Raw genomic sequence first — 144,179 nt, 5'->3', positions numbered from 1 at the left:
CGCCCCCCCCCCCCACCCCCCAGGCAGAGCATCACCCATCATGTCCGTAAGTCTAGATCTTGCTGCCATTGGCAGCCTCCAGTGAGATTTCATCGCTCTTTGCCTTCTCATTAATAGGCGATGCTGGTAGAACACTCACTTGAGCACCCGCGTCACACAGGAAGCGTCACCCTGAAAGGATGGTCTTAACGTACGGTAGATGACCCTGGCAGCTAGATCCCACGGTCTTCACAGACCTCTGATGTCCCAATGCACTGGAACTGTCAAAGCTGCAAGGTGGTTGGCAATTCCTAAGGTCGTACCAAAACGAGCATGGTGAAAGCACAGGCCCGGTGTCATCAGTTTCACAGCCACGGCATCCTTATCCCAGGGGCCTTGCTGACCGGCCTTGTTGAGAAAAGGAAAGCAGGAGGAATAATGCGCCACTGCCCAGCTGAGTGTAAACTATGAGCCATCCTAACAAGCTCTCTATAGTCATACATGGGCGCATTTGTGAAGGCTATGCAAACTGGATCAGGCATTTGCTGCATGGAAGAGGCCTTTAAAAGTAAAACAAGGATGGTGATTTCCCAGGAGGTAGAGCATGTGGTCCATTAGCTCCAAAGGCTCACCATCACCAAGACCGGGCAAGGAGAGCAAGTGCCTGGCCCGCTCAGACTCCGATGCTCCAAAAGTCTGCAAAAGGTTAGTTTTCAGCAATCGGTATTTATCAGGTTCACGTGGGTGTTCACATTCTCAGCACCATGGCATTGCTGAGTGATGCTGCCATGTACTGTAGTAGAATTTGGTGTCATCCACAGAATGAACTGGGTGTTAGCTTGTATGAACTAAGTGATGGGTTTTGCTTCCAAAGCTCCCGCAGTTTCAAAATGACTGCATTGACTGACATGTTTGATAACTCTGGGATTGTCCTAGAGCATCAAGGTCACCAACGTAGGATTACGCAAATAAGATGAAGTGAAGTGTTTTATATTTAACGAAACCCGCAACTTATTATATTGAACTCCAAAGCTGACACCACCAAAGTGTGCGAAAAATCCTTACGTAGCAATGTCATTGCATCAAAGCAGTCTCTTAAAACAAAACACCAGCTCAACGTTGGGGAATTACGTACAGTTCTTCCCTGCGGTACCAGCAATCTGCGTTCAAATCCTACCCCGTCTGTGAGGAGTTTGCACATTCTCCCTATTAAAACGTGGCTTTCTGTATCTGTCCCATTTCCTCCCACAGATGGTCATTGTAAATTGTCCTATGATTAGTCTCAGATTAATTGGGGGTTTGCGGGACGGTGAGGCTCAAAGGGCCAGAAGGGCCTATTCTGTGCTGTTTCTCAATAAATAAATAAATAAGTGAACACCTAGGTTAAAGGTCGTGCAACGGAGCTGTACTGTAAATCCCGTGCTAATGAGATGAGTCTGACTTTCATGCCTCTCGGTCTGTGCTAGAAGCCTCACTTCTGAAATGTCGTCTTTCACACACCAGTGATATGTAAATATCTTCACAGCAAATCATGACAGAATGTTTAATAATTTACTGTCCCGGCATTGCATTACCTACAATCGTGCATTATAATGAACACACATCTCAGACTAACTAATACGAACCAATTGCTGTTTAAAGAGTGGGAAAGACCAGGTCGTCCTAATCGTTCTATCCTGGCTTCTTCCTTATATCTTCAGTGACCTCCATGCCTCAACTAGCAGCCTCTGAGACAGATACAAAACAATTCATCCCCTAAAATTTCCATGCTTCTTTGTGTCTCCAAGATCTCACGGGAGCTGGGAAGATTAGAATAAGAAGCTTACAAGTACATATATTCATGATGATATATTCATGATGTATTAATCTCTTTTATGGTCTTTTCTAATGATATTTAAAGCTGCATATATGTGACAAAATATTTTTCAATAGTTTGTAAACCAATCCAAAATTTGTCATCATTTTCCACACCTGTTTTTCAATGGAGATCAGTTTCTGTCTTATAAACTCTTCTTAAGCTTCCACGCGGGTACAGGTATCGATTATATATTGTGATGACGAACTCTGCCATCTTCGTCGGGGGTGAAACCTGGGCGTGTCTAGTCTGGCACATCACTGGACTAGACATGCCAAGGGATCATCCCTGATGAAGGTAGCAGAGTTATTGTTATGAGATGCCCCGAACCACGCCAGCGGCCGGGATTTAGATGGTCCCACTAATTGGTAATCATGCTTCGAGCGCCAAGAATTGAGTACTTAAGTAACACCTGAAATGTGGTTTGGTACACAACCATAAGCCCTCTCATGATATCATCTTGTGTTTGTTTTGAGCTCAGATCCAGTGTAATACCGTGTCTTGAACCTTGCTTTGGATAGCTCAGCATATGGGTCCAATTCACCCTCGTCAAGGACTCTCGTCATGATACGATTGAGCCAGTGAAACCAGTGGAGTATCAGAGCGTTTCCTCAGCTGTGGAAGTTTCCAGCCAGAGCCTGAAGATACGTGATCTCCAGGTCGTCATGCTCCAGCTGTTGAAGGGAGGACGGCAGCATCGCTCGGGTGAGGCTGTCAGTCACTCTGCGGAGCCAGAGCCAGATCTGACGGTGACCCAGGTTCTTGCTGCCGCTTTCTCGTCCAAAGCCCCTTAGTATTTGAGCTCCAGCGGTCCGCCACGAGGAAAGTGTTTCATCACCCCGCCAGAGCCAGTTGAGCGTCACACTGCCTGATAAAGATTTGACAGAGGACAGTCAGCAGCCGACTATGTGATCGAATTTCAGACCTTGGCCCAGGAGAGTGGTTGGAACAGGGAAGCTTTGGTTATGCTATACTGCCACAGACTCTGAGATGAACTGAAGGATATCCTTGCCTTGGGGAAGCTAGCAATAAACTTAGAGGTATTGATCAACCGGTCCATCCATCTCAACGCGTACAAACAAGCTGGAGGAACTCAGCAGGTCAGGCAGCGTCCGTGGAAAATCCGTCCATCTGTCTTGATAGTCATCTGGCTGAGTGAGTGTAGGACAATGTCAGGAGGTCAATGAGAGTTAGTCTGAGCTCAGTCCCTACGCATTGCAGTTCCACTCTCCAGCATTGGACCATGAGCAGCCCATTGCCTGCTCAAGATCCAGTTGAACCCATGCAGGTTGGTGGCACTGGCCTATTTACCAATGAGAGGTCCCAGCATTGAAGTCAACGTCACTGCTTTTACTGCGGGGAAGCATGCCACCTGTGGGCTGAATGTCCAAAGGTGCTGTCACCTAGAGAACTGCTATGACCATCAGTTGTCGGTAGGACTGCGATGTTAGCAGCCATTACGCCCAATCCCACGGATTCTGCTGAAGGCGGAGTTCATCTTGGGTAAGAACTTGAGGTAGGTGAAGGGTTTTGTGGACTCTGAGGCAGTGGGTAATTTCCTGATTTAGGAACCACTCCGGTTCAACATACCACTGCAAGAATTGGGCCAGCCCATGCCCACAACTGTCTTGAATGGCCGCTCGCTCGAGTTCAGATAGATCTAGAAACAGTAAACACAAAGCACACTGCAGATGCTGTGGTCAAATCAACACGTACAAACAAGCTGGATGAACTCAGCAGGTCGGGCAGCATCCGTGGAAATGAGCAGTCAAAGACCTGCTGAGTTCATCAAGCTTGTTTGTACGTGTAGATCTAGAAACAGACTGTGGCGTTGCAGATGCGGATAGATTGTGTGGAAGATATTAGTTTCTACATTATTGACTCCACTCATACCCCAGATCCTTGGGTACCCTTGGCTTTCCCAGCTTAACCCATCTGTGGACTGGTGGAAAGGGAGAACCACTTCCTGGTCCAGTCATTGTAAGAGGGTTTGTTTGCGGCAAGGTGCTCCAACACCCAGATTCTCTCATGACCAACGCCCAATAAGGGGACGTCATTCAGTGCGAGGGAACCTGAGACCTTCTGGACACCTAGTCCAGTGCTCAAGAGTGGACAAATCGGTCTGGCCAACGGGACTGTGCGAGTCCCAACACAGTCTAGTCGGGATCCCACTGAAACTAAGAGAGGGAGAGGTCCAAGGAGATGTTCGAGCAGTCTGGGGAACTAACTGTCAAGCTTAATGAATCCAGTTGCCAGGTCTCAAGGAAGGGAGAGACTCCTGTACAACGATCCTTGAAGCCTGTCAAGAACACTCTGTCAAGAACACTCTGTAATGTCTCACTGCCTTTGCCAGAAGATACAGGTGGGGATTTGGATTCCGCTTTGGCCATTCTTTCAATGAAAGAACTTTGTGAGCATAAGGAGAGGACTCCCGGTCTGTCGAATCACTCTGTCACCGAAGAAGCCTCAGGAGTCGTCCTCAAAGGAATGTCTGGAGGAGACAGCAACACCCAGACTGGTCAAAATCCCTTCTGTCCACAAAAATTTAGAAGAGGTATTCAGCAAAGGAAAGGCCTCAACTCTTCCACCGCACCAAACCCATGACTGTGCTATAGACCTGCTACCTGGTTCCTGTCCCTGCTCAGTGGAGTGTATACACTCCCAGGCCCAGAGAGAAGTGTGGTGGAGGAGGTCCTCCTCCTCACCCACAGTTGCAGACTCCTTCTTCATACAAAGGAAGGATGGGGGCCTGTGGTCATGCATTAAGTATTGTGGATTAAATTGCATAATTGCCAAGGATCACCACCCCCTTCCACTCATAAATACAGATGCTCCAAGGAGTGAGGGTATTCTCAAAACTAGATATACAGAATGCATACAATCTGATCCATATTAGGGAAGGCAATAAGTGGAAGACGCATTCAATACACTGACAGGGCGCTACACATACCTGGTTATGCCCTTTGGGTTTGCAAGCACTCCAGCATTTTTCCAAGCCTCTATAAACGATGTGCTCTGGGATTCTCTCCTTAGGTTTGCCTTTTTCTACCTGGATGATGTCCTAATCTTCTCAAGGTCCATGGAGGAGCATGTCACTCACATCAGGAACATTTTAAAGAGGCTTCTAAACCATGGATTTTATGTCAGTTGGAGAAGTCAGAGTTTCACATGATAACTGTTTCATTTTTGGTTTTTGTTATCTCCAATGGCAATCTCAAGATGGATCCTACCAAGACCCAGGCTGCCAGAGACTGGCCACCACCATCCAGTATCAAACAAGTCCAGCGAATTCCTGGAGTTTGCTAACTTCTGGCAGAAGAGCACCAGGAATTTCAGCTCAGTGGCAGCTCCTCCGACTGTACCAACTAAGAAATCCACAGGCTCTTTTGTCTGGATGATTGAAGCAGAGGCTGCTTTTGTAGAGCTTAAGCTGCTGTTCACAACAGCGCCCATCTTGGTTTCTCCTAACCTGGACCTTCCCTTCATCATGGGAATAAACATCTTAGACATTGGGGTGGAAGCTGTCTGATCCCAGTGGCCACCTTCAGACGTTAAACTGCACCCCTGTGCGTTCTCCTCCAGGTGGTCAGGTGGTCCAGAGAGGAACTATGGCATCGTGAATTGTGAGCTTCTTGCAGCTAAGTTAGCCTTGGAGGAAAGGCAACACTGGCTAGAGCAGGCCAATAAATCTTTCATCGTTTGGACTGATCACAAGAGCCTAGCTTATATTCAGGAGGCCAAGAGGCTGAATTCCAGGCAAGTCAGGTAGGCTTTGTTCTTTAACCACTTTGAATTCATCCTGACCTACCATTCAGATTCAAAAAACCAGAAACCAGGTGCCCTGTCACATCAGTTTGATGAAACAGACCAAGGGAAGCAGCCTACCACCAATTTGACCCTGACCATGGTGGTAGTGTCAATTCATTGGGGTATTGAAGCTCTTGTTCACAAGGCCCAAGCACAAGGGGAGGTTCCTAGGGATGGTCCTCCTGAACTGCGGTCGTGTGCTTATGATTTGTCTAGTGTTTGTTTTGAGCTCAGATCCAGTGTAATACCATGTCCTGAACCTTGCTTTGGATATCCTAACATTTGAGTCCAATTCATCCTTGTCAAGGACTCTCATCACAGACTATCATCAAAACTTCGATAACAATCAATACCAGTACCTGGTTGGAAGTCCAAGAAGAGTTTATTCATCATATATGCCAAGAAATTACAAGATCCAGTTTCTGTCTTATTCCCATTTAGTTCCAAAAGTCCACAGATATCTCTTATTATCATTCAAAATACCTGTTTTTATTCTTCTGGATGACAGCTATGGGATAGTGGTGCTGCTGTTCAGATATTGTCATAAAGTCCTAGAGAGTCATAGAATCATTCAGCAAATAAATAGGCCCTTCAGCCCATTATTGTCCATGCCAAGCTTTTTTACCCATTTACTCTTATCACATTTATTCACATTAGGACCCATGACTTCCCTATTTGTACCCGTCTAAATTCCTCTTAAAAGTGGTGATCGCATCTGATTCACCATTGCCTCTGGTAGCATTTTCCAGATAGCAACCACTCTGAATGTAGAAAACATTTCCTCCTCAAATTGCTACCATCAGGAAGAAAGTTCAAGAGCCTCAGGACTTACACCACCAAGTTCAGGAAGAGTTACTACCCTCATCCATCAGGCTCTTGAGTCAAAGGGGATAACTTCACTCATCCAATCATTGAAATGCTCCCGCACAACCAGTGGACTTAATTTCAAGGACTCTTCATCTTGTGTTCTCGATATTTATTGCTTATTTATTTAATGCCATTTTTTTCTTTGTTGCATTTGCACTGTTTGTTGTCTTCTGCACTCTGGTTGAAAGCCCAACTTGGGTGCTCTTTCGATTCTGTAATGGTTATTATTCTATAGATTTATTGAGTATGTCCACAAGGAAATGAATTTCAGGATTGTATATAGTGACACATATGTACTTTGATAATAAATTATTGCCTTCTTGTTTTAGATACCTAAATTCCAGGAAAAAGTGATCCTGACCATTTATCCACATCTTTGGTAATCTTAGATACTTTTATCATGTTATCACCCCCTTCCCCCACCACGGGTCAGCTCCATCACTTCGAGGAATAAAAGCCCATCTATCTCCTGGCAAAATTATCTGCTGCACTCCCTCCAGTGCAATCACTTCCTTCCTAGTCAGAAGGGAAGAGCTACTTCCTCACTGTGCCAAAGACCCGAGTTCAGCCCTGACTTCAGAGCTACTTGTGAGGTGTGATGATATGGGTTTCTTCTAGAAGATGAGGGGGGGGGGGGGGGAAGTTTAGAGGAGACGTACGAGGAAGATTGTTTTTCCAGAGCAGAAGGTTCCTGGATTGGGCTATCAGGAACAGTGGTGGAAACAAATATGGCTTAAAAGGATTTTAGATAGGTTCATGAAAATACAGGGAATGGAGGATATAGATCAGAAGAGATTTAGTTTATTTTGGCATCATGTTTGACGCAGACATTGTGGGCTGAAGAGCCTTTTCCTGTGCTGTAATGTTCAATACTCTACATTCACATTGCAAAGATGAGGGTATCCACATGTTAAGTGTAAATTTTCCCCAGTGTTTAAATGAATAGCAGAATCTGGGGGAGTTGATCAGACAGTGGGAAGAGTGAAAAATCAGAATTAATGCGTTGCGTTAGTGTAAATCCATAGTTGTTGGGATAGGTAGGTGTGGGCACATCCCCTTCTGGCATTTTACCCTATCTTTACAGCAGCTTTACCTATCAGGTACAGCAGGCAGTGAAGAAAGCTAATGGCATGCTGGCCTTTATAACAAGAGGAATTGAGTATAGGAGTAAAGAGGTCCTTCTGCAGCTGTACAGGGCCCTGGTGAGACCCCACCTGGAGCATTGTGTGTAGTTTTGGTCTCCAAATTTGAGGAAGGACATTCTTGTTATTGAGGGAGTGCAGCGTAGTTTCACAAGGTTAATTCCCAGAATGGCGGGAATTATGCAGCGTAGGTTCACAAGGTTAATTCCTGGAATGGCGGTCATATGTTGAAAGATTGGAGCGACTGGGTTTGTATACACTGGAATTTAGAAGGATGAGAGGGGATCTGATTGAAACATATAAGATTATTAAGGGATTGGACATGCTAAAGGCAGGAAACATGTTCCCACTGATGGGTGAGTCCAGAACTAGAGGCCACAGTTTAAGAATAAGGGGTAGGCCATTTAGAACAGAGGTGCAGAAAGACTTTTTCACCCAGAGAGTGGTGGATATGTGGAATGCTCTGCCCCAGAAGGCAGTGGAGGCCAAGTCTCTGGATGCTTTCAAGAGAGAGTTAGATAGAGCTCTTATAGATAGCGGGGTCAATGGATATGGGGAGAGGGCAGGAACGGGGTACTGATTGTGTATGATCAGCCATGATCACAGTGAATGGCGGTGCTGGCTAGAAGGGCCGAATGGTCTACTCCTGCACCTACTGTCTATTGTCTATTTATCTTTCCATTTACTGACTTGACGTATCAACTTCTCTGATTTCTCTACTCCTCCTCCGCTCCCCCCCCCCCAACTAGTCAAAAAACATCTCCTTCAAACAGGCAACATTCCTCTCACTTCACATCTCTACACACCTACCCAACTGGGTTTCATCTGCCCTTCCTTTTTACTTCCTCATAATTTGCAGCTACCACCCACCAGTATCTGTCTCTGAAAATCCTGGTTGCATTTGCCCATCATTCCCCATCCAACCTGGATCAACCTATCACCTACCAGCTCTTGTCTCACCCCTCCTTGCTCACTTCTTTATTTTGGCTATCTTCCCTCCACACCTTGAGTCTGATGCAGGTTTCACCTCTACAGTTTGCATTTTTATTCCAGATTTCAGTATCTGCTGTCCTGTGTGTCTCCGTGATCCAGCTGATCTTGATGTTTGTTTTACCTGACTGAGTGCAGTTTAGTTTTGCCCCTTCCTTCTCTCCTGGCACTTTTTCATATTACTTTATTGAGATACAGTGTGGAACAGGCCCTTCCAGCCCTTCGAGCCTCACCACTCAGCAACTCCCGACTAAATCCTAGCCTAGTCACAGGACAATTTACAATGACCAATTCACCTACCAAAAAGAATGCCTTTGGACTGTGGGAGAAAACTGGAGCACCTAGAGGAAGCCCATGCAATCATGCAGAGAAAGTACAAACCCCTTACTGACAGCGGCAGGAATTGAACCCAGGTCGCTGGTACTGTAAAGTGTCATGCTAACCATTATGCTACCCTGTCAACCGTTCCTGACAAATATTACCAAATTCAAAACAGATCATATCTACAACATTCAAAGTCCGTACTTCCAGCATTCAGTGAAGTTTCTCTCAGAGCCTTGAATTGACTCCCTTCTCTTGGTAACAAACGGTAACCTTGTTCGTTGTAACATCCTGAGTCTCAAGGAAACCATGACAAAAGAGATGATTGTGGACTTCAGGAAGGCACAGGTTAACCACTCTCCATTGCACTTCGATGACTCTGCTGGGGAGAGAGTGAAGAGCACGAAGTTCCTTGGTGTGCACATAATGGATGATCAAACCTGTACCACAACACCTCCTCACTAGTCAAGAAAGAATGCCAGCGAACACACTGTCTGAGGAGACTGAGGCATGCAAGGCTCCCCCACACCAATTCTGAAAACTTTCTACAGGAGCACCATCGGGAGAGTCCTGTCTGGCAGCATCAGTGTGTGGTATGGAAGTGCAGAGCATCACACTGCAAGACCCTACTGAGGGTCTCCCTTCCCCCTACTTGTGGCATTTACTGGGAGTGTTGCAGACAAAGGCCCCAAAGCATTATTGAGGATCCCTACCACCTATACCACAATCTCTTTGACCCACAACCAGCAAGGAGAGAGCAGAAACATCAGGGCTAGGACTGCCAGACTGGGTAACAGCCTCTTCCCTCAGGCCGTGAGACTAATGAGTACCCTGGCACCTCCGAGGTCTCATCACTAGGAAAGTGAGCTGTTTACTGTTTAGCCGTGCTGAGCTTCACTACATGCAGTTTGAATTATATTTTATTAACTCATTTATAGTATGATATTTTGGTTTATATGCTGTATGTGATGTATGTTGTTCGGGTGTACCATGGTGAGGAGGAACGTTGTTTTGTCTGTTCATACATATGTATGTTCAGGTAAATGACAATAAACTTGAACTTTAGTTTGAATCTAAAATAGCTTCATAATGTTTACATTCTGGCATTTATTTATGATATTTTATAATTCATTTGTGCTTAATAGATAATTGCTCAGATGTAACATTGTAATCTTGGAGCTAAAATTATATCCCGGTTAGATCAGTTCGATGGAGAAAGAAAATAGAAAGAATTTATCTTTAATTTATATTTCTTTCCAAAAAAAAAGGTAATGCAAAAAAGGGTGTATTTTTTATGTGTTAATTTGAGTGAAAGAAGTTACTGCGATCTTGAATGGGTCAAGCATTCCTATTTTAGTATGTACAGTACATCACAGAAATAATACTGGGCTTTGCTGTGTTACAATGCCGCAGGCTTACCACACTGCAACTTTACACCTATTTCAAAAGAGCATCCTTCAAGGCACCGTGAGATTTGTGTTCTTTTTAGTATTGGGATTAGGCTTCTTTGGGCTAAGAAAACCACATCAGGTATTGAACCTGAGTTACGTAAATGCTGAGACAGCAAGTCCATAGGAGACTGCCAGAATATAATCCAGTCGTGACTGCCTCCAAAGCCATCAAAGAGAACAGACTTACAACCATGAATTGTAGTCAGTCTAATCCATCAGCAATGAAATCCTCATATGATCTTCCTTAGTGTGAAATACATTCTATTTTTAATTCTTATGCCTTATTGCAATCGTATTAAATTACGCCGGAGAACGAATTTTTTTGAAAGTGTTGCTTCCTCAGAAATGATTTCAGTTTATGACATACTGCTTAAAACTGAATACAAATATAATTTCAGACTACTTGTATCATGTAGGAATTTGGAGAAACAAGAAATGTACTTTTATTGAATATAATGCGTTTAATTGCATTACAGTTCTGATGCTTTGCAATAGTTCAACTCAGCTAAAAAAGTTTTGTTGATGATTTTTCATTTGTTCTTGGTGTCTGAGGCTTCTTCCTTAAGTTTCCAACAATGATCAGCCAGCATTGATGGACTCCAGTTGCTCTGATACAGGTTCTCCATGACCACAATGTCCTGGTGAAACCTTTCACCATGCTCATCACTGAGAACACCAAGATTTGCAGGGAAGAACACTAAATGGGAATGCAGAAAATAAATCTTTAATGACATGTTACACTTCATGATTTTGTACTTTTCAAGCATGTTGTCAACCACTGCACTGTAGTTTGGTGCTCTGTAGTTGCCAAGTAGATTCTCAACAATATCCTTGAATGACTTCCATGCAATTTTCTCCAGCCACACTAGAAGTTCTTCAAATTGCCTGTCATTGATGACCTGTTCTATTTGTGGACCAACAAAAATGCATCGGTTATTCTGACTGAAATTATGAACTGAAATAACATATATAGGCGATTTCAAAAAATGGTGTGTGATAGGGGAATTTCATGTTGATTTTCATGATCAGCAGCAGCAAATCAATAAGGTATACCCAGAAATATTCAGGAAGCAAAATCTTTGTAGTCCGTTGCTATTAAATATGGCTTTTATATCTGAAAGATTTAGAAAAACTACAAGAATCAACAGATGACCCCAAATTTTACAGCTAGTTATTGATATTAGTGCCTGTGCAAGTAGTTTCCTATAAGTTTATGCTTAAAGTTACTTCTTTAGCTTCAAGTATGATTCATCCATGACTTCCTAATGGTTGACCTGTGAACGGTTAAGATAAATGCAATAAGCACAAAGTATACTGCAGATGCTGTAGTCAAATCAAGACGTACAAACAAGCTGGATGAACTCAGCAGGTCAGGCAGCATCCGTTGAAATGAGCAGGCAACATTTCAGGCCGAGACCCTTCGTCAAGATAAATACAATATTTGAGCAGTATAAATCCTACTGTTTAAGCAACGTGGACTAACCTTTACAGCTTTTATGACATATTTATACATTTTTACAATGTTATATTTGAAAATAAATTCCCAGTTGATAACATTTTGTATTCTTTAAAAATGACCAGGAGCTCACATTTTCTGCTTGTTCTTATTTTATTACACAAACACCGCCGAGATTTCCACAAAATGCTATGTGATCTCTAAAGATTTGTTCAAATGATTGCAGATGACTGCAATACCTAAAAGCCACTCACAAAGAATCGGATCATTATTATTATTTCATGGTTACCCACTGATATAAATTTTCCAAATGAATGAATTATGTATTTCATGTTTTCTGTTATCAGACTAGATGTTCTCATTTTAAGATTTGACTGGCTTCTATAGCACTGCAATAACTAGGCCATTTAAGCACTAATTATCCCTCCACTCTTTCTTCAAATGACTAAATCAGCATCTGTTCTATAATTATCATTAGTGAATGTGTATAGGTGCCATGTACTGTGTAAGAAATGCCTAAGTAGGAATATTTTAAATATGAAGGTCAATAAAAGTGTACCAGTATAATGTTAATGTAATCTTTAAGCATTCTTAAGCTCTGATTGAAACATAAATGAATTGAGTTTAAATGCAAGAGGCTATTTTTATAAGGATTTGATAGATTTTTGTTTGTTCAGTTTTTGATTTTTGAGATATAAATGTATCAAACAACAATAACTAAGTGATGAAAACTCAATTTCTGCTGTATTAATGTCACAGACATTACATATATTACAGCCTGTAATATTAACACATACTAATGATCAATTCTGATGATTCTTTTGATTTTCGAGTTTTAGGTGAAAATGTGTAAAGTTCACAGTTTGACATTTGGGTATTTTAGTCTTATTGCAGTAGCAATCTTGTGATGTAATTAGCAAAAATGCAGGTAATTATATGCTGTATCACCAGTCTTTTTTTTAATAATGAGTTTCTGTTCAGAATTGCTACCACATTCTGACTTAAGAATAAAGTCCACTGTGACCATAATATTTTAATATAACCTTGTAGAGAGAAATTTTTTCCATGAGATTTTTCTTACAAAGAATGCAAAATATGGGTAAAGTGTTCATCTATACTTACAAATATACAGAAGTTTTAATACATAAAAATCATAAATGTGCAATAATTCCAATGTAAAAGAGAAGCTCTATAAACTGCTAACCAAGGATCAGGATAGAATTCAAGAGTTGACATTATCTTTTGTAACTTCAGCACATGAAATAAGACCATTGTGATATTACAAACATGATAACATTTTTTTTTGCATTTGCCTAAAACATCACCGAACAGTGCTGGGTACCACTATAAGACTCCCATATTAACCCACTTCTCACCACCCTTAAACATAGAATATTTGGTGACTTTTTTTTGGCAGGCTCAGTTTCACAGCAAATTACCTCATCTAACAATTATTGCTTCTAGATTCTCATAATTTTACATAGAATGTTTAATCTTCTACTCATATGACACATCCAGGTCAAAGTTTAATGAAGTATCATCTGATTAGCTAGGAAACAGAGAGCTTCATTGAGGCTGACAGCTAATCACAAGCCTTTTTTTTCATTAACCTGATCATGATCACATGAATGGAGAATTTTTTGGAGACAGAGTAAAGTTGAGAAATTAATAAAACTTAACAGAAACTAAGAACATGAATGTAAAATAGATCAGATGAGAAGGAATACAAAACAAAATAAATACAGTAAAAAATAACCAGGTAGACAAGCAGGGGGAGAAAGTTTAGAACAAAACAAGAGAGGTTGGATAATGCTGATATACTTGATTAGTATATTAAAGCATTTATTTAATTCATGTATGTCCATAAATTAAAAATAAAACTACTATAAACATTATAAAGGCACTTCAAATGTACTCTGAAAAAATACTGAATTAGGGAGAGTGACAAAACCAGTTTTAAGTGCCAGGAAAATACAAGGGGTCATTGATAAGTTTGTGGCCTAAGGTAGAAGGAGCCAATTTTAGAAAACCTAGCACATTTATTTTTCAACATAGTTCCCTCCTACAGTTAGTCCAGCAGTAGTGGAGCATACGGATCTTGGACCTCCAGAAAGTGTCCACAGCAGGGTGATTGATAAGTTCGTGGCCAAGGGTAGAAGGAGATGAGTTATACAGCTCTCATTACAAGCAGATGCAGGTCAACTCTATGAGTGATTATACAGAAAGTTTGAAGTTAATAACTCATCTCCTTCTACCTTGGGCCACAAACTTATCAATCACTCCTCGTATTTTGGGAATATACAACAGACCAGCCAGCATCTATTAAGAGAAAATAGAGGTGGTTTAATTTTAAATATGTGTCTTGAAAAAAAACTTGCACATTGATGATGTGGTGGGCATGTGGCTACAGATGATGAAAATGGAGACACAAATTATACTTCGTCCATAAAGAATGAATTATCCCATGAAATGATTCATAGGTTATTTTGCCTTAAATACTTTAAAGTCATAGAGCTCTATAGCGCAGGAACAGGTCTTTTGGCCCATTTAGTCCAAGCTCCACTGATAGTCTGCCTAGTCCTATCTATCCACACCTGGACCATAGCTGTCCATACCCCTGCTATCCATGTAGTTAACCAAACTCCTCATAAATATTGCAATTGAACCCGCATTCATCAATTCCACTGGCAGTTTGTTCCACAGCTGCACCACCCTCTGAGTGGAAAAAGTTCCTCTTAAATATTTCATCTTTCACCCTTAACCTATGACCTCTAGTTCTAGTTTCACCCAGTGGAAAAAGCCTATCTGCATTTACCCTATCTACAGTGCCTACTCCTTTTGGAAATGTTCATGTTTTACTGTTTTACAACATTGAAACTCAGTGGATTTAATTTGGCTTTTTTTGACACTGATCGACAGAAAAAGACTCATTTTGTCAAAGTGAAAACAGATCTCTACAAAGTGATCTGAATTCATTGTGGATATAAAACACAAAATAATTGATTGCATAAGGATTGACCTCCTTCAAATCAGTATTCAGCCGATGTAGCAATTACAGACTTGGGTCTTTGCGGATAGGTGCCTGTCAGTTTTGCACGTCTGGACTCTGCAATTTTACCACATTCTTCTTAATAAAACTGCTCAAGCTCTGCCAGATTGCATGGAGATCATGAGTGAACAAGTCCAACCACAAATTTTCAATTGGATAGAGGTCTGCCCTCTTACTTGGCCACTCCAAGACATTAACTTTGTTGTTTTAAAGCCATTCCAGCGTAGCTTTGGCTTTATGCTTGTGGTCATTGACTTGCTGTTAAACAAATCTTCCCCTAAGTTGTAATTCTCTTGTGGACTGCACCAAGTTTTCCTCCAGGATTTTCCTGTATTTTACTGTATTCATTTTACCCTCTATCTTCACAAGCCTTCCAGGGCCTGCTGCAGTGCAGCATCCCAACACCATGATGCAGCCACTACCTTGCTTCATAGTAGGGATGGTGTGTTTTTGATGATGTGTAGTTTTTGTCTTACGCCAAACATAGTGTTTAGTCTGCTCAATTTTGGTTTCATCAGACAATAGAACCTTCTTCCAGCTGACTTCAGAGTCTCCCACATGCCTTCTGGCAAACTCTAGCTGAGATTTCCATAAGACCATAAGACATAGGAGCATCAAATCTGCTCCACCATTCAATCATGGGTTGATCCAATTCTTCCAGTCATCCCCACTCCCCTGCCTTCAGCCCATACCCTTTGATGCCCTGGCTAATCAAGAACCTATCTATCTCTGCCTTAAATGCACCCAATGACTTGGTCTTCTCAGCCACTCGTGGCAAAATATTCCACAGATTTACCACCCTCTAACTAAAGTAATTTCTCTGCATCTCTGTTCTAAATGGACATCCTTCAATCCTAAAGTTGGGCCTTCTTGTCCTAGACTCCCCTACCATGGGAAATAACTTTGCCATATCTAATCTGTTCAGGCCTTTTAACATTTGGAATATTTCTCTGAGATCCTCCCCCCCCCCCCCCCACCCCGTCATTCTCCTGAACTCCAGGGAATGCAGTCCAAGAGTTGCCAGACATTCCTCGCACAGTAACCCTTTCATTCCTGGAATCATTCTCTTGAATCTTCTCTGAACCCTCTCCAATGACAGTATATCCTTTCTAAATCATTTCATGTGAGCTTTCTTCAACAGTGGCTTTCCCTTTGCCACTCTCCCATTATGCCGTGACTGGTGAAGCACCTGGGCAAGTATATGCAGTCTCTCCCACCTCAGCCACTGAAGCTTCTAACTTCTTCAGTGTTGTCATAGGTCTCTTGGTAGCCTCTCTCACTAGTCTCCTTCTTGCATGGTCACTCAGTTTTTGAGGATGGCCTGCTCTAGGAAGATTAACAGCTGTGCCGTATTATTTCCATTTCTTGATGATTGAATTAACTGTATTCCAAGGGATATTCAGTGACTTGGAATTTTTCTTGTATCCATCTCCTGACTTGTGCTTTTTAATAACCTTTTTGTAGTGTTGCTTGGGGTGTTCTTTTGTCTTCATGGTGTAATTTTTGCCTTGATACTGACTCACCACCAATTGGACCTTCCAGATACAGGTGTATTTTTACTACAATCAATTGAAACACCTTGACTGCACACAGGTCTCCAAAAATAGATCTCCATTTAACTAAATATGTGACTTCTAAAACCAATTGACTGTACCAGTGATGATTTGGTGTGTCATATTAAATGGGGGGGGGGGGGGTGGTGAATACTTATGCAATCAATTATTTTGTGCTTTATATTTGTAATTTATTTAGATCACTTTGTAGAGATCTGTTTTCACTTTAACACCAATGAATCTTTTGTATGTTGTTCAGTGTCATAAAAGCCAAATTAAATCAGCTGTAATTCATTGTGGTAAAACAATTAAACTTTCGGGATGGGGTGAACACTCTTCATAGGCACTGTATACCTCTCATAATTTTTATACCTCTATCAGATCTCACTCATTCTCCAATACTCCATGGGATGAAATACTAACCTCTTCAACCTTTCCCTACATCTGAGGACCTCAAGTCCCAGCAATATCATTGTACGTTCTCACTCCACTGTTTCAAACTTTTTCACATCTTTTCTATAGGTCGGTGACCAAAACAGCACACCAAATTTGGCCCCACCGACGTCTTACACTATTTCAACATAACATCACAACTCCAATACTCGATACAGCCCTCTTTATGACCTAGTCTACCTGTGATGCCTCTTTCAAGGAATTATGGATGTGTATTCACAGATTCCTCTGTTCTACAGTACTCCTCAGTACCCTATCATTAACTGTGTAAATCCTACCCTGTTTAATCCTCCAAAAGTGCAACAACTCAAACTTGTCTGTATTAAATTCCATCTGCCATTTTTTCAGCTTATTTATCCAGCTTGTCCAGATACGCTGCAAGCTTTGATAGACTTTCTTGCTATTCATTACACCCCATCTTAGTGTCATTAGAAAATGTGTTGATCCAGTTTACCACATTATTATTGAAATTGTTGCTATAGATGACAAACAGCAACAGACCCAGCATTGATCCCTGTGACACACTACTAGTCACAGACCTCCAGTCAGAGAGGTGTCCATCTACTGCCATTCCTGCAAAGTCAATGTCTAACCCAATCTACTACCTTATCCTGAGTGCCAAGTGACTGGATATTCTTGACCAGCCTCCCTGCGGGATTTTGCCAAGGACCTTGCTAAAGCCCATGTAGACAACATCAACTGCCTTTCCCTCATCAACTTTCCTCATCATCTCCGCGAAGAAATCTCTAAGGTTGGTTAGATATGACCCACCACACTCAGGTTGATTATGCCTAATTAGGTCCTGTCTATCCAAATACTTATTTATCCAGTCCCTTTGAATACCTTCAGATAATTTACCCACTACCGACGCTAGGCTCACAGGCCTATCATTTCCTGGTTTATCCTTATTCAACAACAGAGAAATATTAGTTATTTTCCAGTCCTCCAGAACCTCACTCATGGCTAAGAATATTAAAATACCTCTGGCAAGGCACTTGCAAATTCTGTTCTAGCTTCCACAAGGTCCGAGAGGACACCTTGTCAGGCCTTGGAGATTTACCCACCCTAATTTACCTCAAGACAGTAAGCATCTCCTCTTCTGTAATTAATCTGAATATGGTCCATGACTTCACTGCTTTTTTGCCTCAGTTCTATAAACTCTGTCCCCTTCTACCGAGTAAATATAGATGCAAAAATTCCATTTAAAATCTCCCTCATGTCTTTCAGGTCCATGTGTAGTTGACTATGCTGACTGCAAGTGGACTAATTTTGTTCATTTCTATCCTCTTGTTCATAATTTACCTGTGGAAGACCTTTTAGGGTTTGCCAGAGCAACTTCATGTCTTCTTTTAGCTCTCCATTTTCCTTCTTAAGTGTTCTCTTGCATTTCTTATATGCTTTAAGTACCTCATTTGTCCACCTATACCTGCTATACATCTCCTGTTTTTTCTTAAGCAGGGCCTCGATATCTCTCGGGAACCAAGGTTCCCTAAACCTGCCATCCTTTCCTTTTATTCTGTCAGGAACATACAAACTCTCAAAATTTCACTTTTAAAGGCCTCCCATTTACCAAACATACCTTTGCCAGAAAACAACCTACCCTAATCCACACTTGCCAGATCCTTTCTGATGCCAACAAGATTGACCTTTCGCTAATTCAGAATCTCAACCCGAGGACTAGTTCTATCCTTCTCTATAATTATCCAGAATCTAATGGCATTCTGTTGCCTGATCTGTCTTGTTCCCCTATAGGAGATCCAATATCACAGTCTCTCTAGCTGGAAATTCTGTACGTTGATTAAGGAAACTTCCTGAACACATTTGACAAACTCTATCCCATCTATTCCTTTTACAGAATGGGAGTCCCAATCAATATGTGAAAAGTTAAAATCACTTACTCTCACAACCTTATTTTTCTTGCAAATTTATTCCTCTAAATCCCGTTGGTATACAATATAATCCCACTAACATGGTCATTCTTTTCTCATTCTTCAATTACCCCCATAGAACCTCAGTAGAGGAGCCATGCAGCCTGTAATGGGCACTATCGGGCCATTTTTCCTGGCTAGTATGCCACCCCTCCCACTTTAATACCTCCCCCTCTATCATTCCTAAAACAACGGAACCAGCAACGCGGAACTGCCAGCCCTGCCCCTCCTGCAACCAAGCCTCACAAGTGGCCACAATGCCATAATTCCACATGCCATTCCATGGTCTAAGCTCATCCACTTTACCTAAAGTACTCCTTGCATTGAAATGGACACAACTCAGAACAGGATTCCCCACCATACTCAAACTTTCAATCCCTGTCTTTGTCTGCAGGTTTAACATAAGCTTTACCCACAACTACTCCACTCTCTGCCTCGGCACTCCGGATCTTGACAGCCTATAACTCTAGCTAAACCCCCACCCCCAAAGGAAGAATTCAGAGTGCATATAGGCTTGAATATCTGGCCAATAATCCCTGACAGGACAACAGTAGATGTGTTTCTGTATAAATGACAGAATGGATTTCCACAAGGATCCAAATTGAACTGAACTGAACTAAACTGAATATTCCTAAACTGCTTCAAAGACTCTGTGGTTTGATGTTTTATCTTCTGTGTGTTTTTTGCTCATTTTTTTTGGCATTTGCGCGATCTATTCTTTTTTTGTGCATCAGGTTTTTATTATTTTCTTTGAATGGGTTCCATGGTGTTTCTTTGTTTAGTGGCTGTCTGCAGGAAGATGAATCCCATGGTTGTATACTGCATACCTACATTGACAATAAATGTACTTTGAATCTTTGAACTATTGAATGTTTCTCTTTCTGCAGGTGCTGTCTGATATGCTGAGTTTTTTCAGCATTTTGTTTTTGTTTCAGGTTCCCAGCATTTTTATTTCCAGTGGAATATTTACTTAGAGGTTTAAATGTCCAGGCCACTTAACATGCCAGTAGCCAGTAGCAGATGAGGTCCAACCTGATATTCATTCAGCAAAAAAGAAAACACAACACCCTTTCACTCACCCCTCACACAAACTCTTCTCCCTCTTGCCATCTGGCAAAAGGCACTGAAGTATTCGGGCTCTCAAGACCAGACTGTGCAACAGTTTCTTCCCCCAAGCCATCAGACTCCTCAAAACTCAGAGTCCAGACTAACAACTACATCATTTATTATTTAATGTGTCCTCTATTGTGCCTATAGTCTTGTTTATTAATTATTGTACTGCCCTGAACTGTTTTGTGCGCTTTATGTAGTCCTGTGCAAGTCTGTAGTCTAGTGCAGCTTTTATGTTGTTTTACTTAGTGTAGCCTTGTGCTGTCTTACATAGTCTAGTGTAGTTTGTGTTGTTTCATGTAGCACCAGAGTCCTGGAGGAAAGTTGTTTCATTTTTTCTGTGTACTGTACCAGCAGTTTACGGTCGAAATGACAATAAACTTGACTTGACTTTACTTGACTTCGCAAATTGAAACCTCCTCACTAGAATCGGAATGCTCTCCACCTTACATCTGAAGACATTTGTAGAAACCTTGTACCTTCTCCGTCATTTCTGGAACAGGAAAGACAAGAGAAATTAGACTGAGAATGTATAGGCCCATTAATAATCTTAGGAAGAATGCATGATGCCCATTGAATACTGTTTCTGATGCTTTTCATTCCCACTTCAGCATTTCCCTAATAATCTTCAAAACTAAATTCAAGACCATAATGGCTTCCTTCCCCACGCATTCCACAACCCTTTGATCTTAACAAATTCTGGTCAACACTGAGCTGAGCTCAATGATCATTTGTACTATTTCATTTGGTGTTTGCTTTTTATATATCTAGAGAAAGAAAGGATTCGGGTTAGAAAAGTATTCGGTACTCAGAAAAATTAATATCTGAGCCTCTGGGGTTGACGAACATTAATGACCAAATATTCCACCTCCCCTCTCCCATAATTTGTGAAGTTGTCATACTGTTTGTATTTAATATAACAATCGATATGTTTTCAAACTTTTCCTATTTATTTCCCGGACATTTTTTGATCTGCAGAGAGAAATCCCTTCCTCCTCACATTCTCCCCCTCTTCTATCTTCATTTTCAAATATTCCATAACACTTTATCCATTGCTTTCAGCTGATATAGAGTACACAGCCAGGGTGCTATTAGTCACCTTTTCCCTTCATTGGTGATCTTTGACATACTGCACACAACTACATTTTCTGCTTTTATTTGAAATTTCCAGACTACTTCATTTTGAAATAGTGCAATTTTGCAATACTGCAATAGTACAACCTAGTGCAATTTTTTGAGGAAATTACAAGTAGGCTAGACAAGGGAGATGCAGTGGACGTTGTGTATTTGGATTTTCAGAAGGCCTTTGACAAGGTGCTGCACATGAGGCTGCTAAACAAGATAAGAGCCCATGGAATTACAGGAAAGTTACATACGTGGATAGAGCACTGGTTGATTGGCAGGAAACTGAGTGGGAATAAAGGGATCCCATTCTGGTTGGCTGCCGGTTACCAGTGGCATTCCACAGGGGTCCATGTTGGGGCCGCTTCTTTTTACGTTGTATATCAACGATTTGGATTATGAAATAGATGGCTTTGTGGCTAATTTTGCTGATAATACAAAGATAGGTGGAGGGGCCGGTAGTGCTAGGGAAACAGAGAGTCTATAGAGAGACTTGGAAAGATTGAGGGAATGGGCAAAGAAGTGGCAAATGAATTACAATGTTGGAAAGTGTACGGTCATGCACGTTGGTAGAAGAAATAAACGGGCAGACTATTATTTAAGTGGGGAGAGAATTCAAAGTTCTAAGATGCAACGGGACTTGGGAGTCCTCGTGCAGGATACCCTTAAGGTTAACCTCCAGGTTGAGTCAGTTGTGAAGAAGGCGAATGCAATGTTGGCGTTCATTTCTAGAGGAATAGAGTATAGGAGCAGGGATGTGATGTTGAGACTCTATAAGGCACTGGTAAGACCTCACTTGGAATACTGTGTGCAGTTTTGAGCTCCTAATTTAAGAAAGGATGTGCTGACATTGGAGAGAGTTCAGAGAAGATTCACTAGAATGATTCCAGGAATGAGAGGGTTAACATATGAGAAATGTTTGACCGCTCTTGGACTGTACTCCTCGGAGTTTAGAAGAATGAGGGGGGACCTCAAAGAAACATTTCAAATGTTGATAGGCATGGAGAGAGTGGATGTGGCAAAGTTGTTTCCCATGGTGGGGAGTCTAGTACGAGAGGACATGACTTGAGGAGTGCAGGGAGCCCATTCAGAACAGAGATGCGAAAAAAAATTTTTAGCCAGAGGGTTGTGAATCTATGGAATTTGTTGCCACGGGCAGCAGTGGAGGCCAAGTCATTGGGTGTATTTAAGACAGAGATTGATAGGTATCTGAGTAGTCAGGGCATCAAAGGTTATGGTGAGAAGGCGAGGGAATGGGACTAAAGGGGAGATTGGATCAGCTCATGATGAAGTGGCAGAGCAGATTCGATGGGCCGAATGGCCGACTTCTACTCCTTTGTCTTATGGAGATATCCTCGTCCCAGAAGTACAAAACCGTTCGCATACATTGATAATTCCACTGAAATAAAACTCTCCCCAAAGCTGCACTTCAAACATATTGCAAATGATGTTTCAGCTCGACGCTATGGAAAGCACCAATGAATTTGCACCACTTGAACACTATTTGGTCCTTTTTATTAATGTACGCCAGTAGCTAGAGGTATCTTCTAAGGAATCATAATTACAGATTAATCCAACATTTGTGCAGTTACGCTTTATTTACACGTTTCCTTTTTTTGAATTATACCTCTGTTTCATTTCCCTCTGTGGATGTCCCGTTATAGCAGAGGCTCGCTTTATCATTGCAATTTAAAACATAGGATTCTTTATAAACGTTTTGTTATTTATAAGATAACATTTGGAGCTCTTCTAAATCGCTGGCTGAAGGTATACACAGAAAGTGCTGTACATGTGTGTCCGTATTTCAGATGTCAAAGAACAACATTTGTCCTTCAAAACTCTTGAGGTTGAATTTGATGTGATATGTTTTATCAGACTTTTCTCCGGGCCGTCGGAGAACACCTCGAAATACTTCTGGGCTCGTTAGAGACAATTAATATTATCGTGCTTAACAACAGAACGTTTCAAAACAACATTTCGAATTATAACTGTCTAAGACCAGAGGGCGTGCATTGAAGGTGAGAGGGCGGTAGGTTTAAAGAGAATGTGAAGGAAGGGCTTTTAGCCAGAGATCCACCACGGATGCCTGGAATGTGCTGTCTGTTATGGTGGTAGAGTCAAATACACTAGAGACGTTTAGATAGGCACACGAATATGAGGAAGGTGGAGGGGGAGGACATTGTGTGTGTAGGAAGGATTTTTTTTTTAATTTACTTTTTGGCTGGTTCGGCATGACATTGTGGGCCCGTTCCTGTGCTGTACTGTTCAATGTTCTATATACATGCCATCGCTCAATACAATGGCGTCCTTTAATGTTCATTTCTGTGCAACTGAATTATGACGAGCGGATGTTTCACAGTCGTTGGGAAGGGGATAATTTAATACACCTGTTCATAAAAATCTTAATTAATCCAAAACCTGAAGTGTGTTAATATTTTAGTAACAACGCTAAAAGCCTTTACCGGTTAACAGTAGCCAATGAAGCTGCTTAAGAAAAATAAAAGTGGTTTTGGACACCTCATTGGGGGGGGGGTGAGGGAATGCAAGGAGTATTTCACGAAGAGGGCACCCGAGATTGAGGAGCGCAACCTCGCTGAAGCGGGGCGACTCTCCGAGTGAAGCGCTCGGCGGCGGCGGCTGTTTCATTGCCGAGCTCTGGTTTGAAATTGCCTCTCCGGCTCGGACGCATGCGTGCTCCTCGCCTCGGCCCAGGCAGCTGTTTTGGGTCAGAATTCCAACATGGCAGGCATCCGAGCGCACTGGTTTGAAAACTTGGAATGATTTCAAAGCCCTGGCAATTCTCACTCACGCCGAGTTCCCGTTCAACAGTAAACACGGGGTGGATGGTTCGAATTGCGGCGGCCCTCTGAACGATCCCAGGTAAGACTTTTATTCCGCCGCGAATGGCAGCAACATTTATGTTTGAATCCCGTAAACCGAAGCGAGCGCAAGGGGAGAGAGATTATGTGCACGGAGCGGAAAAAAAACCGCGCCTGACTTGCCCAATGTTTATCTTCATCGGGAGACCCCCCCTTGTATTATCCGTGGCCTGTAGCGGACTCTTGCAAAACAAAGGAAGAGTCAGAGTTTTCATTGAAGTGAGCGGGGGAATTGCAGCAGCGAGAGTTCGGCCCCCCCACCCCCCATGTGCATCTTCTGTTCCCCATTGGAGCTGGGCAGACTTATTCTGCTGTCGAATCAGGCAGCCGGTGAGAAAGTGAGAGTGCTTCGGAGCTTGATCTGCTGGGGAAACAACTTCTGGTCAAAGTGTAATAAAAGCAATTACTTGTCATGGTATACAAGGGGAATTCTTTATTCCAAAAAAAACAGCACTGAAGTGTCAGAAGCGAGGCTGAACCTATGCTGTAACTGTTCGGGTCTGAAGAGATAACCACATCATCTATTTTCAGGCTTGGGAGGAAGCATGGTGGGCGTATTGTGCCATGAATATGTATAATCTAATGGTATATACAGTAAAGCGATCCTATTACTGTCTTCCCCGGAGCTTCTTGTTAGTTTCCATGGAAGTGAGTGAAATTGACAGCGACTTGGATTCGAGATCATGTGGTTGTATTTTATGTGTCTGTGTGTGTGTGTGTGTGTGAGAGAGAGTGAGTGTCTGTGTGTGTGTGTGTGTGTGAGCGCGCGCGCGCGCTCGCTCTCCCTCCTCTGGTCTCCCTCGGATCCCTTTTTTTTTGTTGATGTCGCTTTTCCCCCCTAATTATATGCATGTAGGTTAAATGAATACCTGACGAAAGGCTCCACGTTTTCAGCAGTGAAATTTGATAGCCGAGAGAGAGGGGGAAAAGTGGTTAATGCAAACCCAACCGTTGGAATTCTGAATGTGAATTCAATTGTGCGGCTGCAAGAAATGATCAGTAGCGCGAGTGTTTATGGTATGATTTTTTTTTGTTGTTGCTGTTGTATTTTGTCATTTGCAAAAGACTCTTGAGAGCAGAAGGCTTTTTTTTCTCCTTAAACATGTTTAATATATACCATTCATAATTTTGGAGCTTCAGGGAGTCTTCCGATTTCACGTTAAAGCTGTAATATATATTCATAGCGGATTTAGTAGTGTGCGCTCAGGATGCTGTGGAGAGGCTATCGTGTTTATAAATTTTAAATCGGGGGCAGTACAAGTTGATGAGAACTGCTATTTGACGGGAATGCGATTTTTGCAATTGGTATTCATTAGTGCGAATTTCACAGTGAGCGGCCAGCGGAAAACAGGTTAGGGTTAGTCATCGGTTACCTATAATTATCAGTCGTATGATTTAGGATTTAAAAAAATACTGATGCGCTACTTATTTAAAAAATCTTATTGGCAACAAAACTTGAACGCATTAATCAATTACAGATTATAAAACCTGGGTGAGGGTGTTTAGCAGCTTATTTTCGAGAGTTATATGTAAATATGTATGCCATTTAATTACATTGCATGGATACAGATGTGTACACAGCCATACCAAACCCAAGAGTGGTTTGAGTTAAGGACAAGGGAAATAAAAATGTTCCGCCAATTAATGTAGTCCTAAAGTCCGAAATCGAAGATAGTAATAAAGACCTTATGCTGTTAGATATTTGGAGTAGAATCTGATTTTTTACGCTTAGTTTATTTTAATGAGACATTTACAGGAATTCGTAATTTGTCTAATCAATAGGGCCACCAGTTAAATTTGATGTAAAGACTTTTGCCTTGGCGAGTCTCTGTAGAAATAAAATGCAAACTTGGGGGAAATTTTCAGCCGGCCCAGAGACGCGTGAAAGCAACGTGTGAGGGTTATTTTGTTTTCGCCTCCCTGAGGTGGTCAGTGATGGAAGTCCTTCAGTGGCATCATGTAAACACTGTGAAGTGTACTTCCACATATTGACGATGACATATGTCTACCCCCATCCGTCCCCCTTCCAGTTCGAGGACTGTTGGCCCCTTGCTTCCCCATGCAAACGTTGTCATCCAAATTAATATGCGGAGGACGTCCTGGGACTTTGGCTGAAGTATTTTGCATGTGAGCGAATTGCCGTGGTGTGTAATCATTTGAAAACAATATGCCTTCCCGTGTACCCCATCCAGAGTGTGGCTCATATACAAGCAACAGCAACTTTTAAAAAAAAAGAAATGAAATCTGTCTTGAATGGAGTCTGTTTGCTTAGACAAAATATCCGAGAATGACACTTTCCGGAAAAGCGCTGAAATCCGCACAAGTAGAGTCATTCCTAAATGCTCAAGTTTGAATTTGTGAAATTGTTCAACAATGTCAGTGTCAGCACAGTATTGGCTTTTAAGAGTTAAATTATTGGTCTGCATAAGGAATATACAAAATAAATAGGTTGCCTGATTTTTGTATCCATTATGACTTCAAATATAATTATTTTAAAATTGTTGAAAAATGATTTTAATGTGTGTATGTTACACTGCTTAATAGATAAGCAGTAAAATAATGAATATTTGAGGACGTATGTAATAAACAGTACTTTTGTCTTGTTCTGGTTAAAGCATAATGCATTTTACAGTATCTGTAAATAAAACTGCTGTAGTAAAATGCCATCAACCTCAGCTTGTCAGCTGTAAGCAAATATGTTAAGTGTTGTGTTTGTGCTTTAGATTAGAAAGAGGAGACCCAGGGGAGCTAGCATCATGCAAATATAACAAATCCCATTTCTAATATGCATGATGTTCACCCTTTCAGCAGCTGGATATGTTTTCTTTGTGTTATTTCTCTGAGTGCTGACAATTTTTTGTACAGATCTAGGTTGGGCTACATAACAAAGTGAAACCAGCTGTCTCTGGCTGCTCTGAGGGATGTGTTTGCTGTGTTGCTGAAGATGAAGGACCACAAATCCTTGACACACTTCCCTGACATGATCAACATTCAGCTGCTGAGATTGTCTGCTTGGTCAATTTTTTTGTGTGTTCTGACTGACAGCATGCAGCACAAACAAATTAAAGCCAAAAAAAAAAGTTTGAGGCTCTCCTTTACCTTCAGCACCTCCTGTGATTCTGTTTGAAGCATCATGCGAGCCCCCCCCCCCCAGAAGTATTATTCGCCAATGAAATATTCACTCCGGTACAGGAGAATGAGACAGAGGGGCTGTTTCTTTCCAAATAGTTGTAACTCGGTATGTTGCGTCAAAATTGTGCACGTTGCCTGTTAGACTCTTGCTTTACAATTTAAAAAGCAGATCAATGGCTGGTAGGAAGTGGTCTTTGGATTCGTGTACAAATTGGGAATTGGACAGGGGAGTCCCTAAAGAGGGGGAGGGTGAGGGGAGTGTGTTTCAGGGGAGAACATTGGGGGAAGGGAGGTTTAATGTTAATACTTTTAATCTGGACTTGTAGAGAATTCATGAGCATCCATAGATTTACACAAGTAATTATCATATCCCAAGTGGCGCAGGAAGACATTTGCCTAAAAACTGATGTCTTCATTACAGTGTTTACATTTTAATAGAGCAGATTAGTAACTGCTATATATGATTACAGTGTAGCGGAGGGACAACTTTAATATTTCTGTGGAAAGTTCTGAGCAAAATAACAATTGAATCAGTTTCAGAATATAAAGTAATTGAAATAGAGGAAAACAAGATTTGAAGTTCGTAAATCCAAACCCTGATTTTCATTTCCCAAATTGTGATGGTAATATTCCAGTCTTCTGCAGAGTTCTCTTTCTAATCATCTTTGCCCGGTGAATGCTTTATATAAGGCTCTGAAATACCATGTAGCTACGTACTTGGCAGAATGCCATACATTGACTGCAGGAGCCTTGGTACCTGAGAGCCTATCAGTCCTCTGGTCTGTAAAAATGTGATGGAAATGTTGGTAAACTGCCATACGAGTTTGGGGAATGTCGGAAAAAGATCTATGCAATCGGCTTTAAACGCCTGTCTCAGACACCCTGGACTGAAAATAGCTGTGTATTGACCAGAAGTCTATGGGTGCAAAGCATACTTGCTGACCAGTGCATTAACGATTCATTGCAATGGCCTGATACAGATTTGATAATGGTCATTATTCGCATGCGCAGACAAACCTAACTTTATTAGTACATCAAAATATCTGGTGAAATGAGTGGTCAGTTACTTACATAGACAGATGCTCTGTCACAATTGGCACTGTCTCAACATTATGTGAATTCAAAAGGTCCAAAAATAAGAATGCAGCAAATTCCAATCTATTTACATTAATTGCTCTGTTGCCAGAATTCCTTACTTTCTTTCAAATACTGACAGTGATCCAGAGATAAAAGTTCAAAGTATGTTCATATACTGGAGCCTGTATTTTATATCCAGCTGAAGTGATTTTAGTTCAAGGTTACATTGTTACTGCATGATTGTTCTTTTTTCTCTCTCTTCCAGTTCTTTGCCTTGTTCAATACCTAAAAGCATTTAGGAATTTTATTGTCCATCTATTTCTAGAAATGTATTTGTCACTCCGGTATTTCATTATAAAAATTTGTTCTCTTTTAAAATTCATTGTTTTGCTGTCCATGACAATAATGGGTGTTTAATTACTCAATAAGAGATTCCATTTTTACTGCAGGCTAGACAAACGGTATTGATTTTTTACTTTGCTGCAATATGAAACTGAAAAACACAATTACAATTCTTTGCCTTGTGGAGTGCATTAGTCCTGTTCAAAATCAGACATAGTTACAGGAGCCAACCAGCTGAGACTGTAAAAGCATTTGTTTTATAATTCCTGTGTTTTGCTTGATGGTTTTGCATATTCACAAATGCATAATGAAACATTGATATCACTGGGTTTTCTTCCTTCTGTATTTACCAAAATTAGCATGATCTTTACCAAATCCAACATTATCTTTCAATGAAAGTTGTTCTGTAGTGCAGATTCTTAAAGGAAAAAATAATAGTTTTAATGATACCATCAAATTATAGTAACATTTCACAACAATTGTTTCAAGAGTGGCAGGTAGAAACTTGCATTTATCTTTTATATAATCTTCTTCATATCTCACCTTTTATAAATGCTTAGACCTGTGGATAATAGGCTTCAGTTACCATGCTACAGTTAAAGTTGCTTTTGTTTACGTGCAAGCCAGCCAGTGACTGTTAGTAGGCTGTTCAAATCTAAATGTGCACACATTCTTGAAGGATTCATTGGATTAAAATAATGAACTCTGGGTAGCTTTCTCTTTCCTCCCTAACACAGAGATGCTGTGGCAAACTCTCGTGTTTTGGTAGAGGACTAATTTAGCCCAGACGGGAATCAAACCCGGATCATTCAGGTTCGTCTAGTTGTTGCTCATTTGATCAGCTTGTTGAACAATCAGGAAAGCCTGTTTAAAATCTTCTAGTTTCTTCTTAATGAGAAGTGATTGAATGAATGTGGCTGTTAAAGATTCAGTGTAGAATAATAAATTCCATATCAGAAATTGCGTGAACAGAAAGGTAGTGAAAAAATGGGATTAATATAAGCAAGATATGAGAAATAAGTACTTCTGGAATTATACATTTAACAATTGTAATTCTCTTTGACAGAATATCATTCAGATTTTAAATATGAAATATTTTTAAAAAATGAACATGCTGATTTAGTCATGAATAATTTCATAGGATGTGTATTGTATAACATTTAAATAATGGTGTAAAGTGGAATTGTTCATTCTGGGCTTCTAATAAAAGTAAGTTTTTTTGGTCAGTCCTATTTAACTATAGAATTAAGTAATTTTAAAATTGAAATTACTCTGCCTGGTGGTTTGTGGTGTACCTGAAGGTAAGCAAACTGATTATCAGTAAAACTGCTTGATGGCAGTACTTTATGAAGGTGTGTCTCAGCCACTGCTACATTTTTTTAAACTAAGTTTTATCACCATTTGCCTCCAGATTGTCTATGTTCTTCTTGGTCATAGCATTCATTAGTTGCCTAGTTCACCTTTGTTCGCAGCAGACTTGGGAAATGACCTCATATTTGAGTGACTGTCGATAACAAATTGCAGCATCTTCACCATTCAGACTGGGAGGACTGTGACTGCTAAAGACTTCTTCAAACCAATAAATGGCTGTAACATCCACTTAATTTTTTAATTAAACTTTAAAGCTTGGAAACTTAATTACTATTTAATACTAGGCAATTAAAGTGTGTGGTCAGGGCTGTCTATATAAAATGCATCAATTTGAACCTGCCATTTGATTAATGGCCTTGCCGATGTAGAAAGTGCACCGCAAAAGAGAGCTGCAATAGGGTCATATCTTTAATAGCTGTATAAAGTGCATTTTAGCTGTTATTCTCTGTAACAATTGACTCAAAAATCATATATTACATAAATTTCATTATCTTCTTTATAAGCTCATAGTTTTTTTGAATTTCAATTATTTTAACACTAATATATTTTATGGTTAATGTATGAGGGGATGTGCATAATTTTTATATTGCAATAAGATACAGAATGTAGCTGGAGAAAAAACCACGGGTTAGTAACTGTATGTTGTTCCCTTTGGACTTTGTTTAGATTTAATAAATCTTACCTTTTTCTCAGACTTTGCATGATTTGGCTTCTAATGTTCATTATTTGTTACAAATGAAAGTAAGTTTAATATTTACATTTTTCATTCTGAGTGTGGAGTAAATCTAAGTCAGTTATATTTATAATAAAATAGAAAAATAATCCTTTTCATGCAAATAAGAAAGGCAGGGGTTAACTATTCTCAAAGCATAAAATTTGCAGCTAGATGAGAATTTTGAAAGATTAATGTTTAAAAACACTGAATTATTTTATAGATGTTTATATTATTTTGTATTTTGTGTAGATGTAAATGAAGCTAATGAGTAAGAAAACAAATATTCTTCATTTGTCATTGAAGCTTAAGCTAAATATTTACAATGGTGTTCGCTTGCATTGGGTAATGCTGTGTACCATATTGACAGTGTAATTGCTGGGTACTATGTGTATTTTCTATGCAGAGTATTTTAAGTTACTGACGGTAGATAGAAGATGTTTGGTCTATTTACCTTTGCAAGAGACTTGAAATGATTTAGTTCACTATCCACAGGAGCCAGTGTTCACTCTGTGTTGAGTCTATATTCACAGATACAGCTGCTTGGATTCCCTTTGCTGAACTGTCTTATTGTGGCTGTGGCAAACTTGACCTGCCTGTACTTTCGTGAACGAGATAGTCCAATTTTTTAACACTATGATAAACTGCAGAGTTTTAAAGCAACTTTTATTTGCTAAAGGCAAGGAATAATTGGTTATTTTGATCTGTTATGACTTGTCATTCATTCAAGTGCAAATGTCGAGTTGTGACCCATCTGCTTTCCTCTTTACCATAGTGAGTTTGGGATTAGGGTTTGACCCTCTTGTTGTTGTAAGCAATACTATTAATCACATCCAGTTTCCAATAGAAGATGCAGTCAAGTCGCATTATTAATTTAGGAGGACTAATTTAGGACCTCAGTTCAGCCTTCAGTGAAATGCATAGTAGTCAGCGTTAGTCTTGATTTCTGTTTCAACTAGAATTTTATGATTTGCTTGTTGTGTTTTTATTCAGTAATTACTGTGGAGCAATTTATACATAATTGTGATACAGTGACTTCCTGTTTGTTCCAGAAAGTAGAATAGTTTGTTCTTGGGTAAAGTAGCTTTGTTACATGTCAGATAACTACTTCTGATACAAATTTATTCTGGATGTTTACTATTTCCACAATAAGGATAATACATTTCCACGGGCACATGAGATTTATATTAACCACACCTATTTTAGAAGTTTATGAGATTTGATTTATCTTTTTTTTTATTCAGTCAGATAAAAGTTGCCTTTTAAATTTGAGGAATCTACTAGATGCAATTGATTGACAATCTTAAGCAGCATAGAATTGTTATCATGAATTAAAGACCATGTTGTTCATCAATAACTAAAACAACATTGTGAATTTTTATATCATCAGAGAAGTTTGGGAAAGTTAATATTTAAGACTTTATAACTTTGAGATTCAAGATAAATTTGGGAGCAATTGCCCGTCTTGTATTGATAGAAGAGAAAGGAGCTCTGCTGCCTATCTATTGCACACTTTATGCTTGAAGTTCACTGTAAAAATTTTTAACACAGGATTTTAATTAAGGTGAATAGCCATGTGGAAATCTAAGGCCAATATTTTATGATTGGCTGAAGTACCAATGTGATGAACCATGGAAAAAGATGTTCAATAGTGCAGTGTAGTACTGGATCAGATTTTCATCTTCAGTTTAATAGAAGAAATTAAGTTGAAACTAAAATCTTTCTTAAGGAACTACTGCAGTTTCCTAATTTTGCATGCAATTGAGTTGACAACTATAGAACAATACTGAAAGAAAGTTCTAAATGTGTTCCTCCCTGACTGCTTTATTTATTATTTGTGTGCATGAAATTTGAGGAAAAATTAGAGTAATTTAAGAGGAAAGAGCTGGAAAAAGTATATATTAATCTTACTAATAATATATTGTTGTTAATCTGTACATTATATTTTCACCCAAAATGATCTTATTGGAATAATGGGAATTAAAGTAAATTTATATGGCAATTTGTATATTTAAATGGCATAGACTACAGATGGTTTTGGAAAAGAAGCTGATACCCACATCCCTTTATTGGGAAATCTAAAACATTTTGTCTTTATTTAGCTATTAATATATTCAACAAAACTAACAAACAGTGTAGAGTTAGAAAGTTAAGGACTGAAAACTCAATACAGTATTGTGAACTTTCTGTATCTATCACACACAGATAAATCCACATCAATGGTTTGACGTACAACACAGAATAGGCTTTTCTGGCCCTTTGAGCTGAGCCACCCGGCAATCCCCCAATTTAATCCTAGCCCAATCACAGGGCAATTTACAATGACCAATTAATCAGTACGTCTTTGGACTGTGGGAGGAAACTGGAGCACCCAGAGGAAACCCATGTCACTGGGGTGAGAACATACAAACTCCTTATAGGCAGTGGCAGGAATTGAACCCGGATCACTGGTACTGTAAAGTGTTGTGGTAACCTCTGCGCTACCATGCCACTTCTATTTGGAAGTAGGTTTAACTCTTTCCCTAATGGTGTGATAGAGTTAATGAACTTGAAGTTTGGCATTGTCTATTTTGTAATGGTCTGGAGTTTTTGCTTCTGGACTTTTTTTTTCTTGTATTTAATTAGCTGTGCGCATTTTCCTTGAACCTTCTCTCAGTGCTTATTTACATCGCACCTTAATCTGTGTGAAGAAAGATGAATATCCATTCTTTAGATGTCTCCTAATGTTGCTTCTGTCCACAACATTGGCATTGTCTTTTAAGATGCACAATATGACTTCCAAAACTGTGAACCCTCTCATACAAGGTATTGCTTTCTTCAATTTGTATTCAAAGTTATTTTTGATTTAAGAATTTTTCATTGGTCTTCCTTAAGTTATTTTCAATTGTCAGAACAACTGATGGGCTTTTTGTAATTGACTGAGGCTTCTGTAATGTTCTGTCATACAGTCATCCATTGACCCTTTTGAATATCTTGTTTTAATCATTATTTTAAAATTACAGTGGGGCCCAGAATAGCCATGTTATATTTATAATTTAATACATTTAATAAAACTCATTTTTATTAGTAAAAGTGTATGAAATTCATGGGTGATCATCAGCTGAGCAAAGTATTATTTCATTATCTTGATGAACCTATTGCTCCATGCTTTGACTACCCATGAGCCAATTTACTTGTATTTTCTCTCTGCATAATAACGTGCCATCATAGAAAACATGATAATTCCATATTGTCTTTTAATGCATACCATATGAAATCAAACTTAAAATCGGAGTGCTACATACTTGGACTCAAGAATTTTCTGTGTGGAGAAAATAAGGCTTTATTTCGATTAGATCTGAGCCCTTCAGATATAACTTGTGAAAGTCTTGCATGAACCTTATGTATGTTTGCTAAGCACCCTTTACATGTATTTTTGTAAGAACTCTTAAGTTTTTTTTTTGTTATACATTTGATACTTGTCAGCAGGTCCGAAAAGTGCCAGTTTACATTCTTCATCATGTCCAGTAAATTTAACCAAGTCAAATTTTATTAAAAGTGGGAATACAATTCATTAAAATAGACATAACATTTGAAAGGAGGGTAAAGGAGGAAAGAGAGTTTATGTTTTGAGTGCCATTAAATGAGGTGTATCCCATCTTTTAAGTTTTTGAGGGTCCTAATATTTAGTTAATTATGATCACCAGTATTTGCCTTGAGCAGCAAAAGCAAAGAAACTCTTCAACATTTCATGTTCTTCTCTTTTCAGTAAATGCTTAGTAGTGCTTTTTTTTTAACATTCTGTCACATCCAAATGATAAATCAGTTTTTCCTTTATTTCAGCATTTTTCCTTAAAATTTGTCTTGCACTGCTTTCCAAAAAGCGTTTGTAACTTTGTGTATATTTAGTCTTCAAGTCACAGGAAAAATGCTAATCAAAGATTAAATATTAATATTTATACTTACAAGTATTTCAGGCTTCCTGTAATTAACCATGGTTGATTCTTTTTGTTTTAACCCCTTTTCAGCATTATTGAGAATAGGCGCTTACTACATAATCTCCGAGATGCCACTGTGTTTCTGGTTTAAACATCGGTAAATAAATAATATTAAGGTTAATAATTCCGCGCGATTGCTTAGACTTCAAAAGGGTTCTGATAATAGGGCAAACTGTTTAAATTTGAAAGTTTGCTGAATTAAATTTGAATTGATAGCCTTCATTTCTGTCTGCTCATAGTCTAACCTGTCAAGCCATCATTGCAGTGACACATGGGGATTGGAACCACTATCCACTGTTTACTTTAAACTGAGTACAGGTCATGCATTTTAGATGTTGCCTTTGATTTCTCTGCAGCAAGGAAAGGTAATATTGCACCCTGTTTGCTCCACCCTCAATTTACATCCTTTCACTTTTCTTGATTTGCTTACTTTTTTGTTTACCTTTACACAGTGCCTGAGAAAATAGTCAAATGAGATGCTCCCATATTAGTAACAAAACTACCCTGTTGTCCATTTAAATGACAGCAAAGCACCTTTCTGTTCAGCAGCTCTCCGGGCCACAGTCCAGCACCAAAAAATTATCTGGGCAATGATCTGCAAAATTTTTGTTCAGTCACTCTTGAATTGAGCACAATGCACAAAGTTGCTACGTTTGATGATTGGACAACTGACTCGAGAGATAAAAGTACACTAATGCCAAAAATCTTTTAAGGGCGTGCCTTTCTGAAATAGTTCTTTTTGTTATTTGTATTCAACATTTAGGATAGATTGTGTTGCATAAAATTGCTCCTACTTTGGAGAGACGTTGGTGTAAATAGTACATTTTCAGGCGTAATTTAAAATGTCCATTCACATAATATGCTTGTTAATAGGCACAATGTTAATCATTAATATGGATAAAAATAATTCTGGATAAAAAAGATCAATATCAGCAAACTTGCAATACCAAACTTTTCAAAACCTAAAAATATTTAATCTTTGATTAGCATTTTTCCTGTGACTTGAAGACTAAATATACACAAAGTTATATTTTGTTTCTAGTGAAGTGTATTCCTAAACATTGTTTTATATTCTACCATTCACCATTAGTTAATAATAATGAAGTCACTATGTTAACATTGATATATTCTAAAAGCACAAAATACTGAAATAGCTTATTTTAGTTAAGTCACTGGACATCTCTATGTTAAGTGCATTAATGCAGACAATCACCTCTGATACTTAATATTTTTACTTTAAAGTTACTGGCCCAAAGGATTTCTAAATGTTAAAACCATCACTGACGAGCTTACCACATGATATCAGGTCAATTATCACTTACAAATTTTCAGTTAATCTGCTACTTGACAAAAAAAACTTTATTTATCATCATGGTAGTGCATTATATGTTCCCAGGTAGATAACTATATGGCTTTTCCCTGAGGTCTTAATTTAAAGACCTTTTAGTCTTGCTGATCTGGTCTACAGCAGTGCATGAATGAAGTGAATCTGCTCTGCAATATAAATTATTATTCATATGTGGACATCTTAGGCTGTTCTTACAAGTAATTATGTTTCCTTCACAAGGAGAATAGTCTACATTCCTGGACAGAACAGACGGGAAATGTTCCAGTCACTGAAAAAGGCTGCAGAAGAAATTTTACTAATGCATTTTCTCTGTCAAGCACCAATAGATGTGTCTTTGAAAATGACAAGGAACATAGAAACAAGACACTAGACATCTTTTGAATGTCCTGTTTTCTCAAATAAGGAATATATTCATTTTCAGTCTCATGGCTAGGCCTGGGTAATTGTTCAGTGGAGGAGAACACACAACCATGTAGTGAACAATTCCATTCGAAAGGATGAAACGTGCTCAGCTTTGTGGAATTTGCTGTTTAACAATAGACGAATTATGAGCACAATGTATTAAATAGGGAAGCAAATTATTCACAAACTCCAGCTGTGCGTTTTCCCATCTCCTACAGAATATGAATTTTGTGCTACATTTGAATTTTGAATGATGCAATTAGTTTTTTGGCACAGTGGTTGATCTCAAATTTTAAGCTGTTTTTGAAACTCAATTCTTCTGAAAATCAGTGGATCACAATGAATTGGTGTTGAATGCTACTTACTGACTGGTATGGTGGGGGCTACTGCACAGTATCAAAGTAAGCTGCAGAGAGTTGTAAACTTAGTCAACTCCATCATGAGCAGTAGCCTCGGTAGTATCCAAGATATTTTCAAGAAGCGATGTCTCCATAAGGTGGCGTCATCATTAATGACCCCCCCCCCCCCCATCACCCATGTCATCCCTTGTTCTTATTGCTGCCACCAGGAAGGAGGTACAGAAGTGTGACGGCCTCAGAAAGAAGGAACTTTTAGACCATAAACTCAATATATCATTGTATTGTAGACTATTTGGACTTCCAGTGAAGTAAATTAAATTAATGTTACACATACAAAACATCCACTGTTGATTCTTTTCCATAAATGCTGGCTGACTTGTTGAGTTCCTCCAACATTTTGTGTGTGTGTTAAACGATAGGATAAAGGAACAGAATTAGGCCACTTGGTCTGTCGAGTCTGCTCTGCCATTTCATCCTGGCTAATCCATTTTGCATCAGCCCTGATCTTCCGCCTTCTGCCCCAGATCTTTCCATGCCCTAACCAATCAAGGATCTATTAATCTCTCTTTTAAATATACCCAGTGACTTGGCCTCCACAGCCACCTGTGGCAAGGAATTCCACGGATTCACCACTCCCTGGCTAGAAAAATTCCTCTTCATCTGTATTCTAAAAGGATGTACCTCTATTCTGAGGCTGTGCCCTCTGGTCTTAGAATGCCTCACCATAAGAAAAATCCTCTCCACATCCACTCTATCAAGGCCTTTTACCATTCAGTAGGTTTCAACGAGGTCACCCCTCATTCTTCTGAATTCTGAATTTGACGGTTCTGAGCCTGTACTCATTCTTCTGAGTACAGGCTCAGAGCCGTCAAAAGCTCCTTGTATGACAATCCTGGATTCATTTTCGTGAGCCTCCTTTGAACTGTCCAGCGTTAGCACATCCTTTCTTAGAAAAAGGGACAAAAACTGCTCACAATACTCCAAGTGAGGCCTCACCAGTGCTTTATAAAGCCTCAACATTACATCCTTAGACCATAAGATATAGGAGCACAATTAGTCCATTTGGCCCATTGAGTCTGCTCTGCTGTTTCCTTGTTGCTGATCCATTTTCCCTCTTGTCCTTGTGTTGCTCTGGATTTCTTGTGTCAGTTATGCAGTCTTTCTTGTGATTATGAAATTAATGTCACACTGTAAAAATGAAGTGCTGATGTTGTGATTTGTTTTGGAATTTGCTTTCTGGAAAAGTATTTGAATGAAATTTGTAATAAAAATTGCATTATTATTCATTTCTCACTGTTTTTGTGGTGATAGGAATCCTGAGTTTAAAAAAAAAGCAGATTCTATACCCATTCTTCTCTGGTACTGTGGGTACATCAGCAGTGTTACAATGTGTCAGTTATGTATCACTTTCCTGTGAAATGATTAAAATGGCAGTAGTGATCAATTTAAAGCTCTGACATTTAAAGCAATATGTGAGTCTGGGAACAAACATTCATTGTTCAGTTAACTTGTACTGATTCCAGTTGTGAATGAAAATCAGATTGTATATTCATGCTGTTTCAGTTTGACGTCATTAATATTTGCATGTTTTGAAGGGCAAAACCGTTCAAAATACTTTTGTTACTGAATCATAATGTCGCATTGTTTCAAGGTGATTTTTAAAATACTTGATTTTTACTAAGTTTTTTTATTTCTGGTAGCTGCAGTAGATGGAAAAGGTTTTGATTATTCATGTTTAGTCATCAGCTGCAAAGTTCTCACATACTTGCCTTTTACCATTAGCTTTAATAACTGTATTCCAGTGCTATCAATTTAAATGATCTACATTTGACGTGAAAATTGCAGAAAGTTCCAAAAGGTGAAGTCTTATCATTGTGTGCAATCTCTGGAGAACCAGAACATTGACCAGATGACTTGCTTGCTATTTCCACATCATCGTATTTACTGCAGTGGAATGCACATGAACAAATCAGCTCTTGCAACAAGCCTCTCTGTTCTTGAGCTTCGAGTTTAACAGAAGGAAGATTCAGGAATGCTTGCAGACGTGTGGGGAAATTCTTTTATTTGAGTGCAGTTGTGTAGAATTTCTGCACGCATCACATCAACTATGAAAAGTTGCAGGGGGAATCTCGGCAACTGGAGTATGATTCAGAACTGATTTTTGAACTGAGCGCATTACAATCAATCAGCTGCTGACAGCACATTATTATTAAAGAAGATGGCATTTCTTTTTACTAAATTGATTTGGTTATAGGTCAAAACTATAAAAAGTCAAACTTAAACAACAGCTTCTGTGTTTCTCTTGTGGACTCTTTTGTAACTTTCTGCACTATTTTCCAGTAATCTCATTCAGTTCATAATAAATCTGAGTGACACATTTACAGATACTTGATAAATTTTGGAATGTGAGGCAGTTAATAAAGATCTAGTATTGACCAATGGCTGAAAGGCATTACTGTTTAAATGTCGCCTACAGATGTATCTTCTGTGAATTTCAAGGTTAGGTTTAGAAATGTGCTGTATATTCGAAGAGTTATTGTCCAATTCAGTTTATAATTAAAAGCAAAGTCTTTTTAATTGGACCATTCCATTATATTTAACAGTGTGAATAGAGCCCAGATTAACTTAGTATTTACTTACTGCCCATTATGCCACAGGCGTTTGGGGTGATGAGCAATGAGGGTCCTCCATCCCTGGAGGTTTTCAGAGCTTCCTCTATTGTGTCAGTAGCTTTCTCTCGGTTTTCATTACTGTCAGCCTCACAAGTCCCACGTGGAGACTTTCATACTCAGATGTAGAAGGATTCTACATTGTTCTTTCTATAACAGTTTTGTTTTACCTGTCTGGTTTGTTAGCCCTGAACTTGGAGGACTGGTGGACCTCTTATTCTGGCCTCTACCCTTTGACCTGTTTGGTAAGGGTGACCCTACCAAGAGCTAAAGCATAAAGTGCATGACTGCAGCCAACATAACTCTCCAGGTCGTTGAGGCACGTAAGCTTGCAAACCCTAGGATAAGGTTGTGGTCCTTCCGGAGGATTAATTTAATACTCTAAATCATAATTGGGCAGCACAGTAACGTAGTGGTTAGCATAACACTTTACAGTCCTGGCGACCCGGGTTCAGTTCCCACCACTGTTGGTAATGAGTTTGTATGTTCTCCCCATTACTGCATGGGTTTCCTCCGGGCACTTCCCACAGTGCAAAGACATTGCCAGTTGGTAAGATAATTGGTCATTGTCCAGTGATTTTTGACACAACTTGAGCAGCATTTTTTTGTCACTTGCGTAGCATTTGACTGCTGTTTACAAGTCTTGAGTTGCTAGCAAGACACTCAACCCAGCACGGATAGAAAGTGTGTAATGAGCCGGCTGGATTTGAACTTGGGACCATTTGCTTCAAAGTCTGGTGCTGATGTCACTACTCCACTGGCTGCCTATAATCTCCTATGATTAGGGTACGGTTAAATCGGGGATCGCTGGGCAGTGTGGCTTGTACAGCCGGAAAAGCTGTACCTCAATAAATAAATTCATCAAACACATTGAACTTTTAAAATAATAATTACAGCAAACACTGAAATTTCAGTTTGGCTGATTGTCATCGACTGAGCGTACCCTGTACCAGATGCTTGTTTATATATTTAGATACGGTGTGGAATAGGCCCTTTGAGCCATACTGCCCAGCAACCCCCGATTCTAATGCTAGCCACAATTTACAATGACCAGTCGGTATACCTTTGGACTGTGGGAGGAAACTGGAGCACCCAGAGGAAACCCACACAGGGAGAACATACAAACCCCTTACTGCCAGCAGTAGGAATTGAACCCCGGTTGCCTGTACTGTAAAGTGTTGTGCTAACCACTACTCTATTGTGCTGCTCACACTGTGCTGAAGAATTGGATGGGTAAGAAGGGTTGAGATCCAGCAAACCTGAGTAATACACTGTGACTCTGATAGATGTGGGCTTGTACATTTGTACTGCCTTTCATTTATCAATTGCTAATTGACTGAATGGGGAGAAAATAAAAGCTCACTCAAATCTAATGACTGTGATGAAATTGCTTTCTATTTTGATATAGTTTTATTTTGACATTTACATGAGAGATTTTATACATACGAACTCAAGAAATTCGACAGATGCTGGAAATCCAAAGCAACACACACAAAATGTGGGTGGAATTCGGCAGGTCAGGCAAACAGCCAGAGAAATGAGCAAACAGGCGATCTTTTAGGCTGCAGAGAGTTGTAAACTTCGTCAGCGCCATGGGCACCAGCCACCATAGTATCGAGGACTTCTTGAGGAGCAGTGTCTCAAAAAAGCGGCGTCCATCATTGCTACCATCAGGAAGGAGCTGCACGAGTTTGAAGGCACACACACATGATGCAGGAACAGCTTCTTCCACTCTGACATAGATTTTTTTTTTGAATGGGCATTGAACCCAGGAAAATTTTTTATATAGGAATTCAAGTGTTTTCTTGTATTATGTATTGCAATGGACTACTGCTGTAAAGACGACAAATTTCACAAGATATGTTAGTGATATTAAACCCGTTTCTGATTCTGCGACTTCTGGAAAGCAAGGGGAAAGACATCAGGATAAAAAGGTGGGGGGATGGGAAGGATGATAGCCAGAAGGTAAAAGGTGAAGCTAGGTGGGTGGGAAAGGTAAGGGCTGGAGATGAAGGAATCTGGAGAGGTTTTGATAGGGAAGAAAAGATACAGTAGAATTAAAATCACACCATACCGTCTTTTGCCATAGAACATCTTGACATTGATTGTAATCCTGTATTTCGGTTTGACTGGAGTCATTTCAGATTTTGAGTAGCAATAGAATCCTGTTACAAACAATGCTTCCTATATTTAACTAGAATTTCAGCTTCAGATTTTATTTTTATAATAACTTCACAACTCTAATTCATAAGACATATTTTGAATTATCATTTTAAAAACTTCTTGAATGTTAAACAAGAATTTCACCTGCACTGCGTAGTAAATATGGATTGAATTATTTTACTTTAACAAATTTAAGCAGGAAGAGAAGACTTTCTTCATACTGCAATTTAATAAGTCTTAAGGCAATCACCCCATCACCTAGGACACGCTGTTCTCATTGTTACATCAGGAATGGGATACAGGAGCCTGAAGGCACACACTCAGTGATTCAGGAACAGCTTTTTCCCCTCTGCCGTCAAGAGTTCTGAATGGACTTTGAACCCATGGACACTACCTCACTACTTTTAAGTTCTTATTTTTTGTATTACTTATTTAATTTAACAATTTCATATATATAGTCATTTGTATTTTCTTCTCTTTTATGTATTGCATTGCATCCCTGCTGCAAAGATGACAAATTTCACGACATTTGCGCCTGATATTAAACTTGATTCTGAAGCTTGAAATGAAATGCGGTAACTACTGTTCTCACACAAAGTTAATATTTAGTTGTTTTATTTGGGACAACTGGCAAAGGAAAGAATACTGACCAATGCAGAAATAATTCCTTAAATATCATTTCAAAAATGTTGGTAATAGTGTTAAATCTTCTGTTACTGGGTTGACCAACCTCAAGTGCACTTTATCAGTAAGACAATCTGCTTTTGCCCATTTTATGCTTTGTTAAAAACATTAAAATGACCATTTGTTCCTGGAACTGTACCAGCAGAAGGCAATTCAGCACTGCAGAAATGTCATGCCACACAATGCTGCACTGGACTTTTAGCCTGGAATACGAATTAACTCTTACTTGTACATGGCATCAATCAAGATTTTCCTGACTCAGAGGCGAGGGCACGACTACTGAGCCATATTAACAATGCAGCTATTTTAGCATAACACCAAGTCTTAGCACAAGATTAAGCTCTGACTCAGTCGGTAGCTCACTCACCTATGAATCAGAAGGTTGTGGGTTTAAGACTCACACCAGGGATTTGAGCACAAAAGTACAAACTAAGCACGTGTATAGTACTCGGGAGTGCAATGTGCATTTTTGTTGGCAGTGCAAACATTTTGTTAAGCTTTCATAGCTGCACTCTCATTGGGGTAAAAGATCCCAAAGTGGAATACAGTGCTGGGAATTCTGTTGTCATGCACTTTGGTAGAAGAAGTAAAAGCATAGACTATTTTCTAAATGGAGAGAAAATTTAAAAATCTGAGGTGCAAAGGGACTTGGGAGTCCTTGTGCAGGATTCCCTAAAGGTTAATTTGCCTGTTGAGTGGGTGATGAGGAAGGCAAATACAATGTTAGCATTTATTATAATAACACTAGAAAAGAAAAGCAAGGATGTAATGTTGAGGCTGTATAAAGCACTGGTGAGGCCTCACTTGGAGTATTATAAACAGCTTAAGACCCCTTATCTAAGGAAGGATGTGCTGACCTACCTTGGATGAGGGGCCCAAACCAGAGAGGGTTCAAAGGAAGTTCACAGGAATGACTCCAAGATTGAACAGCTTGTCATATGAAGAGCATTTGATGGCTCTGGGTCTGTATTCATTGGAATTCAGAAGAATGAAGGGTGACCTAATTGAAAACTCTCGAATGGCGAAAGGCCTCGATAGAGTGGGTATAGAGAGGATCTTCCCAATGGTGATAGAGTCTAAGACCCGAGGACACAGCCTCAGAACAGAGAGACGTCCACTTAGAATTGAACTGAATTGACTTTATTACTTACATCCTTCATATACATGAGGAGTAAAATTCTTTACATCTGTCTAAATGTGCAATTTATAGTAACTCATAGTAAATAGTATGTACAACTGGACTGTCAATATGACATAGAAGTACAATCGTATCAACGTAAATTAATCAGTCTGATGGGCTGATGGAAAAAGCTGTCGCAGAGCTTGTTTGTCCTGGCTTCTATGCTGCGGTACCATTTCCTGGATGGTAGCAGCTAAAACGGAGATGTAGAGGAAAATCTTTAGCCAAAGGGAGGTGAATCTGTGGAATTCGTTGCCACAGGTGGCTGCTTTACATCTAGGTCAAGTCTTTACATGTATTCAAGGCAGAGTTTGATAGATTCTTGATTGGTCAGGGCATGAAAGGATACGATGAGAAGGAGATTGGGACTGAGAGGGAAAATGGATCAGCCATGATGAAATCCTGGAGCAGACACTATGAGCCAAATGGCCTAATTCTGCTCTTCTATCTTATGGTCTCATGGACACTATTTCAACAAGGAAGATAGGAGTCCATGTTTATCCCTCCAGTAAAAATCACAGAAACATGATTTAATTATTTATATTTGCTCTTGTGGAGTTAAGTTAATGGTAAGTCTGTATTATAGTAATGAGTATATTTCAGCAATCATTTGAGGAATTCTGAGGTGGCAAATGGTAGTATACCATTTTGTTTTTCTGTCTTTTCATCAATTTTGTACATGTGGTGAGAAGACTGTGGAGGCCGCATTGTCAATCCCCAAACAACTTCATTTCAGCTGCTCTGGCAGGTACAGAACAGGGGCTTATTCCAAACAGACATTTTCATAACTCATTACTCAATATTGTCCTCAGTATCACAAGGCAATTTTTAACTAGCTGACTCAGATGATCCACGCAGTTCCAAAACAAATAGAAGGATTCGGCAGTTGACTCTGGATAGGCCGGTACAGTTCTGCTTGAGTGCTTAAATTAACCATTTCTGTGGAGTGTGCCTTTTAGCTCATGAACTAAGGTTCTTCCCAGCATGATCCAGAGTTGGTTCACTGCTTTTCCCATTCAGGACCAGCATTGAGAAGCATAAACCTCTCCACCTTGGCATATTGGCATCAGAGGGTATTTCTTTGGTCCTCTGCAAGATCTAAGAGAAATACAGGAAAAACAAGGGAGATGAAAATGTAATTAAAGGTGAAATCAAGTCATGATGAAAGGCCATGTAAGAGATGGCTGGCAGATTAAAATTAAGACAGTTTCTTTTCAGAGTTGTCTATCTCAGCTACAGTGCGTTGTAGAAGTATTCAAGCCCCAACTATTTGTTCCCTTAAGTATTACAACCATGGATTTTGATCAGTTTAACTGACAATTTTTATTAGTGAATCACATTCTTTTTCTCAAAGTAGTGCTCGAAAATTTTAAAGCATGAGAAACTAAAAATTCAAAAACTGAAATGCCTGCAGTTCAAAAGTATTCATCTCCCTTTTTGCTCAGTTGAACTACCTCTTGTAGCTATTACAGCCGGTAGTCTTAGTGCAAAGTTAATAGAGACTTATCCAAAATGTGATGGAGCAAGATTTGCCCATTCCATCTTTCAAGTTGCTCAAGGTGCCAGGTTAGTTGGGAGCAGCAGTGGATGGCAGTCTTGAGGTCTTACTGGAGATGTTCGATCAGGTTAAGGTCGAGACTCTGACTGGACCACTCAAGGGCATCGATTTTTTTTTTCATGTGAACCCACTCCATAGTTGTTCTGTTGTGTTTTGGATTATTGTCATGCTGAAAGATAAATTTCCTTTCCAGTTTAGGCTTTCTGGCAGAGGCCAGCAGGTTTTCGTCCAGGATCTTTCTGAATGTAGCAGCATTCATCTTCCCATCAAACTTGAGTAGATTTTCAGTCATTGCTGCTGAAAAGCATCCCCATGGCATGGTCCTACCACCACCATACTGTACAGCAGGAATGGTCTTACCTGGCTCATGCACAGTAGTAAATTTTTATCACGCATTCTGTTTGGTGTTGAGACCAAAAAGTTCCACTTTGGTCTCATCTGATCACAAGACCTTCTTTCACATCTTTACAGTATCTTTTAAGTGACACTTTGCAAGGTCTTTATCGGCAGGGATATGTTTTTCTTAGCCAGGGCTTTTTCCTTGCCACTATTCCTTAAATATCTTTTTGTATAAGCCCTGAGGAATTGTAGAGCCATGAACATCAAAAGAGCAATAAGATATAGGAGCAGAATTAGGCCATTTGACCCATCGAGTCTGCTCTACCATTTCGCCATGGCTGATCAGTTTTCCTCTCAGCCTCATCTCTTGCTTTCCCCCTCTTCATGCCCTGACCAATCAGGAATCTCTCAACATCTGCCTTAAATACACCCAAAGACTTGGCCTCCACAGCCACCTGTGGCAATGAATTCCACAGATTCACCACACTCTGGCTAAAGAAATTCCTCCTTATCTCCGTTCTAAAAGGCTGCCCTCTATTTTAAGGTTGTGTCCTCTGGTCTTAGATTCTCCCACCAAAAGAAACATCTTCTCCCCATCCACTCTATCACGGCCTTTCACCATTCGATAGGTTTCAATGAGGACATCCCTCATTCTTCTAAGTTCCAGTGAATACAGGTGCAGAGCCATCAAACTCTTCATATGACAAGCCATTCAATTCTGGAATCATTTCCATGACCTTCTTTTTGAACCCTTTTCAGTTTCAACACATCCCTTCTAAGATGGGTCCAAAACTGCTCACAGTACTCGTGAGGCCTCACTAGTGCTTTATAAAGTTTCAGCATTACTTCCTTGCTTTTTTTCATTCGCGTCCTCTTGAGATGAATGCTGACATTGCATTTGCCTTATCATCTCCAGTTACAGCCACTGACTTCAAAGTGACTGTTGCTGTCAGAGTAGCCTGTTTTACAAGTGCCATTCTTCTTGATGACTAAGTTTAGAGGGCACCCTGACCTAGGTAATTTGGCTACAGTTTCATATTTTTTCCCACTTCATGAAAGACTGCACTTTGAGTTGTGTTCAGTACCTCTGAATCCTGTATCCTTGAATCTTGTATCCTTCCCCAGATTTGTGCTTCTCTATCATCATTTCCCTGTTTTGCCTTGACCACTCTTTTGTCTTCATTTTGGTTTGTTCTTTTGAAAATCTACCATACCCCCCCCCCCCCACTCTGGAAGGTGCAGCAATATTTATTCAGGTGCTGCTCCAAATTTTCTACGTCAACAAATTAAGGTAATATGCAGTATTGCACCTGGGAAATTCACGTAGTAATTAAAAGAGGTGATGAATACTTTTTCAGCCTCACAGTTTTGGTTTTTAATGTTGTTGACAGGTTTTGGAATTTTTCATTTGATTTACAGGATGCAGAATCTTTGTAGATTTTCACTCAAGAAGTCGGACTTCAATCTATGCATTTATTTATTGAGATACAGCGTGGAATAGGTCTTTCCAGCCCTTTGAGCCATACCTACCCAGCAGTCCCTGATTTAACCCTTGCTTAATCCTGGGACTATTTACAATGACCTATTAATCTCCCAACCGAGACATCTTTGAACTGTGGGAGGAGACCGAAGCACCCGGAGCAAACCCACGTGGTCATGGGGAGAACGTACAAACTCCTTACGGTAAGCAGCAGGAAGTGAACCCAGGTCACCAGCACTGTAAAGTGTTGTGCTGACTACTACACTACTGTGCCACCTCATTTTAAATTTAGAAAATGAGACGGTAAAACTAACTGTGGGGCTGAATACTTTTTCAAGGCATTGTATCTGGTAGCAGCTGTGAAATGGCAGAAAACACAAGGGCAGAAATCAGATATTTTTAGTGGTTATTGTGAGTTGGGATAAGGAAATTTACCTGTATCCAAAAGCTAGTAAATCACTGCAGTGCATGTAAAATAGTTTTCTGCATTGGTGTGTCCAAAGATCAACGAGACAACTGACCATAATAGTCGGCACTGAGTAATGAGCCAGAATGTACCTTGCAGCCTCGTGGTTCTTGAGTTTTTATCATAAAGTGAAGAAGTTCAATGTGGCGATGGGAAGAGAGAAATGCAACATAGATGGGAAGGCTCTGAGAGGAGACTTGTCGGTAATCTGGGCAAAACTATTAATGAGTAAGGTCACAGCAAAGCAGTGGGAGGTTTTCAAAAGAGAATTTAATGTGATACAGAACTATTTCATATACTCAAAAGAGAAGCAATTTTTTTTGAAGTCTTGTTGTGGATGTCTAAGTGGGATAGAAGCAACATCAATATTTTCAAAATGTGCGTTTAGTAGGATCAGGGCCTAGTACATCTGTAGATTAGTAGGATCAGTACATCTATAGAAATTTGCAAGTGTCTTTGGTGACACACCAAATCTCCTCAATTCCTAATGAAATATAACTTGTCATGCCTTGCCATGACAAGCTAATGACATGACAAAAGAGAGCATAGGAAAAATGAATTTAGTTCTTTATTGAGATACTGCACGAAATAGGGACTTTCAGCCCTTCAAGTCAACATTACCTAGCTATTCCCCAATTTAATCTGAGCCTAATCATGGGACAGTTTACAATAGCCAATTCACCTACCACTGGAATGTCTTTGAATTGTGGGACGAAGCGGGAGCACCCAGAGAAAACCCATGAGTTCATGGGGAGAACATACAAATTCCATACAGGCAGTGGCGGGAATTGAACCCGAGTTGCTGGTACTGTAAAACGTTGTGCTAGCCAGGACACTACCATGCTGCTCATATGTGCAATAATATTAAATTAATAAAAGGACACCTAGGAGCAATAAAGCCCCTCAAAATGGAAAATGCTGATGCTGTACACAAGAATACTAGAACAGAAAAGTGAGCAGTTTTGGGCATAAGTACAACTAGGGGGAAAAGAGAAATTCTAAGAAAACAAATATAAAACATCCCCCTTTTTTTTTCTCCTTCCCTCCTCCAAGTCAACAACAACAGAATGATGCGTGAGAAGATTAACAAATCTCCAGGACCAGATTGTGTATCTCTCTCAGTGTTTAAAAGTAACTGTGACCTGTTTTTCTTGGTATCGTGTTTTGAAATCCTCTCAATTTGGGCTCAGTGCTTTTTAGAATGGAGGGCTATCTGAGCTGTTCTGCAATTTACAAAAGGTGTGAAAGAGAATTCAGAAAGATAGCCAAGCCTCTGTTGGGGAAATTGCTGGACTCTGCAATTAACCGTGGATTGACTGAGCACCTTGAAAATTAGATCATGCTTGACAAACTTGATTGGATTTATTGGGAGAGCTGAGTAAGGTCATGGACAGTGCAGTGGTATGGAAGTTAATTATATGGACTTCTGGAAGGTACTTGCTAAAAATCCCTCATAAGAAACAGTTAGCTAAGGTTGAGGCTCATAGAAATGAAGGCAATTTATTGACCTGACTAGGAAATTAACTGAACAGCAGGAGAGAGAAATGACAATGGGCAGGCACCCAAATTGGCAGGATGGGATAGTGGGATTTGCAGATGCCTGGAAACAAGTTTACCTATTATTGTAGTGTAATTACAAATAAGTTTCAAAGGGCTACTGGTCGGTTGAGTGAATAGGTGGCATAATAAGTTCATAAGATATAGGAGGCGAGTAGGCCACTTGCCCCATCGAGTCTGCTCTGCCATTTCATCATGGCTGATCCATTTTCTCCCTCAGCCCCAATCTCCTGCCTTCTCCCTGTATCCCTTCATGCCCTGACTAATCAAGAATCTATCAACCTCTGCCTTAAATATACCCAATGATTTGGCCTCAACAGCAGCCTATGGCAACGATTTCTAATAATGACAAAGTCTTCCAAATCATACTTAGGTATTTTCTAAATAGTGAAATTCTTGAAGCACAGATATACAGGGTCTAGCCACACAGATCAAAAAGTGCCTTGATAGGATACTAAAATTGCTAATGTAGTTTTGTTTTCCACCATGAAGTCCTGATGGTGTAAAGGAATAGAATACATGCTGCTGCTATACGAGTGCTGGTTCGACCACACAGAGCATTGTGAACCTACCTGGGCACACACATCTTAGGAAGGATATTCTAGTTTTGGGTGGAGTATCATATCGATATACAAAAATGTTACCCTGACCAGCGAGTGTTTAATTATAAATGGAAATTTCAATTTGAGTTGTATTTACTTGAATTTAAATAGCTTCAGGTTTCATTTGATTGAGTTAATCAGGTGGTTCAGGGGAGTTAGGTATTTTTTCCTCCACGCATACTCTTTCTACTGGCTGGTGTAACCAGGCAAGGAGGATCAGGAGTAGCATTAACTAAAGTGATACTTTTACTATGGGCTGCAGAAATTCATAGGTGGTACTAGGCCAATTAATAGATATTGCAAATGTGGCAACTAAGCACATTTTAAGGGAAAATGGGAGTGCCGGAGTTAGATCAGAGATCAACTTCAATCACAATAAATGTGGAAGGATGAGGGGAGATCTGATACAGATTATGTGAGGCATAGATAGGGACTGTCTGTTTTCCAGGGTAGATATCTCTTAATACCAGAAGGCATGCATCGAAGGTGAGGGGGTAGGTTCAAAGGGGGTGTGAGAGACTTTTTCACTCAGTTGTGGATGCCTGGAATGTGCCACCTGGTCTGGTGCTACAGGCAAATACATTAGAGGCTTTTAAGACACATTTAGATAAGCAGATGAATATGAAGAAGGAGGGGTGTTGACACTGTGTAGGTAGGAGGGATTAGTGTTTGGGTGTTTGCTGACTTGCATATTAGCAGGTTTGGCACAACATTTTAGGCCGAAGGGCCTGTTACTGTACTGTATTGTTCCGTGTTCTGAGATCTATAATTGGATCTGTCGGTCCTGAAGAAGGGTCTTGGCCCGAAATGTCAGCTGCCTACTGGATTCATTTCCGTAGATGCTGCCTGACCTGCTGAGTTCCTCCAGCATTTTGTGTGCGTTGCTCTGGATTTCCAGCGGCTGCAGACTTTCTCACATTTATGTTCTGTATGTGGATATATTTGTTTCAGAGTGAGTGAATCAGTATAACCATGTTGATACCTGGGAATGGGGTGCTCTCCTACGAAGAGAGATTAATTAAAATTGGGTTTGCACTGTGTAAAACTTTAAAGAATGAGGGGATCTCATTGCAAAGTACAAAATTCTTATGGGGCTTACCAGCAGATGCAAGAATATTACTTTTGACTAGAGTGTTTCAAAGTGAGCAGTCAGCCACTCAAGGTAGAGGTGAGAAGAAATATTTTGACCCTGAAGCTAGTGAATCTTTAGGATTTTTCACACTCGGGGCTTGTAGAGGCTCAGTAGCTGAGGGTACTCAAGACGGTGATAGATTTTTGAAAGTTAAGGAAATTGATAGAAGTGAGGTCAGTGCGGGGCGGGAGGAGGGTTAATCCTGGTTGACACATCTTCCAGAGAATCCAAGAATAATGTTTAAAGTTGAAGAAATGTATTTGATCCTTTATTAAGAAACTAGCAAAACAACACAATCTTGAAGTGATAAAATTAATGAAACTAAAACTAACAAAATTAAATGAACTTAAGTAGAATTAAGCAAAGTTAACTGCAAATGTTTAAACGCAATTAAATGGACAACACCAAGTTATCACCCTAACCTAGTTCTAAACTAACCAGAATGACCATTTTTTAAAAAAACATTAAACATATAATTGAAATGCATCACTTCTACCATGGCCCCACCAACGTGACTAACTACCATAATAAACACACAACACAATGCAACTCAAATAGGGAATAGGTACATGGCTCCTACATGCACTTATATGTCTTTCTGTTTCAGGCAGGAAGCAATACTCCAGTAATTACAACAGCCGAGTCTATGAGCCGAAGTCTCTGAGGAGGTTTCTCCACCCAGACCCTTAGCAATCCATATCACGTGTTGTTCCTCTCAGCTTCTTGTGGTATATTGAGTGGCAACCTTGCCATTTCTTTAGCGTTTGTTTGTTCTATTTTTATAAGATGGAGTTGCTAGCTCAATGCTCAACCCAGCACAGTAGAAAGTGTGCAAGGAGCCAACCTCATTTGAACCCAGGACCACTCACCTCAAAGTCTGGTGTTGATGCCATCACACCACCAACTGGCTATCCATATCATGGCCCAAGTTAAAATCATTCCTCTGGGTTTACTTTTTATTTATTGGGATACAGCACAGACTAGGCTCTTCTGGCTCCTCGATCCGTGCTGCCCAGCAAATCCCCTGATTTAATCCTATCCTAATCTTGGGACAATTTACAATGACCAGTTAAGCTACCAACTGGTATGTTGGTACCCTGATGCAAGGAAACAGGAGCACCCAGAAGAAGCCCATGTTGTCACAGAGAGAACGTGAGAGAGTGGGAATTGAACCCAGACTGCCTGTACTGTAAAGTGTTGTGCTAACCTCTTCACTACCACGCCGCCCTACTGTTTTCATGATCTGAAAAATTAGAATGTTGGATCATTGGTTCCCGGTAACGAAATACATCCCAGTTTTCTTACGAAGCAGTTTAATTTTACTTTAGAAGTTATGAAATATTTTTCCAAGGACAGTGGAATAAAATTCCTGCTTTGCTTACTAGTGAATCTCTGGAGTTGTTGGGAAATCCTCAGTAAGCCTCCTCAGTAAACGTTGGGCTCAGCAATTGTTTAATCACTTGATGTAAATATGCAATATAATAGCAGTTGTACATCAAAACTCTACTTCTGAAATTGAATTCACTGCTTCTGCTTCATTCTCCATCAGCATTTCCAATGGAGGTCAGATTTCTACTCTATTTTGAGCTGGATTGCAGGTTCTACTTCTCAGGCATTAACTTTTGTACTGATCTGCTGCGATTGTTGTCACACAGTTCTTTGCGTCTGGAGTCTATAATTAAGAGCCGAGAAGCTCTTTAGCAAGGGAGGTATTTTATCCTGGGAAGGCGCTTTGTGTCTGCAGCACAAACATTTCCCAATTACAGAGCCTTTGCAATCACAGGATATAGTAATTGACTGACAAAGGTAGAAACCATAACTATATCAAAAGCATCATCGATTACTAATTTGACAGAGCAAGGAATAAAATCCATGTCGTACACAGAAAAATGAGGCTCGCTTAAGCTTAGAACCCTACTGTGTGAGACTTGTGTCTCCATTTAATGATTTGTTGAGTGACACAAATACAGTTTATGTTTATACCATTAGCAGATTATGCCTTGTCACACTGTAATACTGATTGATTGACAACTGCACTAAACTACCCACAATTGCATACCATTCTATATATCTTAATATATACGCACTTTGTTCCTGATGCAGTCAGTCTCTTCAAATAGATTTTGATTGACAATTTCTTTTGTAGGAAGCTAGGACCGATTAGGAGGTGTAATCTAATCACAATAGAGGTATGAATTATCACATATTTAAGCACATTTGAAAAGCAGTTCAGTGATTGTTAGATCTTGCTCTGCTGAAGTTATTTCGTGATATTTTGGTTACTGTATGCAATTTGGCATTATAGTAAAGTAAATCATAATATGTATATTTTCAAATAGCCACAGTGACAGGTTTTATTGACTGTCAGATATGACATTGCCTGGTTGGGGGAGTAGAGGAGGGGCGGGTCTAGTTCTCCATCTCTATAGGACCTTGATTTGTACCCTACCCTACAGTTAAAACTAGTTCACTGTGGATATTGCTTTTCAGATTACCTTGTGAAGACATGCCCAGTCATTCTAGTGATACACCATTGGTTTACTGCTGAAAGATTTAAAAACTGAATAGCTAGCTTTTTTTAAAAAAACATGAGCGAGTTGGCATTTGAAGGGCAAAAGGAAAGTTACTTTCACACGAACATAATATAAAGTTCAAAGTATATATAAATTATACAACCTTGAGATTTGTCTGCTTACAGGCAGCCACAAAACAAGAAACCCGAATGAACCCAATTTTTAAAAAAAGACCAACGCCCAATGCATAAGTAGTGTGGGGCTATACAACACCTCATGCAAACAATAAAAGCAAGTAACAGCATTCAGAACGAAAGTTAGTCTGTAGACCTGAAGCCCGGAGCAGGCCACGGTCTCAGTCTCACTTCATCACGCAGCAGGGTAAATGGCAACGAAGCTCGCAGACACAAAGCCCGTAGCAACCGTAGCTGGACATAGCGACGGTTTGTGGAGAGCAGAGTAAACGTGGCAAGGCAGCGAGCGGCCTGCAATTGATGAAAGAAGTTCATGAAAGCTGTCTCTGGATGAAACAGGAACAGTAATTTTCTTTGTTCTGTTTACGAAAAAGTGCATTTTAGTGTCTGAATATCATTTTTTAAGCAGAGGGCTAGTCCACCAAGCACTGGATTTCTAAAGCCAAAATGTACTCTGGAGGAAATGCACTTTTTTGATGTGCCGTACCACTTGTCCCTGACGGCGTTCTGACATTAGGCAACACAGATGATGCATTAGACCCTGTGTTCATACTTGGTTGTATAAAAGTGAGCAGCCACCCAGAGTAGAATGGCCATTATATCCAAAATCCAAAGTAAATGTATTATCCAAAGATTTGTGTCACCATATACAAACCTGAGATTCACTTTCTTGTGGGCATACTTAAGAAATCCGTAATAGGGTAATAATAATAGAATCGATGAAAGACCATACCAACTTGGGGTGTTCAACTAGTGTGCAAAAGACAACATACTGTGCAAATACAAAAGAAATAAATAATAATAAAAAATAAGCAATAAATGTTGAGAACATGAGATGAAGAGTCCTTGAAACTGAATACATAGGCTGTGCTTGGAAAATTTAATGTGATTAGTATAATCTTCACGTGCTCTTCATAATTGCTGGTAATTTGTAAAAAGTGATCTCTTTTTAAAGAAAATAGCTCTCAGTTCAGTACTTAATTCTTGGAGCTAAATGTATAGAGATACAGCACAAGAAAGTGATCAGAAATCATTTGCATGTCCTAATGCTAAGAACTGATGTCATGGCTGTTTCCATAGGCAGTTATGGTTCATGACTCACTTCCAAATCAAGCTGCATCCAAGGGAGATGAATTTTATTGAATCCTTAGTTACGACTCTGGTAGCATTTACACAAGATTATTTACTCAGAAGCTAATCCAGTCTGGTGCAACGTTCCTCTGGGAATACACCATTTAATAAAACAGAACATTGCTTTAAGAATAACCTGTGTTCCAGTCCTTGACAGGTAGATTTTTAGATTGAAGAAGGTGATGTTCTCATTAAACGTGTCCAAGCAGTTGGGTGATTTTCATTTAGAAATAACCTACCAGTCGTCAGTAGACACATACATTTCAGAAAAGTACCTAATAGTCAGTTCCTGACCAAACATGTGTTAATCCAAGCATTCTTTTATTTTAGCAATATGCCTAATTTGTGACTTATTTCCAGTTTGCACTTATTAATATTTGGGAGTGGGGAGTTGGGGGGGGGGGCAAAGACCCATTTACAGATCTAATTTGCATTTCAAGAATCCAAAACGCTTAATTATCTATTGTTTGGTCACCTCTTGGCATTTCTTCCGTTCTGCATTGGCTAATTCAGACGTTTAAACTCACCAGTGGCTGAAGCAATGATACAAATGCTAAAAACAATCATGAGGCAGGAAAGATGATAGCGTTCGTTGACTTTTTGTTACATTTCAAAATTCAAGGTCAGCCGAGTCTGAAAAGAACTGTACATGGTCACTGTCTTTCAATTAGAATGATATAATGTATACTTGTACTTGTGTAGTTCTGTGGATATGTTCTGAGCGTTTTATGAGGCATTGGACCCAAGTCTGTAAATCAGATAAGGTCTTTAATTAATTTTAAATTTTCTCCACCTTTCTGGTTATCCCATATCTGTACTGGAAGGACACACAGGCCATTGCAGTAATGTTTCAGCTGATAGTGCTCTGTAATTAGCTGTTACGAAGAATGCATGATCTCTTCTATATAGTGAAATGGCTAAGCTGCCCCAGGGCTTACTGAATTACTCTGACCAAGATGGGACACCATTTATCAGAGCAACACACACAGAAAGCTGGAGGAACTCAGCAGGCCAGGTAGCATCTGTGGAAATGAGTAAACGGTCACTGTTTAAGGCTGAGACCCTTCTTTAGGGCTGGAAAGGAAAGGGTCAAGACAGAGTAAGAAGGTGGGGGGAGGGGTGGCAGAAGTACAAGTTGGCAGGTGATGGGCAAAACTGGTGGAAGGGACGAAGTAAAGAGCTGGGAAGGTTGGTGGAAGAGGTTAAAGGACTGGAGAAAGGGGAATCTGATGAGAAGTCAAAAGATCATGGAAAAAAGGGGAGAGGGAAGAACACCAGAGGGAGGCGTTGGGCAGGTGAGGAGATGTGGTGAGAGAGGGAAACAGGAATGTTGAAGTGGGAGGAAATGCCATTATCTGAAGTTTGGGAAATGGATGCTTATGCCATCCGGTTGAAGGCTACCCAGATGGAATATAATGTATTACTCCTCCAACCTGAGTGTGGCCTCATACTGTACTTGCATGTCAGAATGAGAATGGAAAGTAGAATTTAAAAGGGTAGCCTCAGGCAGATCCCACTATTTTGTGAGGGATGGAGTGAAGGTGCCCAACAAAGTGGTCTCCCAGTCTACATTGGGTCATTTAATAGAATTGGACTTGGTAGTACCCTATTTAATGCAGCTAGAGGAGTTCTTAGAATCTCAAAAGACCTGTAAGTTACACCTAGACCTTAGAGCATGCTTTGAGCCAGATTCCACATTGGTGAATGTATGAGTGGATGTTAACTGAATTCCTGGCAGGACTGATGAGGCAGATCATGACACCACTAATTACACAATATAGTTTGACTTCAGCATCATCATTCTAACATGTAGTGAGTCCAGTTGTCCCTCAGTCTTAAACACTCATGGTCAAGCACATTTACAATAAAGGCCCTCCTCCTCTCAGTCCATTCTTCACTTTGGCACTACATGTAAAGATATTAAAGATATTATTAATCAGTTACTACTCAGTTGTTGGTTGATTGTCTTCTCACTTTTAGTGCAAGAACTTAGTGCAGACTTGCTGGCTCAAGTTGCAGAGGTCCGTGGGAAATGGTCAATGCTGTTTACTGAACAAATACCAAGCTTTGGGTATCGGAGTCAGAATCAAGTTTATTATTTTGTTCTTTTGTGCCAGAAGTACCGTGCAGATATAACAATTACTATAAGTTACAAAACTAAATGCTAACAAAAAATTCTAGGTAGTGATCAGGTTCATTGACCTTTCAGAAATTTGGCCGAGGGGAAGATGCTGTTTCAAATATGTTAACTGTGGGTCTTCAGGCTCCTGTACCGCCTCCCTTGAGGCAGTAATAAGAAGGGGCACATCCCAGATGGTGAGGGTTCTTAATGATGAATGCTAACATCTTAAGGTAACACCTCTCTAAGATGCCCTTGATGGTGCAGAGGTTGTACTTGTGGTGGAGCTGGTGAATTATATAACCCTCTGCTGCCTTTATCGATCCTAGTCATTAGCACCTCCACACCAGGCAGTGCTGCAACAGATCAGAATGCTCTCCATTGTAAATCTGTAAATATCTGCAAGAGTCTTTGACAAACCGAATCTCTGTAACTCTTAATAAATGGTCACCAGTGAACTTTTATCATGATTGCGTCAGTGTATGCATCTGAGATGTTGACCCCCAAGAACTTAAAGCTGCTCATTTTTTCCACTGTTGACCCCCTTAATTAGGAATGTGAGGTTGTTGTTGTGGCACCATTCAACCAGCTGATCTATGCATTAGACTCAGATATGTACACATTACACTGGACAACAAATTTTTTCAAAAGTGTTGCTTCTTCAGGATTTTTTTTTGTTTGTGATAGACTGCTTGAAGATGAACCCAAATCTAATTTCAGACTACTAGTATCACGTAGGAATTTGGAGAAACAACTAATTAACTTTTATTGAATATAATGTGTTTAATTACATAATGGTGCTGATGCTTTGCAATAGTTCAAGTTTAAAAATACTTTGTTAGTGATTTTCATTTGTACTCGGCGTCTGAGGCTTCTTGCTTAAGTGTCTAACGATAATTTGCCAGCATTGATGGATTCCAGTTGCCCTGGTATCTTCATGCGCATGTCCTGGTAAAAGCTTTCACCATGCTCGTCACTAACAGCACCGAGATTTTCAGGGAAGTCTAAAGAGGAATGCAGAAAATGAATCTTTAGTGACATGTTGCATTTCATGGTTTTATATACTTGAAGCATGCTTTCAACCAGCTGCATGTAGTTTGGTGCTCTGTAGATGCCGAGAAATTTTCAGCAATTTCCTTGAATGCCTTCCGTGTGATTTTCTCCAGTCCCACTAGAAATTCTTCAAATTGCCTGTCATTGATGACCTTATTTGATTTGTGGACCAACAAAAGTGCTTTCTTTAATCTTGGTATCAGTTATTCTGGGAAGCATCTGTCTCAAATATTAAAATCCTTCATAGAAATTTTTGTGCCTGGTGATAGCAAATTTCATCCTTACAGTCCTGAACCCAATAATTATTACTAAAACCTGTCCTGCCAAGCAGTCGCCCCACTGCTTGAGCATGCCCAAGCATGCCAGGACAAGATAGGAAACTTTCCAGCTTACATTGTAGGCAACATTTTAGTTGACTTGAATTATGAATTGAAATAATAAACATAAGTGATTTCAAAAAATGGTGCGTGAAAGGGAAATTTCATGGTGATTTTCTTGATCAGTAACCCAAAATTCATAAGATACACCTAAAGGTATTCAGGAAGCAAAATCTTTGTTGTCCAGTGTTATTAGCCATTTTTGCAATGAAACATAAGTAGTGATTGGGCAGAAGTAAACCAGAACTGATAAGTACTTCTGAGAATGGAAGAAGCGAGGGAACAAGGCTCTTAGCAGGGTGCCATAGCTGTCCAGAATTTTCTTGGATCAACTCTCCAGTCTAACTCTCAGTGCAGAGCAATATGTGAGGTGTGAACTTTTGATGTCTCCACCAAGATAAGGCAATGTCAATGACTAGTAAGATGACTTAATTTTTGTTCTTGATTTCTTCCAGCTTGGGATATTTCACACATCTTGTAAATTGTCTTCGCCTGTCATGTAAGGAAGGTCAAATAATGTTTTTCTTTCTCAGCGAGAAGGGGACCGATGTCATGTGATTACAAGGAAATTTGCTCACAATAGTTGAAAGCATTGAAACTAGTTTGGTAAGAAACAAAATAGCAGGTGTGTCGGTCAAGCAAGACCAGTGGACAGAGCAGACAGTGAGTATGGAACGGCTGCCAGGCTCAACTACGTTTACTTACATTCTTGCATTATGCAAGGAACCTCCTTGGTAGATCAGATTATGTGACGCCTTGGATCAATGCGGGGAATTATTATACTGCAGTCCCAGAAGCATGATTGAGGGAAGGGTGGGACTGACAATTTTATGTTTATTTATTGAGATACAGCATGGACTAGGCCACACCGCCCAGCAACGCCCAATTTAACCACAAAGGAACCTGGAGGAAATCCATGGGGTCACAGGGAAAATGTACAAACTCCCACAGACAAGGGCGGGAAATGAACCTGGATTGTTGGTACTGTAAAACATTTTGTTCACCTATGCACAACTGTTTCCCTCCAGAGGAGACAGAGGAAGGTGCAAAAGAGGAGGAGGGAATTCTTTCTACTAATCATGGAGGACATCACGGCTGAATTTAAAGAATATTCTAGAATGATTGTACAATGAAGTCACATGGGTAGAATTTAGCCATGAGAGACAGAAATATCTGTGCTGGGGTTATGCTGTAGGTTTCCCAATAGTGGGAATTAGAGGAACAGATATAAGCAAATTACAAAGAACAGAAGGCTTATAGAAGTGGCAGATTTTAACTTTCATTATTGACTCGATTGCCTTCATGTGAGGAATATAGATGGAGCAGAATTGGTTAAGTGATTCCAACTGAATTTTTTTTTGAATCTATATATTTATATATTAAGTCTTGCTGGAAATGCAGCAATATTCAAACCCAAGCTTATTTTAGAAAATAAAATGGCTAGTGGAAGTGTTGGTACGGGTATACTTGGGGAGCATTCAGAGTTCGAAGTATATTTATCAAAATATGTATACTATATGCAGCCTTGAGATTTGTCGCCTTACAGGTAGCCACAAAATGAAAACCCACCAGAACTGTGATTTTTATAAATGACCTAGATGTGGAAGTAGAACGGTGGGTTAGTAAGTTTGCTGATGAGACAAAGGTTGGAGGTGTTGTGGATAGTGTGGAGGGTTGTTAGAGGATAAAGTAGGACATTGATAGGATGTAGAACCGGGCTGAGATGGGGCAGATAGAGTTCAACCCAGATATGTGTGAAGTAATTCATTTTGGTAGGTCAAATTTGAAGACAGAATATAGTATTAATGGTAAGACTCTTGGTAGTGTGCAGGATCAGAGAGATCTTGGGGTTTATGTCCTTAGGACACTCAAAGCTGCCATGCAGATTGACAGTGTTGTTAAAAAGGCATATGATGTGTTGGCATTCATCAACAATGGGATAGAGTTCAAGAGTCGTGAGGTAATGTTACAGCTATACAGGGCCTTGCTCGTCATTCTAAGTTTTAAGGTAGTTATCGTAGGGGATTGAGACTGGAATTGGTTTATTATTGTCACGTACCAAAATACCATAAACAACTTGCAAATTGTTAATACAAATGAAGTTCCAGGCCCGAGAATGTATCAAAGCACTAGGGCCCTGACCCTAGAGCAAGGAGCGACCCGCTGCTTGGCCGATTTAAGCACTGGGCCCGCTTGTAAAGGTCAGGGTGTTGGGCCAGAGGAGAGGGGCAGTCTGGCCGTTAGCTTGCTGCTCACGAGGTTTACTCATCTCCGCTGAACTGAGGCCGTGGGCTCCCAAAGTGGCTGTAGGCTCACTTTTGTGAACTTGAGTTCTGAGTGTTATTTCTTTACTTTTATTGTTACACAGTTTTTATTGGTGCATGTCGGGTGTTTTGATGGTCTTTTTTAATGAGCTCTGTTGGGTTTATTTGTTTTGTGACTGCCTGTAAAGAATTAGTATTCAAATTACAAATGAGAAAATCTGCAGATGCTGGAAATCCAACAACACACAAAATGCTGAAGGTGCTCAACAGTCCAGGCAGCATCAGTGGGGGAAAAAGTACAGTTGACGAAGGGTCTCGACCTAAAACATTGACTGTACTTTCTTTCCAGAGATGCTGCCAGGGTCAATCCAGCATTTTGTGTTTGTGTGTGTGTTGTATATAGTATACATTGTTAATAAATGTACTACTTTAAACATTAAAGTAGAACAAGTGTAACAGGTACAGTGCAGGTATGTACAAAATCATAGCAAGGTAGATTTTGAGGTCAAGAGTCCATCTGATCAATTTAGGTTTTGGTTTTAACCCTTCAATATCACCTATTAAAACCGAAACCTAAATTGAACAAATATCAAAAAGAATTTATAAAAATTGCATTGGCAGTAGCCAAAAAGACTATTGCAATTACTTGGAAATTGGATTCATACTTAAGTAAGGATCGTTGGAATAATGAAATTTTTAGCTTCATTCCACTTGGAAAAAAATGCTTATAATTTGAGAAATAAATATGACATATTTCTGAAAATTTGGCACCCTTACTTACAAAAGATAGGATTAAATATATAGGTGCTCCGAAGATAAAGTTATTAGTCATCTGGCGAAAGAAACAAATACATATATTAAAGCTATTTTGAATTCCATGGAGCATGTGGGGATCTTCCGATACCCAGGCAGCCTTTCTTTCTTTTCTTTTTAGGTAGGGATGTTAAGGGGAGGGGGTGGACTGATATTTAATCATTTTTCTAGTATTCTATGTAATTATCTTAAAAAATCGAATAAAAAAATATATTTAAAGAAAAAGTCCATCTGATTGTAGGGAATCATTTAGCACTCATTTAAGAGTGGGATCAAAGCTGTCACTGAGCTTTGTATGTGCTTTTAGGCTTTTATATCTACAGCCAGACTGGAGAGAGGAGAAAAGAAGGTCCAGGGTGGATGGAGTCTTTGAATATGCTGTCTACTTTACTGAGGCTTTGAGTAGACAAAGAACAAGGAGGGGAGACTGGTTTCCATGATGTGCTGAGCTGTGCCCCCAACTCTCTGTAGTTGCTTTCAGAAGGAGAGTAATTGCCGTACCAAGCTAGTATATCCAGATAGGGTGCTTTCTGTGGTGATCATCATTACCATTTTGTATGATGTGGGTGATTGTGGTCTTCCATCTGTCTTTACTCTGAGACGTTGTGATTGTCTATCCATAATCATGATTGTTTTTGGAATTTTTTTCTATAGAAATAGTTTGCTATTGCTGCCTTCTGAGCAGTGTCTGTACAAGATGGGTGACCCCAGCCATTATCAATATCCTTCAAAGATTATGTGCTTGGTGTCAGTGGTCGCATAACCCGGACTTGTGATATGCAGCAACTGCTCAAACGACCATCCACCACCTGCTGACAGGGCTTCATACGACCCTGATGGGCAGGTGGTTAAGCGGGCACTACACCTTGCCCAAGGGTGACCTGCAGGATATGGGAGGGATGGAACACTTTGCACTCCATTGGTTGAGACGTATCTCTACGTGGCCACCATTTTTCATGATACATCAATTAAAAATTGGCAAGGGTCAATAAGCACATGCCAAATTTCTTTAGCCTCCTGAAGAAGTAGAGGCATAGGTGAGATTTCTTGGTTGTGGCACCTGTGTGGTTGGACCGGGATAGGCTATTGGTGTTATTCACTCCAAGAGCTTGAAGCTATCAATCCTCTCAATCTCAATGCCATTGAGGTAGATGAGGGCTTGTGCAACACTCCCCTTACTGAAGTCTTTTGTTCTGTTGACTTGGAGTGAACAACTGTGCCATGACACCACAGTAGGGTTGGTCTTTGAGTAAAGGTCCTAAATTGGGGGAAGGATTATTTCAGTACCCACGTTAAAAAAAATAGTTTGGGAGCAAATGCTTGCAGGTAAAGTGACATCTTTTAAACTGGAAACATAGAAAACCTGCAGCACAATACAGGCCCTTCAGCCCACAAAGCTGTACCTTAGAGATTACCTAGGGTTACCGATTGCCATCTATTTTTCTGAGCTCCGTGTACCTGTCCAGAGGTCTTTTAAAAGACCCTATCGTATCCATTTCCATTGCTGGCAGCCCATTCCAGGCACTCGCCACTCTCTGCATTTTTTAAATAACAACAACAACTTACCGTGACATTTCCTCTGTACCTACCTCCAAGCACCTGAAAAATGAATCCTCTCATTGCCAGCCATTTCAGCCCTGGGAAAAAGCCTCTGACTATCCACACAATCAATACCTCTCATCATCTTATACACCTCTGTCAGGTCACCTGTCATCCTCTGCTGCTGTAAGGAGAAAAGGCCGAGTTCACTCAATCTATTCTCATAAGGCACACTCCCCAATCCAGGCAACATCCTTGTAAGTCTCCTCTGCACCCTTTCTATGGTTTCCACTTCCTTCCTATAGTGAGGTGACTGGAATTGAGCACAGTACTCCAAGTGGGGTCTGAAGAGGGTCCTATATAGATGCAACATTACCTCTCGACTCCTAAATTCAATCCCATGATTGATGATGGCCAATGCACCATATTCTATCTTAACCACAGAGTCAACCTGTGCAGCAACTTTGGGTGTCCTATGGACTTGGACCCCAAGATCCCTCTGATCCTCCATATTGCCAAGAGTCTTACCGTTAATGCCATCATAGTTGACCTACCAAAAGGAACCACTTCATACTTATCTGGGTTGAACTCCATCTGCACATAAGAGGATATTCATAATTTTCCCCCCCATGGTAGCAGTATCAAAAATGGGAGGGCAGTGCTTAAGTTGAGAGGAAGGAATCGTAAGTTTTTTTTACATAGTGGTTGAAATTTAGAACTTGCTGTAAGAGGAGGAGGAGTACCAAGTATACAAAGGCAATGTGGTCAAAAGGTTGGCCTTGTCAATAGGTTATCCATGGTGGATCCATTGCAGACAGTGCAGTGGACTGCAAATCACAGTGTCTGTATTAAGATATTGGATGCGCACTTGCATATGTTGTCCATAGTTAGACATCAGCTTGGTGTTAGGGGAAAGAATCGCAATCAGTTCTGGTTTTAAAAAAAAAAGGCTGCATTAACATAGGACAGTCGCAAGATGATGTGCGTGCAGTCAGTGATGCCCTGTATTTTGGGGACAACTGAGAAAGCAATGCTGCCCTCTCGTCATTGGATGGTTGATGGAAAGAGTATGGAATGCACTGAGCTCTTTGCGAGTTCCTAGTTGTACAGCACAGAAATAAATGCTACAGTCTGCCATGTCCATGCCAATTTTTCTGCCCATCTACACTAATCCAATTTGTGCACATTTATTGGCAATGTATTTATGCATTAGAGTTGCAGTATCCTGATGCACTGTGATTCTGCAGAGCACTGTACCATCTGCATTAGATCCACTGTAGAAAACCAATTGCCTAGGGCAACCCATTTACCAAATGACCAATGATTCCAATGTGTAACTTGTACATACTTGGGCAGCATTGATACAGTGAATGGAAGAGCTTTAAGGTTGTAATTTCTGGAAATTTGAAGTTTAAAAACAAGAAAAGTTGAGGATATTCAATAGATGTTGCCTAAGCTGCTGAATAATCCCTAGCATTTTCCCTTTGTAATTTGTGCAGTGACAGCTCTTCTGCAGCACAGAATATAAACCAGCAGATCATCAGCATGCGGAGACAACGGTATCTCAGGACTGGCCCTGCAGTCTAAACCCTCATGATCTGTATGCATCCCCCTACTGGGTGTTGCATCCCTCTCACCATCAATAGAGTAAGCAGACAATGAAGAATGCCTATCTGTGAATGTGATCCCAATCATCGAAATCCCCATTTTCCAATAGATCCATACTTTAGTTTTCTTCTGTCACTGACCGTCATAAAAGTGTAAAACAGTTGCAACACGGATGGAGAGCAGTGGCCCATTGAGTCCATACTGTTGCCTGGTACAGCACCTTCTCGATAACAATTCCTGGACAGCAGTGGTACATCGAATCCATGCTGCCGCCTGGTACAACAAATTCTCCAGTGTCATTTCTGTGTTGTTTCCCCACAACCCTTCAATTTATTCTTCCCTTTTCAAATTCCTGATTGATCACATTCCTCCTGGAAAAGGTGGGCTCTAAGTTTTGTACAAAAAAAAAAGCTTGTGTCAAGTTGGTGCCAGGCTCCTTGCCGCTTGAATGCAGACTTTATAGCAAATTTCCAAATGTATTTTGAGAAGTTCATTCTGCATACCCATCTGTCACCCTCCCCATTGAAATAGTCTCTCAAGATGCTGGCGATGCTGGAAATGTTGAGCTATACACACAAAATGCTGGAGGAACTCAGCAGGTCAGACATCATCGATGGAGGGAAATGAAGAATTGATTTTTCAGCAAGTCCACCCCATCCATCCAACAATCTCCTCGACCACTACCATCAGGCAGGAGGTTCTGTAGTATTTGGACAGTATCTGTTAGGATGGGGAAACAGCTTCTGCCCCCAGGCTCTGAAATTACTGAACACCCTGCCACCACCCATATCTCACTATGTATGAAGCACCAGTAATGTTACACTGTTTACGTATTAACTTGTATCCTATATGCACCTTATTATTTGTTACATTTTTGTGGTAATATTACTTTGTATTATGTGTGTGAGTTAATTGTACTGTGTTGTGCACCTTGGTCAGGAGTAACATTGTTTCTTTGGTGATAAGCATGTTGAATGACAAAATATGGTCTTTTTAGATACTGTTAGATGGGTATATGGAGCTTGGAAAAATAGAGGGCTACGTTGTAGGAAAATTCTCGGCAGTTTCTAGAGTAGGTTACATAGTTGGCATAATATTGTGGGCCAAAAAGCTTGTATTGTGTTGTAGGTTTCTGTGTTTCTATGAAGTTGAATTTCATGTTCTTGAATATCTATTTTAGAAGCAAAAGTACAAGTTGAAGGTAATTGTCCAGGAGTAGGGATTTAGAGAAAGTGGGAGGTGAATGCTAATCCAGTCCTCTGCTGATAACTGGGAAATGGTGTGGGTGAGAGGAAGTGGGATGTGACAAAGAAGATATAGTGTGAGAATATTGCCACTTTCAGTAGTTTACCATCACTTAACGGCAGCTTCCCAATGCTGGGTATTACCATTTCCTACATACAGTTAGGGATGTGGTGTACACTTTACCCTCGAGCTGGTTGTGATGTAGTAGAGTGGGAAGTAAATTGTTGAAGTTTAGTTGCCATTTAACCATACATGAATACCCAGGAATGCAGTCAAAGGAAACAGCGCTTCTCCGGGGCCAAGGTGCAAAACATAGTACCAACGGTCACACAGACCACAAGGCACATATAGCATATATAAGACAGAAAGCACAAAAGATATTAGTGAAGTACAGTCACAGAAAAATATGGTTCAAGATCCTGAGTGCATTGAATGAGCCTCAGTGTAATTTCTTCATTTGGCTCTCCTGATAAACTAGGTAGCAAAGTGCCCAAGCCATGATATGCACTTTAAAATGAACAGGATAGTGTTGGTTAAGTGCAGATTCTAGCAAAGGTACTTAATAGGTGAACAATGTGGTTGTGAATCAAGCAATACCTGAAGCTAGTGGTGCAGTTGTCAGAATATGGTGTTCAAGAAGCATTTGCTATCCTTGAATAAACTTCTTGCCCCACTGCTGGTTCTGATGGAGGGGGTTGGCCTGAAACGTCAACTGTTTATTCATTTCCATAGATGCTGCCTGGCCTGCTGAATACCTCTGGCATTTTGTGTGTGCTGCTTGGGTTTCCAGCAGCTGCAGACGTTCTCATGTAGGTTTTGAATTTTTGTGCTTTGTCTCAAGGTATTTAGCTGCAGAGTTTTATATATTAATGATAAACCTGATTCTAATATGGGTCTCTATTGTGGATTGAAAGTAGGAAGGGGCTAGAGTGAAGGTGAATCATGGTTGGGAAGGGGACAGGGAGCAGGAAGCATCAGAGAGACATTCTGTAATGATCAATAATAAACCAATTGTTTGGAATTAAATGACCTTGCTTGATGTCTCAGGGCTGGGTGTATCTGCAACTTTGTCCCTCCCCCACTGACACCTGCCCCACACTCTTGTCCCCACCATTCCCGACAAAATTTGCTCCCGCAGGATTTACAAATTTGTTCTCCTTTTCACTTTGACAAATATAGTACAGAATAAAAGTCTTAGGTACCCGAGCTATAGATATGTGCCTAGGACTTTTGCACAGTATTGTACAACAGATTATCTGGTCATTATTATCTTGCTGTTGATGGGAAATGACAGCTCATAAATTGGCTACAAATCTTTAAAATGGGGTAACAAGTGCAGTCGGCCCTCCATATCCATGCGTGTTTGGTTCTGGGACCCCCCCCCCCCCCCCCCCGCGGATACCAAATTCCACGGATGCTGGATGCTGAAGTCCCATATATAAAATGGCGTGTTATTTCCATATGACCTACGCACATCCTCCCGTATACTTTAAATCATCTCTAGATTACTTATAATACCTAATACAATGTAAATGCTGTGTAAATAGTTGTCATACTGTATTGTTTAGGGAATAATGACAAGGGAAAAAAGTCTGTACATGCTCAAACAACGAGTGCTGGAGAGAGAACTTACTTTTTTTTATCCCAATCCACGGATGATTGAATCCGCTGATGCAGAACCCGCAGATACAGGGGGCCAACTGTATTGTGCTTCAAACACCTTCATGGTGTGAGGCACTTTGGGGCATTCTGAAAGAGGTGTGAAAAATGTTGTATTAACACAGCTCTTCCAATGAACAGTGGCTAGAACCAACTGAATGCAATAATCATTGTAATTAGCAAGCTGTACAATTGTATTTTACTGCCCAACCTTAACTAATTGGGCACCACAATTTTAATGTTGACTTTCAGAGCAATTGACTGTCTTCTCCCTTGAATATGAAGTGACCACTTACTAACAAATGCAACTACCAAATAATTTCTTATTCCATCCTCTGATTACACTGGACAACAATTTTTTTAAAAAAGTCCTCCTCCTTCAGAAATTATTTTTGTTTACGATAGACCACGTGAAGCTGAATACAAACATAATTTCTGACTACTTGTATCACATAGGAATCTGGAGATACAAGGAATTAACTTCTATTGAATATAATGTGTTTAATTGCATAATGGTGCTGATGTTTTGCAATAGTTCAACTAAGCTAAAAAATCTTCTGTTGATGATTTTTGTTTCTGATTGGTGTCTGAGGCTCCTCACTTAAGTGTCAGCAATAATCAGCCAGGGTTGATGGATTCCAGGTGCCCCGATACTGTTTTTCTCCATGACCGCATGTCCTGGTGAAACCTTTCACCATGCTTGTCACTGACAGCACCAAGATTTGCAGGGAAGAAGTCTGAAAGGGAACACAGAAAAAGAATCTTCGGTGATATGTTGCACTTCATGTTTTGTATGCTTGATGCTTGTTGTCAACCAGCTCCACATAGTTTGGTGCTCCGTAGTTACCAAGAAAATTTTCAACAATCTCCTGAAATGCCTTCCATGCGATTTTTCTCCAGTCCACTAGAAGTTCTTCGAGTTGCCGGTCATTGATGACCTGCTGGATTTGTGGGCCTACAGAAATACCTGCCTTAATCTTGGCATCAGTTATTCTGACTTGAATTCTTTTAAGTGAGTGTATATATAAATATAGTGTGCCTATAGTGTACCTCCTTCCTGACAGTAACAGTGTGAAGAGGACCTGTCCTCAGTGATGAGGATGAGGATCCCCCCCGCCCCCCCCATACCAGATGGTGATGCAGCCAGTCAGATTGCTCTCCTTGTTACATTTGCAGAAGTTTTTGACTGTTTTAGTTGACAAAGTAAATCTCCTCAAACTCCTAATGAAATATAGTCACTGCCTTGCCTTCTTTATAGCTGCATCAATATGTTGCGTCCAAGTTAGGTCCTCAGATATTGATGCTCAGGAACTTGAAGTTGCTGACTCTCTCCAGTTTTGATCCCTCTGAGGATTGGTTTGTGTTCCCTCATCTTACCCTTTCTGGAGTACACAATCAGCTCTTTAGTCTTGTTGATGTTGAGTGCAAGGTTGTTGCTGCAACACCACTCAACCAGCTGGTATGTCTCACTCCTGTACACCCTTTCGTCACCATCTAAAATTCTGCCAACAATGGTTGTATCATCAGCAACCTTATAGACGCTGTTTGAACTATGCCTAGCCACACAGTCGTGGGTATAGAGAGAGCAGTGGGCTAAGCATATATCGCTGTGGAGCACCAGTGTTAATTGTCCGCAACGTGGAGATGCTATTTCCAATTTGCAAAGATTGTGATACACCCAAAATTATTTGGAAGCTAAATTGTTGTTGTCCAGTATTATTGTTTCTAATCAGGATAGTTTTTGCTCTGGTCTTTACAGTAACCAGTTTTTTTATTCACACTGTTTTCTGAAATTCCTTTACCTGTCTCCTTATTTTAAGTAATTAAGCCTATCCTGTATTAATAATTTCATTATGAAATTGCCAAGTCTACTGGTGCCAAAATAAATTAAATCCAGTGGCTTTTAATTGAAAACAGATTAGTGCCCCTATTGGTACAGAACATTATTTATTCTTTTCATTGTCTCCAGCTGTCTTAAGTTTGTAAAGTTATAGCTTTGCTTCCAGTGCACTGTGTTCTTGCTTGCTCTTCCTTCAACTGGATTCTAATTTAAGAATTTGCTATGTGCAGCAGTTACTTGAAAAAACAAGCCAAACCGCTGAGAGACTGAGTATAGGAATTGATGTTGTATGACATGGATCCAAATAACTTGAGTTCCAATTTGAGAAAAATACATTTGACTCTTTATTACCGAACTAGCAAAGACAAATGATCTTGTATCGTGATATTAGAAATTAGCGTAACTAAAATTAGCAAAATAAGCAGAATACGAGTAGTGTTCAAATTAGCAATCAACAATACAGACGGACAGAAAACAGATAAATGACTCCTACACTGTGCTTAAAATTCACTTGAAGTTTTCCTGTTTGATATAGTAGGTAAATTATTTGAGAGGAAGAAATATGTGTACTTATTTATAAACACAAAAGATTTCAGATGCTGGACATGTTGAACAACACAAACTGCTGGAGGAATTCAGCAAGTCAAGCAACGTCTGTGGAGGGGAATAAATATTCAAAGTTTCGGACTGAGGTCCTTTTCTCAGGACTGGAAAGGAAGGGGGCAGGAATCAGTAAGAAGGTGGGGGAAGGGGAAGGAGTACAAGCTGGCAGGTGATGAGTGAAGAAGGAAGGTGGGTGGGTGGGGCAAGGGTAATGAAGTAAGAAGCTGGGACATCATGGGTGGAAGAGGTAAAGGGCTATAGAAGGAGGGATCAGATAGGAAAGGACATGGAAGAAAAGGAAGAAGGAGGGCTATCAGAAGGAGGAGATGTGAAGAAAAGGGGTGAGAGGGGAGCCAAAATGGGGAATGGAAGAGGAGAAGGAGAATACACTGAAAGTTAAAGAAATCAATGTTCAAGCCATCGGGTTTAAGACTGAATTAGATGAAACTTGAGGCATCGTGCCTCCAACTTGAGTGTGGCCTCGTGGCAGTAGAGGAGGCCATGGAGCAACATGTCAGAATGGGAAGTCAAACCGAAATGGGTGGCCACCAGGAAATCCCACCTTTTGGAGTGAGGATGCTCAATGAACCAGTTCTTCAGTCTACTTTGGATCACACTGACCTGCAGGAGGCCGGACCAGGAGCACTGGATAGAAGGTCCCCAACTGACTAACAGGTGAGGCATTGTCATGTTTGTGCCAGGAGGAAGATCAATGAGGAGTGATGAGGGGCCAAGGGGTTCATGTCGAGAGTGATCCCTATAGGAAAGTGGAGAGTTTGGGGGAGGGAAAGATGTGCTTAGTGGTAGGAGCCTATTGTAGATGGTAGAAGTTATGAAGAATGATGTGCTGCATATGGAGGTACCTGCAGTGCTAGATAAGACCTGGGGAACTCTATCTGTGTTATGGCAGAGGGCCAATATGCAGGAAATGCAGCATTTGCGGGTGAGGGCAACATTGATGGTTGTTGAAGGGTAACTCTGTACTTTGGAAACAGGAGGACATCTCAAAATGGAAAGCCTTATCCTGAGAACACATGCAGCAGAAATGAATTTGAAGTGCAGGGAATAGTGTTGTTACAAGGGCCAAAGTGGAAAGAGATATAGTCAAGGTAGCTGTGAAAGTTTAGAAGTCTGTAAAAGGTATCAGATAGTCTGTGCCCAGTGATGGAAACAGAGAGATTGAGAAAGGGCGAAAGAGCTGTCAGAGATGGACCAAGTAAATGTCAGGGCAGGGTAGAAGTCGGTGGCAAAGCTGATGGAATTGATTAACTCTGCATGGATACATGAAGCAGCACCAATGCAGTCACCAGTGTAGCGCAGGAAGAGTTGGGGAGCATTGGAACATGGACTATTCCATGTAACCAGCAAGAAGACAGGCATAGGTGGGGCCCATGCAAGTGCCCATGGTTTACACCTTGGGTTTCGAGAAACTGGGAGGAGCCAGAAGAGAAATTTTTGAGGGTAAAGATCAATTCTGCCGGGTGGTGGGGAACAATAGACAATAGGTGCAGAAGTAGACCATTCGGCCCCTCGAGTCTGCACCGCCATTCTGAGATCATGGCTGATCATTCACTATCAATACCCAGTCCCTGCCTTGTCCCCATATCCCTTGATTCCCCTATCCATCAGATATCTATCCAGCTCCTTCTTGAAAGCATCCAGAGAATTGGCCTCCACTGTCTTCTGAGGCAGTGCATTCCACACCTCCACAACTCTCTGGGAGAAGAAGCTCTTCCTCAACTCTGTTTTAAATAACTGACCTCTTATTCTCAATCCTTGCCCTCTGGTACTGGACTCTCCCAACATCTGGAACATATTTCCTGCCTCAATCCTATCAAATCCTTTAATTATCTTAAACGTTTCAATCAAATCCCCTCTCAATCTCCTCAATTCCAGCGTGTACAAGCCCAATCTCTCCAATATCTCTGCGTAAGCTGTTTAGGTCTGTTGTTCCTGTCAGGGGGAATAGAGTGAATAGGGGCTGGGCATCCATTGTGAAAATTATGAAATCAGGCGAGGAAATTCTAAGTTGATCAGGTGTTTGGGAGCACATTGTGTCACGGGTGTAGGTGGGAAGGGACTGTATGAGGTTGGTGATGGCAGGCAGTTGAGAGTGAAAACTGGAGCTGTGGGAAAGTTAAGAGACAGGCTCTGCAGGTATCTGCATGGTGGTGAGGGTGATGTGTAGAATCAGATGGAGTTGCAGTCAGAACTTATAGGCTCAGAGTTGGAGGCCAGGAAACAGCTGGAAGCCACGTGGCTCAAGATGGCAGGAAAGGCAAGTCCCCAGGAATGACACATTGCTGTTTGTGTGTGTATATTTTAATCAGGTTCGGGTTCTAAAAGTTTGTGGTTGCCCCGCCCACTCATACTCAATGGCTTAACGACATCATGGCCTGCTTGGACCTCGAAAAAATTCATTATTCGGTTCTGAATTCGGATCTAAAGTTCCATAAGGTCTGGGGACCTTTTATCAAGTACTTTGATAACCGTCCTCTTGACTAGGGTTTTTTTCTTTTTTTTCTTTCAGCTCCCTTTTTTTTCTGGTAGTAGGCATTATTATCCTCTGTTGCTAAGTGTATTCACAGTATGGGAGTTTGATTGTCCTGATTTATGTTCTCTATATTGTGTTGTGGTTGGTCTGGAGTTTTTTTTTGTGTTGTGGGGCTTGGGGAGGATACTAAGTTTACTTGTCTTCAATTTAGGTGCTTTTTTAAAAAATTCTTTCTTTGTATCATATTGTCATTGTATGCTTAATTTTGCCCTGTTCCTCATTTTGATTTGGGGTTTTTTAATTTGTAAAATGTATAAAAAAACTAATTAAAAAAATAAATAAATAAAAGTTTGTCAAAGCAAGAATTTAATTGATAAGAAAAACTGCAAATACTGCAAAAACAAAGATGCTGGTAATCTAAGGTAACGCTGGAAGAATACTGGAAATGGTTCAGATAAAAGACCATTGAGTTTAAAAAACGATGTTTCTCTCTTCCCAAATGCTGCCTGAGCTGCTGAGGTTTTCCAGTATTTAGTGCTTCTCCCTGTGTTTAGCTGATGTTTTTAGTTTCTAAAATCAAGTCCCTGTGCTGATACAGCTCATTAATAGTATGAGACAGCCTTCATAACTGACTCTCTGTATTTACCCAATAGTAATGGCCTGCATTAAGTCAGCAATCTCAGTGGAAGCAACTTGTACCTCCAGGGCAGTTGCTGCATATTCTGTTCACCATGTTACCTATCTCATCTTCAAAGGAGAAGTTTTCATTTTCATATAGGCACACTTCTTGAGCAGTGAGGTGAGGATGTTAAATAAAACCCAAGATAAGAGATTCCTTCCTCTCCAGCCCTTTACTGTTCCCCCACCTGGCTTCACCTCTCAACTTCCAGCAATCCTCCTTCAACCTTTGTATTCTGGTGTCTTCACCTTTCCTTTCCAGTCCCGAGGAAGTGTCTCAGCCTGAAATGTTGACTGTTTATTCATTTCTATAGATGCTGCCGGACCTGCTGAGTTCCTCCAGCATTTTGCTGGTGTTGCTTTAGATGACTAGCATTTTCAGACTTCCTCATGTTTAAAACCAAGATAAGTCTCCTAATGTGCTGTAGCATTAAACCCATTGTTAAACATAGCTGTCTTGGTTGGGCAAGCATTCCGTCTATATGCCCAACCCCAGATTTCCAGCTCAAGTATTATTTATCTGGGGGACAGAAGGAAAGAATTCAGGGTTGTGCACAGTGCCTGAGGAGAAGAAACATGACTGTTTTGGGGCCTGGTTGTGTGCTGGTGATGGTTTGTTTGGGAAATTATGCACTTTTTCCATTGTTTGTGCATGACCTCCATGCACAAAATGTTTATACTACATTTTCAGCAGTTCAAAGTTTAGTTATGTTTATTGTATTACTTTATTTAATTTATTGAGCTACATTTTGTGGAATAGGCCCTTCCGGCCCTTTGAGCCACACCATTCAGCAATCCCCTAGCCTAATCACGGGCCAATTAACCTACCAAACGATACATCCTTGGACTCTGGGAAGAAACTGGAGCACCCAAGAGGAAATCCATGTGGTCATAGGGAGAATGTACAAACTCCTTACAGGCACAGAGGTGAGGTGGGGGGGGAGGGGGAGAGGATTGAACCTGGGTCTCTGGTACTGTAAAGCGTTGCGCTACCCACTACACTGCCACACCATTGTTATTATCTCTTTATCCAATGAGCCAATGATGCTAAGACAGTTTTTCAAGGGAACTTTGAGAGTGTTCCTGAAGCAATTCTAAGTCCTCCTGGAAACCTTTTTGAATATGCTGCTGAAGGGTTTGTATGACCCTCATTCCCACCACTGTATCAGTGTTCCCTCCCAGGATAACTTCTATCACATGCAGTCAGGTCCTTTAGCCAGGCTACATTATTTGCATGCCTGACACTAACCTCCAAAACAGACACACTGTACCACAGTTATGGGAAGGGATTGCCAACCAAAGAGAAACAAAGTAGGGCTCCTGACATGGAAAGTGATCTTTTCTAGGACCTTGCCATGGATCTTGGCACATTGGTTTATTATTGTCACATACACAGAGGTACCGTGAAAATCTTGCTTTGCATATTATGCATACAGGTCAATGCATTACAACCATGCATTGAGATAGGACAAGGTAAAATATAACAGATGCAGAACAAACTGTTACAATTAACAGAGCAAGTGTAGTGCAGGTAGATAATAAGGTATAACAAGGTCAATTGTTAGGCCCATCTTATTGTACTAGGGAACCATTCAATAATCTTCTGGTGGTAGATAGAAGCTGTCCTTTAACCTGATGATATTAGCTTTCAAGCTTTTTTTCCAGTCTTCTTCCCCATGGAGGGAAGGTGAAGAAAGAATGTCTGAGGTTGGTAGGAACTTAGATTGCATTGCCGAGGCAATAGGATATACACAGTCTTTGGAGGGGAAGCTCTTTTCTGTAATGTATTGAGCTGTTTCCACCACTCTGTGCAGTTTCTTGTGGTCTGGAGCAGAGCAGTAGGCACACCAAGCTATGGTGCATTTGGATAGGATGCCTTCTGTGGTGCATTGATTAAAAATTGAAGAGGGTTAAAGGGGACTTGTCAAATTTCCTTGGTCTCCAGAGATACTGGTGAGTTTTACACACAAAAATTCTGGAGGAACTCAGCAGACCAGGCAGCATCTATGGAAATGGGTAAACAGTCAACGTATCGAGCCAAGACCCTTCATCAGGACTGCTTTCCTTCTGTGATTTCTTGTGTTTGTGATACTGGTGAGTTTTATGGTGAGTTTCTAGCACTTGTGACTTGGTGAAGTTCACTCCTTGGAACTTGAAGCTCTCAACCCTCTTGGCCTCCGCACCTGTGATGTAAACAGGAGCATGTGCACCATAAGACATAGAAGCAGATTTAAGTCAGTTGGCTCCTGGAGTCCACTCTGCCATTTCATCATGGCTGATTTATTGTCCAACTCAAGCCCTTTCTCCTGTCGCCTTACAGTAACCTTTAATGCCCTTGCTTATCTACCTCCATTTAAAATATATCTGAAGTCTTGGCCTGTATGGCCATCTGTGGTGATGAATTCCACAGATTCTACCCTAAGGCCAAAGAAATTTTTCTTCATCTTTATTCTAAAGGGACATTCTTGTATTCTGTACTGTCTGATCCTAGGCTCACTCACTATTGGAAATATCTTCTGAAAGTCCATTCTATATAGGCCTTTCAATAATTCAATAGGTAATAGGTTTCAATGAAATCACCCCTCATTCTTCTAAATTCCACTGAGTGCAGGCCCAGAGCTATTAAATGCTCCTTATTTGTTATTCCTTTTATTCCTGGGATCATTCTTGGGAACTTGATCTGGACCCTCTCCAATGCCAGTACATCCTTTCATACATAAGGGGCCAAAAACTCCTCCACTGTCCATATGCAGTCTGACCAAAACCTTGTAAATCCTCATCACTGCACCCTTGCTTTTATATTTCAGGCCAATACCCTTCATCAGGATTGGAAAGGAAGGGGGAAGTCGCCCGAATAAAAAGATGGGGAGAGGCAAAGGAAGACAAGCTAATAGGTGATAGGTGAAGCCAGGTGGGTGAGAAAGGTCAAGGACTTGAGAAGAGGCAGTCTGATGGGAGGGGAGAGTGCACCATTGGACAAAGGGTTGAAGGAGGGGTACTGGGTGGATGTGAGAAGCAGGTGAGAAGCAGGGGTATGAGGCCAGAGTGGGGAATAGAAGTTGAGAGAAGTGGGGTGGGGGGGGGGGATAAAATTGCTGGAAGGAAAAACTGATGTTCATGCCATCAAGTTTGAGGCTACCTAGATGGAGTATGGGGTGTCACTCCTCCTACCTGAGAGTGGAGTAGCCTCACCATGGTAGAAAACGATGGCATGGACCGACATATTGGATAGGAATAGGAATTAAAATGGTTTCCACCACTGCACTTCTTGAAGTCAATAACCAGCTCTTTTGTTTTTCTGACATTGAGAGAAAGGTTGTTGTCATGACACCATGGCACCAGGCTCTCTGTCTTTCTACTATACCCTGTCTTTGTTATTTGCGATATGGCTTGTTATTGTGGTACCATCAATAAACTTGTAGATAGAGCAGAATCTAGCCATGCAGTTCTGAGTGTATAGGGAGTAGAGTTGTAGGTCGAGGAGGCACCAGTGTTGAGAATAATCATGTTGGAGGTGTTGCTACCTATCCTTACTGATGGCCGTCTGTTTGTCAGTAAGTCAAAAATCCCGTTGCAGAGTGAAGTGTTGAGTCACAGGTACAGGAGTTCAGAGAAAAGTGTGCTTACAATTAAAGTTCAACGTACATATATATATACTAATTGTGACTGTAGGTACAATGCATTGGAGTCTATCAGGGTGGGTGGTGGTTGTCCTTGTCCGATGATGACAGGAAATCTGTGTGAGAGAGCTTTAAAAATGGAAAAGCCTTAACATTGGGACATGTGGAAACCATAGAAAGGGTGCAGAGGAGATTTACAAGGATGTTGCCTGGATTGGGGAGCATGCCTTATGAAGACAGGTTGAGTGAACTCGGCCTTTTCTCCTTGGAGCAACAGAGGATGAGAGGTGACCTGATAGAGGTGTATAAGATGAGAGGCATTGATCGTGTGGATAGTCAGGTTTTTTCCCAGGGCTGAAATGGCTGCCACAAGAGGGCACAAAGGTGCTTGGGAGTAGGTACAGAGGAGATGTTAGGGGTGTTTTTTTTACGCAGAGAGGGGTGAGTGCGTGGAATAGGCTACTGACAATGGTGGTGGAGGCAGACACGATAGGGTCTTTTAAGAGACGTTTGGATAGGTACATGAAGCTTAGTAAAATAGAGGGCTATGGGTAACCCTAGTAAGTTCTAAGGTAGGGAGGGACATGTTCAGCACAACTCTGTTGGCCGAATGGCCTGTATTGTGCTGTAGTTTTTTTATGTTTCTACGTTCACTCTCGTAAAGTCTCCATGAAATATTGCACAACTACCTTCCTGGCCATTGGATCTTCCTGCAGATCTCATCTGCCTAGTATGCCGTAGCTGACAGGCCAGACCGTATGTCACCAGGGTAAGAGGCCATCAGCTACCCTCAACTAGTTTATCCCGACTGTCAAAGTAGTGTAACAACTGTAGCCACTGTCTCATGCAAACTGCTGCTCACGGGGAGAGCTGAGTGCCTGGTGGGGACCAAAAGTGAGTGAGCTGCTCTGAAATGGGCACAACAATCCCTTCACAGAGGTGCTCCCCCTCCCTGGAATCCCCATGCATCCCAGTGGGGTGAGTAGTGACATTTTAATTCCATTCTGCTCAAAATATTCATGGAATATATTAAGCTCATTGAGAACAGTTGCACAATTGTTGGCAATGCTGCCTGACTTTATCATTTAGCCTGTTATAGTATGTAGATTGGGACTTGCTTTTGGACTGGTTTTGTGTCTTGGCATCCTTGGTAGCCTTACAGAGCCTTTCTTGTAAAGATCAGGGTCACGGGATTTGAATGCTGCAGTCTTCCACTTCATCTGGGAGTGGACCTCCTAGTTCATCCATGGTTCTGATTTGGGAACACTCAGATTTGTCTTCGTTGGTACACAGTCTTCAATGTACTCGATGATTAAAATCTATGACAGTGGTGGCATACTCCTCTAGGATGGATGCTGAGTTTTTGACCTTAGACCAGTCTGCTGACTCAAACCAATCACATACAGTAAAAGCTCATCTGCAGTATTTTTACAGATCAGCATTGTATGACTTCTTGTACACAATCATCATGTTTCAGCTGCTGTTTGTATGCAAGCTGAAGGATGGTCTGATTTGCCAAAGTGTGGATTATGTGGGTGGCCTTATTTGACATCTTTGTTGATTGTATAGCCATGATCAAGTGTGTTTGGCCTCTGGTGGGGCAGGAGACATGCTGGTAGTATTTTGACAGCATACTGCCAAAGTTGGCTTGATTCAAGTCCAGCAATGATGATGAGAGCCTTGGTATCCCAATCTAAGGCTGATGAACAAGAACTATAGTTCATTGAGTGCAGATTCACGTCCGACTGGGTGAGATGTACACAACAGTGAAGTGAATTCTGTGGCAATTAGTATGGGTGACACGATTACATTGTTACAAGTTCCAGCTGGATGAGCAGGACCTTCAAGTCCAAACGCCATTAGGGGTTGACTTGGGCATAGTTAGAGGTGGAGGGGTCTGCATCCAGCATCTGGTGAATCTGGTGAATTACCAGATTAATTCTGGTGAATTAAAAAAACCCTTGGGTTTTATAGCACAGCTATGTGAGGCAGTGTAAGTCATGAGTCAGTAAGACACAGCATGCAGCAGTCCTTCAGTACTTCTTAGTACAAGGGGTTTCCAAGTTTTTTATGTCATGGATCCCTACCATTAACCTTGGAACCCCTGCTTTAGTAGGCCAGTCTTGCTCCTGGTTCATCAACTTCGTTCTCAATGGCCTGGATGCTGGCTAGTATGATGCCTGATTGTCAGGTTGCAGTGTTTTGTGGGTGAAGGGATTACTGGTAGAGCTCCCTCAGTATTCCAGGATTTTAGCCCCATCTTTTTACCAAGGAATCAACAATAACCAGGAACGTGGTGTCTGGTAATGCATATGCAAAGCTTCACCTGTACACTGTAACAATGACTGTTGTTTCTGGAGAGAATTATCAGAATTTGAACAGTTCCTACTCATCGTTTCTATCAATTGTGCCTCAGTGGGAAGGGACAGCAGAATCTCAGCAGGAAAGATGGATAAGCTGTTTGGAGCAATGATGCATCCTGCTTGGTTGGGTTCAACACTGGGATTGGAGAATGTGCCTAGGAGTGATGAATACAATCACAGCTCGTGCGTCGTCATACTGCAGATAAGAATGGTGACAAACTTCTGTGAATAGCTAAACTTGCTAGGTTTACTCGTCACTCTTAATAGGAACATGTGGCTGTTGGACCTTTACCTCCCACTTGACATTCATTCCTTTCCTTTCAAAGAGGCTCACTCTATTGACCTCTGCTGGATTCTGTCTTAATTTTCCCCAAAAAAAAGACCTTTCTCCAGTTTAGGACCGTAAACTATGGACCTTTTTCATCTATCTTAGAGCTAATTGAACTATAGTCATTAGAGCCAGTGTTCCCTGGCTGCTGCTTCAGTTACTTTCTCTGCCTCGTCCGCTAAGAAAGGGTCCAGTATTTCACCACCCGAGTGGGTCTCGCTATATATTGACTCGGGAAGCTTTCTCAAATGAAGTTCACAAATTCCGCCCCGCCACGCCCTTAACACTGTAGGTGGGTTATTCAATACTGTGACAATTAAAATCTCCCACTAATATAACACTGTTACTCCTACAACTATGAGTATTTTCTCTACATATCTGTCCCTCAATTTCCCACTGACTCTTGGGGACTTTATAATACAGCTCCACTAGAGTGACCCTCCCCTTGTTTCTAATTTTTACCCAGATGGTGTCAGTGGGTGATTGCCCCAGGAATATCATTTCTAAGGACTGCTGTTACACCCTTCCAGGTGACACTCCCTTCTGGTTCAGCCTTTGGAATCTGTCTCCTGGGATACTGAGCTGCCAGTACTGTCCTCCTTTTAGCTATGTTTCTGTTATGGCTATAACACCCCAGTCCTCAGAACCAATCCATTCTCTGAGATTATTGCGCTTTCCTGTTAAAACCAATTAAAATTAACTCAGTTTAAATGTCTACTCCTGTCCTTGCTTTTACCATGTCCCTAGCTATCCCCAGAAGGCAACATCACCCAGGACATGCTCTTTTCTCATTGCTACCATCACAAAGGAGGTACAGGAGCCTGAAGACACACACTCAATGATTCAGGAACAGCTTCTTCCTCTCTGCCATCAGTTTTCTGAATGGACATTGAACCCATGAACGTCACCTCACTGCTTTTTTAAAAAAAAAAATTTCCCTTTATTTAATTGAATTGTACTGCTGCTGTAAAGGCATTAAATTTCACGACATATGCTGGCGATGTCAAACCTGATTCTATTTCTGATTCGATTTCACTATTAAAGATGCTTGCTATCCAGGGTATGCCCTCTTCTCATTACTACCATGACGGAGGAGGTACAGGAGTCTGAGGGTGCAAAACTTGGCACTTAATGGCCAGCTTCTTCCCCTCCATCATCAGATTTCTGAACGGACCATGAACACTTCCTCACTACTTTATCCTCTATTTGCACTATTTTTACTTATGACTTATAAATTTCTTATTGTAACATGTTGTATTTTTTAATGTTTTGCACTTTACTATGATCACAAAACAACTGATTTTATGGCCTAGGTCAGTGACAGTAAACCTGATTCTGATGATTGGATTTTCTCTTGCTGGTTACTGCTTTATCGCATGACTTGCAGCTGCTCATCGTCAAAATCAGAATCAGGTTTAATATCACTGGTAAATGTCGTGAAATTTGTTGTTTTGCTGCAGCAGTACATTGCAATACATAATAAAAACTATAAATTACAAAACAAATTATGTATATAAACTAAAGTAGTGCAAAAACAGGGGGGGGGGGAATACTGAGGCAGTGTTCATGGGTTCATTGTCTATTCAGAAATCGGATGGCAGAAGTGATTGAAACATTGAGTGTGTCTCTTCAGCCTCTTGTACATCCTCCTGATGATAGGAATGAGAAGAGTGCATGTCCTAGGTGATTATAGTCCTTAATGATGGCTACTGCCTTTTTTTTAATTGAGGCATCACCCTTTGAAGGTGTCCTGGATGCGGGGGGGGGGGGGGGTGGGAGCTGGAGCCCATCATGGAACTGGCCGAGTTTACAACTTTCTGCAGCTTTTCTGATCCTTTGTAGTGACCCCTCCAAACCAAACAGTGACACAACCAGTTAGAATGCTCTGCACTGTAGAAATTTGCAAGTGCCTTTGGCGATGTACCAATTCTCCTCACACTCTGAATGAAATGTAGCCATTGTCGTGCCTTCATTGCGTCAATTTTTTTGGCCCCAGGATAGAGATATTGACACTTAGAAGCATCAAATTTTCTACATGTAAATTTTCTCCCCACCCACACCCCCATTCCCCTGCCAATCTGGTTTAAACTTATCTAGTTTGACTGAAAAATTCTTAAAAATGCTCCTGGCTGCTTCACTTTCTTTGATATCCTCTGTCCTTTGAGTTAGAGGATATCCTTTATCTTTTAGAATGTCATCTCCAAGGACTGCTGGACTCTTCAAAAGTTCATTTATTATCAAAGTGTATAACTCTGAAATTCTTCTTCTCCAGATAGCCACAAAACCAAAAAGAAAAGAATGGCAGCATGATCATCAACCTCCGAATCCCTCCTCCCTTGCAATGGATCCTAGACAATATCTTCTGTCCTTGAGCCTATAGGGAGATAGTCACACCTAAGCGTAGGAGCATGCAGCTGGGTGACTTCCAACAGACAGTGCAGAGTACCCATGTGGTTTGTCCACTCAATAACAAGTTTATCTGCTTTGGATGCTGTTGGGGTATACAGTAATAACCAACTGGGGAAGGCTGCAGTGACCAGGTCTCTGGCACTGAGTCTGACTTTGTGGTTCAGAAGATTAGTGGGGGAGAAGAGAAGAGCAGTGGTAATAGAGGATTCAGTAGTTAGGGGAACTTGCAGGAGATTCTCCATACATGAAGGGGGATGGAATGGTATGTTGTCTCCTTGGTGCCAGGGTCAGGGTGGTCTCGGATCAGGTCCACAGTATGAGGGTGAGCAGTCAGAAGCTGTGGTGTACAAAGGTACCAACGACATAGGGAGGAAATTGGATTGGATGTTGTGAAACGAATCAGAACTGATTAGAGAGCTTAAAGTAAAATAATCCTTAGAAAGTGATCATAATATGATCAAATTCGCCCTGAAATTTGAGAAGGAGCTAAAGTCAGATGTATCAGTATTACAGTGGAGTAAAGGGGATTACAGAGGCAAGAGAGGGAGTCAGCCAGAATTAATTCAAAAAGAACACTGGCAGGGATAATGGCAATGACTGGAATTTCTGGAAGCAATTCAGAAGGCATAGGATATATACATACCAAAGAGGAAGAAGTATTCTAAAGGAAAGATGACACAACCATAGTTGCAAAAGGGGTAACAGCAAAAAGACCTGCAGAACTCTCTAGAACTTGCTAAAGTCTCTGTTCATGTGTTCACTGCAAGAAAAACACTGAACAAGAATGGTATTCATGGAAAGTCACCACAGAGGAAACCACTGCTCTCCAAAAAAAAAACATGGCTGCATTTCTCAAGTATGCAAAATAGCACCTAGATGTTCTGCAATGATTCTGGGACAATGTTCTGTGGACAGATGAGACAGAAGTTGAAATTCTTGGCAGAAATGCACCTTGCTATGTTTGGAGGAAAAAGGCACTGCACAGCAACACTAAAAGGTCATCTGAACTGTGAAGCATGGTGAAAGGAGCATCATGGTTTGGGGTTGCTTTGCTACCTCAGGGCCGGGACAGCTTACAGTTGTTGAGGGAACAATGCATTCAAAATTTTACGGGAGAGGTCAGGGTAGCAGTCCATCACTTGAAATTTAATAGAAGATGAAAAATGCAACACGACAATGATCCAAAAGACGAGTAAATCAACAACAGAATGGTTTACAAAGAGGAAAATTTGTGTTTTGGAATGGCCGAGTCAGAGTTCTGATCTTGATCCTATAGAAATGTTGTGGAAGGACCTGAATCAAGCAGTTCATGCAAGGAAGCCCACCAACATCCCAGAGTTGAAGCAAGTTTGTAAGGAGGAATGGCCTAAAATTCCTCAAAGCCGATGTGCAGGACTGGAAACAGTTACCAGAATCGTTTGGTTGAAGTTATTACTGTACAAGGGGGTTACACCAGTTACTGAAAGCAAAGACTCTCAAACTTTTTCCCACAAATACAAGTAATATTAGATTATTCTTCTCCACAATAAATGAACAAGTATAATGTTTTGTGTTATTTATTTAATTGGGCTCTGTTTATCTAGTTTTAGGACTTGTGTGAAGATCTGATCACATTTTAGGTCATATTTGTACAGAAATGGAGAAAATTTTACAGGGTTGAAAAACTTGCTAACAGTTCTGTAAGTGTGGTGGAGGTTCCAGGTGTCAGGGGTTCATCAAGTGTATGAAGTTATCATTACTAGAGAGAAAGTTACTAGGAATCTGAAAGGTATGAAAGTAGGTAAGTCACCCAGGGTTCTGAAAGAGGTGGCTGAAGAGATTGTGGAGTCGTTAGTGATGATCTTTCAAGAATCACTAGTTTCTGGCATGGTTCCGGAAGACTGGAAACTTGCAAATGTCACTCCGCTCTTCAAGAGGGGAGAGAGGCAGAAGAAAGGAAATTATAATCTAGTTAGTCTGACCTCAGTGGAGTTGTGGAAGATGTTGGAGTCGATTGTTAAGGATGTGGTTTTGGTGTACTTGTAGGCTTTTGATAAAATTAGGCCATAGTCAGCATGGTTTCCTCAATAGAAAATCTTGCCTGACAAATTTGTTTGAATTCGTTGAGCAAATAGCAAGTAGGATAGACAAAGGAGAATAGGTTGATGTTGTCTGCCTGAATTTTTGTAAGTTCTTTGGCAACGTGCCACACATGACAGTGCTTAAAAAGCTAAGAGCCCATGGTTTTACAGGGATGAGTCCAGCATGGATGAAGCAATGTCTGATTGGCAGGAGGCAATGAGTGACAATGGTTGGCTGCCAATGACTAGTGGTGTTCCATAGGGGTCTGTATTGGGACCGATTTCTTTTTACGTTATAGTTCAATGATTTGGATGATGGAATTGATGGTTTGTTGCAAAGTTTGCAGATGATGTGAAAATGAGTGGGGAGCAAGTAGTTTTGAGGAAGTAGAGATGCTAAAGAAGGACTTGGACAGATTAGGAGAATGCACAAAGAATTGGCAGGTGGATACTATGTTGGGAAGTGTGTGGTCATGCACATTGGTAGAATAAATAAAATGGTAGACTATTTTCTAAATGGAATGAAAATTCAAAAATCTGAGGTGCAAAGTGACTTGGGAGTCCTTGTGTAGGATTCCCTGAAGGTTAACTTGCAGGTTGAGTTTCTGGTAGGGAAGGCAAATGTAATGTTAGCATTCATTACAAAAGGACTAGAATATAAAAGTAAGGATGTAAGCACTGGTGAGGCCTCACTTGGAGCTTGTTTTGGTTCCTTATTTTTGAAAGGATGTGCTGAAACTGGAGACAGTTAAAAGGAGATTCACAAAAATCATTCCAGGATTGAATGGCTTGTCATATGAATAGTGTTTGATGGCTTTGGCCCTGTATTCACTAGAATTCAGAAGAATGAGGGGTGACCTCATTGAAACCTATCGAATGGTGGACGGCCTTGACGGAGTGGATGTGGAGAGGATGTTTCCTATAGTGGGAGAGTCTAAGACAAGAGGGAACAGCCACAGAATAGAGGGTCATCCTTTTAGAATGGAGATGAAGAGGAATTTCTTTAGATAGAGAGTGGTGAATCTGTGGAATTCATTGCCACAGGTGTCTGTGGAGGCCAAGTCTTTACATATATTTAAGGCAGAGGTTGATAGATTCTTGATTGGTCAGGACATGAAGGGATACGGGAAGAAGGCATATGATTGGGGTTGAGAAGGAAAAGGGATCAGCCATGATGAAATGGTGGAATGGACTCTTTGGACCAAGTAGCCTAATTCTGTTCCAATATCTTAGGACCTTATGGAAAAGTGATGACTCCCTGATGAGAACATTTTAGGGAGTTAGGTAGAAAGCTGATAAGCCACACCTCCAGGATAGTGGTCCTTGGATTGCTGCCTATGCAACGTGCCAGTGAGAGTAAGAATATGATGATATGGCTCTTGAATGTGGCTGAAGAATTGGTGCAGAGTATAGTGGTTCAGGTTCCTGGAGCTTTGGTATCTCTTCTGGGGAATGTATCACCTGTACAAAAATGAATGGTTTATACATAACTCAGGCAGGACCAATATCCTTGTAGGCAGGTTTCTTAGAGCTTTTGGGGAAGTTTTAAACTAGTTTGGCAAGTGGATGGGAACCAGAGTGATCGGCTAGAGGATGGAGCAGTTGCAGTGGCTGCATGTAAAGAGACAATGAGGAAAGATATTGTGGAAAGGTCACAATAACATTCAGTTGGATGGGTGGAAATATATCTGTTTAATGCCAGAAGTATCAGGATCAAAGGTGATTAAGTTGAGCATAGTTCAGTACATGGAATTATAACATTGTGGCCGTTAGAGACTTGGCTGTCACAAGGACTGGAATAGCTGCTGGATTTCCTGAGGTTTAGATGTTTCAAAAGAGACAGGGAGTGAATTGGAAAGAGGTGAGGAGAGGCATTGCTAATCAGGGATAGTATCACAGCTGTGAAATGGGAGGATGCTATGGAAGGGTTAGAGATCAAACACTCCATTGGAAATAGACACCCTGCTACCCCCATAGGTACAGCATTTCTGAGGAACAAATTGGGTAGTAGGTTTTGGTAAGATGCAAAAGTAACATGATTGTTGTCATGGGTGACTTCATCTTCCCTAATATTGATTGGCAACTCCTTAGGGCAAAATTTGTTATGTGTGTCCTGGATGGATTCCTGTCACAATATATAGGCAGGCCAACTAGAGGAGAGCCCACCCTTGATCTAGTCCTAGGCAATGAACCTGGTCAGGTTAGCATTTCAGGTTCAACTCCCCGGCCTTTACCATAGAACTAGACTGTATGGGAAAGTATGTAATTGGGGGAGGGTGAATTATGATTTTATTAGGCAGCAACTTGGGAGTGGAAATTGGGAACAGATATAATCAGGGAAATGCATAATGGAAATGTGGATATTGGTTAGTGAGCATTTGCATTGAGTTCTGAGCAACACACACACACACACACACACACACACACACACACACACACACACACACAGACACACACAGACACACACAGACACACACAGACACACACAGACACACACAGACACACACAGACACACACACACACAGACACACACACCCAGAGGAACTCAGCAGGCCAGGCAGCGTCTATGGAGAAGAATACAGTCAGCATTTTGGGCCAAGGCCCATATGCATTATATACACATGAAGAACAGGAAGATGATCAGTTTGAAGGTAGGACAGATCAGGGATAAGAAAGGAAATGTGTCTGGAGTTTAAGGAGCTGGATAAGTCCTTAGTGAATACTTTGCTTCAGTATTCACCAGTGAGAGGAATCTTGATGAATGTGAAGGTAATATAAAACCTGATGATATGCTGGAACATGGCAATATTAAGAAAGTGGATGTGCTGGAACTTTTGGGAAAACACTAGAAGAGTTAAGTCCCTGGGCCCAGGATTCTACGAGATTGCTGCATCTTTGACGATGATCTTTACATCCTCACAGGCCACAGGGCTATAGCAAAATATTGCAGGAGTAGCAAATGCTGTTCCTTTGTTCAAGAAAGATAGTAGGGATAACACTGGGAATTATATCACTGGTGAGCAAATTATTGTAGATGATCTTTACAGACAGGATTTACAAGCATGGAAAAGCATAGCCTGATTAGCGATAATTAGCATGGCTTTGTGAGGGGCAGGTCATTCCTTGTGAGCCTTTGAGATGAAGTCTGAGTAGTGGATATGGTTTATAAGGATTTTAGTAGGCCATTTGACAAGGTTAACCATGGTTTGGAAAGTTTGGAGGCATGGGATCCAGGGAATCTTGGTTGCCCACAGAAGGCAGAGGGTGGTAGTAGATGGAGTGTATTCTGCCAGGAGGTCAGTGATCAGTGGTATTTTGCAGGGATTTGTTCTGGGACCCCCCCCCCCCCCACTCTGTGTGACTTTGATGAGGAAGTGGATGGTAGGTTAGTAGGTTCACAGATAAACATGAAGGTTGAAGGTGTTCTAGATTATGACAGGACATTGATAGGATGCAGAGCTGGGCTAAGAAGTGGCAGATGGAGTTCAATCTGGAAAAGTGTGAAGTGATCCACTTTAGGAGATCAGACTTGAAGGCAAGGTTAATGGCAGGATTTTTAAGTGTTGAAAACCAGTGAGATCCTGGGGCCCAAGTCCATAGATCCCTCAAAGTTGCCGCGCAAGTTGGTAAGGTGCTTAAGAAGCCTTATATGGTGTGTCAGCTTTCATTAGTGAGGGGTTGAGTTCAAGGGCTGCAAGGTAATGTCGCAGCCCTATAAAGCTCTAGTTTGACCTTAACATTTGAAGCTTTATGTTCAGTTCTGGTTGCCTCATTATATGAAGCATATAGTAACTTTAAGAGGGGGTGCAGAGGAGATTTACCAGGATACTGCTTGGATTGGGGAATGTGTTTTATGAGGATAGATTTAGCAAACTAGGACTTTTTTTGGAGTAAAGGAAAATGAGAAGTGACTTGATAGAGGTGTGTAAGATAGAGGTTTAGATTATACGGGCAGCCAAGGACTTCTATTCCATGGCAGAAATGACTAATACAAGGGGGCATAAATTTAGGTTGATTGGAGGAAAGTTTAGGGGGATGTCAGAGTAGGTTTTCTGCACAAAGTGGAGGGTGCATGGAACATGCTGTCTGGAATAGTGGTGCAGGTAAATACATTGGAGTAGGGATTCCCAACCTGGAGTCCATGGACCCATTGGCTCCTTGGCATATAAATGGTTGAGAACCCTTGCATTAGGGACATTTAAGAGACTCATAATGGGTACATGGATGAAATTTAAAAATGGAGGGCTGTATAGAAGGAAAGAGTTAGGTTAATCTTATAGGAGTTTAAAATGTCAGCACAACATCATGGGCCGAAAGCCCTGTAGTGTTCTTTTACTGATAAGATTCTCTGTCCTTGATATGAACAGGATAGATAAGATAGAGGCAGGGAAGTTGTTTTCACTGGTAAATGAGATTAAAGATAGAGATTAGTGTTATTTGTCACCTGCACATTGAGACAACATAGTATGAAATGCATTGTTTGCATCAACCAGCAAGGATTGTGCTAGGCATTCTGTAACTGTTGTCATGCTTCCCATGCCCACAGCTCACTAACTGTAATTGTACAACTTTGGAATGTAACTGGAAACCAGAGCACCTGGAGGAAACCCACATGTTTAAGGGGAGAACGTACAAACTCCCTACAGACAGCAGCTGATGTTGAACTCCAATCACTGATTGCAGGCACTATAAAGTGACGTGCTGGCTGCTACGCTATCATAGGGCCCATAGACTCTGGATTCAGGGGAATACGTTTAGGACAGAGATGAAAAGAAACTGATTTTCCCAAGGAGTAGTGAATCTGTGGAATTCTCTGCCAGGGAAGTAATAGAGGCTGCTTCATTAAATACATTTAACACACAGATTTTTGCATGGCAGGAGAATTAAGGGCAAAGGGGAAAAGGCAGATTAGTGGCGCTGAGTCCATGGCCAGATTGATCTTATTGAATGGTGGACCAGGCACAATGGGCCAGATGACCATCTCCTGCTCCTATTTCTTTAATTCTCTCCTCCCTTCTTGGCTCTCAGTAGGGTGAGTGTTGAGCTCTTAAGTTTTGTTGACTCATGGAAAAATCCATCTGACTCGTGGTTGTTCCTGGTTTTTCCATTCACCACCTGCACATCAGCCCATGTGTTTGTGTTTGATCCCCGGCTTTCAACTATGGGCGAATCTTTTTCTTACCAACTCAAGAAATAATTGCTTTTTGGGGGTTTCTGTGCCATTCTCGTAGAACAGAGATTGTGGCTGTAATCCTGATGGTCTATAAGCTAGATTGGGCACCACAGACACTCGCAGTTCTGTTGGTTGGAAGTCTTGAATAGAATCCTGCGCGCGGTCTCTAATATTGATTTTCCTGCGGCAGCATTTAGTTGGCATTGCCATGTAGGGGCAAGGTTGATGGAGATGACAGGCTGGATTACGTGGTGATCGGTCTAGCAGTTGTCAGCACCTGTCATGGCACGACTGATGTGGACATCTGTGCAGCCTCTCACCTTGGCTGATGATGCAATATAACAGGTGCCAGTGCCATGATTTCTTGGTTGCGACGAAGTTTTGCTCCAAGCATTTTGTCATGAGAAAGGCTCCAATGGAGGTAACTTGCTCTTTTCTTGCCAATTTATCCTTTCATTAGGCTAGTTTCCTTTCTGATGTTGGTGTCATCAAGAAAGATTAACTTGTTTGCTTTGGGATTCAGATTAGGAATGGCTCAAGGTCAGTCCTTGGCATAGTCCACTGCTCCAGGGTTGAGACTATGGTTGTTGGAGCATGCTGATTCTATCTAATGGAGCTGAAGAGATGTTCCATATCCCACAGAAAAAACACTTGGATGTTCCCTATCCATGGAGTGGACATTGCTGTTCAGATTTGCTCTTTTAGTGGAGGCTGTACCTCCTACTATGTTCCTGATGTTGACTCTCAGATCTCTCATGCTAGGTCAGTAGAACAACATTCAGGCCTATGCTGTTAAGGTTGTCCATGGTGCTTTGTGTTTCCAGCTTAGCTCATTTGGGAACTGGAAAATGCCAGCTCTTGATTTCTCTCAACATGGAGTGGCCATTGCAAACCATGAACTAGGATTTTTGAAGGAAAAACTCCTGGTCTAATTGCATGGATGTCCAAGCAAACGGGTCAAGCCTCTGCTGTATGAACTTGGCGCACACACACAAAGGGCCTGATCTTGCAATGACCCTCAAATAGCTGCAGGTAGGTAATCATGCTTTTGAGAATATGCTGTTCCTTTGGTATACCTCCAGCCTATCTGTGCTTCTGCCTGCCTTGACTCTGAATACACTTAAGTTTCAGCAAAGCTGACGGTTATTATTAGTGAGAGATCATACAAATTGAACAGGTTGGAGGTTGGGGAAGAGGCCGGAGATGAGAATGCTGTGGTGATGTATGTGGGTGGGGGACCACACATTTGTTTGTATCTTAGAAGACACCGATGAGCTTCTGCCATCCAAGTCCCTTCACTCCTGTTGGTGTTGTTTCTGCAGAGTGCTTGTGTTTCTATAGGTCTGACTCATTCTGATGCTTCTGCCCATTGCAAACGAACACTCAATTGTGCACTGATGATGTCGCCCTGACTGGTGATGAAACGTTTGCGATCTAACCTCCGGGCTTGACAAACAATCCTATAAACAAGCAGCTAACCAGAACTAACAATTCTGTTTCATTTGAAAGGTATAGGGTCTTTCCCAGCCATGGCCTTCCAATGCAAAAGGAATACAGGATAATCCTAATAGAGGAAAAACTGCAGAATTTTATTCCTCCTCCTTTCATGCTCTTCGTTTGTATCAACATTTAATGGCAGTTTTCAGTTTTGAAGAGTAGAGTTGCTCTCTTGATGTTGGTTAATATTAGCATATGATAGTGTAAAGACTGCAGTCTCAAATCCAAGAGGTATTCTGAATTTATATTACATGATTAAGGACTGGTTATCAAAGCGGGACAGAATTTACTGGTGAAATGATGAGTTTAATATGGCTTCCCATTATTAATGTGGAAATTAAGTCATAATTTGTGGTGAGGGAGACATACCCCATACTCCTGAGTTGTGAGTTATTACAAATTACTGGAGGAGTTGAAGTCCTATTTGGTTAGTCTCTCTGAGACAGCAGCTTGCCCTAAACCTTATTGAGCATTTAAAATAAATTACTGTATTTGCACAAAACTTGCCAAAAAAAACAGGACTGGTATTTATCAACTTTTAAGTGCTCGTTCAATCAAGAGATTTGTGTTTCTCCATTCCCGATCAACCTCCGACTCGGAAAAGAAAGAAATGTATGTGCAGTTTTATTCCTGTTCTGAGAGATTTGCATTTCATTTATTTTATTTTTGGTCCGATCTCTCTCTCTTCTCTCTCCTCTCTCCTCTCTCTCCCCCCCCCTCCCCCCTCCCCCCCTCCCCCCTCCCCCTTCCCCCCTCCCCCTTCCCCCCTCCCCCCTCCCCCCTCCCCCTTCCCCCCTCCCCCCTCCCCCCTCCCCCCTCTCCCCCTCTCCCCCTCTCCCCCCTCCCCCTCTCCCCCCTCCCCCCTCTCCCCCTCTCCCCCTCTCCCCCCTCTCCCCCCCTCCCCCCCTCTCCCCCCCTCCCCCCCTCTCCCCCCCTCCCCCCCTCTCCCCCCCTCCCCCCCTCTCCCCCCCTCTCCCCCCCTCCCCCCCTCTCCCCCCCTCTCCCCCCCTCCCCCCCTCTCCCCCCCTCCCCCCCTCTCCCCCTCTCCCCCCCTCTCCCCCTCTCCCCCCCTCTCCCCCCCTCCCCCCCTCCCCCCCTCCCCCCCTCTCCCCCCCTCCTCCCCTCCTCCCCTCCCCCCCTCTCCCCCCCTCCCCCCTCCCCCCCTCTCCCCCCCTTCAGACCATCTACCCCCTCTTTATTTCTCTGTACCTGACTCTATTTCCTACCCCGTCCTGCCTCAGTTTCTTCTGCAATCCTTAATTGATTAACAAGATAAACTGTTAATGCTGTTGTTCGCTGAGGTCCCAGATGCCCTGCTGTCGGTTCAGTCTTCCAACACTTTGAAGCTGAAAGGGTTTGCTTGTTAGAAAGTATTGAGGGGGATGGGGTTGGTGCATAACTATTAGAAATACGATAAAAAAAAACTCTACTGCAGTGAATTCTAAGCAACCTGAGGCTTGGACAATTTGTGCCAGGCTTGATTGAAAAGGTCAGAGTGTTGGGGCCGGAAGTGTGGATGGGCTGGTTTTCAGCTTGCTACTCCACGGGGTTTACTCGAGTCTCTGCTGAACTGAGGCTGTGGCCTGCAACAAACGGGCTACTAGATTGGCTGCAGTGATGACTGGCTTCATGATGTTGACTTGTAGCCGTTTGCTTGCTTTGGTTGTCTGCACAAATTGTTTTTTTTTCTGCACATTGGGTGTTTGATGTTTTTTATATTTAATGGGTTCTATTGGGTTTCCTGTGTTTTATGGCTGCCTGTAAGGAAGCGAATCTCGAGGTTGCGTTAAGTATACACTGTGGCGTAGTGGTGAGCACAAACGCTTTATGGTACAGGTGACCCAAGTTCAATTCCTGCAGCTGCCTGTAAGTAGTTTGTACATTCATGTGAGCACATGGGTTCACCCTGAGTGCTCCGGTGTCTTCCCACAATCCAAAGGGATGCTGATTGGTAGGTTAATTGGTCACTGTAAATTGTCCCATGAGTAGGCTAGGATTGAATTGGGAAATTGCTGGGCGGCAGTCTCGGGAAGAAGCACCTTACGTCAGTGCTTTTTGCCTGATGACTTAGACCATAAGACAAAGGAGCAGAAGTTGGCCATTCGGCCCATCAAGTCTGCTCCACCATTTTATCATGAGTTGATCCATTCTCCCATTTAGTCCCACTCCCCCGCCTTCTCACCTTAACCTTTGATGCCCTGGCTTCTCAGATACCTATCAATCTCTGCCTTAAATACACCCAATGACTTGACCTCCACTGCCGCCTGTGGCAACAAATTCCACAGATTCACCACCCTCTGGCTAAAAAAATGTCATCGCATCTCTATTCTGAATGGGTGCCCTTCAATCCTTAAGTCATGCCCTCTCGTACTAGACTCCCCCGGCATGGGAAACAACATTACCACATCCACTCTGTCCATGCCTTTCAACATTTGAAATATTTCTATGAGGTCCCCCCTCATTCTTCTAAACTCCAAGGAGTACAGTCCAAGAGCGGTCAAACGTTCCTCATATGTTAACCCTCTCATTCCTGGAATCATTCTAGTGACTCTTCTCTGAACCCTCTCCAATGTCAGCACATCCTTTCTTAAATAAGGAGCCCAAAACTGCACACAGTATTCCAAGTGAGGTCTTACCAGTGCCTTATAGAGTCTCAACATCACATCCCTGCTCCTATACTCCATTCCTCTAGAAATGAATGCCAACATTGCATTCGCCTTCTTCACCCCCGACTCAACCTGGAGGTTAGCCTTATGTGTATCCTGCACGAGGACTCCCAAGTCCCATTGCATCTCAGAACTTTGAATTCTCTCCCTATTTAAATCATAGTCTGCACGTTTATTTACTTGAAACCTTCTGTTCACTGAACTGCCAAAGAAGGTGGTTACTACTCAGTCCCGCATGAGTAAAGGTGTCTTCAAGCTAAACTAATTGACAGCTTGAACTTGTAGGTACGATACAGTGAGAACAACGATGGTGTCTGGTTACACGACTATCATAGCCTTTTTTTTGAGAACTTTAGAAGTGTAAAAAAGAATTGTGGTCAGAAAGCAGGGTGACATAAAGGAGAAAAGAAAATGAGATAAAATCTTGTCAATCTTCATTTAATCTTATTTTAGTCTTAAAGAATTCTGAAGGCATATATTTACCTGTATTTAGACGTAGGAGCGGAGGTAGCCTATTCTGCCCACCAAGTCTGCTCCGCCATTTCATCACGGCTGATCCATTTCCCTCTCATCCCCATCCTTCTGCCTTCTCCCCATAACCTTTTACGCACTGACTTACTCAAGAACCTATCAACCTCCGCCTTAAATACACCCAATGACCAGGCCTCCACAGCCCCCTGTGGCAACAAATTCCCCAGATTGATCACTCTCTGGCTAAAGAAATTCCTCTTCATCTCTGGATGCTAGTTCTATGCAACTGTGAGAATTCATAACTCGTCTAACACTAAGGAGCAAAGGGGAGAAAGGCAGGGAGATAAGAAGCAGAGAGGAAGGCTGATAGGCCACTTCCCTCATTCTAAATGGATTTGTATTTCATGTCTGTGTATGCCATGTGTTGTATATAGAATGAGCTTTTATTATAGAGTCATAGAGTGATAGAAAAGTTCTGCAAAGAAATAGGCCCTTCAGCCCACTTAGCCCATCCCTACACTGCCTACTGTCATTGACCTACACCAGGACCATAGCCCTCTATAACCCTCCTATCCAAACTTCTCTTAACTGTTGAAATTAAGCTCTCATCCACCATTTGCACTGGTAACTCGTTCCACACTCTCACAACCCTCTGAGTGAAGAAGCTCCCCCTCACGTTCCCCTTAAACTTTTCATCATTCCCCCTTAACACATGACCTCTAGTTGTAGTCCCACCCAATCTAGGATTATAATCTAGGACTAAGTAGATTTTAGAGGGCAGATTAAAATAAGAATTGTTTATTGTCCTAATAGAATTATCCAGTCTCAAATCTGATTCACCTATGCTTAATTTTGACTTGTTATGTGCAATGCTATGCAAGTTTGACCAGTTTATGTAAAGTATATTTTAACATTTTTATTCACTTACTCAATCTGATAAACATGGAACTAATAAGGTGCACTTTTTAAACTAAATCTAGGATGGAAATTTGAGGAGTTATTGCCATTTCTAAAACATCCAACTCTATTTCTGAGTAAAATATGAGATTTGTGTATTATATTTTATATTTTAGAGTCTGTGATTCAGATCATACTGCAATACTAGAACCCAGATAAATGCTTATTTATTATAGAAAGCCTTTGCAAAGAGGATTAGTACATTTGTTTATTTATCGATTGAGATACAGTACAGTATTGGCCCTTCGAGCTGCATGGACCAGCAATCCCCCAATTTAACCCTAGCCTAATCACAGAACAGTTTACAATGACCAATTAACCTACCAATCAGTATGTCTTTGGGCTGTTGGTGGAAACCAGAGCTCTTGGAGAAAACCCGCATGGTCACGGGGAGAATGTACAAACTCCTTACTGGCAGTGACGGGAATTGAATCAGGGTTACTTGTACTGTAAAGCGTGGAGCTATTATGCCACCCCATTTATTAGGAGGCAAAGGTGTGAAGTTGTTTTAGTGTTCAAGTAACACACTTCTACCACTGAATGTTGCAAAAAAAATTTTTTAAGTTAAGGTTCTTTTGGAAGAATTTAAAATTCTAAGAGTTTTAGATTTTTACATTGTGTTTTTCCCACAATATTATTTTATTGCAGGCTAAATATCTACTGATTGATTAAAGCAGACACCCTTAAACTGACAATAATATTTTTGTTTCTTTATATTTTTAAAGAGATCTTGTGTTTATACCCTTTCCCTCCTTCTCTAATGAAGTATTCTTCAGTGGAATTTATCTGCACATGAAGTGTGTAGTTTAATTCAATTCAACTTCCACACCCATAGATCAGTTTAGTATAATCCAATTCATTTTATTTGTAAGTGGTTGCATAAAATATGCAGTTGCTGATTTGTATATATAAGTTTCTTGGAAATAATATTCCAGGAAATGTCTTCATTTCGCTTCCATGTAATGCAATCTTAGGCAAAAGTCTTGGGCACATTTATATGGCTGGGGTGCTAAAACGTTTGCACAGAACTGTATTTGTCAACGTGGAGGAGAGAGTGAGTTTGTAAATCTGGTGCTCAATTAGTTAAGGTTGGGCAGTAAAATACAATTGTACAGCTTGCTAATTACAATGATTATTGCATTCAGTTGGTTCTAGCCACTGTTCATTGGAAGAGCTGTGTTAATACAGCATTTTTCACACCTCTTTCAGAATGTCCCAAAGTGCCTCACACCAGTGAATGTGTTTGAAGCACAATACTTGTTGCCACATTTTGAAGATTGGTAGCCAATTTATGAGCTGTGATTGCCCATCAACGGCAAGATAATAATGACTAGATAATCTGTTGCATAGTACTGTGCATAAATCCTAGGCACATATATAGTTGCAGGAAAAAGTTTGTGAACCTTTTGCAATTACCTGGTTTTCTGCATTAATTACTCATTAAATGTAGTCTGATCTTCATCTACGTCACAATAATACAAACACAATCTGCCCAAAATCATTAAAACACAAACAATTGCACTGCTTGTCGTCAATACAAAGTACACCATTTAAACAATCACAGTCTAGGTCAAAAAAAGTATGTGAACCTCTAGGGTAATGCCTTTTACAACAGCTATTAGAGGTCAGGTGTCTCAATCAATGAAATGAGATTGGCATTGTAGGTTGTAAATGTGCCCTGCCCTATAAAATAGACACAAAGTCATGTTACTGACAGAGCCTGCTCTTCTCAAGAAAGATCTGTTTATGCGCACCATGCCTCAATCAAAATGGCTTTCAGAGGACCTCAGAAGAATTGTAGAGATGCATGAAGCTGCATAAGGCTACAGAAGAATTTCTAAAGACCTGAGTGTCCATCAGTCCACAGTAAGAGAAATTGTCTACAAATGGAAGAAACTCTGTACTGTTGCTACTCTCCCTGGGAGTGGGCATCCTGGAAAGATCACACCAAGAACACAATGTGCAATGCTGAAGGAGGTGAAAAAGAAACCAAGGGTAATAGCAAAAGACCTCCAGAAGTCTCTGGAACTTGCTGAAGTCTCTGTTCATGTGTCCACTGCAAGAAAAACACTGTAGAATTGTTTTCTTGGAAGGACACCCAGGAGTAAACCACTACTCTCAAAAAAAGACATTGCTGCAAGTTTCAAGTTTGCAAAAGACCACCAATGCTTCTGGGACAATGTTCTGTGCACAGATGAGACAGTAGTTAATTTTTTTTGTCAGAATTGCACACCACCATGTTTGGAGGAAAAAGGGCAGTGCACACCAACACCAAAACCTCATCTCCAACTACAAAGCATGGTGGAAGGAGCATCATAATGAGAGTTATTCATGCAAGGTATCTCATAAATATTGATGAACTGAAACAGTTTTGTATGGAGGAATGGTCTAAAATTCCTCCTCCTCATTGTACCAGTCTGATCAGCAGCTGCAGGTGGAGGTTAATGTTATTAAAGTAGGTTCTATCAGTTTTAAATACAAGAGTTCACGTACTTTTTCCAATCTGGACTTTGAATGATTAAACAGTGTGTTCAATAAAGACATGAAAAGTACAATTGTTTGTATGTTATATGTTTAGGCAGGTTGTGTGTGTATTATTGTGACAGATGAAAATCAGACCACATTTTATGGGTAATTGATGCAGAAAACCAAGTAATTACAAAGGGTTCACAAACTTTTTCTTACAACTATATGTAGCTAAAGTGCCTAAGAATTTTGCACAGTACTGTATTTGTAAACATGGAGCAGAGAGCGAGTTTGTAAATTATGTTGGAGCAAAGAATGTTGGTGATGGTGGAGTATCAGCGAGGGGCATGAGACAGGTGACAGAGAAAGAGTGGTGCTAGGGGCAGGGGGTAGCATGGGTGCCTGAGCCCCAGCCCTGAAACACCAAACAAGGACATTTGATTCCAAACAATTAGTTTATTGGTCTTCACAGAATGTCTCTCTGGTACTTCCTGTTCCCTCTCTTCTCTCTTCCCCTTTTCCCAATGATGGTTCCCCCCTCTCTGTCCCCTTCCCACTCTCAGTCCACAATAGATACCCATATCAGAATCAGTTTTATCATCTCTCGCATGTCATGAAATCTTTTTTGAGCAGCAGTACAGTGCAATACATAAAGTTACTACAGTTCTGCACAAAAGTCTTAGGCACCCTAGAGATAGAGAGAGATAAATTTTATTGTACTGTGTAAAGCTGAGTTTTTTTAAAAATGTCTAACTTATTCATCAACATACTGCAAAAAGTAACATTAGATTTAGCGGTAGCCATTCTTGCAGTAATTATGATTAATGTAATCTATTTTCCCCCTTCTCCTTCTCTTCACCCCTCCCATATTCCCAATTCACTCTTCTTTGACATAAACTTTAGACCTTTGAATCTTCCTTTTTTTTGTCTTCTTGCTAGCAGATATTGTAAGTTGCTCCATCTCCATAGGCATAATCGTTCTCTTCAAAACTGCTGTCGTCATATCTGTCTTTTCAAAAATGTACCCTTGAGCTCGGTCCTTCCAAACCATGTACCTGTGTCCAACCAATCACACCAGTCATGTGATTAAAGTGCCAGAATAGAGGCCCACAGATCCCAGAGTGAAGTCACACTATGCCAAATGGCAAAATGAAATTCAATAAACCTGTTTACTCATTGGCTTTTTCCAAGCCATTAAATGGTTAAGGAAGGTGACTAGTTGTAATGAGACCTAGATGGTTTACAAAATGAACACCAGTTTAAGTGTTGGGGCTCTATTGCTAATAAATACTGTGTAGCCTTTACTGTCCTTCTCCCTTGCAGACGAGGAGACTTGTGTCTGTGGGTCTAATGAGTGCAGTGTAGAATCTGTAGACTCTACTGAAGGTTGAGCAGAGGTGTTTGATTGGTAGGTGGATGTGCACTATGGGAGTTGGTGTTCTCTTTCACTTCTACTCACTGAGCTTTCAAATATTTTTCAAGTGCCTCAGTGCAAACCTGCATCTCTATTTTGAGCAGTTACAGGCAAGCAAGTTGATAGACATACTGAATTTTCTCAGCGAGGCTTTGTATGCATCCCTGTACCGCCTTGTTAATTTCTTGTCATTATTAAAGCTCAGTTAAGGATCTATTTCAAAAGTCCCGTTGGGCATTAGAGCAATGTGGCCTGCCCGTCGGAGCCAACTGAATTTAAATAGGGCTGCAGTTATGGCAAGGGAAAGAATGTAAACATTGGTTTGTCCTTCCATTGGATTTGGAGAGTTAGCATGAACAACGTTCAGCACGGACTAGAAAGGCCGAGATGGCCTGTTTCCATGCTGAAATTGTTATATGTGCTTTTCTGGTGCTTAGAGATGTCTGCTTTTGATGATCTAAATCTCTGAAGAATCCAGGAGGATGCAGCTTACTTGTACCTGATTGATCACCTTTTTTTTAGGAATTGATCTTCAGACAGCAAAAGGTTTTGTTTGCAGACTGGAGGCAGTGGTGTCTTTCATCTCAGCAAAATTGGAAATAGTTCACATTTTCCAGGATCCTAGAAACCTTTGGAGTGAGATAGTAGTAAAGTGTGTATGGGGTCCAGTTGATAGGCCATGTGCTTTGCAAGACTTGACTGTAATGGCCCTTTCTCCAGAGCACTTCAGTTAAACAGTCAATCAGAATTTTGAGCTTAGTCACCAAATGTGCATATGCATAAATGTGGTCTGTGTGCTGTTCAGTGAATCAGGTGGGGTGGAAGCAAAGTAGGCTGAAAATAGTTCTCTTTTGTCATTTTGATTAGCTCCAGTTCCTGTTTGCTATCTTGAGGTGCCACTGCAAAGGGTCTACTCAGCCATCTCCTCCAAGTGGCCAAAGTGCTGCTTCTCGAATCAAAATGTGAATTCATGACAACTAGAGTTGAAGTCTATATGATACTCATTATGCAGCAAAAGATATATAAGGGGCTGCTTCAACCACTATGTGCCTTTTCTTGAATTCATAACTGCCTTTAACTCCATCAATGAGTGCATCTGTGATAAATCTTTCTTAAATTTTGTCCACACAAAGAAATGTGTCTGTTTGCAACTGCTGCATTATACGGCATGCAAGCTGTGATCTCAATCAACATATCTATAGCATATCCTGTCTTAGTGCAAGCTGGATCAAGTAAGATTGTTTCATAGCATGAACACTTTACATATGTATGGCCTGAGTTATAAGGAAAGATTGAATAGGTTAGGGCTTCATTCCTCAGAACGTAGAAGATTGAGGAGAAATTTGGTAGAGGGACATGAGGGGTATAGATAGGGTAAATGCAAGCTGGCTTTTTCCATAGAGGTTGGGTGGGATTACACCTAGAGGTCATGGGTTAAGTGTAAAAGGTAAAACGATTAAGTGGAACAGGATGAGATGCTCAGGAATATCAGGAGAGGGTGGTATGAGCTGCTAGCACATTGGTGGTGTATGCAAGCTCGATTTTAGTGTTTCAGAGAACTTTGGATAGATACATGGATAGTAGGGGTATGGAGGGCTACAGTACGGGGGCAGGTCAGTGGGAGTAGGCAGTTTAAGTAGTTTGGCATGGACTAGATGGGCTTATGGGCATGTTTCTAACTCAATGACCAAGTCCCAAGAAATTAAGAATCCTCTCTTTTCCTATCAACAGTCATTCAACATCTTGTTAACTTAAAACAAAATTTCCGGAAATACTCAGCAGGACAGACAGCAGAGAGAAGAGGAGTTGGCCTTTCAGGTCATTGGCCTTTCATAACATTTAGTAAAATAGGTTACAAGTGTCATGTGAATCCTTTTAAGTGCCTCCAAATAACCTTTGGTCTCTCTTGCAAAGCAAATGTGTCCCTAATTTGAATCACAAACAACCTTCTATGTGGCTGTGGCCATGGTCCATTAACTGCCCTTGTTTCTCTCACACTCTCTCTAGGTCTTTGACACAATTCAGTACACCTCAAAATTTTCTTTTGCCTGTCCAGTTTATTGACACTGCCTATCTTTGTTTGATTGACATGAGAGTATCTGTACAATTAATTTTCTCCCAGGGATCTGTATGTGATCCTGTCCTCTGAGCTGGTCCCCTTTGGCACAAGTTCAAATTCACCTCAAGTTCAATTCCACATCTCTTGATTGCATTTGTTTGCTTCTTCTTCTCCCTTGACTCAATGTCATTAGATTGTTTATTTGTTATGCTGTTGCACAGTACTGTATTTGTCCATGTAGAGCGGAGAGTGAGTTTATAAATCTGGTGGGAGCAAAGGATGTCGGGAATGGTGGAGATGGAATGCTGCGGGAGGGGTCTGGGACAGGTGGCGGAGTGGTGGGTGGTGTGAATACAGACACCAGGCAAGGTGATTGGATTCCAAACAATTTGACTTACTGATTATTACAGAAATCTCTGGTGCTTCCCAGTCCCTCCCTTCTCCCTACCCCCTTCCCACTCTCAGTCCGCAATAGAACCCCTATCAGAATCAGCTTTATCAGCACTCACATATGTCATGAAATTTGCTTTTCTTTTGTGGTAGCAGTACAGTGCAAAACATGAAATTACTACAGTACTGTGCAAATCTTAGCCACCCGAGCTATATTCATGTACCTAAGAATTTTGTACAGTACTGTATGTGCTGCAGTTTTCTCCAGCTAAACTTTGGAGAAAATTAAGCCATCATCATTGGGATACACATTTCCTTACTCCTGTCAATTGTCCATTGATCCTCTGATTATTAACTTGTTTGACCTAGTTGTTAAAATTGTATATGTTCATATCCTACTGGCATCAGCTCTAACCCTTCTCCAGCCCCCTCTGGCTCTCTTCTGTCTTTCCAATGCTTTCCCATTTGGATCCTGATCACAGACCTTCCTAAGCTTTAGTTTTCAGCACTGCTTGTTCTATCCCCACTTGCTCATAACTCTCAGACATGCTGAGCTGTTTTGGATACAGGCATGCTGAATGTCAAATGTGAAGTCTCATCCATTTTGAATTCTTCAATGACCTTGCTCCTTCTGTCTCTCCCCAACCTTCAGCCAGGCAATCTACATAAAGACTTCTTTTGTGACTGGCAATATGTTCATTCTTCTCTCATTCAAAGATTTGAAGTACAATTATTATCAAAGAACATGTATATCACACAACCTTGAGATTTGTCTGCTTACAGACAGTTACAAAGCAAGAAACCCAAGGAACCCAATTTAAAAAAAAGATCAAAACCACTGCACAGAGAAAGGAGAGGAAAAAAAACACAATCATGCAATTGCCCCACTTTTTACAGAAGCAACCTGAACAACTTAATTTTAGATTTCTTTCCATAACCCACCCCATCTCCCTGTCTCCTGCTTTCCTCAAGCCTCCTTTAGTTTACCAAATTCTGGTAACTTGTCCTAATATTTGCATGATTTGTATTGCATGAATTAACCTGTCAGTACTGAATTCTTCTTCTTCAGCCCTTAGCTCCCAATGGAGCATAGGCCATCACTGACCTCCAGTCTCCATCGTCCTGAGCCAGTTTCTCAAGGGTGGATCAGGAGTGTCCCCGTCATCTCATTTCAGCCTTGACGTCTCTTCTCCTTGTGTCCTTTGCATGTCTGTTTTTCCCCTTTCCTTGGGGATTCCATTTTAATGTTGGCTGGCTTCCTCAAGGTATGGCCAATCCACCTACATTTCCATTTGTATATTTAATGCCTTGAATTGGGAAAGAAATTCGGCCGGTGTTCCAGATTACTACTGTAATGTGGAAGCAGGTTCACGGATTCAGTGGGTGAGACAGAAAATGCCGTTTATGAGTAAGCATATTAATCGTTTATTTACGAACGGTAAAAGATCCATCCAAACATCTAATTCCCCGAGTTACACAAACTACAAAACTAAATATTCAACAGACGCTTAGCAAAGAGTGCACGTGGGCCCTCTAAGTCTGGATTGTACCTTCCCAATGGTTCTTCAGCACCAGTCATGACTTCAGTGTGAAGCGTGGCCTGGGAATGAAAGGAGAGAGCAGCCAAGCCTCCCGCGTCTGCTGTTCTTATACCCCGAGACATGTGAAACCAGAAACTGGTGCAGTGGCACACAAGTGAACCAATGGGAAAGAGCTGCGCGTACTTCAAACAGGCCAAGTGATGACCGGCGCGGTGGAAGAGGTTTTCAACCAACCCATGTAAGCTAACCCCCCACCCCCATGTAATTGTTAACTGAATAGTGTTATAAAGTGCAAAGAAGAAGGGACTTTGTGTTAGCTGTGGTACCTTCTATGAATAGCTTGTGACATTTTCCATAAATGCTTCCACATCGGCAGTAACTGTTTGGGTAAAGCTACCAACATCCATAGGACAGTAAGAATTTCTAACTTCCATAAATAAATATTTTTTAAGTTTCATTATGCTGCAGAATTTAATAATTTACTTTTTGTTTTCCTGGCTCTCTGCAAACAACTTCTAGCTAATTTCTTAATTGTATTAGTAACGACAGATTCTTTACGGGTATTGCAACTTGCAATGTCAATGCTTCACAACACAACCTTCCTTTGATCTATACTGCATGTTTCAAGGCAGCATGAGATGCCAATGTGATAACGTGAGGTCATCAGACTGCTGCCTGTGATGGAGGATTTATTAGTAGCACCTATGGTGAGCTGTATCTGCTCGAGTTATTTGTGTGAATAGGAATCCACAATACACCAGCAATGTGCTTGCCTTTATGTGATATTAATATTGCCTTGTGTAACCATGGAATCTGATTTATCTTACTTGTTTTAATTTTTTTTCTTTAGTTCTGTGCTTTTGGTTTGATTACTTACTGGCCCCCTTATGATGTATTCACAGCTTTAGCGTACAAGAAGGCTACACATTTTGGGGCATTGCAATCTCGCCAAACAATGCACACAGCAGAAATGCTTGTGATTATGGATCTTGACCTCTATTTGGAGAGTTTACACCTGACACAAAATCTCACTGAGTGCAGCGCTTTCTAAGTGTTGCTTTTTGCAAGGGAACTAACTGAGAATCGAATCGAGCAATTTCCCCCTTAAACTTGCCAATCACTAGTCTTGATATTTTATCATTATTCTGCACATTTATTAACTATGCTGAAAGAGAATAACATGTCTAAATAGAGGGCTTGATGTTTGTTAAGCTAATTCTGTGTGGTTTTGATATTACATGTTAAAGTATTCTGTAATATTAATTTAATACTCTCAATCTGTCCTTCACTTCCAAGAGACTTCACCGAGAAGCCCCGCAGTGCAAAATGCAACCACCCCAACTGGTGGAAAGAGGCTGGAAGCCGACTGGTACACCTGAAGGAAGAGTACATTTTTTTAAAGGCTGTAAATAGTTAATGAAACACAATGATAACTTTTTGTCTGCTTTATAACATTTGCAAGTTGATGGTCAGTTGCAATGTTTGCACATTCAATTGGCTACTGGTGTCACACAGCAGCTTATTGTATTTCTGGTATGCACTTAACAGCAATAATTACATTGAATTCTGTCTTTAATTATTTTGTAAAATATTTTACTTGATTTCAGTATTGGTGATTAACTCAATTTTATACCAAAAAAAGTGAATTTTCTGCATTGAACAACTTAGAACATTAGAATCTAGCCCTAGACAATGAAACTTTAGTTTGATGTCAGGACTATTTTGTAATCTACTGGTTACAAAACAGCTTAACATTTATAATTGTGGTGAAAATTGGCTGTTACGAACTTGTTACAGGTTTTTTTTAACATGGTGGTTTATTGAACATAGTTACTTAATAAGCATCTTTAGTATTGTAAATCGATGAAAACAGTAATGAGTCTGATGAGCGTGAATTTCAATTACAGTGCTCTCCCAGCATAAAATTCTTTTTTGATGGTGGTGGAATCCAGCTACAAGGCATCATGAGAACAGCCACCTCTGTGTTTTCTTTCAGCTGTTCTATAATGAATAGTGAATTGTGCAAACGGCAGTCCAATTTACGTGGTGGGAAATTGGATGGACATACTGGAGACGCAGTCATGTTTGCTTAAAAATGGCAAAGAATACAGAGATTAATAGTACTAAATAAGGTCAGCTTTGTGCTGTTTGCTCACTGAGTCTGGGTGGTGAAAATATTACTTTGTGTTTTCAAAAAAAAAGACTTGTTAATCCTGTAAAAATGATTCTGAACATTGCTTACCAGAATACAGGAAAATCTTATAAACCATCCATTTAAAAAAAAGAATCAAACTTCATGCAGCAATTTTTTACATGCTTTGCTGGAGATTGACATTGACAAAGCATAAAGAATGTACTGTAAAATCTTGTAGGTTTTTATCATTGAGAAGAAGGTTCGACCACCAAGCGTTGTTAAATTATACAAAAGTGCATTCTTTGTGAGTCTTTTGAGGTGCTAATCAGTGGAATGTGAGCCGAGGCCCTCGAGCCAGTCAGAAACTATTTCATTATTGGTATGTTGTGTAATCAAACTCTGACAAAAAATGATGCTGTGGACATTCCATCCAGTTCCCTTCTAAACTAACAACCTAAGTGTGATTCTTTCTCCCCCTTTGTCGCATTCAAATGTGTTTGACATTACTGGTAATAAACTACAGACGGGATCTCAGTGATTTAAGTTGATGAGAATGAACAACTGTTGACTGGTGCACATGGAGGTGACAGTTCCCCCCCCCCCCCCCCGCTGTCAAATTGAAGATTGGATATTTCATTCAGGCTGCCACTATCCAATGCCATCTTCCCCCACCAACCAAATGTCAGGGTTCCTGTGCTGACAATGAGCCTCTGCCTTCCCTACTACAGAATGAACTTTGGTCTTCTTGCGCAAAAGGCAGCAAAACATGAGTCGTTAGTTTCCAGCTTCTCTTACACGAGCTGCAAGGCGGCTTTAATGCTGCCAGAAGCTCCGAAATCAATTTCTCAACAGTTGACCATTTTGGGATGATTTGGGAATATGCACAGGAAGGGAATACACCCAACACTAAATTAATAATCTACCAGCCACCCCACTATGGATCACTTGTCTACTCTTTTTATTTGTTTAAATGTTTATGGTAGCACTGATGTGGAGGAGAGAATTTTGCACATGGGTAATACTTGTGTCCTTAACTTGAAATGTTTGCAGTGAAGCTAGACTTGCAAACAGTTCTGTTTTAAGCATATCCACAGAGAATGGGCCGAAGCTTTCAGCCACAGTTCAAGCTATGGTTGAATGGCTTCAAGTCAGTCATTGTAGTTCATTTTAATTTTCTGTTTCTATTTTATTTAACATTTGATGTTGCGGGATTGCATCGCTACCTGCTGTAGACACACACTGTCTAGAGAAAAGCCTTATGAGATAGACGTCGGTGCCACCTATGCAAATAAAATCAAAATAAAATTAAGTAATTTGCCCCAAGATGTAACATAATCTGCAAATGCAAGGTGTGAAAGTGTGATTTGAAAGAAATGCTCTTCTGCCTGAATTTAAATTGGAATCTATTAGCCTTGGAGAGCAAGTTCCTCAGCTACATTATTCTTCGTTAACATCGCGGATGAAGTGGGCGGGGTGTCTCTGAATTTAATTCTAATGTTATTAGCCAACTACATTAACACCATGAATTCCTGTAGTTTGTATAAAATAAACTCCAAGCACACAACCAAGTGAGTAATCACCATTCTGCTAAATATTTATAATTAATCTTAAAGAAGCCTATTAGTCCAAGAAATAAAATAACAATCAATTTGGAGCCATGGCCCTTAAGAATCACAAAGTAAATTTTGTTGGGCAACATGACTAATAGTGAACTGTGGCTGTTTCTAATTATTTAATTACAAGCACTAATTGCAGAGAAAGTGCAAGGGATTTTGACAGAATTGAAGCTGAAGTTCAGTATCCTCTGTTTATTCATAACGTGCAAGAAAAGCTGCCTCCCATGGCAGTTGCACATTAAGGTCCAAAGAGTAATACTGATTAATTATTTTAGTGCAGAATCACTGACATTTAAGCTGGTTATTGTGTCAAGTTCTTGATGAGCTGATAATCAAATAATTTTTAACTAATTCCCAAGCTTCACAAATAATCACCGAATCAACGATTATGCTCATGAAATTTATGTTTTCAGTTCAATTATAGAATCTTTATTTTCATTATTTATGTTTTTAACTTCAGTGGGTGCTGATGATATTGTATTGACCTTGCTGCAATGAAATATTCTCCCTACTCATCCCTGCATTTTTCAGCCAGCGCGCATATTCTGTCTTCTCATTTTCATACATTGCTTCAGTGCTAAGTTGGAAGCGTAACAAGGGTGCCAACTATATTGTGGTTTTCTTTGAATTAAACCCAGTAAATTAACACAATTAACAAAGCATCATCCTGTTAATTAGCTCCCAGAGTCTGGTGCAGTGGTTTGCTGATGCCGGCGAGGATGTCAGATGGGAATCGACATGCTGTTCTGTTACCAGGCAAACAGTATGTTGCATTTGTTTAGTAGAGCACAGCTACAGCAGCCGCATCTGATGCCTCATCCAGGCTGTGAACAGCTAAAGAGAAGGAGGAGGAGAAGAAGAGGAGGGGGTGGGAGCTGTAAAGAAAAGACAGTAATAATTCAGAGTGAAGCAGTGCCACAGATGCTTCGATTCAACTGGGCCTTCCCCTTATCACAGAATCTGTGCCAGAGGGCAATGGACTGTTTGTGGAAAAAACACTTTTGGTAATATGATCGAGATTAAGGGAGCCTGTTGATACAGCTGCAGCAAACAGTAACGTGTGCCATGCACAGGTAAGACTTGGCAGAGAGTTAGATGACACTTTTGGGGTGAATCTGTGTCTCTACGATTTATGGGAATGAAGTGAGGCATTATTGCACATTGCGCCGTGGATCTCGTGCAACCTTAAATATCTCTGCTCAGCTTCACAGTGCTTGAGTTTGTGTGAAAATGGCAGGATTATGCTGCCCAGTGCCTTTTGTACCCTGAAGGCTGCTAAAGAAAGAGGACTGGCAGACAAGTGACACTTGCTTTTTCAGAGCTTCGACAACAGGACTAAGAAGCAAAAAGGGCCAGTTGTAATTCATGCCGAGTTGTAGGCTTTGTGTGATGAAAGCGATGGAGCGCTGCCTGGAAGATTGCTTTGCTACACTCTGTGAAGCAGATTTGAAACTGTCTCAGACCACTCAGATGAGAGTTGGATTAGAGAATGACCTGAAATGTCTGTGTCATATTGTTCTGCACGGGGTGTATTATACCACGCTAACTAGATGTTCGGTATAAAATCAGAAAGGTATCCTAGCAGAGATATGTCAGCTGTGTCTCATGTTTTATATTAGAAAGAAAACGGAAACTGCATTAAGAAGTGACCAGCAACTCTCTTACCTTTGATTGCTTTTTCAGTAACAGGCTCTGCAGTGAGATGGGATCATTAGTGTAGTTTTTGTAAATTAAAATGGCAAATGTAACATTACTTCATGCAAGAAAATCACCATGAATGATTTTTGCAATGCATTTATATATAATATGAGAGAATGAGAAATGTTGACAGTTTTTTTCCTGATGTTTATACCACAGTTTGTTAATATAAATTCATTACAAAAACCCACTAAAATGGTTGTGCAAGCACAGAATAATTTAAGGTTAGATGTAATTTAAATATACCACAAAAAACACTTAAAATGTGTGTACAAGCACGGAGTAATTTAAAGTTAGATGTAATTTTAAAACACATTATCCCCAGCGGCTGAAAACACAAGTTGAAAAAGGTTGCCATAAAAATATTATATTCTTTTGTTAAATCTCTCCTGAGGAGATGTAACTTGTTTTCCAACCAGGAGTGGGGTTTTGGTCACATACATTGTGCACTTGTGCTGCTGACCTCCATCTCCAAGTACCTGCCAATCATCATGCTTGTGCTGAGCAGTGGAAGCCAGTGGCTTCACCGGATTCAGTAGACGCTAGCCTCCGTAAAAGGAGTTATATACTTTCAGAGTGGGTAGTGCTTAGAAAACATCAACCCTCTAGGAAGGTTGTACAGGAATTCTTAAGCTAATACGTCAAAGAATCCTTAAACTGATATTATTAATGGTGAAAACATCGCGGTCTCATTGGTATTGAGATGCAGTACAAACCTGTGTAAGCACTTGATGCTACTGCACGTCAGTCAGGAGTCCAAGCATCAAGCAAACTGCTGGAGGAACTCAGCAAGTCGGACAGCCTCTGTGGAGGGGAATAAGCTGTCAGTATTTCAGGGTGAGACCCTTCATCAGGATCTCAGCCTGAAATGTCCTGATGAGTGGTCTTGGACCGAAACATCAACTGTTTGTTTGTTTATTTATCTATTGAGATACAGCATGGAGTAGGCCCTTGCCACCCTTTGAGCTACGCCACCCAGCAACCCCAGATTTAATTCTCGCCTAAATACGGGACAATTCACAATGACAATTAAGCTACTAGCTCGCACACCTTTGGACAGTGGGAGGTAACTGAGGCACCAGGAGGAAACCCACATGGTCACAGAGTGAACTATAAATTCCTTACAGACGACAACAGGAATTGAACCTGGGTCGCCTGCACTGTAATGCATTGTGCTAACCACTTCAGTAACGTTCCCCTCCATAGATGCTGCCTGACTTGCTGAGTTCCTCTAGCATTTGTATTTGTGTGTGTGTGTGTGTATGTGTGTTGCTCAAGATTTCCAGCATCTGTGCTTTTGATTCCAAGCATCGATTTTTAATTGACTGAACTGTTGTCTTTTGCAGGCTTGAAGATGCAGTGGACCCCGGAGCACGCCCAGCCTCTGAGCCAGTGGCCGGAACAGCACTTTGACATCTCCTCCACCACACGATCTCCAGCCCATAAAGCAGACGTGTTCAGAGGCCACCTGCAACGCACCTATCAGTACGCCTGGGCCAACGACGATATCTCTGCACTGACTGCCTCAAACCTGTTGAAGAAATATGCAGAGAAATATTCTGGCATTTTAGAAGGCCCCAACGAGCGATCCATCCTGAGTAGCTATTCAGAGGGGCCGCCGGGACTGGTTAATGGACGGAAGACCGAAGGGGAGGCTTGGCAGCCCTCAGTGAACTCGGAAGGCGTGTATCCCCTGAGCTGCGTCCCGGATGTCATAACAGCCGGCAAAACGGGAGTGACCACTGCCCTTCCACCGGCGGATGCTTCCGGAAACATTGGGAGCTCCCCCGGTGTGGCCAGCAACCTGCCAGAGCCGAGCTATTCCAGCAGTACCTGCAGCAGTCTCCATTCTGGGCTCCCGCCGGTTGGCGCATCTCAGGAATATGCCACGGCTTACAATGGTTCATATTTGCATTCGAGTTACAGCAGCCAGTCGGCCCCAGCACTTCCATCGCCCCATCCGTCTCCTTTGCACAGCTCCGGGCTTCTACAGCCACCCCCACCCCCACCGCCACCTCCTCCTCCCCCTTCCCTGGTCCCTGGCTACAGTACAGGTTCCTCTGGCACTGTGTATAATTATCCTGTGGCCAGCTACCCCCCACAGACTCCTGTTGGGCCCGGATACAGTCCTGGCGCAGCCCCGCCTCCTTCTGCTTACCTGCCTTCAGGTATTGCTGCCCCAACACCCCTCCCTCCCACCACAGTACCGGGTTACAGTTACCAGGGCCACGGTTTGCCGCCGATCGCTCCGTCTCCACTCAGTAACAGTTCAGCCAACTCCCTGAAAAGGAAAGCTTTCTACATGGCAGGACAAGGAGAAATGGACCCCAGCTATGGAAATTACAATTACGGACAGCAGCGGACTGCTCAAAGCCCCATGTACAGAATGCCAGACAATAGCGTTTCAAACGCGAGCCGGGGAAACGGTTTTGACAGGAACGCAGAGTCAGCATCTCTGGCGTTTAAACCAACAAAACAGCTGATAGTCAGTGACCAACAGAGAAAATTCAGCAGCCAGTCGAACAGGGCGCTCACACCACCTTCGTACAGTGCTGGTAAGAATTCCTTGGGGCCGTCGAGATCGGGCGACTCCTTCGGAAAATTCACCTCGCCAGTAATGAGCGAACGCAGTGATGAGCACAGGCAGCTCCTCCCACACCCACTACAGGGCCCAGGCATCCGTGCAGCTACCTCATCTAACCGGCCAGCTGATGAACAGTTAAAGAACACTGACTCACACCTCATCGAACTTGTTACCAATGAAATTATAAACCAGGGTCCTCCACTGGACTGGAGTGACATTGCGGGACTTGAAATGGCCAAGGCAGCTATAAAGGAGGAAGTGTTATGGCCCATACTGAGGCCTGACGTTTTCACCGGACTCAGTGCTCCACCTAGGAGCATCCTTTTCTTTGGTCCTCAAGGAACAGGCAAGACATTACTGGGTAGGTGCATAGCTAGTCAACTAGGTGCCACCTTCTTTAAAGTCAATGGCTCAGCACTTATTTCCAAGTGGCTGGGGGAAGGGGACAAAATCATTCAAGCTTCTTTCCTTGTAGCACGCTGTCGTCAGCCCTCTGTCATTTTCATCAGCGAAGTTGATTTGCTCCTCTCGTCGCAAGTGAGTGAAGAGCCCAGTCCCATCAGCCGTATTAAAGCAGAGCTTCTCATGCAGCTGGACACTTCAGTGACCTCTGTGGAGGATCAAGTTGTGGTAATTTGTGCAACGAGTAAACCAGAAGAAATAGACGAAACTGCTCGCAGATACTTTATGAAACGACTTTTAATCCCGTTACCCGACAGTACAGCAAGGCACCAGATGGTAATACACTTGCTCTCACAGCACAACTACTGCCTCAGTGACAAGGAGATCACACTGATGGTACAGCGTACAGAGAGCTTCTCTGGCTTGGATGTGGCTCGCCTGTGTCAGGAAGCAATGGTAGGCCCTCTCCACGCCATGCAGGGGACAGACCTTTCAGCCATCATGCCTAACCAGTTGAGGCCAATCACTTACCAGGACTTCGATAATGCTTTTTGCAAGATCCAGCCAAGCATTTCCCAGAAGGAATTGGACGTGTATGTTGAATGGAACAAAATGTTTGGCTGCAGTCAGTGATAATCCTGTGCATATGCAGTGATCATTGGTCACAGTGATGTGCTACGTAGGGATATGAAACCCCTTTTTCAGTAGTATTACAGTTGAAAAAGGTACTGAGGAGATAACAGTGACCTTGGCAAGATGACTGAGAGTCAGGGTAAACTTGAAGGAAGAGCGCAAAGTCAGAGCTTCTCGAGTGTAAGCTGCATACGGAAGAGCTTATGTTGATATTCAGTTCTGCTCAAAGAAGACGACGCTCACCAAGGTGCAGAGAAAAGTGGGTTGCTTTCAAAGGACAGGAGCCCTCTGTGTTGATTCCATTCTGCTGTTCTTGAGATTCAGTTGCTGTCAAGTGCCTGAAGTGGTGCTTTAATTTTTTTTGTTGCCTCACAATTCAGTTGGTGGCATGTGCTAATACAAGAGCTGTAACTTTAAACAATTTTGAACAAGATGTTTATTGAGAAATGAAAGGTTGTTATAGGAGGTTGCTAGCCAGCTTTTGCCATTCTTAGGACAACAGTATTCCTCAAACCTGTCTGTTCTGCAGTATCACCTGAGAACAGTTATAGCAGGGTATTGATAATCTGGACCTTAATTTTAGCAGTTCAGTTCTTTTAATGTTCTGTCCGCAAATACTCAGGAAAGTGATTGTAATTTGTACCTCAAAGGAATGTGTTGAAAGCACTATGTACTGCTGAGAGTCATAGGCTGGGTTTCTCATTACTAATATTACTGTATGTTTACCTCAAAGAAATGAATAGCGAGGAGATGACTTTGAATGTATCCAGGTTTATTCTGAAGTGGTCTGTCAGAACCTTTTACACCGTTCAGCTGTATAAGCCGAACAGAAGGATGAATCCTTATTGTGAAAGTGATTGCTTTCCAACTTGGGGGTAAATTCAGCCCAAGCTCCTCTTTATCTTAGTGAACTTTAGCAACTGACAATGTTTGTAATCTTACAGTAGCTGCAGTACCCAGTCAGGAGGTGCACATGTCAATTGAAAGCCACTTTAATAATTAAGTATTTGGGGAAATAATTTTTCATGTTCTTTATTTGGTGATTCATTACTATGTGAAAGGCACACTTAGTTGTGAACTATGACTGTTGACCTTCAAGCCTCTTGACGACTGGTTACAGTTGTAGCTTCTAGGTTATTGAGATGGGGGTTGGGAAGGGTTCCTTGTGTCAAAGTTGGAAGGTCATGGGTCACAGAGCTACATGTGGCAGGCAGTTGGCTGGCTGCAGGATAAGCAGTAGCTAACCACGAAAATGTGTGCAAGATTTTCAGTCTGCTCTAAGGAAAACTAATCATTTGTACTCAGCTTTGGATTAATTTAACCACCATTCCTCATAGATGTGCTGAAACCCAAGGAGGAAGTATGTCCTGCTTTCTGTTCTACCTCAGTTTTGTTATCTTCTCTCTGAAAGCAGATTATTAGAGGGTTTTTTTGGAAGTCAGATTACACTTTGGTATGCTAACCTGCAGAACAAGTTTCTGTGAGCTGCTAACTTTCCCTCAAGTGAGCTTCACGTTTCTCCTTCCTTCAGCCACACATTCTGCAAAGTGTTCTTTCTGGAACAACTATTAGCTGGCATGTGTGGCATTTTTATCACCCCTCCTGTGTTGTCTTTCTTTTTATCCTTTAATGCTTTATGTGCAACTTTTTTTTTTGTTTTTGACAGCTGATTGATGTTGGGTAATGTCTCTGAACAGGAGTAGCTTAGGTTGCAGCTGCCCCAAAGCTTGTGACTGCATGAGGAGAACAGTCTCGCTCGCTGCTGAATGTAATGTTTTTTTTCCAATTCTTTATTTTATACAGTTAAAGAACTGTTGCAAAGCACTGGTACTTTGTGTTGCCATTAAATAATGTAAGTTTAAAAGCATTTTTTTTAATCTGCACTGAAAATGCCAAACTAGAAGATAAGGATGTTAGGTTTCGCCCCATGTATTAATTCTGTGGGGAAAAATGGCTCATTTAATTAGAATTTCAGAGTATCATTCTCACAATTTTTTTTAAATGAACAGCTAGAGTCTAAAATCAATATTTCTCTTAAAAGTTTGCCAATGCACTGTGCTGACCCTTTTTTTGTTGTGTTTAGGTTAGCCATTACTTTTGGTGTCTGCTTTCAAAGTAGATTTTTATTTCAATCTTGATGCATTTATTGGAAATGATGAAGTGAAACTTAATTCAATAATTCCGGCTCACCCTCCAATTGGAAGAACTAATAATGGGTTTTAATATTGTCTTTAGCTTGGGTTCTTTTGGAGTAAGATGGAAGTGTAATTATGGACGTCAGTGCTGTGGGCCATTCCACCTTAATATGCCACTTAAATGTGACATTGTGCAGCCATTATATATCCAAACAAGCTTTAAAATCAAACATTTCATACAATTTCAACCAATGCATGCCACCAGACCACAGCTATTAAAATTAGCATGGGCTGTCCACATGTGTTTTTTAAAATTCATGTATAGTCTTGTGAATGTAAAGTGGAAACCAAAACATGGTGGAAAATATAAATTTTGTCCCAAATTAAAATTTCATATTTTATCTTTTTTTAATAAAAACTTTTCCAAATTCATATTGAATTTAAAAAAAGAGGTAAAAGACCAGCGTACATGTTTAGAATTTATTTGTTCCAGAATTTTCTTAACAGCCTGGTATTTCTAACAGTAATTTAAATTCTGGCCGTCTAAACTAATTAGCAGAATGTGAAATTAGTTTTATTTGTGAAAGCTCTTTAGTCAGCACTCATGCTCTTGAAGTGTAAATAGGTTTAATGTTGTGCTGGAGGTCATTCAGTCAGAGATGCTGGAGTGTGTCAGGCAATGAAAGTCTGTATTATGTTTTTTGAGTCATTGTTAAATTTTACAAACAGCTAATAGCACAGAGATAGGCAGCATTTAATTACAATGGTACATTCTACCTCCTTCTCCCTCCCCCACCCCCAACCCTAAACAGTTGTTCCTGTATCAGCACACAGTCCTTGCCTGTCATTTTAAATTCTTCTCCGTTCTTAAACGTAACACTAGTATTGTAGCACAATACACAGCATTGTTAAAGGCAGTTCAATTTAAAATGGAAGGATGGCACATCTGAGTCCTTATGATAGCTACAATGCAGGCGGTTTGGGTCAGCCATGCTGCGGGACTGAGGAAAAATGAAACGATACAACTGAATGTTCAGTATTTAAAATAGTCCTACTGAAGTGTTTTGAGCACAATCATTCATCATAAAGCTACTATTGTGAAAGAGCTTAAAAAAAATTATTTGCAATTTTAGCCACTCAGAATTTTCTTTTAGCCTACATCTGTTGTAAATTCAAACATTGTTGCATTCTTTGTAAACCATTTCTACCTCATTGCTACATATTGTACATGTAGTATTTATTATTTTATGTCCTTTTTGAATGTCATGCATTTGTAAAATAAGACTTGTCCTTGAACTTGGAACAGTCTACCTCAGAAAGACTGTCATTACACTGAACAGTATTATCAACCTAAATGATAGGAAGCATTAGAAAAGTGTGGCCGTGTAGATAATGCACACCTACTGGTGGTATTGCTGGACTGGAAAATATTACTGATGACCAGACTATTTCTGTAGGATGTTTGTTACTGTATACACCTTTTTATGTAGCTACATGCGCTACAAATAATTTGTGTGTCATATTTAATTCTGGCCAATCAAACAATTGAGGATTATGACAAAAATTTAAAAAAAAACACTAGATCCCTAAAGTAATTTTTTTTAAAAAGGAAATCCTTCAATATGCAGTGTCATAAATTATAAATATTTTCAGCAGGTTTTAAAATATGTACATATTATTTTGTATCTGCTGAAACCAAATTAAGTCTTTCCCTCATGGTGTAAAGACTCTCTTCTATCATTTAGGCTGCACAATATCATTGTTTTTTTATATAAAGTCAATTAATTCACATTTGTGAATATTATTTGTGTAAATGAAACATTTCTGGTTTAAACTTTTGTTTCAGTTGCTGATGTAATGGGATCATTATATGGTTGAATGTATGTGCATAGGAAACTGCTTTACAATTAAAATTGGTGATCTCGACTGAGTTCCTGAAATCGTTGCAATGCATTTTGTCCTCATTGGTGCAGTATCATTGTAAACTTCTGCATCTCAGTCGTAGGAAGTAGTGAGGCACTGTAGTCTGAGAATTCAGTGCTGAATCCTATTATATTATCTAGCCACATAGAATCTTTCTTTTCATAATTACTTGCTACCACAGGGAAATTATTGGAGTAAATTTTCATATAGAATAACTAGTTTAAGTAGTGACCATTAAAAGAAAATTTGTGGTTCAAGGCAGATATTTTTATGAAAAGTTTTCTCTATTGTACAATTTGTTGTATATGGCTATGCTACTAAATATGGAAACAGAAAAGAACAAGCATACCTCAAATAAAATTCTGAATATGAAAAATTGTGGATTTCTTTTTCCTTCACAGAAGGCTGAGTGATGCACGAAACAATGGAGAAAAAGTGCATTATCTTCTTACCAGAAGCAAAACTAAGGAAGATTCAAAGTATTCTGGCCATAAGTATCAGGATTAATACCATCAGCATACAATGTGAAATTTGTTGACTTTGCAACAGCAGTACAATGACTGAGAGGGAAAGGGGTGAAATGCCTCTCTGCACCTTTTAATCTCACCCCTTCCCTCTCAGCCGTGAAGAAGGGTTTTGCCTGAAAAGTCCACTGTTTACTCTTTTCCATAGATGCTGCCTGACCTGCTGAGTTCCTGCAACATTTGTGTGTTACTTTTGATTTCCAGCATCTGTAGGTTTTCTTATGTTTAACTGTTAAGTAAGTAGTGCAAAAATAGAAATTTTAAAAAAGCTATGAGGTAGTGTTATGAGTTCAATGCCCATTCAGATGGCAGAGGGGAAGAAGCTGTTCATGAATCAGTGAGTGTGTGGCTTCACGCCTCTATACCTCCTTGGTGGTTTAACGAGAAGGAGACATTGCAGTCTGCCACCTAATAATTACTTATCAAGGGAAAATCAGTTACAGATAATTCAATCACTATGAAAATCGGGCTATGAAAGTCTATGTTCCTTTCCATGGATGAAAACCAAGTCAAATGTAGTCGTTTCAGTGGCCCATATGCTGAGTTGATTTGGATTTGGCTGGCTTGTCCCTTTAATAAATGATATGGAACATATACAGATGGGCATTTTTCTGTATGTCAAAGCACTGGATTCCCACTTATCAGGACAGGTGATGGATGAACATCTGCTATTTGTGCCTTGAACCAGTGCTGCAAAGGTAGATCTTATTGTTTGCACTTGTAAGCTGTTCCACCATTAATTACATTTTATTTAACCTGGTGAGATAATTGGTCGCGGTATTTCATTCTGAACCATTACTGTTTTCTAGAGCAATGTGCGTAAAAGGACATTTAATACTTAAACATACAGGGGGCAAAAAAAAGGCGCAAGTTTTCCCATGACATCGAGTGTTCATTCAGTCCCTGGAAATCTACTGGTGAGACTGCATCCATGTTCCCTGGTGACATTGGAATGCTGATCAGCCTGGGGGAGGGGCGTGCCTGCATCTGATCCCTGCCAGTGTAGAGGTGAGTATGTGTCCGTATTCCCTAGCGGCTCAGGCAGAGACGGCTTTGCTGACCACTGGAAACTGCATAGACTTTACAAATAACTGCATTTTGTGTTCTTTCTGTACTACCCCAGTCAAATTCTTCACAAATCTGAATACGAGTCTCAGAATACTTGACGTGCTCACTTCCAAGTGTAGTTCGATCTACATCTTGATGAAGCAGATTTGCTGCTGAGAAATGGGGGAGAAAAGTTTTTTTTTGAAAAAAGACACTCAGTTTATAATAATGAGCATTGTCATGCGTAAATTTGGTTGCGTCCTGGGATGATTAGTATCTGTTGTGAGGAAACACGTCGGTCTGAAAGCACTGTTGTGTCTCTTACTTTGTGCTGCGGCATTTTCCATTGTGTTGCCGTTCATTTTTGATAAACTTCTGACAGTTCCTGTAGTGGCTGCTTCAGGTTCATTAAAGTGTAATTAATTAATGACTTTCCTGTTGATTGTATTGTTTTACGGGGGGAAAAAATCTGTTGCCCAACAGCGAGCCTCGCCAAAGAAAAACTGTGCATCTTCCAGCATTAATTGGTCCAATTTAATTTGGCAAGAAATCTCAGTCAAAGTTGGCCATCGCAGCACCACCCCCCCCCCCACCCCACCCCCGGCTTCTCGGTTCACAACGTTGTTATCATCACAATCAGAGACATCTGTATTGCTTTTCCTGTCCTGCTGATGAAAAGCCACGGATTTTTCCTCTGCACCCTTTCTAGAACCTCAACGCTTCCTGCTTAGCATTAGTAGTCCAAGCTGAAAACGGAGCTGCCATCAGCCCCAATAGCCTGGAATTCCTGGCCTTCAGGCCATGCTCACAAGGCAGTATATTCAGCTGCAAGGAATTCTCGTAAAATGTATACATGAGCACACACACACGCACACAGTATTACTTTCAGTCAAGCACAGCCTTCATAAGGTACAATCTAAAAACAAAAGCACCTATAGGCACCCAAAGAGCTGAGATAACAGAATCCATGCTTGTGTCAGGCAAATTACATTCTGGTTATTAGTGGCTAGTTTGTAAATATCAAAGATCCACTTGTTACACTCCTTCAAGCAGTATTTGCATGCTGATGAAATGCGTGTGGATGTCTGTGAACTGCGGGGTTATCTGTGGTGGAACAGCGCGGAGCTCAGAAATCAGGCAGTCGTTCATCTGACCGACTCAAGTCCGTGCCGCGGACCTTTCCATTCACTTTCTTCTCCACAATTAAAATATGCAAAGTGATAATTTTACTTAAGTAGCCTTAAATGTGCGATCTATTTAAATGTGAGGAAAATTGCCCGAAGCTTGCTGCTGTAAAAAAGAATAAATTATGCAAATTACAAAAGGACTCTACCACTTGAAAGCCTAATTTTTCTGTAATAAGCATACTGTTTCATTTAATTTTTTGCCTCTTATTAAAAGTGACAGTTCCTTTGCACTGTCTGATGGCTATATCTGACACTGGGTAGAAATGACTGCAAGACTAAATGCTAAAGCATTTTGGTAGCTTTTAGATGATGGTTATATTCACAAAGTAATTATGCACTGGAGAGTAGAGAAATAAGGTTTAATTACACAGTAATCGCTTATGATGGACACAACAGAAGTGTGAACACCGTCAAACTGCAATCCATCAATGACAAACCCCTGGCCACTTTTAATTCTTCCTCATTTGCATCATAACCTCAGCGCAGAGTTGCACAAATGCAGTTAAATGTTAATAGAAGCTGTCTCTCCACTCAAAATGAATGCCTAAGCTGTTTCATTTTCTCAGACCTTCATAACTAGCTCTCTCTGAGAGCAGACATTAAGCACCGGCACTGTACATGGTCACTGTTGTGCTAATTGGGAGCACACTTAAAGTTTTATTTCTAAAGCGCTAATAATGCACACTGCTGACAAACCTCTGCATAAGTAATAAAACTGGGGGGAAAACATGCTCCGAATTTTAAAAAAAATGCAGCCTCGGCTGTTGTTTGGTGACTAGCTATTTGATTAAGCCCTGTAGTCATATTTAATTCAGATCCTTTGGGAACTGGGACAAAATTACATCTTCATCTCTTCAAACATTCAGCCATCTTTAACCATTCAGCTGATCATTTTCTATTGCCTTTGGATCTGCTTGTGGTAGACATAGGCAAAAATATCCAGTGTTCCCTCACTCCATCATCAGCTGCAGCCAGAAGTCAGAACTCGCTGAATATCCTGCCATTTATTTTCTACTTTGGGACGCGATGCACCCTCACTCGCACTTCACATTCCAACATGTAGGTCTACTTCCTGTAGTCATTATTAGCTCTGAGACATCAGAAGAGTCATTTCTTTCTATTCTGTCGATTCTCAGATTTTTCCATTTTTCAGGACAGAAGTCGTGACACTGTAAGTGGCCCTTATTCTATTAAGCACCAGACAATAATTCTTGCCATGACAAGAGAGGCCTGCGCCTGCCTACTTCTCTGTATTGCCTGCGGTTGTCCACTTCATAGAGCAGAAACTGGCACTGTAATTGTGAGCATGTCTTGTTTCGTTTAACTCTGTATTCTGAATGGTGACAAAAAGCCCTTTTTCCTCCATCCAGATTGAGAATTATCAACATCTTTCAGCACATAATGGTGAGGCCTTTATCACTTCAGGGGCTGCTGATAAGGTTAAGAACACTAGAGAAACCACTCATTAGAGCAAAGGTTCCCTTACATTAAATACTTCTGCAAACTAGAGCTTTTTTTCTCTCCTTTTGCACTCAGCAGAGAGAACACAACCACGGCAGCAGCCGGTGCAGGAGCGGAAATTGGTGATGGAGATGCTTGACCGAGAAGCTATTCTACAGAATAAGAATTTCTGCATTTGTTTGCTGAGGTCAAAGGCCTATATGGTCAAGATAAACAGGAATTAAAATTGCTCCCAAAATATAATTACTAATAAACATAACCTCAATTAGCATGTGTTAATTATGATAAGTTATCTCTCTTTGGATTGTCCAGTAGGAGCAACAATATCACAGTCGTTACATCTTGTATTATTAATGTGGCAGCAACTGAACTGTTGGTGTTATTTTAGACTATAGGATTTTAAACAGAAATACTTGAAGAGAAATAACAGTTAGTTTTGAAATAAGATATTGTTAATCTTCTGACTACTGATCCGGCAGATCTGTGGTACATTTACTGTGTTTGGCAAAATATAATACATAGTGTTATTTTGATTTTTTTCTTTTAGTGGGCAGTATATCTCAAGAATTATTCAAAGCTTAAAAAAGTGAGTTTAGAATCCTATTATGTATGTCAACAACTAAAATGTGTTTTGGACTCTAGTATCAATAAGTAAAACGCATCTGTTAGATATTGTGAGAAAAGAGAGTTGAATTTATAATAAAAAGATTTACCTGTCATGAAATTGGTTTTGATACAATATAATTCCAATTGAGATGCTATAGTGGGATAAATCGAACCTCAGCTTTTTCAAATGACAATTTTATTTATTATGGGAAAATGTGGAATTAATTTTTAAGCTTATGACAATTCATCTGAATTTTCATTTTGCAAATAGAGGGATACATCAAATTATGTGATATTCATATTTTGTTCTTGAAAAATATCATCTTACTAGGTGATCTTACCGATGGTGATATTGAAGGCTTTGGCTGTGAAATAGACACTAATTATTAAATAAGGTTTATTTTAAAAGAATTCTCATCCAAGGAAAATATTTTATAGTATAATTTTATTCGATGGCCATTTAAGATCAAATTATCTGCCTGTCTTCTCACACGATAACTACATCGCTGCTCAAATTACTGTATTAATATGAGTAAAGTCTTCATCTTCTCAGATGCAGATCAAATATTTAGCACTTCTAATCAGTTAGTGTTAATTAGCTGTGAGGAAGACTTATGTGCTCTTCCGAGTTTTAATCATGGAGAGATGCCTTTAGCACCCCTTGAAGACTTTACTACAGAAATGACATTAGAAATGAGCCTGACGTGCATTTGGGTATAAAGGTCATCACTGGAGTGCCTGGGCTTCAAGGAAAAAGTAAGGAAGAATTAGTGTGAGACTGGGAGGTCTGAAAAGAGATTTCTGGGTGTGGTCAGAAACACAGAAGTGCACAGCAATTGTGAAGAGGCCAGTAAAGGGGAAAGCTGGAGAACAGAAACCGAAAGTAAAACCAGAAGATGAGTTAATGAAAGGTGAAAAAAGATCTAGTGCTTTCCTGGTGTAAATGAAGAATAAACTCCTCCTTGGGCCGGAAGCCAGACAAGAGTTTATTCGTCAATGAAAACTATTTGCTAGAGAGAAAGATGCCCGGCATTGCAACCACTAAAGTATCAACTGAAACAACGCACAGAAATACAATTTAGAATGGACTTGGGGAACAGCTCAGAGATTGGGGAAAGGGTTTCAACTACACTCATTCAGTTAAAAGAGGTTAAGTATATTCAAAGCTGCTTAAATTTTTTTTCACATTCTATAAAATCCAGCTCGAGGTACCCTGCAAGTCTTTATATTGATCAGTTCCAGAATGTGTGTCTGCCAGGGAGTTACAAAACCTGCTTTACGCATCAGTAGCATTTATTGGCATTTTTTTTTAAGGAAAAACAAACTTTTGAGCAGTGAATACTGCGAATGAGCAGCACCAAAATAGTGAGGTACAGGTTGGTTCAGAAAGAGTTTCTCTTGTTTTGAATCCCTGGCCACAGGCAAGCTGTCAAGAAAAGATTGGAGAAGAAAAGGTCTATCAGGTCGCAGATTCCCTCAGGGCACATTCTTACACCTCCTGGAGGACTCTTTAGACTCCTACAGATCAACACAGGCGAAGCCTTGGCAGTAGGTCATCTACCCTTTCTCTTGGTAAAAGAATGATAGGTAATGTGCTGACCAGATGAGCAAGAGATGTTTCAAAATATTAGGACAAGATTTTAACATGAAAGGCATAGTCTGTGAGAAATGGCTCTCTCAGATTATGTAAGAAAATAACACGACATTAGATTGTTTGTGAAAATGTGTTTATATATGCATACCTCTTCAGGGCCTGGAGTTCTCAGTTGTCCACAGGTACAAATAAATTTGAGTAATTTGATTAGTCAGGGATGCAAGAAGTCGAGATTGGGCCTGAAAGGAAAATGCATCAGCCATGAAGAAATGGAGCAGACTCGATGGGCCAAATGGCCTAATTCTGCTCCTATATCTTATGGTCTTATAGGAACTTATAGTTTGCTGAGTTTGGGCACTAATTATTTTTCAAAGGTCGCTACACATGCCCAAGTCACTGTTACAGCTTCAGTGGCCAGGTTCAATTCCACTACTGACATAAAGAACTTTGTACGTTCTCTCCCCCTGAACTATGGTTTTCCTGTTTGTGCTCCCATTCCTTCCCACATTCCAAAGACTTACAGGTCAGTGTTAGAAGGCTAATTGGTCAATGGATGTAAATGGGTTGTGTGGGCATTTTGGTAGAAGGCCCGGTAAGCATGTTGTATCTTTCAATGAATGAATGATTTCTAAATAAATAAGTAGTCTCTATCCTCCTTTACATCCATTCGTAACCCTTCCACCGTAATGAGTTCCCATTTAATAGGTGCAAACCCAACTTTTAAATGTGAGTTTTGTCCAATTATACATTTTATAGAGGGATCATAGTTAGTAGTTGGTAGATAGGGTTGCAAAGGGAGGTTGTATCCTTGCAAATAGCCTCATGAAGTCTTTCTCTTCTTGTCTATTTATTTTGGTTAGCTAAGTAAAATTGTGTAATTGCATTTATGATTTTATGACTATGAATATATAATTGAAATAGATTTTGTATCTGCCAATTGGACTAATTACACCAAGTATTTATTCATTTGGTGACACAGCGTGGGGTAGGCCTTCCAGCTCTTTAAGCTACACCGCCTAGCAACCCCAACAAACCCAATTAACCCCCAATGTAATCACAGGACAATTTACATTGACCAATTTACCTGCTTGGTGCATCTTTGGACTATGGGGGGGGGGGGGGATCCAATGGACCCAGATTGTCAATCGCATGTTTCCATTATTGTTCAAAGCAACTTTATTATCAAAGTACATATTTTGACACCATATACAATCCTGAGGATCATTTACTTGTTGGCATACTCAATAAATCCATAATAGAATAATAACCATAATAGAATCAATGAAAGACCACACCCAGGTTTGGTGTTCAACCAGTGTGCAAAAGATAACAAACTGTGCAAATACAAAAAATATTAAGTAACAAACAAGTAAGCAATAAAATTCAAAAACATGAGATGAAGAGTCCTTGAAAGTGAGTCTATAGTTTGTGGGAACAGTTCAGTGATGGGGCAAGTGAAGTTGGTTGCAGAGCCTGATGTTTGAGGGGTAATAACTGTTACTGAACATGATGGTATGAGTCCTGATGATCCTGTACCATCTTCCTGATGGCAGCAGCAAGAAGAGAACAGGACCTGGGTGCTGGGGGTCCCTGATGATGGACATAAAAATTTCCTTGGGATCCACACCATATCCAGGAAGCCCAATTTACATGTCAAGGTGCAATGTGTCTGAGAAAGAGAAACATTCTGGATAGCCATTTTTTTGGGCACAACTGGTAATGGCTGAGATGAGAACAAAGAGGTGAATGCAACCATATAGTCAGTGATAGATTCTTGTGACCCTTTAGGGGTGATCTTGATGTTGATCTGTGCAGGCACTTTGAGGGTCCCACACATCTATCCATATTTGAAGCTGAGAACCCAGCATGTCTCCCTACATTGTTAAATTTAACACCAGTGTCAGTAACCACCAAGGATCCTATGACTCGTGTATGTTGCCAGAAGCGTGAAATTGCAGCAGCCTTCTGAGTGGAGAGGAGGGTATTGGGAGTCTCATGAACTTTGTTTATTTCCTAGATAAATATGACCATGCCAGGAAAATTTTGGAAGATATATGTTTGTGCACATGCACACCCACACGAAAACACACACAATCTCTCTCTTTCCCTGCAAATATGTAAGTTTCCCCTTACAGTTCAAAAGAGGTACTGTCTGGAAGGTTAACTGGCTATTGTAAATAGTCCCATAATTAGGCCAGGGATTTCTGGGCAGCATAGCTCAAAGGATTGGAAGGTCCTACTCTGAGTTGTAACTCAATAAATAAATATATAAATAATTGGAATTAAATGTTCTCAATATATGTTTGCAATCTAAGTAACAACCGTTTACTTTCCTAATAGAATGTATGCTAGGGTACTGAAAGAAATGACAGAGGTTATAGTAGAGGCTTTTGTGATAATTCACCAGAATTCTCTGGACTGGGCAGGTCCCAGCAGATTGGAAGAAGGCGAATGTCATGCCACTGTTCAAAAAAAGGATGTAAGCAAAAGGCAGGTAACTATAGACCAGTTAGTTTAACATCTGTAGTTAGGAAGATGCTTGAAACTATCAGTAAAGAAAAAAACGGCAAGGCATCTGGAAAGAAATGGATCCATCAGGCAGACACGGCATAGATTCAGCAAAGGCAGGTCCTGTTTGACAAAGTTACTGGAGTTCTTTGAGGATATAACAAGCGCAGTGGATAGAGAGGAACAGATAGATGTTATTTACTTGAATTTCCAGAAGGCATTCGATAAGGTGCCACATAAAAGACTTATCTATAAGATAAGGATGTATCGAGTCGAGGGTGATGTATTAGTATGGATAGAGGATTGGTTAACCAATGGAAAGCAGAGGATTAGGATACATTGGTGTTTCTCTGGTTGGCAAACAGTGGTGAGTGTTGTGCCGCAACTGTTCACATCATACTTTAATGATCTGGAAGAGAGGACCGATTCTAGTGTATCTAAGTTTGCTGCTGACTCTAAATTGAGTGGAAAATCAAATTGTGCAGAGGATACAGAGAGTCTGCAGAGAGATATAGATAGTTTAAGTGAGTAGGCAAGGTTCTGTCAGCTGGAGTACAATGTTGGTAAATGCAAGGTCATCCACTTTGGAAGGAATAATGAAAGAGCAGATTATTATTCAAATGTTAAAAAAACATTGCAGCATGCCGCTGTGCAGAGGGACTTGGGAGTTCTTGTGCATGAATCACAAAATGTTGGTTTGCAGGTGCAGCAGGCTATCAAGAAGGCAATGGAACATTGGCCTTCATTGCTAGAGGGATTGAATTTAAGAGCAGGGAGGTTATGCCGCAACTGTACAGGGTCTGGTGAGGCTGCTGCTGGAGTACTGTGTGCAGTTCTGGTCTCCTTACTTGAGGAAGGATATACTGGCTTTGGAAATAGTGCAGTGGAAGTTCACCAGGTTGATTCCAGAGATGAAGGGGGTTAGATTATGAAGAGGGATTGTGAGGCCTGGGACTGTACTCGCTGGAATTCGGAAGAATGAGAGGCGATCTTATGGAAACGTAAAATTGTGAAAGGGATAGATAAGATAGAGGCATGAAAATTGCTTCCACTGGTAAGTGAGACTAGAACCTAGGGGACATTGCCTCAAGGTTCAGAAGAGTAAATTTAGGACAGAGCTGAGGAGGGACTGCTTTTCCCAGGGTGTGGTGCATCTGAGGAATTCTCTCCCAATGAAGCAGTGGAGGCTACCTCAGTAAATACATTTAAGACAAGCTTGGATAGATTTTTGCATAGTGGGGAATTAAGGGTTATTGGGAAAAGGCATGGTCAGATTATCCGTGATGCTATTGAATGATGAAGCAGGCTCGATGGGCCAGATGGCCTGGTCCTGCTTCTATTTCTTACATTCTTATAGTTTCTGAAGATGAGTTTCTGAGTAGATGTAGATTTGGGAAATAAACAGTAGGTTTTTGCATTATTTCATTTTTTTGTGGGGTGGGACTGCTCAAGTACAGGCAGGTCTTAATTACCTAATAAAATATTTTCCTCCTTTTACTGTTCATCACCATTGAAAGCTGATTAATTATTTAACTGCTGAGAACAATTGTGAAACAAACAAAAAAATGTTAAACAATACGATCTAATGTCCAGCATAATAATAGCAAGCAAGTTGCTTTCAATAATTTGAACAATGCTTGCAAAAAATCTCATCTTTATATCAGTTATAAAAGTCAAACTGCTATCAACTGTCACCAAATGCTACTTTTAGCCTTTTTTTTTAAATTGTAAAAGGTTTTGGATAACCGCTAGAAACCTTAAGCAAGAAAAAAAATCAGTTTAGAAAGTTTAAAAAATATTGTTTCCTGATTTTGTTCTGTGGAACTGCCCAACTCTACAAAAGTGGATCAATTTAAATTATAAGGGAGACTATTTGAATATGAAAAGAGAGATCCAAAATATGGCAAGGTTGCTTCGGTTTAGCAAATTAAAGTATTTTGCCATTGAACATTACAAATTAATTCCTTGAAGTCTCAGTTTGGAGAATTTCATCACTGGCTGAACACCAAGTGATAGAAAGCATTTTACCTCAGTGAAGAGAGAAAAATGAAAATCAAAGGAAGATAATTGAAAGACTGTTACATCTCAGCATTTAGAGATGTGTGGAGATAGTTCCCTGGTGTACTGAGCTGCAAAGGGTTGCTGAAGTAATTACAAAGGTTGGTTAATAACTTAAAAATTTAAAGGATGATATGTATCTAATTAAATGAGATGCCTAACAACTCACTAATATTCCTGAAAGGATGTAGCATTGATAAAAATTGTGAATATAATTATATTGTTTTAAACTATACCATAACATGTGTAAAAGAATTATTTAGCTGCCTTGGAAAAAAAATACTTTATTTCTTATTATGTTACCGCAGTTGTACAGTGAAAATAGTGATTTATTTATGTTTGTGCCATGACTGTATTTTCTGTAAAATAAGCATTGCAAGGCTCTCAGCCTGATAATGTGGATAGTCATTTTAATGAACCCTTAAAAGGAGACTTTCAGAAAAATGTTCTGATGATAAAAAGCATCTGTGGATAGTATACGAGAACAGCTTTACCACTGCCATGAGTGGCCATTCCTGGAAGATTCAACATTTCACACACCAGTGCCCTACAACCACACCACAAATCATTAACTAGGACACAAAGTTCTATAACTGCGCTCCTGCACAAGCAACAGCAGCTGGTATAATTATCACATAAAATGTCCCTTTAAACATTAAAATTAGAAGTAAGTTCTGTTTGCAATTTTAAAAATTAAGTACTTAGCAAGACAATAGGAATATTAAAGAACTTGGAACAACTTTGGAACATTTGTGTGAAATATTACTAATTTTTATAGACCTTGCATCCTCCAAACTCATTTTAAAAATAAGATAATGGATTAGATCTGTGATTATAAAACTTGTTTTTTTTATGATTGATATTCATGTTTGGGGAAAAGGACATATTCATGTTCTGTTTGGTGTTCAGTAACATTAATTTAACAGATTCTCACTGCAATGTTTAATATAAAATTACATTTTTAAACATTTGATTTTTAACATCACATTTTTGTGTTTTCAAATACTTGTCATATTAACTCCTTCTCATTGATTATTGTTTTACATGCCCCATAGGAGGGTTAATGCCCAGCAGCTGTATCCTGCTTGTGAGGAAACACAACATGTGTAAATTATTAATCTCTCTCAGCAACTCACAGTCCTTTAGGCACCTATTGCTATTGCCCAACTCACTCTAGTAATATTTCAGTAAAAGCATATTCTTTCTTACTGCTTGTAAATTTGTGTCCATGAACAGTTCGTGATACACTTTTTGTCCAGTATGTGTGTATTTCCATCAGATATAAAATTTTGAACACTTGCATTAAGAGGTTGATTGGGAAAAAAAAGTGAAAAGAAGCTTGAGCCCATTGTAATTCTGTGTACAGTGATCTATCTTGAATCTCATTCTGCAAGTTTTAGATTTTCTCATTGCTATTCTCACCTAATCTGCAAGAAAAGATTCTGGAAACCAGTGATGGATTTTGCAGTCCCTGCCAATTTATTTCTATTAAAAGAAAATTCCGAAGTCCAGATGTTCATTTATAGCCAAATGAAAATGTTTTGGATATCAGGAAAGAGTTACTGTGGCATGCATATGATTAATATTAGCATCTGTTTTGGTTAAGCCAGAGCAGAGTTTCCTCTATGTGGTCTTACTCATTAACTCAAGATGATTCTTTTATTTGTCGTTATGTAAAAGGATGTATTAAAATTGATCTTCCTCAACACTTTATAAGAAAGTCCATCAAATTAAATGTAGAGGTGGAATGATAAATGAAAAATTTAATTAACGCACACAAAATGCTGGAGGAACACAGCAGATCAGGCAGCATCCATGGAGAGGGGAAAAAAACAGTCAACGTTTTGGGCCGAGACCCTTCTTCAGGACTGAGAAGGTGCAAGAATAAAAAGGTGGGGGGTAGGAGGGGAAGGAGGGGATCGGTGAAGCCAGTGGATGGGAAAGGTCGAGGGGATGGAGAAATAAAGAATCTGATAGGATTGGAGAGTGGACCGTAGGAGAAAGGAAAGGAGGAGGGGATCCAGGGGAGAGTAATTAGCAGGTGAGAAGAAATAAAAGGTCATAGTGGGGGGGGGGGGAGTGTAAGTTTATTTACTGGAAGGAGAAATTGATATTCATGCCATCAGGGTGAAGGGTAAAATTAAATTTCAGTGTTTTTCTAAAGGATTTGTAGTCTTATAGCAATACCTTCAGATCTTCTATTGTAGTCAGAATTTCTTCATCTGAAATAGATGTATTCATGGAGGATAAGGCATTTTGTGTATAATAGTGAAATAGCTTGTCACAATTACAATGAGGTCAGCCTTCTCGAATACTAATAGATGTGCCAGTGTTCTACTAATAATTTAAATTTATTCAAATAATGACCAGTTGTTAACTCATCTGAAGGATTTTAATTTTTCATTTCTTGGTTGCTCACTGTATTGGAATAAATTGAAAGAACATATTATAAACAGTGAGGCAAGCCTTCAACTAATATTGCAAATAATTAACTATTTAGAGAAACTAAAATAAACAAAATGATGCAACTGTTTAGTAGATCGATGCAGCCCCCTGTGAAGGAAAAAAGTTATTTTTATGATCAATAATTTTGCATATTTTGAAGGGTCATTCACATGTAACACTGTTCTGGACTTTGCTGGGGTTTACAGACACTTTCTGAGTGAACTGCTATCATTTAGAATGCACAGGTGTCCTTTTACAACGGAGGTGAGGAGGAATCTTTTTAGCCAGAGAGTGGTGAATCTGTGCAGTTCCCTGTTGAGGCCAAGTCAATGGGTATATTTAAGGCTGTGACTGATAGATTCTTGATTAGTCAGGGCTTGAAGGGATACGGGGAGAAGGCAGGAAACGGGCTGAGAGGGAAATGATCACTCATGATGAAATGGTAGAGCAGGCTCAATGGGCCAAATGGCCTAATTGTGCTCCTGTAGCTCATGGTCTTATTACCCAAATAAATGCTAGCAATTTTAGGTGCCTGCAGATCTAAGTATAGAAATTTGGAATTTTCTATAGTGGTACTTCTTAGTGAACCTGTATTCGACCTAATTTGCTGGGATTCTCTGGGATTTAAGGTGAGGGATCTGCTTGTGGATCCTGGCATGAAATCCAAGAGCTCATTTATTTGAATGGAGAATGGAACAAAGGTGAGAATAAGATGCTATGATTTTTAAATGGATAAAAGTATTTTTAGTTTAAAATGGTTAATATTTTTTATGATTTAAGATTTTTAAATTGTCATTATAACATCTGAATAAACAACAACTGTGATATGGGGGAGTAGCTTTACTGCCTGCCGAGGTTTTCCTCAGTGGTTTTATGTGCCATCTTGTTCTGGGTTGCCCACAAGGTAATTACATAACACAAGGCTTTAGCATCACATAGGATCTGAGTCTTTCCCCTATTTTCTGGATGCCTTTAAGTCAGAGCAAGATAATTTTTTTTTGTCTAAGCGCATGTTAAATGTCAGTGGCCATTTTCATTAGGTGCACCTGCTTGTTAAAGTAAATATCTGACTTGGCCAATCATGTGACAGCAACTCAAAGCATAAATGCATGCATACGTGGTCAAGAGGTTTAGTTGTAGTTTAGACCAGACATCAGAATGGGAAAGAAATTTGATCTAGGTGACTTTGACTGTGGAATGATTGTTGGTGCCAGATAAGGTGGTTTGAGTATCTGGTCTCCTGGCATTCTATTTATTTAGAGATGCGTGTGTTGGCCCTTCCAGCCCTATGGGCAGCACCTCCTCAGCAACAGCCAACAAACCCGATTTCAACCCTGTCCTAATCAAGGGACAATTTTCAATGTCCAACTCTAGCCATTACATCTTTGGACTGTAGGAAGAAACTTGGTGCACTGGGAAAACCCACAGGTTCAACAGGGAGACTCCTTACAGGAGATGCTAGAATTGAACTCTGAATGCTGATGCCCTGAGCTGTAACAGCACCGCGCTAAACGCTATACTGCCATGGTACGTATTTTCATCCACAACAATCCCCAAGCGTTTACAGAGAATGGTGCGAGAAACAAAAAAAAATCAGCTAGTGAGTGGCAATTCAGTGGGAGAAAGGCCTTGTTAATATGAGAGGTCGGAGGAGAATGGCCAGACTGGTTCAAGCTCGAGGTGCGAGTAACTTAAATAACCACACGTTACAACTGTGCTGTACAGGAGAACATTTCGGAGCACACAACACACTGAACCTCGAGCTGGATGGGCCTCAACAGTGGAAGACCACAAAAAACACTGTGACCACTTTATTAGGTATTGGAGGCGCCTAATAAAGTGGCCTCTAAATGTATATATTAAAATCACATTATCTCTTCAGGTCATTATCTTATCTTGAGATCAGTCTGAGTGCTGCATTGTAGAGAAATCAGTAATCCATTTACTTTTTAAGGGTCATAGAAAAGTACAGCACAGAAACAGACACTTTGGGCCATCTAGTCCACGTGAAACCATTTAAACTGCCTACCCCCATCAACCTGCACCAGGACCATAGCCCTCCATAACCCTACCATCCATGTACCTATTCCAGACTTCTCTTAAACATTGAAATTGAGCTCACATGCACTATTTGTGCTGGCAGCTCATTCCACACCCTCACAATTAGTCAGGGTGTCAAAGGTTATGGGGGGGGGGAAGCAGGAAAATGGGTTTGAAAGGGAAACTAAATCAGCCGGGCTTGAATGGCGGAGGTGACTCAATGGGCCAAATGGCCTAATTCTGTCCCCATGGCTTATGGTCACATGGCTTTGAAGGGCCGGTCTGAGCAATTTACTTTTCATGCTTCTGGATCGATTGAGAATTTTCTTGTATTCTGTTTTCACTTCAGGTTCTCAGCATTCATAGTTATGTGCATCTACAATGAAGAAGACGTAAAATGTCATTTTAAAGGTACAGTAACATTTGGTCAAATTACTAAACTAACCAGACTTATACTTGCCCCAAATTCACAAACCCACCAGGAAAACAGGAGAATTTCAAATGGAATAAGTAAATATATTGTGAATAAAAGTCAATGAATCAAAACTCATTCCCTCCCCCTCCTCTCTTCTATTCCCCACTCTCGCCTCTTACCTCTTCTCACCCACCCGTCTCCTCCCCCAGATCCCCTCCTCCTCCTCTTACCTCTTCTCACCTACCTGTCTCCTCCTCCAAAGGTCCACTCTCCTCTCCTATAAGAAAAAAAAACGTCGTTAAGATGGCGCCGGCATCTGGCAACTCTGTGCGTGCTCTCCCGAGCAAACTGCCATCCACCTGGCTTCTCCTATCACCTTCTAGCTATCCTCTTACCCTTCCCTCCATCTTTTTTTATTCTGGCATCTTCGTCCTTCCCTTCCAGTCCTGCAAAAGGGTCTAGGCCTGAAAAGTCGCCTGCTTAATTATTTCCAAAGATGGTGCCTGACTTGCCAAGTTCCTCCAGCATTTTGTGTTTGTTGCTTTGAATCAAATTGAGGCTGATGCTTCCTGCCACCCAATTTACAGTCCACATCATCTTACCTGGGCCAGGTAGGAGAGGTGAACAAGTTGACCTCCCACTCATGGTGCATTTAATGAGAACTCGTCTCTTGTGAATGCTTTGTAACAGTTTTAGAATTTAAAACTATCCCAATGACTTTTGAATCCTGTGAACAAACAGAGCATTAATTTCTTCTCTGCATATTTTATAACAATATACATTCAGTGGGTACCTTATGAGGAACTCCTATACCTAATAGTCAATAAGTGCATGTTTGAGGTCTTCTGCTGCTATAGCCCATCCACTTTAGGGTTTGACATGTGCATTCAGAGATGCTCTTCTGCACACCACTGTTGTAATGTGTGGTTTTCTGAGTTGCTGTCTCCTTCCTGTTAGCTTGAACCAATCTGGCCATTCTCCTCTGACCTCTCTCACTAACAAGGTGTTTTCACCAACGGAAACTGCTACGCACTGAATGCCATTTTGTTTTGCATGCCATTCTCTGTAAAGTCCAGAGACTGTTGTCCGGGAATTCAGTGGTCTCTGAGATACTCAAACCACCCCATCTGGCACCAACAATCATTCCACAGTCATGTCATTTAGATCATATTTCTTCCCCATTCTGATGTTTGGTCTGAATAACAACTGAATCTCTGGACCACGTCTGCATGCCTTTTAAGCATTGAATTGCTGCCCCATGATTGGCTTAGATATTTGTAGCAATGAGCAGCTGTACCCAATAAAGCGGCCATTGAGTGCATATGCCATACTTATATAAGCAGATTGACATTTCATGTGATTGAAAATAGTTTCCTGATTTAATTTATTTCAAAAAGTAGTAAAATCTATCAGACTGGTCACCAAAGAGTTATTTCAAAAAGCTCTTACGAAGACTGTATCTGGATTCAGTCTGTGACATCACTATATTCCACACTGTAGGTCAATTAGAATCTGAGAACACCTTTTCAGCCAATTACAATTCATTCACTGGATCAAGCCTTTTTGAATTTAAAATGTTACAAAGGAAGTGTTCAGAAAAAGAACATACAGAATATTTCTATAAAGTACTCTGTAAACTGCAAATATCACGCTTGACATCTCTAGCTCCTGGATACTGAATTTCGGCTTTGTGACTGAGAGCCTGCGAGAGATTCAAGGGTTGTTCCAGAACAGCATTGATTAGTGGACATGTGAAATTATCTTTATTTCAAATAAGAAATAAAATACTGCATAGTTCATCCATTTTGCAAATGACATTTCCATATGGTTTGTATGAACAGAGATTCTGTAGGTGATATGTCAAGATCACATTCACTTAATAGTGTTTAAATGCTAACCGGCCAACAGTATTGTTACTAAAATGCTTAACATTCCAATTGATTTTAAGCAAAATTTGCTCATTGTGAAAAAGGAAAGTGCACAGGACAATTAATCCAAGAAAGGTTTCCATCAGAAAAAAAGTGAGGTCAACTGCTTTTTTTAACAGCTACTGACTTAAATTGATGTAATTGATAAGATTTTGAGCTGAAACTATTATGTGCAAAGTATTTATAATGTTCAGTTTTTTAAATGTGCGGATAATAACAAGAATGGAAAGAATTCATATTGGAATACACACACACACACGCACACAGATAATTATTAACCAACCATCAAATGGAAAGTTTGCACGATGATAATATAATTCTCATGACTGTTTGTTGCAAATGCCATTAGCTGTGCTTCCAATTTGCAGCTGATGTCAAAAGTATGCTAAGCTTAAAGCTATAGTTTTAAAAAAAGAAGCAGATGGTTGTAGATGAAGGTCAAATCAGATGGAGAAGTTTGTCAAAATGGGATGACAAAGGCAATTTTTAAACCGTTATTGTGCCTACCTTGAGGTGCTGAAAACATTTTGAAATTACAAAAACATTGGAGATGTCAGTAAGCTAGCACAAAAGGTAGCCTCGAGTGTTTCGGCTGTATAGATGAATGCCAGATGTGGAACCCGACATATCTGGAATTAATGATATTAAACATGCTTCCCTATATGCCCAATAATAACTCTATTATGATTGATACAAACCACAGACACTTTATCTAGCATAAATGTAATCATCTGTCATGCAGTATATTAAATCATCAATTTCTGCATTATGAGGGCCGTTTAAGGTAACTAATCATCTGCCTAGTTCTGGTGTCTTTGAGGCTGATCCGATAACACAGAATACTGCTACCACAACCATGACAATCTAACTCCTGCATGAAAGCACTGCGAAAGACCCATTATCACAAGAAACCCTATGGCAATATCTGAGTTCTCTTTCTACATAATCCACAGTTGTAAATAAACCACCCTCTGCCACTAAATTTATTGATCACAGACAGTTCCACACCTGTGTCAAACAAATTCGCAACAGAATAAAATGTTGCTTTATGCTTTTTTCTTGTCAAAATATTAAATTGTTCTGTCATGTAGAGTGAGGCTTTCAGAAACAGCAGTGACAGTGTAATCTTGCATTAGTTCTCTCGTATGCCAAATTTACCTCAGAATCATTCAGTGAACAGTGTCCAATTATGCTCTTTAAAGTTCAGACCTGGCTTGCTAATATGAAGCCCAGAATGTTGGTTACCATAACCAGAATGCTCGTGTCACTACTATTGCTTTACCCACTTGTTTCAAATTCTGTCTTAGATTTAATCAAGCAGTTACAAATTGATTAAAAATGTAGAAAGGCTTTCAGAACTAAAACTGACCAACAATGATGATGGTAGTATTTTCCCGCCGCTGCCCGTAAGAAGTTTTTCACATTCTCCCTGTGACCGCGTGGATTGTCTTTGGGTGCTCCGGTGCCCTCCCACAGTCCAAAGGCGTAGTGGTTGGTAGATTAATTTTGTCATTGTAAGTTGTCCACGTCTTAAGCTAAGGTTAAATCAGGGTTCTCAATAAATAAATATATAAGTAAATAAATTATTGCATCTCAATAAATAAATAGATTAGTATTTGAAATTATTTAATTTCTGCTGTTCAGTTTTTCATTCTCCATCTTCAATATCTCCATCATCCTATTTATCTTCAGGTTAAGAGCTATGTTAAAATAGTGTAGCGAGAAGAATGTTAACTAGCAAATTAAAATTACTGAATTACCCAGAAAAAAAGTGAAAATTAAAAGAATTAAAACAGGAGAAAAAATATTCTGAGTATTTTACCTGTATGGAGAGATCACAAAAATATGGTCAGCTTATTTCTGATGGTGTATCTAACTACACTTTAATTGATAAATCAGTTAATCTTTAAATGTTGCATCTATCATGTTAACTATTGTAACATTAACTAAAAGGAATACTATAAAAATGATATATTGAACTGAACTTAATGTTCCTATTGCAGCACAAGGGAAAAAAAAGCTCAAATTTACATCATTTATAATGGTGAGTTTGAACTTGGAACAAGACCTGAATACTATGATAATAATATACCTTTCTAGTTTGCTGCATCACAAATTCTGAGGCACTGCAATAAACCTTACCAGCAGAGCTGAGAAGTTCCTGCCTGCAGGTACAATTAACAACCTGTACCCTGCGGCATTCCTATTAAGAGGTTTCAGTAGCTGACAGGTATCAGCAATCTGGACAAAAACTATTCTGTAATTGTAAGGATAGTCTTTTCAGTCACAGGCTATCCACAAAGGTGATAAAATTATGTCTTAATATTTAACATGTAAAGTGAGAGAATCTTGATGCCCATTTCTGTTTAGATTCTGATCAATAGTTTTCACCTCCACAGGTCACAGCTCACTGAAGATGTCTTTCGCAATGTACTTCTGAAGGTTCACTTTAAATGTCTGCATTTTGTCCAATACTATACATATAAATTTGCCCTCAAACTAACAGGACAAAAACAAGCTTGATTTAATTTTACAATTAATATTATTACTGGAATTCATAGTCCAGGGCATCAAAGGGTATGGGGTAAAAGCAGAGGACTGGGGATGACTGGAAGAATTGGATCAACCCATGATTGAATGGTGGAACAGACTCGATGGGCTGAATGGCCGACTTCTGCTCCTATATCTTATGGTCTTATTTATCAAAATAGAATATATTGAAGAGAAGATTAGCTTTGTTTGTCACACATACATTGAAATATACAGGAAAATGCAAAAACAAGGATTGCGCAGGGCAGTCTGCAGAGTCAAAGCGTTCAACATATCTAGTCAATGGCTATTTTGACAATGTTGGTAACATGTAGTGATTCCACTGGTGTTGTTGAGGACAGTGCTGTTCAAGAACGTGGCTAGCAAATACTTTTTCAAGGGTAATTAAAATAGGCACTGCTGTTGGCAGTGAAGCCTACCTCATGGAAAACCAGCGCAGGTAAAAGCTTCAAATTATAAACATGGGAGAGTCTGCAGATACTGGAAATTCAAAGCAACGCAGACAAATTGCTGGAGGAACTCAGCAAGTCACACAGCATCTAGGGAGATGAATAAACAGTTGATGTTTTGGGCTGAGACCCTTCCTCAGGAGGGGCTCCTATTCCCCATTCTGGCATCTCACCTGTCTATCATGTCTGCCTGATTTCCCACCCCCTTCCCTTTCTCCTACTGTCCACTCTCCTCTCCTATCAGATTCCTTCCTGTCGCCTCTCCAGCTCTTACCTTTCCCTTCCACCTGGCTTCACCCATCACCTTCTAGCCATTCAAGGGCAACACGAGTGAATCTGCAGATGCTGGAGATAAATAAAAACACAAAATGCTGGCAGAACTCAGCAGGCCAGACAGCATCTTTTTTTTTTCTTGGAACATAGATTGCTCCACATGGCCGACAAAAAGGCAGGCATAGCTAGGATCCATGCGGGTGCCCATGGCTACACCCTTAGTTTGGAGGAAGTGGGAGGAGCCAAAGGAGAAATTGTTAAGGGTGAGGACTAATTCCGTGAGGCGGACAAGAGTAGTGGTAGAAGGTGACTGGCTGGGTCTGGAATCCAGGAAGAAACGGAGAGCTTGGAGACCTTCCTGGTGGGGGATAGAGGTATATAGGGACTGGACGTCCATGATGCTGTCTGGCTTGCTGAGTTCTGCCAGCATTTTGTGCTTTTACCTTCTAGGTATCTTCCTTCCCTATCCCCAACCTTTTCATTCTGGCATCTTCGCTCTTCCTTTCGCCTGTTCCCATGGCTTCATGTGACCCTAATAGTCGGGGCTAAGCAGGTATTGGAAACATCACAGCCTCAGAAGGTAGCTGTGGCACCAAGAAGTGTTTGATGGCTTTTGACTTGTTCTCTGTGAAGTTCAGAAGAATGAGGGATGGGATCTCATTGAAAGCTATTGAATGCTGGAAGGCCAAATAGAGTAGATGTGTAGAGGACGTTTCATGCAGTTGGTGAGTCTAGGACAAGAATTCACGGCCTCAGAAAGGAGAGAATTTAGAGCAGTGAGGAGGAGGGATTTCTTTGGTCAGTGGGTAGTGAATCTGTGGAATTCATTGCCACAGAAGTCTTTCAAGGCCAAGTGACTGGGTATATCTAAAGTGGAGGATGTTAAGTTCTTGATTAGTCAGGAAGTCAAAGGTTATGGGGAGAAGACGGGAATGGGGTTGAGAGGGATAATAAATTAGCCATGGTGAAGCAGACTCAATGGGCTGAATGGCCTAATTCTCCTACGTCTGGTCTTAAGCTCCCAACTATCTTTCAGCCATGACTCAATGGCATCCAACACATTATACCTACCAATCTTTAATTAAGCTGCCTTGTTTTGTATATTACATGTGTTCAATTACAACTGTATTCATTACCCCTTCCGATTTCGATCCCTATTACACATCCCTCCAACATTTGTCTGTCCTTCCTCATAGTCTCACTACACACTGCATTGACTTGTATACCAACTGCCCCATCCTCTGCCACATTAGGCAAACGCTCTTCAAAAGCTCGAGCAAATCTCACTGCAAGACTTCCTCAGATTCAGGTGTAACCCATTCATTTTGTACAGCTCATAACTTCCCCAGAAGAGATCCCAATGATTGAGAAATCTGAAACCCTGCCCCCTTCACCAATTCCTCAACCAAACCTCCATCTACAAATTCATGCTTTTCTTGCCCCCTCCAGCATGTAGCACAGACAGCAATCTGGAGATTACTATGCTGGAGTTCCAACTTGTCAGCTTTTTGTCTTTCTCCCTATATACACTCTTCAGGACCTCCTCCATTTTCCTACCTTTGTCCTCAATACCAATATGCACCGTGACTTTGTCTTTGCCCTTTAGAATGCTGTGGACCGGATCTAGGACATCTCTGACCCTGGGGCCTGGGAGGCAACCTACCATCTGGGTGTCGCTATCACCTCCACAGGATCTCCTGTCTGCTCCTCTAGCTATGAAATCCCCTATTACTACTGCACTTCTCCTCTTCCCCCTCCATCCTGAGCCACAGAGCCAGACCGGATGCTGTGGCTTTGCTCTGTGAGATGATCTTCGCGTCTACCCCTCCAAACAACATGACGTAGCAGAGTCATTGAAATGAGAAGATAACGACCATAGGGTACTCTGCACTGGCTGCCTAACTCCTTTCCCCCTCCTGCCGGTCACGCAGTTACCTGTGTACTAATTATCGAATTAGAGAAATTGAGTTTACTGGTGAAGGGAAAACAGTAGATGCTATATATCTGCATTTAAGCATGACATCGTGTTCACTCTAACTGATATTGTTGAAGCTCGTGTAGAAAGCTAGCTATACAAATTGGTCTAAACATAGCAGTTTTATAGAATGGGGAAATGCAGGCGATGATTACTCTCCACAAAAGTGGTTTAAATGATCATGTCTGATTCAGGGCTCTGACTGGAAACCGACAAATTCTTTCCTCCCATGGATGATGCTTGACCTGCTGAGTTCTTCCAGAAGATTCCTTGGTTGCTCAGAGGCAGTCCTACTAAAGAGGAAGATAGTAGATGAATTTAAATTAAAAATAGGGTACTTGAAAATCTGCAGTTACAATCATGAGGCTGTCTGTCAGTCGGGGGTTGTCCTTGGATATTATATCCCAGCTGTCTACATGATATGTAAGCCAGGGCAGTACAATATGGATGACAAGCCTATTGAATTTCTAGTAGCCTTCCCCGTCCACACTGCTAATGGATCCTAAGCAACGACAAAGATCTGTATAGTTCGGCATCAGGGGTTTCACAGCAGTTGGCAGTCAGTGTGGACTTCATCGCTGGACTTTTCCTTGGGGTTTACTCCCGAAGCCTTCCCTACAAGTGGGTAGAGCCACAAGGCAGTGGAGGTTTGAGATCAGAGTTTTCCTTCCATTAGCCAAGTACAACTGATGAGCCACATCTGCCCAAAGTGACTGCGTTTAAGGTGGCACTAAACCACCTTTGACCCCTTCTCCTGTCAGTAGAAGCAGTTCCACGGGACTTAGTAACTAAGCCACACGTGAAGGCCAGGAGCTGGACTTGGTCTTCAGAGGCTATTTGAGACACACCTTATTGGGTGCATTTAACAGGTAGTGGGAAACGGAGAGATGAGTTTCAAGGAAAATATTAATGGAGGGAAAAGAGGCTTAAGGAGGGAAATGCAGTGCTTCAGGCCTTGACAGCTGACGGAAAAGTAGCCAGTTATGAAGCAATTAAATTCAGGGTGATTCATAGACAGAATCAAAGGAGTGCTGATGTCTGTGGGTTTATAGGACAGAACATGATTACAGAGCTAATGGGGGTGTGAAGAGGTGGTGCTCTAATGAGGTACGGGGGTAATGGAAGAAGCACGGGAAATTATGCTAAAGAGTTGTCAATATGATTCAAGAGGAGTGATGAATAAAGAGGGTATCATAAATGTGAGAGTTTAATTTCAGGAATAGGCATGCTTCTAGCAATTATAACATGGGGAAAAATAGTGCTTGCTAAAAAAGAAATTGATAAATTAAGGAGAGACAGAAAAGAATTAAAATGCGAAGCTGAATCTGAAAATACAAATTCTCTTTGAGGAAATAATGGAAAGTACTGATGAAGGAAATGCAACAGATGCTCTGCATTTGTTTTTTAAAAAATTATTTTGTAAGAGACTCAATATGTCTTTGTTAATGCAGTTAAACTGTAAACTATAACTGAAAGTATGGAAGCTTGAGTGGAACCTGGGCTATGAAAACAGACCAAGGCATCACAGAGTTTCACAGGGGCAGCATGGTAGCATAGTGGTGAGCCCAGCGCTTTACAGTACAGGCAACCAGGGTTCAATTTCCACCACTGCCTGTAAGGAGTTTGTATGTTTTCCCCGTGACATCGTGGATTTCCTCCAGGTGCTCCGGTTTCTCCCACACTCCAAAGACCTACTGGTTAGTAGGTTAATAAGTCATTGTAAATTGTCCTGTGATTATGTTAGGATTAAATTTAGTTGCTAGGTGGCACAGCTGGAGGGGCCTGTTCCACGCCATATACATTTTAGACGGGGGCAGTAGAGGCAATCAATGGGGTTCAGTGACATGATGATAGCTCTTCACAATAAATGGTCCAACTTATCTATTATGACAGAAAACAACACTTAGTTAAGTATTAACAATAAGTAAAGTTAGAACAGCAAACAATATCAGAAAGACAGAAAAATTTGGAAGCATTCAGCAGGTAAGGCTGCATCTGTGGAAGGAGAAATGAAGCAAATGCTCCTGGTTTGTGAAGGGTCATCGATCTGAAATATTATCTGTTTTTTGTTTTCTAAATGTTTCCAGAATTTTCCATTCTTATTGCAAACACCTGCATTATTTTTGAATCTCATCTTTATCAGGAATTGGCAGGGAACGCTGGTAGCGGTAAGGGTTTTGGTGGAATAAGGAAAGCTTTAGGTCAGAGCACAGAGGGGTTTAGATCACCCAGCCTGAAAAGAGTGATAGTAGCAGAAACCTTCATGATACAATACTATGCAAGTGCCTTGGGCACATATAGATAGCTACTAGAATGCCTAAAACTTCCGCACAGTATCCTACTTGTCAATATGTAGCACAGAGCGAGTTTGTAAACCTGGCTGAAGCAAAAGCCATTGTGAGTGGAGGGTGAATCGCTGAGGGAGGGGTGTGGGACAGATGGCTGAGAAGGAGTGCCAGGGTCAGTGGGTGGGGTGGGTGCAGACTCACCCAGCCCTTGAGACACCAGGCAAGGTATTTGATCCCAAACAATTGGTTTATTGATCGTTACAGCATGTCTCTCTGGTGATTTCTGCCCCTTCCCCTCCCCACAAAATGGTTCCTCTCTCCCTGCCCCCTTCCCACTCTCAGTCCAAAATAGAGACCCGTTTCATCATTCACATGTCATGAAATTTGGCACCCTAGATATATATACGTATATAACTAAGACTTTTGCATAGCACCTAGAAAAGCAAGAACTGTAACCTTTTGTGGCTACTGCCCTATGAAGAAAGGATGGATAGAAAAAGAGAGAGACTGAAAAGCTCTTTCTGGACTGGCATGAATATGATAGACTGAATGGTCTCTTCATTTTGTAAATTTTAATTACCTCTGTGATTCTAAGATTCATAGAATAGGGAATGAGGAGTCCGATGATATTTATTGTGACGTGGCACATTGAGAGAAAAATAAAGCAAAATCCGTATGAGTCATAATTTTGCAGAGCTATTCAAATTCAAATATTGTACCTTTGAACTGGCAAGCTGTAATTTTGCTGCATTAGTTATGAAAGAAGATAGAAAGAAACTCAGTAACTACAAAGCAATTAATATAACAAGTATTGTAAGGAAGGTAGTGGAATCCATCTTCAGAGAGACAACTAAGCACTGGGACAAGTTTGAGCTGATCAAAGGGTGGTAGCATGGATTTATGAAGGTTAGCCTCAGTCTTACTAATCTGTTGAATCTTTTGATGATATCTAGTGTGTTGAACAGAAAGAAGTCTATGAGTGTTGTCTATATGGAATTTCAAAAGGCTTTTATTAATGTTTTACACAATAAACAGTTAGTAGGGATGATAGCATACAGAGTTGGATGTAAACTTGAGATATGGATTGATAATTACTGGAATGAGAAGAAATAGAATGAAGGGATGAATGGAAAACATAGTGGAAGAGTATAGATCTTCAGGGATCTGTAAAAGGTCTTTGCATTTTACTACATATTCATGAGTTAAATGAAAGAATAGAGACCTAGAACAATCCTTTCATCAGAATGCACAGATCTTAGCTTCACCCTGTATTGGATCTCAGGCCATCTGCTAGATATTCTTTAACAGCTTACCAGTAAAGATGCTAGTTTTGCTTCACTGTGGCTAGTAATGATGCCCAGGTGGGCAATGGGTGAGGGGGGGCAGATGCCTAGAAAAGGCAATTGAATAAGGGATTGGTGTGACTGAGCAGGGTGGGGGGTGGGAAGAGGCTTTGAAGCGGGAGAGGGCCAGCAAGGAGTGGAAGGGGATCAGCAAAAGAAACAAATATTAATGAGGAAGGGGTTATGATGGTGCGGGGAGAGGTGAGAGTGTGTGTGAAGAAATGTAAACCATCATAAAGCCAGCACTAGTCTTTAGAGCTTCAGTCAAACCAAAAAAAACTGATGCCTCTTCTATGTTCACGTCAGGTAAAAAATACCCTCACCAACTTAGCCTATTGGTAACAACTTCGGTATTATTTATTGGGTATCCTTTCTTGATTCCCACATGGACCATGTTTTAGAGTCATAGAATCATAGTCATACAAAAGTACAGCACGGAAACAGGCTCTTTGGCCCGTCTAGTCCATGCTGAACCATTTAAACATGTGTAACCCGCAGGTTCGCCGGGCTGCGTTTGTTTAGAGGAAAACAGTCGCAGCCCCTGCCAAACTGATGAAATCTCTTCTGTGTGGGTGCTGCATGATGTTTTCCCCCGTTACAAATCAGTACCATGAAATAGCGAACAGTACATCATATGCAACTAAATGACTGAGCTTTATAATTCTTAATTTGACCACTGGGTTAGTAAAGGAAACAAAAAAGAAAAGGGCCTATTTTAAGGAAACAGTCTAACGTGCACGTTGGAGCTCACGGTTTTCCCATCCGTTTGTTCTCCTTCTGTTTTCCCTGGGCGACAGTGACTCCTGACCCCATTCCAAGTCCATGACCTCTCTGTTCTGGTATCTTCTCTCTCCAATTTCTGCTGAACAAAAGTCCGAGAATCCCTCGCTCTCGGGCAGACAAGAAAGAAAAACTTCCCTTCATTGGACGCTGCACATTCCAAAGCCCCCATTATCTCTAGTCATAATCCAAACACTGCTACTATAGAGAAACCTTTACATCAGCAGTGAAGCCTTTCCCAGGGCATTACACGTGCCTTGACCACAGACCTCCACTCCCCTGCCATCCATGTATCCAAGTAATTTGTTTTCTTAAACATTGAAATCGAGCTTGCATGCACCATTTGTACTGGCAGCTCATTCCACACTCTCACGACCATCTGAGAGAAGAAGTTTTCCCTCATATTCTTTTTAACCTTTCACCCTTAATCCATGAACTCTCATTGTAGTCCCACCCAACCTCAGTGGGAAAGACTGCTTACATTTACCCTATCCATACCCCCTCACAATTTTTTATACTTCTATCAAATCTCCCTTCAATCTTTTATGTTCCAAGGAATGAAGTCCTTTATTGAATGCATCTGACTCTGCCATAAATTGACAAGAAATGTCAAAATTTGTTTTGATAAAAAAGACATGCCTGCAAAAGAAGATACTTAAAATAATGGTAATTCTCCTAACTAATTCTGTTCATGCATTCTATCCCTGGCAATCACCAGCTCAAAGCATAGGACCTCTGCACGTGTTAGAGAGTGAGGCAGCTGATGGACCAACCAACATAATGAGTAGCAGCAGCTTACAGATGCAGGGAATGACCATGAAATATCTAATGAGAGGGCAGCTACTGTACTGAAAAGAAAATAGAGCATCAAAAACTTAGACAATGCCTCACGTTGCAGTCACATCGGGCAAGAATCTGACTGCATCCTGCATATTGCAATCTTATATGCAACACTGGGCGTCATTCCTGCCTGTGGCCATCAAACTTTACAACTCCTCCCTCAGAGTGTCAGACACCCTGAGCCAATAGGCTGGTCCTGGACTTATTTCCACTTGGAATAATTTACATTATTATTTAATTATTTATGGTTTTATATTGCTATATTTCTACACTATTCTTCGTTGGTGCGACTGTAACGAAACCCAATTTCCCTCGGGATCAATAAAGTATGTCTGTCTGTCTGTCTGTCTCTGTATCTGATGTCCTAACATCTGGGCTAGCGTGGAGTAGTGTTTAGCTCCTGGTGTGCTGCTTTTGTCATTCACTGGAGGAATCTGTATAACGGTGGCTTTTGGTAGATATAGGAAGGCTGTTGTTCTGGCCAAAATCTGTGATCCAGAAGGAAAAAGGCAAACCTGGGCCCGACAGCTACAAAGGAGGCAAGACAGCGGCTATCTTTCATTCACAGTTTGAGGAGATTTGGCATGACACCAAAAACTCTCACAAATTACTACAGATGTACTGTGGTGAGCATTCTAATTGGCTGCATCACCATTTGGTATGGGGGTGGGGAGTGCGACTGCACAG

At 40.7% G+C, this 144,179-nt stretch overlaps 1 protein-coding gene and 1 long non-coding RNA gene across 2 annotated transcripts; one reads left to right on the top strand and one right to left on the bottom strand.

Moving 5' to 3' along the window:
* The first annotated feature begins 23,795 nt into the window (after window positions 1-23,795).
* Window positions 23,796-116,347, top strand: fign (fidgetin). Its single transcript, XM_059966447.1, has 2 exons — window positions 23,796-23,963; window positions 108,851-116,347. The coding sequence occupies exon 2, from the start codon at window positions 108,859-108,861 to the stop codon at window positions 111,121-111,123; it is 2,265 nt and encodes a 754-aa protein (XP_059822430.1). The 5' UTR covers window positions 23,796-23,963; window positions 108,851-108,858; the 3' UTR covers window positions 111,124-116,347.
* Window positions 116,348-128,717: 12,370 nt separating this feature from the next.
* LOC132392504 (uncharacterized) lies at window positions 128,718-134,863 on the bottom strand. The gene is made up of 4 exons (XR_009511565.1): window positions 134,817-134,863; window positions 134,364-134,529; window positions 131,311-131,343; window positions 128,718-131,027 (listed from the first exon to the last, which is right to left on the bottom strand). It is a non-coding gene; the product is annotated as an uncharacterized LOC132392504 (long non-coding RNA).
* Between the last annotated feature and the right edge of the window lie 9,316 nt (window positions 134,864-144,179).

The sequence above is a fragment of the Hypanus sabinus genome, chromosome 4 (genome assembly GCF_030144855.1).
Source record: "Hypanus sabinus isolate sHypSab1 chromosome 4, sHypSab1.hap1, whole genome shotgun sequence".
NCBI lineage: Eukaryota > Metazoa > Chordata > Chondrichthyes > Myliobatiformes > Dasyatidae > Hypanus > Hypanus sabinus.
Note: the sequence above shows the minus strand (reverse complement) of the source record. Positions and strands in the feature narration are given on the sequence as shown.

Coding starts and splice junctions, on each gene's coding strand:
- fign (XM_059966447.1), top strand. CDS start 108,859: ATGCAGTGGACCCCGGAGCACGCCCAGCCTCTGAGCCAGTGGCCGGAA.